This window comes from Chrysoperla carnea, chromosome X (assembly GCF_905475395.1).
Source record: "Chrysoperla carnea chromosome X, inChrCarn1.1, whole genome shotgun sequence".
NCBI classification, from domain to species: domain Eukaryota; kingdom Metazoa; phylum Arthropoda; class Insecta; order Neuroptera; family Chrysopidae; genus Chrysoperla; species Chrysoperla carnea.
Window position 1 is genome coordinate 24,544,813 of NC_058342.1, and position 144,179 is coordinate 24,688,991.

At 30.7% G+C, this 144,179-nt stretch overlaps 2 protein-coding genes and 1 non-coding gene across 4 annotated transcripts in view; 2 read left to right on the forward strand and 1 right to left on the reverse strand.

Moving 5' to 3' along the window:
* The first annotated feature begins 6,287 nt into the window (after positions 1 to 6,287).
* LOC123302465 (histone-lysine N-methyltransferase, H3 lysine-79 specific) lies at positions 6,288 to 87,998 on the forward strand. Its single transcript, XM_044885377.1, has 9 exons — positions 6,288 to 6,478; positions 22,707 to 22,747; positions 54,887 to 55,025; positions 69,905 to 70,231; positions 71,049 to 71,459; positions 71,635 to 71,894; positions 72,287 to 72,722; positions 73,906 to 76,282; positions 87,135 to 87,998. The coding sequence occupies exons 1-9, from the start codon at positions 6,383 to 6,385 to the stop codon at positions 87,917 to 87,919; spliced, it is 4,872 nt and encodes a 1,623-aa protein (XP_044741312.1). The 5' UTR covers positions 6,288 to 6,382; the 3' UTR covers positions 87,920 to 87,998.
* On the forward strand, positions 38,056 to 38,128 carry Trnar-ccu. Its single transcript has one exon. It is a non-coding gene; the product is annotated as a tRNA-Arg (tRNA).
* Positions 87,999 to 101,151: 13,153 nt separating the features above from the next.
* LOC123302501 (enolase-phosphatase E1) overlaps positions 101,152 to 144,179 on the reverse strand; it is a 51,835-nt gene continuing 8,807 nt past the window's right edge. The window contains exons 2-5 of one of the 2 annotated variants that reach the window (XM_044885452.1): positions 129,921 to 130,012; positions 108,042 to 108,499; positions 102,387 to 102,725; positions 101,152 to 102,335 (exon numbers count right to left, since the gene is read on the reverse strand). In XM_044885452.1, the coding sequence (XP_044741387.1) occupies positions 101,577 to 102,335; positions 102,387 to 102,725; positions 108,042 to 108,499; positions 129,921 to 130,012 (1,648 nt within the window). In that variant the 3' untranslated portion in view covers positions 101,152 to 101,576. Of the gene's footprint in view, positions 102,726 to 108,041; positions 108,500 to 129,920; positions 130,013 to 144,179 lie in introns of both variants that reach the window. The other variant, XM_044885451.1, reaches the window with a different exon arrangement.

Sequence of the window (144,179 nt, forward strand, 5' to 3'; positions counted from 1 at the left end):
AATTGGCAAAATATCGAAAAAAAGTTTGTGGTTCCAATTCGGATAAAATTCAGTATATAAGCTAATTTTGACCCAAAAAATACAAAAATCCAGTTACTTTAACGCTTAGGCGAGTAGTTTTCGAAATATTGCTAGAAATCCATATGAAATATCGTTTTTCTCAAAAACTATTACCCCGATCGTCGAATGAACACGATTTTTGAATTTTTTGGGTCAAATTAACCTTATAAACTGAGTTTCATCAAATTCCGAAACAAAAACATTTTTGTGATTTTTTCGATTTTTTCTAAGGGGTACCCCTTAAGAAAATTGCAAAAAATCGAAAAAAATTTTGTGGTTCCAATTTGGGTAAAACTCAGTGTATAAGCTGATTTTGACCCAAAAAATACAAAAATCGAGTTACTTTAACGCTTGGGCGAGTAGTTTTCGAAATATTGCCAGAAATCCATACGAAATATCGTTTTTCTCAAAAATTATTACCCCAATCGTCGAATGAACACGATTTTTGAATTTTTTAGGGTCAAATTAACCTTATAAACTGAGTTTCATCAAATTCCGAAACAAAAACATTTTTGTGATTTTTTCGATTTTTTCTAAGGGGTACCCCTTAAGAAAATTGCAAAAAATCGAAAAAAATTTTGTGGTTCCAATTTGGGTAAAACTCAGTGTATAAGCTGATTTTGACCCAATAAATTTAAAAATCGAGTTAATTTAACGCTAGGGCGAGTTGTTTTCGAAATATTGTCATAAATCGATCAGGAACTATTCCTCCGATCGTCGAATAAACACAATGTTTCTTATAAATTGAGTTTTCAAACCAGCAAAGCCAGATATAGCTTGGATAAAACTAAAAAGTTCGACTACAGGTTGAAAATAATAGCATGGTTTCATCAAATTCCTTAAATATATCTTTTCTACATGAATTCAAATCATAGACATAAATTTACTGGACTACTCAAATGGAAAAGAGATAGAGCTAAGCGGCAAATAATCTAACCGTACTACGCTTAAGTATCGCATGTTAGTCACTATCTCTTTTCGAATACTAATTTTATGCTGTTGTAAAAGAAAGAAGTCCATTATTTTTAGGCCTATGAATAAAATAAATGTTCATACGTGGTCAATTTTTATGGAACGTACGATAATTTGAGTTTGTAATTAGTGTTTGACTAACTCTGATTCAGAAATGACTTCATTTGTTTCAATTTCGACTTGGAATTTTGTATTTCAAAATTTTTGATCCAATTTCATCACATTTTCACACTTATGAATGGCGAATCAATTAGTGTAGACGTTACCTTTAAATATCTTCAAAGAAAAATGTAAACAGGCGTTAAATCACAAAGTCTAATCGATCAATTAATCACCGTTTTACGACGTATTATTCGATTGCCAAACCGTTCAAATATCAAATATTTCGTTATTTTCATTTACCGGAATGCTCTTACTTGCCTCACGTCAAAATACAGGTTCAAATACCAAAATGGTAGCATTTTCAAAAATAATTTCGAAACATCTTCGAATTTAGTCAGGATCTTGCCAATAATAACTGAATCGCCTTGGAAGGAATGTCGTTTTAACTAATTTTAACTGTGTTTTTCAATGTCGAAGATGAGAATAAGCCTGAACTTGTTTATAAAAGAACTCCTCCTTAAAGGGAAACGATAAGTCACATTATTTTTCTCGAAATCTGAGAACATTCTTAAGAATTACAGAAATATTTCACACATTTTTAATCGAATTCAAAAAAATCAATATTAATTTTGATGAATCAATTCCTGAATCAGAGTTTGTCAGTCCCATACTCCTAGTAAAAATATGCTTCTAAACTGAAGGGTGCTAAGGACTCACGTATGAACTGTAAATATTAGATTTAATTATTATTATTAAAGAAACTTGTGATTATTAGATTGTAAAAATAAATCCTGTGTACACCTTACAAAATAGTCTAATAGATGTCAGGTCAAAACCTAACGCCATTTTCACAAAATTAATTATTATAAATGGGAATTGTTTTATAAATCTCAGCAGAATAATTTTTGTGATGATGTTTGTTATCGTTAAATGTTTTTTTACATGGAAATGTTTTCACGCTTTTTTTTTTTACGTGAAATGATTGGAAATCAGTTGAAAAATCGCCTAAATGATCGAATTATAATATCGATTACGTGTGCTTTAATATCAGGGTGGCGATCAATCTGAAAAATATACAAATATAAGCGAATTTTGAGATTTTGGAAAAGTTGGAAACAGTCATTCTGAGTTTCTAGAATATCGTGTTTTACCCATTTTTGAAAAGTGGCTCAATTAGATTCTATAGTGCTTATAAACCACTAAAAAAAAAACCTAAACCTGACCTACTCTTAGACTAGAAACTAGCTAATAAATTTTGTATATGTAACTTGTGCGCATGATTAGAAAGTCTTTTGTTTTATTTTTTATTTTTTGTGTAACTGTTTATTAAAATTGTATTTATGTGTAATTAGAATATTAACTTATTGAATTATATTTTTTAAATGAAAATTAATTTTCTTTTCATTTTCATCCATTACAAGTAAATTCTGCATATTGTACGAATTTCGTTGACCCACAATGGTGGAAATTGATTTTTTAGGGTTTGTATAATTTTGAAATATCACGTACAGTGGACCCCCGGTAATCTGACAAATGTTTTGCAGGACAGTGTCGTACTTTCGAATTTGTCGGATTACAGAGCACTGCCTAAGACCCTTATAGTCCAGAATTTTTTACAAGAGTGCCTTGTAATCCGACAAATCACAAATCTAATGGTATGTTTCTGTATGTTATACTCTGAAGTACAAAACATACTTCACTGTAATTGCTTCTCAGAATATCAGAGCACAAGGAGTCAGAACTCAAACGGGAGAATTGATAAAATTTTTCAACGTAATGATCGCTAGTGTTACTTTTGCAGCGAAGTGCATTGCACGAAATAAATACGAATGAAATAATACATAAATGTGTCATATTTTTAAAAACAAATTCGCTCCACTATTCCAGTGCAAAAGGAACACTACTGACATCTTATTTGTGACAGCTATTTGTTTACATAGAGATCAGTCTCCATGTCTAGTCTCCATGGGCTGCAGGTTTAGAAACCCCCCCCCAGCTGTATACGTTTTAATTCTAAGATCAAGCATAAAATTTGACAGACATTTCAGAACGGTTAGAAATTTGACAGGCTGTTGTTAACGGGTATTTCTCCTCCTGGAGACCTGGAAAACTTTTAATTGCAAGGCAAACTTAGGTTAGGTTATATTGGCTGTCTACGAAGGACACACTTAGGCTATAGAGCCCCTTGTGATACCATATATGTGTTTTACCACCTTTCCGCTGATAATTTCATTTATCAGCTCCTCAATTTTAGAAGCTGAGTGCATCTCCTTCATGCATATACCATGCACTACACCAGCCCATCACAATTATTATTTAAATTAATTTTGTTGTGACGGCGGGTATCGAACCCGCTACCGCAAGCATACCGCGGGCGGAATTGGTTACGCCTTAACCAACCGAGCTAATAGGGCGACGGCAAGCTTAAAAATTAAGGAAAACTTTAATAAAGAATACTAAAATATAAAATATTCATAATATTTTGCTGCGCAATTAACAATATTCCATTAAAATGTTATAATGGATTCCAAAAAGGGCCTTTTTAACCAGTGGAAGGGAAAAAATTATACAAACCCTAATTTTTTTCAATAGCCAAATTATTTTTGCTAAGTGAATCTTTGATTTTTCTGATTATTGGCGATGATTATTGGCCATGGGTCAAAAAATCTTAAATTGTGTAAGGACCATGGGTCGCTATGTTTTTTAATGAAAGATCTCAAACTATGTGATGAAAATTTGTTTATATATATTATGAATTTATTTTATATACGAACAAAAAAATTGCAAATAAAAGTTGTAAAAATTTTTCAAAAAATAAATTGTATTATTTAACCTTTTTCCTTCGTTTTTCTAAAGAAGATTATCCAAAATGTCTACCAATTCGAAGAAAATCAGAAAATTTTCTTGATGTGTACGAAGTAGATTGATGAAAGATTCGATTTCTTGACTAAAATGATCACAATGGAATTTTCTCGGTTAAAACTGAAAGCTGAGAATCTTGCAAACTCTTATCCTGAAGATTTAGAACTCGATTTAGTCAATGAATTGATACATCTTGACAATTTTGTGAATCAGTATGGGACGGCTTATGAAATTTTCATATATTCACGTTAAGATCTATCAAGCTGTACAGATATCGTTCGCTTTATCTTTTCATTTTGCATTTATCGTGACGAAGGGCAGACAGTTAAAAATAGGCTATAAAGTGATTTTATAAGCACCTGCACCAAATTTTTTATAGCATCGATATTTTTAAGGAGGTCACCCCATTTGGTGTGTTCACAAAATCGTTTTTTTTTCGTGGCACACGGATGACTTTGTAAAAAGAGCTGGAATTAAAGTAGAGCAATCCACTTTGAAAGATTTTCAAGGGGAAAAGGAAGAAATTCTCTCTGGACTAATCGCAGATTGATGGTAACTCGAGATTTTTATAGTTTTAACCGTACTTGAAACTTTAAAGGTAGTTTTCTCAAAATTGTGTTTTTCAAACTTTCCTTCATCATAGCTCGAGAACGAATCAACTGATTCACTTGAAATTTATAAGAGACTTAGCATATGTATAGCACGGAATGATTTAGAACCATCCAAAAGTTCCAATCAATCTGCCAAAAATCCAATTTTCAATGTTTTCGTCTGATTCATTCAGAGTCATTCCATGCATTTAGACCTCTACATTAAAATGATATTCTTTTTTTTTCTTTCAGTTAAGCCAATAAGTCGAAATCGTGGAGGAAGTTAGTGTCCTTTTTTTCGAGGTGAGGGTCTTTAGAGTGATACAACTTCCGTTCTAATGAAGAATTTTATTTAAAATTTATTTTATATAATCTTGAAATATTAATAGGTAAATGATAATAACCTCAAAGTTCTATCGCTTTTCATTCGTAAAAAATACATTTCCGAAATTCTCAAAATCGGTCGACCCCCTTAAGTGCTACAAACTTTACAAAGTGTCCCAAAAATGTAAACACTGATAAAGTTTTATCGAGATGCTCCATCGCGACTCACAATTATCAGTTTTAGGAAGAAGCTGTCCAGATTCATTATCATAGACCGGTCCCACTAGAGAAAGAGAAGTCATCGAAAGGCTTCAACAATCTTTAAGAAAATCTGTTCTCCAAGTGGCTTTTTTCTGTAGGGTCATGTCAAGAACTACTTTTATAGCACAAGACCAGCTACAATCAATGAGTTGAAATCAGCCATTGACAACAAATATGCCCTGTAAATAACATTGGTAACCATTACGAAATGGGAATTTCATCGTTCAACAGTATCTACTGTTTCTGGACTGAAAATGGACAACCAACACACATGTGCACAAATGTGCACATTTATTTTGAATTTTTACGTATCATATATAGGGTTGCCACCTCAAAGTTCCGGGAAGTCGAGAGATAGTGAAATTAATCTAATTAAATGGCCGAATTATATCCAGTTTTTCCATAATTAAAAATTTAAATAAAATCTCATTATTTATTCAATTTAGAAGAATTTAGGTTGATATCGAGAAATAAGAGAAACTCCCTAAAACTCCCAGCTATAATTATAGCCCTGAAAGAAGTGTATACATTTTTTGGACCACTTTGTACATATAGTACAGAGTATAATGGCTGTATTAAAATCTAGTAAGTAAACTTTCATTTTTTTTTAAATCTCAAAAATTTCCGTTGAAAACAATTGAAACAAGCAGTTGAAATTGAAATACATCAAATTCTGTTACGAAACAAATAATAGTAAAACGAATTACAATACATTAAATAGAATTAAATCTTTAATTTAGAAAATTAAATACGTTTACAATTTCAAATTTAAATATAAAACACGCGTAATGGATGCCATCTGCAGCACATAACACGAACTAAAGAGTACTAACCATTCGTAAAAGTTCGTTATTCGTTACAGACCGAACAAACAAAACCCAACACACTAAAATGATAGGGAAGCGTATATTTAAAGTATAGTAAATGTAATAGTAGTCACCAGATCGGCCATGTTTCAGTGAGAGACGGATTGAGTAACCTTTTTTTTAAAACACTAAGTAACTCATTTTTTTAGTTTTGTTTGTGGGTACAATTTGGGAATACAAAAAAAAAATCACAATTTTTTTTTTGCGCGGAAAACACACACACACAAACGAGCAAAAATGTTGGTGATAACAGTGTCCATAAATCAGTTGTTTTAAAGTGGGTGAAAAATTCAAAATAAAAATATCTGAAAGAAGTGGTGTATGTTTTTATGTTAATGAGAGTGTATGAAGTTAAAAATTAACATGGAATTAAGGTTGCATTCACCAGCAGGGGCTGATCCAGTGGTTTATCACTGGCCATTAACATCAGGACGAGGATCTGTAAGTAATCAAAAATCCAAAAATCTTTTTTTATTTTAAAATTCAGTGTTTTGAATCAAAAATCTTAGAGAACGGATTATAACGGTGCAATTGAATTAAAAAAAAATACAACATATAGAAAACAATAAGCCAAAACGTTGCCATATTTCTAATTATTTTAATCTCTTATCACAAAAAATTGCATTTCGATAATTTCAAGTTCAGTGCAATTTTTTTAGTCGCGATTTTTGTATTGATTTTACGGGGAATTATAATACAGCTGATTTTTTTTCCCCTAAGATCTTTGACCCGATGTAAACTAAAGCTCTCTCTCACGTGGAAAGCTTCGCGACAGATTGCCTGGAAATTATATACCTTATGAAAAATAAAAAGAGAAAGTTTTTGTTTAGTTCTAAGAACCGATCCCCGCCGACTGTGTACAATTTCTTAATATTAGTTTTAGTTTGAATATATTTGTGTTTTGATGTAATCATATTTTTTTCTCGTTTGTGTACATCAAATGACCTCCGTGCATTATATAATAAAAATTGCAATAATGCTTTTGTATCGTATTATATGTAATAATCCAGTTTTAAGAAAAAACAGCTGATTAATGTAAATGTGTGTAGAATTTTTGCAATTGAAATGAATTGCATTTCACCTTGAAATGATTAAAAAGTGTTATTTAATTTATTATTTTTTTTTTTTTTCAAAATGCAATTTATATAATCAAAAGTAATTTAAACTATTTTAATGCAAGAAAAACGTTTTTTTCTTTTAAAATTTTCTTTATTCTTTTAAATAGAATTATTACTTTATTCAAGAAATTATTTTTCCCTCCTAAACGAAATTTTGCTATTTAGCGAACGATTCTCGATTTCGTTAGGTTATTATTATCAAAATTCGACGAAAACTAGAAAGCTTTACTCATGAAATTTGAAATTTTGCTATTTAGAGAACGATTCTCGATTTCGTTAGGTTATCATTATCAAAATTCGACGAAAACTAAAAAGCTTTACTGATGAAATTTGAAATTTTGCTATTTAGAGAACGATTCTCGATTTCGTTAGGTTATTATTATCAAAATTCGACGAAAACTAAAAAGCTTTACTCATGAAATTTGAAATATTGCTATTTAGAGAACGATTCTCGATTTCGTTAGGTTATTATTATCAAAATTCGACGAAAACTAAAAAGCTTTACTCATGAAATTTGATATTTTTCTTGAAAAACGTGATTTTGCTTTTTAGAAATTCAATTCTGATTTGTCCAGGCTTAATTTTTTTTAACCGCTGATTCTTGTAAATTATTTCTTCGAGATTTGGTGAAAAATGAAATATTTTTTCCAAACTAAACGTAGTTTCGTTATGGGGAAATAGAACCTCGATTTGGTTAGGTTTAAAACTTTTTTTGTACTTTGGGGTTGTAAAATTCGTCGTTACTTGACGAAAACTGGAGTTGTTTATAAAATTGACCGGGGGTTTTGCTCTTTTAATAATAGAAAGATTTGTTCAAGACTTCAAGGATTTTTTATATAAAAAAAACTAGCGATTTTAATAAAATTTAACGAAATTCGATGAAAATTTCGATTAATACATTTTTCCTCCTAAATGCGGATCTTTATATGGAAATATTTAGTATCCTGGTTTATAAACGGAAATGGACTAATTAGGTGATTTTATGAACACCTATACCAAAATTTTTTTCGTAGCATCAATATTTTTAAGCGTCACAAACTTGGGACTAAACTTAATATACTATGTATATTTCATATACATGGTATAATGACTTATTACTTAATCTTTGCGAAAATGTGACATAATAACGTAAAATTTATAATAAAAGCACGTTAGTCACCATATTCGGCCTGGCGAAGAAAAAGAATTTATTTTAGTTTTTTAAATCTGAATCGGTTGATCTTGATTAACTTTTTTTGAATTTACCTTGACCTAGGTTAAGTTTTGAAGTGTAATTTTAATTATAATTTAAGAATCCCACCATAATATAAAATAAGCGCGCCAAAATATTACAGTACCATCTCATCTACTTCAATAGACCGATACGTCCAATAATCCGGCACCCTAAAGTGACGATATTTATTATGAATTTTTCTATACTATCAATTAAACTGAAAGGAAGCTAGCACACAATTCTAGCAGACAAATTTATTCTTCTCTCAAGAATATACGAAACTCCCTGTACATCATTAAAAATTTGAAAAACTCAAATATAATTGAAAATAATAATTTGTATAAAGTTTATACTAAAATAATAATAAATTTAAAAAAGATTCAAGTCTCTAAAGTGGTGAAAATCTCATTCATAGGGACTCTAAGGAAAACTGAAGCTAGCAGACAATTTTAAAAATTCGTGTAAAGTCATTTATAATCCTTGTACCCTAACAATTTTCATTAAAATGGATTAATTATTTACTAAAAAAGAATTACTGAACGTTTAAACTTTTTTTACCGACCAGAACCCTTCTTGTAGGGACTTTAGGTATGGAATATAGGGATGCATGAAAATTCCTTAGAAGGTACCACTCAGAGGTCTTGTACCCTAACAATTTTCATTAAAATGAATTAATTATTTACTAAAAAAGATTTACTGAGCGTTTAAACTTTTTTTTAACGACCACAACCCCAACAGTAATATTTTTTTCCATTCATGATAAACTTTTTCATGAAATCACTCTATATATTGCCTTAATGTTCGATCATCGTTAAGTTCTTTCGAAATAATAAAAAGAAAATTTTGATGTGGTTAGAGTAAGCAGGATCAATGTATTTTTTACTTAAAATACCAACTCGTATATATTTATAATTTTTGAAGGCCATGTTGATAATGAAAACATTTGGTTTTTTAGTGTGAGTTTAAATTTAAAAAATGATAATTTTAAAAATATTGCACGTATTTTACGTACAGTAATGGCCAAACAGTGAGTGAAATGCAATATGTAGTACAGGCAATAGAGTTAAATATTCATCTTGAGCTGAAAAATTGCGTTAACAAGATGAAAATTGGTTGTCTCAACCTCATATCGAGATCAAATATGGTGAATGGAGTCACGAATGTGATACATCTACCATATGGGGTTGAGTGCTGTAGTTAACACAACCACATGAGTTGTTTGTATGAAAGTAATATACTGTCTAACAAGTTTCAAATATTGTTGTTTTGAAATGTAACATAGTTTTAAACAATCACTTTTTAGTTGGTTCTACCACTTATAAATATTATAACAAAATAGTAATGTGATTGACACAACCGCATGAGTAGGTTTATTAGGTTTATTTAAAAATAATAGCTTTCTACGAATCGGACTTGAACTAACAATCCATGGATTACTATTGATTTTAATGTCTTAAGTCCACCACTGTACCAACTAGGCTACCTATGGTTGTTAAATATGTGTAAAAATATGTTATATATTATAAAAAAGATCAAATTATTTCAAACTCTCTGTAAATTAGTAACAACAATATTCATGTAGTTGACACAACCAGACATTGGCTAGACATGACAGGTATGAGCTCGTAGTAACCAAATCCTATATTTAAAGCAAACGCAAAGAAATTTTCTTTTAATTCGTTCGCTTTATTTACACGATTTATATATTCCAACTAAGTACAATTTTATTTTCCATTAATAAAAGCCATGTCTTTAAACTAAAAACAATCTCTTTCATAGAAATAATGATTTTGTTTATTTAACTTCAGTGATTTTGTATCAATGAATTCATATTTTAAATTCAATCCCATTCTATTGCAAATATTAAGATGTACTTGTTCCGGTCATTGGGAAATTGTTTGAAAGTTATTTACTTTATTTCAATATGAAACGGCCAACTTCGGGATGAGGTCATTATTTTAAATTTTTTTTTCAGCTCATCTACAACCTTTTTGAGCTCAAAATCTGTAATGTCTGTGCTACAACGAATAGTGAATACTATTTATTTTTCAATGTATATTTTAATAAATGTGCATATAATTACATCAATAATTGTATAAATACTAACTACTGAGTATTGAGTACTGACTATGGTGACGAACAAGGCCATACATTTATATTAATTTACAATACGTTAATTGCATTTAGAAAATATGTATGTATTAATATATATGAAAATGAAATATGGATACCAACAGAGTCCGAAAAATTCTATTTGAAAGCTTTGCTAAGACAGAAATCGGTCTCTATTCAAGGGTTGCCTGATCATTTTCATTGAATAGTGATATAAGCCTGTCTTCTGGTAGTCTCATTTAGGCTCAATGTTGGTCCTAAGAAAGAAATAAAAAATATACTGAACGGAAGCTAGCAGACAAATTTATTCTCCTCTCAAGAATATACGAAACTCCCTGTACATCATTAAAAATTTGAAAAACTCAAAAATAATTGAAAATGATAATTTGTATAAAGTTTATACTAAAATAATAATAAATTTTAAAAAGGTTCAAGGCTCTAAAGTGGTGAAAATCTCATTCATAGGGACTCTAACTAAGGAAAACTGAAGTTAGCAGACAATTTTAAAAATGCGTGTAAAGTCATTTATAAGCATTGTACTCTAACAATTTTCATTAAAATGGATTAATGATTTACTAAAAATGAATTCCTGAACGTTTAAACTTTTTTTAACGACCACAATCCTTTTTGTAAGGACTTTAAGTATGGAATATAGGGATGCATGAAAATTCCTTAGAAGGTACCACTCAGAGGCCTTGTACCCTAACAATTTTCATTAAAATGGATTAATTATTTACTAAAAACGAATTACTGAACGTTTAAACTTTTTTTAACAACCAGAACCCTTTTTGTAGGGACTTTAAGTATGGAATATCGAGATACATTAAGATGAGGGTGGAAAAATCAACTTACAGATTTTTTTCCTCGTGATTTTGATTTTATTTGATTAATTATATACCAAAGAAGTTTTCTGAGCATATAAAGACTTCAAATGGGTGGAAAAATATTTTTCGGAACTCTTTAAGTTAAAACTGAAGCTAGCAGACAATTTTAAAAATTCGTTTAAAGGCATTTGTAGTCCTTGTACCCAAACAATTCTCATTAAAATAGATTAATTATTTACTAAAAAAGAATTACTGAAAGTTTAAACTTTTTTTAACGACCAGTTAGAAAAAGCGATAGATTTGCATTTTTACCAAAATTGTTTATCTGCATTGATTGACTTCAGTCCAGATATGGATCCAAGAAGACATAAAGAATTCTGCGTATGTGGAGATTATAAACTATAAACAAAATATATAAGGTAACTAGCTGTGAACTACCCGCTTTGCTGGGCAACATCCCCACTTGCACCCTCCCTCCAAATTTCCTTGCGTGGGATAACAGTTTTGTAATGTACACGTCATCCTCTTTTATTTGATACCCCACTTAGGTATATTTGTAAATATTCGATAATTCCTTCCCACTTTCTCGCTACACCTTTCTACCCTCCGAAGGTTAAAAGTAGATAAAAACAATATATCTTTGAAGCTGGTTGTATATCGTGTCAATATTTGAGCTTAATCGATGCACAACTTTTTTAGTTTTTGAAGCATATCCCTTTCAACCCCTATTTCAACCCCTTACTCTACTATAATATGGATGTATTATACAAAAAAACCTTCCTCTTGAATCACTCTATCTATTAAAAAAACCGCATCAAAATCCGTTGCGTAGTTTCAAAGATTTAAGCATACAAAGGGACATAGGGACAGAGAAAGCGACTTTGTTTTATACTATGTAGTGATAATTCACAAGAGGAAAAAGAGAATGAAAATTTGAGTGAAAAATGCTCGAATACGGACTTTTACAGTAGCCAAACCATTTATTAAAATATAAATAGTATGGACTCTAAAATGCATTTATCATTTTATTTTGCAGTACATAACACACATATTATATGAACAATGACCTTGGATGCTTTTATATTCAACAGAATATTGTGTGTAAAATAAAAATACAATGCACTAAATATTGTGTCGGATTTTTTTAAATGTACACTTTTTGTTTAATTTCATTTCATAGTCATGAAAATATTATGTAACTTTTAACAAAACTATCATGATTTGCACCTCTATATCTTAATTGTTTCATACAGATAGATGTTTGTATCGATTTTACTTGCCTGCCCTAGAAAGGGAATGATATCGGATTTGCATATGAATCCATAGTCGAGTTACTTAAGGATGTATGAGCATGGTAGTGGGGGCACAAATTTTAAAATAGATATTTTCAATTTTGATGATAAATTTATATTATTACTTGACGATATAAGACGAAAAGTAAGAATAAAATTTTTCGATATCTGGCTTAATTTTCAAAATATCGAAAATTGAAAATTTTGTTTAATTATTTAGCTTTCGATATTTCGAAAACCAAGACACATATCGAAAAATTTTATTCTTATTTTTCGTCTACATTCATGAAGTTATAACAAAATTCATCATCAAAGTTGAAAATAAAATAAAAATAATTTCAACCCTTAATCTACCCTGCTCTTACATCCCTTATATGGACGGTGACACTTAGTTTTTTCTTTTCTAATTCATTGCTAATATGTTTACTTTCTATTAAAAAGTTTTTTTTAAATTTGTTTTCATTCATTCCAAATGAAAATTATCAAAAACTTCCAAAATATGTCGTTTTTTGAGATTCCTCCATAAGAGCCAATGTATTTTATATCGATTTTTAATGACTTTTTTCTTAAAAATTTGCACGGTTACCTAAGCTGAAATTTTAACCACATATTCTTTGAGTAAAAGACTACCTACAAACAAATTTTGAGCCTTTAAATCAAACATTGTTGTCATGCTCATACATCCTTAAAAGAATTATTACCTGTACATTTTAGGATTATTACCTGTACATTTAGGCTGCGCGGTACTAAACGCAACTACAACCGCCTTCCCGATGGCCTAAGCTCTATCCTAAAGAGCAAGAAGAACAACATATCATAAAATCAGCAATAATAAAATTCTTTCTCGAAAACGTTGCGATACTATTATTTGTGTTATTTCGTATAGTGATGATACCCATATTACGTCATCAAATTGGATGCCCGCGTTATTGACAGTTTAAAAAAGGTTTAAAATATAATTTAAGTTTTTGGCAAGAAAGAGTGTGTATTTTTCCGAAATAAATTTTTTTGTGGCTTTTTATTAGCAAAATCAACATTTTGAAGTACTTTTTCAAAAATAGTAGAATACCCTATTATCCTTGAATATAGAAGTCACGTGAGTCCTTGATATTAAATTTAAATATAGATTAATTGCTAGCAACCACGTAGTTAAAAACAAGTTTTTTTATTTTTAAATTGCAAGTAAAGATGCACTAAATACATTCCCAATTCCCTTAGGTGGATTAATGAACTTGTATCATAAATCGGTCAAGGTCAACCGTAACTTTGCATTTTTAATTAAAAATACTTTTTATTACAAAACGTAAATAATTATTTTTATTTACAACTTGTAATTAAATATAAAATACTCTTACCACGTGTGAGTAACAGGTTCAAAGTTTTGTTCCCGCGCAAAAAAATTATTATGGGTTTCCCATTTAATAAGTAGCTTGTGATGATGATGATTTTGGAGCAAAATTTGATTGTGGTTATGTAATATCGATTAAGTATATATTATTATTATTACTATAATTGTACTAGCTGACCCGTGCGGAATTCCTGCCCTGTACCCGTGTACTTACAGCCATGTAAAGGATGTACGAGCAGACTAGACTTAGAGTTGAAATTATTTTTATCTTATTTTTAACTTTGATGATGAATTTTGTCATAACTTCCAAGCAACCCAGAATTTAAAAAAAAATTCCAACTTTGATAGCGAATAGGTATAATGAAACTGAGACTAATTCTTTTTTAGTAAATAATTAATCTATTTTAATGATAATTGTTAGGGTACAACGACTATAAATGCCTTTACACGAATTTTTAAAATTGTCTGCTAGCTTCAGTTTTAACTTAAAGAGTCCCGAAAAATATTTTTCCACCCATTTGAAGTCTTTATATGCTTAGAAAACTTCTTTAGTATATAATTAATCAATTAAAATCAAAATCACGAGAAAAAAAATCATTAAGTTGATTTTTCCACTCTCATCTTAATGTATCCCGATATTCCATATTTAAAGTCTCTACAAAAAGGGTTCTGGTCGTTAAAAAAAGTTTAAACGTTCAGTAATTCTTTTTTAGTAAATAATTAATCCATTTTAATGAAAATTGTTAGGGTACAATGCTTATAAATGACTTTACACGAATTTTTAAAATTGTCTGCTAGCTTCAGTCCCTTTGAATGAGATTTTCACCACTTAAGAGACTTGAACCTTTTTAAAATTTGTTATTATTTTAGTATAAACTTTATACAAATTATTATTTTCAATTATATTTGAGTTTTTCAAATTTTTAATGATGTACAGGGAGTTTCGTAGATTCTTGAGAGGAGAATAAATTTGTCTGCTAGTTTCCGTTCAGTTCTTTAATAAATTCCCTATTTCTCCTAGACTTCCTAGGTGGATGAACGAATTACAATTATAAATTATATATATATCGGTCAAGGTCAACAAATATGATATTTTTTTCTGCATTTTAATTAAAAACTTTAATATGAATGAGAATAATTATTATAATTATTATTATTTATTTACAAGACTCTTTAATTAATTAATCATTTATTAAATAATTAATGTAAATTGATTTGTTTCTTCTTATTGAACTGTTATTTAAGTATAAAGGTGGGGGACAGGTTATATCGTGTGCTTGAGTCGTGGGTTTTCTCCATTGCAGTTACCAACAACGTATAGGGTTTTCCTTTGTTCGATTCTGGAAAATTTTAAATACTTAGGAAAGCTACTTGTAAATTATTGTTATTTTTTAATATATCTTAAAAGTCAATAACTGCACATTATGAAAGCAGTGTTATGAGGGGCGGGGGGGGGGGGTAGATTGCAGTTAGAAGAGGGAAATTCAAAAAAGTGACGTTCAGTAAATCTTTTATAGTAAATAATTAATCCATTTTAATGAAAATTGTTAGGGTACAAGGCCTGTGAGTGGTACCTTCTAAGGAATTTTCATGCATCCCTATATTCCATACTTAAAGTCCCTATAAAAAGGGTTCTAAAATCATGAACAAAATCAATTCTCACCACTCTAGTTGCTGATGTCAAATCCATCGTGGTGGCGATTCAGCAATCATAATGCTAATTTTTGCTTTCTCGATCCTGACCACGCGGGGGTCCGACAAAACCTTCGAAGCCCGTCACTGCCGGGCGTTCATGTAGAGACTAGATTCATACCCGCCCGCTTCACTGGACTTAAAAGTAAAAACCACCGCTTTATAGTCTCCACCCTCTATAGATATACACAGTTTTCAATTTAGTTAAATGTAAAATAGTCATAATTCATTGAGTATATCAGAATAGTTGGCCATGATTTGTTTGACATTTGCTATTTTAAATTTTTACAGAATTCTTTAAATTATGGTTCAAAATGATGATCATAGATCTTCCCCATCTATAATCATCATTTTGAACCATCTGTAAAAATTTTAAAAACGGTAAATGTCAAATTAAATTTAACTTTTTATTTTTTATATATTTTTTAATATATCTTTATAAATTATAGTTCGTGTGTTATTCTGATATACCCACTATAGTCCTGTACAGTTTCATTAAAAAGCATTCGCCAGTTTTAGCGTGAAAGCGTAACAAAGAAAAAAACAAACATGCTTACTTTCACATTTATAATATATCGAGATTATCGAAGACCAAAACGTTATGACCTGTCAATTAATCTCAAGTTCGTACACAATTTGTGACTTCGATATTAAAAACAAAATTCAGTGTAATTATAGAGTGGATAGTTCTAGAACCTCACGTAACGTTTATATAAGTATTTTATAAAAAAAACATGCATTGAAATGTCTGCAATGCTTGTTATTAAAAAATACTGTGGTTAATATTAAACAGCTGTTAGGGCTTACACCATATTCACATAAATGAATACAAAAGAATTAAAAGACCCTTTTTGTATTGTCAAAAAAAAAAAAATATTACCTGTTGTAGAATAATAAATTTGTACTACAAAACAAAATATTTGCTTTTTACAATTGGCTACTACTTTTCTCTCATATTATTTATTTTACGAGCCACAAAAAATAATAATAATACGATTTTTTAAGAAATTTATATGGTATGTTGATTTCCTTGAAATGCTTTCCTTAAAAAAAATGTACGCAAAAAAATTCAACAATTTTAAGAAATTTTTTTTCTTGTTAAAAAAATGATAGAATTTAGGATTAAACAAGTGAAAATAAACAAATGACTGATTAATTGTTGAAATACCATCTCTAGACAGTCACACATATATAACTGATATTCCCATATGATACATACTATACAATTTGCGCTCTCACGGGTAAACAGTGATCTTTACGAAAAAATGTTTCAAACAAAAGTTGTTTATTTTTTGATAAGGAACATTTTTTACATTTAGACTTTTGTTCTATCTCTAACAGTTTACAAGATGGGTCCTACGGACCCAAGACCCAATCGACCTATGTTGCTCATTTACGAACTCGATCTCACTTTTTACATCCTCAGGACGCTATAGAAATTTAAATTTCTTGAATATTGGGTAATATTAAATTATTTTTTTATTATAAATTTTGTGAAAAAACCTGCTGATATGAGCTCTGGAATCAGGGCACCTTGGTCCCCAGGTACACCGAGGGTTATTTTAAACATAAAGTAAACCCTCGAGTAATTATTTTGGATGCGTTTTACAACAATTTAGAGATGACATTGGGGGTGGAAGGTTACAGCCAGGTCTTCTTGAAACTTTTTAACATTATAGTCATGATCAGCGACCCCAACAACCCTCAATTAACAAAATTTGATCAATTTTGTTAATTGTATATCAAGTAATACATTTTTGCACTTACGAAAATGCATCCTGGCGATGTCAAACAAATTTTCATGAATTGTATAGCATCAGAATAGGTCACAAATTTTGTAATAAAGCGTCTTGATCGGTTTTGCTCGAAATAAAATCGGCATCAGATACCACGGAGATCAATTCTGTCGCGATATTCGTTCTTAGTGACCCCAACCATCGAGTACGAGTTTCGAACGCCAGAATTAATCTCCGAGAATTAATCTCGTAGTTTTTGGGGTCGCTGAGCACGAATATCGCAACAGAATTGATCTCCGAGGTAACTGGTGCCTGATTCTATCGCGATATTGCGTGTTCAGCGACTCCAAAATCTCTCTGCTAACGAGTTTGGACCGATTATAAAACGAATTTCCCGAACACTATGAGACGACGAGGATATCTTTCACCCTGGAAACCAGGTACTTAGGAGATCAATTCTGAAGCGATATTCATGTTCAGCGACCCCAAAACCCCCCGAATAACAAGTTTGGAATCATTTTCATCACAATTAACCGAATTGTGAATTTAGTATATTTACGGTTTATTTAAAATGCATATTATTTATGCAAATTGCATATTTTTAATTTCTTTTTTTACAAAATTTCCTGACGCTCTTACGAATCGAATGCCGAAAACCGCATTTAAATCCGATTTACTGTTCAAATTTTTCGAACTTTGCCCGTTTTTAGTGTTTGCTTCGTTTCTGTGACTATACCATGTGTGTTTGTACCATCTAGGCATGTACATATCTGTAGTATGACAGAATACATCCGTTTAGTAATGCATCTAAGCGAGAGGTATTATATACATGTATTGAACATTAGTTGGAAGACGCTTGGAGACTGGGAGTTTTTTAGTCAATTAATAATATTTGTATGCAACAAAACTCTCACTCTGCATGCATACAACAGAAGATCTGTCGTATCGTATCTGTAATCTTACAACACATGTATACATATAATACCTCTCGCTTAGATGCATTACTAAACGGATGTATTCTGTCATACTACAGACATATGTATATGCCTAGATGGTACAAACACACATGGTATATACAAAATGATAAAATATATTTTTAGAACTGATTACCAAGAAAATCTATATAATTAGATGAATAATAGAAAAATTTCTAAATAATACATGTATAAATATCTAAGAAAAAAGAATGACGTAACATGATAAATTTACCACGAATTGCAATTACAATTCAATAGAAAATCACAGCATTTAAACACTGATGTACGCTGATGTAAATTATAATGTATTTTCTATTAAAAATTTTTGTAATTTATATGATTTGTGTTTTAAGGTAGTTTAACAGTATCGAGACGGGAAACAATTTTGCCAAATTAGTAAAATCATTTTTTAATTGTCTTTACAATTAATAATACGCAAAAGAATTTATAATTACTTAAAATAATACAATTTAATATTTTAGTCATAAAATGTAATACATATTAACAATAATTAAAAATCATCATTTTTATAAACTCAGTTGACTAAAATTTACTGAATAGAAGCTAGCAGACAAATTTATTTTCCTCTCAAGAATATACGAAACTCCCTGTACATCATTAAAAATTTGAAAAACTCAAATATAATTGAAAATAATCATTTGTATAAAGTTTATACTAAAATAATGATAAATTTTAAAAAGGTTCAAGTCTCTTAAGTGGTGAAAATCTCATTCATAGGGACTCTAACTATGGAAAACTGAAGCTAGCAGACAATTTTAAAAATTAGTGTAAAGTCATTTATAAGCCTTGTATCCTAACAATTTTCATTAAAATGGATTAATTATTTACTAAAAAAGAATTCCTGAACGTTTAAACTTTTTTTAACGACCAGAACCCTTTTTGTAGGGAGTTTAAATATGGAATATCCGGATTCATTAAGATGAGGGTGGAAAAATCAACTTAATGATTTTTTTCCTCGTGATTTTGATTTTATTTGATTAATTATATGCTAAAGAAGTTTTCTGACCATATAAAGGGGTGGAATTCAAATATTTTCCGGGACTCTTTTAAGTTAAAACTGAAGCTAGCAGACAATTTGAAAAATTCGTTTAAAGGCATTTATAGTCCTTGTACCCTAACAATTCTCATTAAAATAGATTAATTATTTACTAAAAAAGAATTACTGAAAGTTTAAACTTTTTTTAACGACCCGAACCAGTACTAAAATTTATTTGTCAAATTCAAAAGCTGTGGTTTAAATTTATAAACTTTGCCCTTTTAAACTTAAAATTGCCCTTTTTTATGCCATGTATATATGGGAATATAGTATATTAAGTTTAGTCCCAAGTTTTTAACGGTTAAAAAAATTGATGCTACGAAAAAAATTTTGGTATAGGTGTTCATAGAATCATCTAATTAGTCCATTTTCGGTTGTCCGTCCATTAGACTAGCAAATTACTCATAACAGCCTCCTTTATTGCCAAAATTTTTCACTGGAAGCGCTGGCATCGATTTTATTGTTCCTACCATGACTACGCACCCAACGAATACGCACATAATAAAAATTTTAGCCTTTAAATAAAACATAACATGTTGTCATGCTATTACATCCTTAGCTAAGGAAACTATGATCTTTTGAATATATTTTTAACAAGTAGGGAGTGAACTGCGACCCTTGATAACTACTATACTACCTTAATAATTTTAAATAGTGATGTGTTTATTTTGTTAAAAGATATTGGCTGAGTCATGATGATGCTTAACTGATTCTGAACTATGTGCTTGCTGTATAAATACCTGTATTACATATTACATATGTTTAAGAATGAATTTATTCGATTCAAGGTCGTATTCGTGCAATGTAAATCTAATAATATGTGTGTTTAATTTTACTTTGTATGCATTCAAAGTACCTACTAATCTTGTTAGCATTATTTATTGGCTGCTCAATTATTATTATTACAAGAAAATCTGGATAATTTACGAAATATTTATGATATTTGGGAGATAGTTACTGATTCACAGGGTTCGAAAATATCCGATATTTATTATAAATATCAAAATATCGGATATTTTTGATATATATCCGATATATATCAAAATTTTGATATTTAAAAAAAACTAAAAATGTTTTAAAGGTTTTATTTACTTAGGCACTTCAAATCAGACAAATGAAACCAAAACATAAAATATTCTTCTAGATCAGGCAAAATCAATTAAAAATCATAAAATTTTTATAAATAAAAATCAACTTTAAAAGAAAAAACAATTTTATAAATTCTTATCAGTCAATGGTCATAGCTACACTTAGGTAAAAAAACAAAAAACATTACAAATAATAGCTCTAGAGTATAATCAGTCTTTTAATTATCAAATCAGTCATCAGTCATTCGTAATAAACTGTTAATTATCAAATAAATAAAAAAAAATGTCGTTTCTTAATTGTGCGTGGTTCGACTGCAAGGAAGATAAAGCTAGATCATCTTCCGATTATGAATCTTACTTAAACTTACTCTTTAGTAACGAACTTTTTCTGACACGACACGATTTGAGCTTAGTATTAGTAGGTTTTAACTCTACTCCAATGCCATCAAAATTTGGGAAGTAGAAATATGGTAACAAACGCCAAAAATTACTAAATAATATTAAATTTTTTTAAATCATTTTTGTATTGATATATATCATAAAAATTCACGTGATATATATCGGATATATATCATGATATATATCCATTGATATATATCCTCGAACCCTGACTGTAATTAGTAAAATTTTGTTTCTATATATGAAAAATTATCTCTTAGCGTTGAATGACCCATACAATCTACCCACGTCCAAGTATTAGGTACAGTATGTATTATAGTATGATTAGACATCATACTTTTGAAATACCGGGTAATATATTTGAATAGATTGATATTAGACATACGTTTATGTTACCCATAATGTTCAGAACTAAGTTGCATACCGTTTGCATTTATTATGAAATATTCATTTGATATATTATTGAGGTCGTGCCACTTTAAATAATCATTGTACTAACTGCATTGAGCATAGTTACATTCTTGTTAGTCACTACTTGAAGGAGGAAGAGAGAACGTAAGATAATACTTCACTCTATCTATTATTTACTAGCTGAAAATTATCCGCGGCTTCATATACGAGACTATTATATTAAATAACACAGATGTGCAAAAAGTAAATTTTTTTTTCAACTGCATGGAATATTTTTTTTTAAACTCAATTTTTATTAAGCTACACTGACAAAAAAAATTAAAATAATGACAATCTCATCCCGAAGTTATTAAAAATCCCTTCAAACAATTTCTTAACGATTGGAACAAGTACAACTATTATATTTACAATAGAATGGGATTGAATTTAAAATATGAATTCATTGATACAAAATCACTGAAGTTAAATAAACAAAATCATTACTTTTATAAAAGAGATTGATTTTAGGTTAAAGTCATGCATTTTATTGATGGAAAATAAAATTGTACTTAGTTGAAATATATAATCGTGTTAATAAAACGAACGAATTAAAAGAAAATTTCTTTGCGTTTGCTTTAAATATAGGATTTGGTTACTACGAGCTCATACCTGTCATGTCTAGCCAATGTCTGGTTGTGTCAACTACATGAATATTGTTGTTACTAATATACAGAGAGTTTGAAATAATTTGATCATTTTTATAATATATAACATATTTTTACACATATATAACAACCATAGGTAGCCTAGTTGGTACAGTAGTGGACTTAAGACACTAAAATCAATAGTAATCCATGGGTTGTTAGTTCAAGTCCGATTCGTAGAAATCTAATTTTTTTAAAAATAAACCTAATAAACCTACTCATGCGGTTGTGTCAATCACATTACTATTTTGTTATAATATTTATAAGTGGTAGAACCAACTAAAGAGAGATTGTTTAAAACTATGTTGCATTTCAAAACAACAATATTTGAAATATTTCTTTGCGTTTGCTTTAAATATAGGATTTGGTTTATTAAGAACCATGTCTAGTCTATATGTGATTGTGTCAACTTCATCAAGATTGTTTTTACTAACTTACAGTAAGTTATTGATCATTTTTAACTTACAGAGAGTTATTGATCAAATAAACTTATTGATCATTTTTATAATATATAGCATATTTGTTTAAATATACACAACCATCAGTAGCGCAGTCGGTACGGCAGTGGACTTAAGATACTAAAGTCAATTTATATTTATATTTCAAAATATATTTTAAATTTAACCCTTAAACGAGAGAAAAAACTTTTCCAAAAATTTTATTTTATAATATTAGTAATATTTTCCAAAATTTTAATATTTAATTTATTTTTGTTTCAGGATAAACATGATGGAGCATTGGAAATTGTCGAAACTATACGGTAATTATTTTCGGAAAGTTATTTAATTTCGGAAAAAATGTTCAAAATATAGCGAACAGCAAATTTATGCAAAAACTTAATCAATTCTTCAAACGAAATACGTATACCATATTCAAATCTTTCCGTCTTTGAAATCAAAAATTTCAGATATTTAGGCAACAAAAGCCTTTTGTGGAAAATTTAATTACTTTTTAGTAAAAATTGAATTTAGAGATCTGCGGAGTCGAACCTGGGTCTCTTGGATTCATACCAAACGTCTTACCAAAGTTTTATAATTGATATATTGATGTTAGAAATGATAATTAATGTTCCGAAATTTGGATTTATTTTGAAATGAGAGAAAAAGCTTAACTTGTACGCTTTATGACACAAACTACCTTAAGTTATTTCCCTAGTCTAAACACTAAACACATCTTTGTTTAGACTAGTACTGTTTTTTTTATAACAGTTTCACTTCCGATCTGATTAATCGCTAAAAGCAATATAAGTTGTATATAAATGTATATCTAATACTAATACTAGGAAATTATTTTAGAATCATTTGAATAGATTCATGGAATTTTCTAATTATTTTTAATTTTTAACGTTGAGTCATACAATAATTGTTAAATTTCATTTTAATTAATTTTATGAATTAAAACAAATGTTTATTCTTATCCAAACAAAATTTGAAGAATTGTTAGACTAAACTAATACATCCAATATTTATTGAAACTATGTTCTTGATTCAATATTTGATCGGATGTTCACACATAAATCAATAATATTGATTTTACTACATGTGAAAAAGGAATTATTCAAATATATAACTTTCTTGCGAAAATTGAAAATAATTTGCTAAAATTATTTATTTTAATGCCAAATATCGATAATTAAAATTGAATTCTTTATTGAACAAATCATTAGAATTTTTTTTTTTTTTTTTTTTTGATAAAAATGGAAAAATTTCTATATATTATAAATGCGAAAGTAAGCATGTTTGTTTGTTTGTTTGTTACGCTTCCACGCTAAAACTAGCGAATGGTTTTTAATGAAACTGTACAGCAATATAGCTTATACTCCAGAATAACACATGAGATATAATTTATTAAGATATATTAATAAAAAAAATTTTTTTTTTTAATTAATTTAATTTGACATTACCATAAATTACAGATTTCTGTAGAAGTAGTTATTTGACATTACCAAAAATTACAGATTTCAGTAAAAATAGTCAATAAAAAATATTTCACGGCCATCTTTTCTGATATACTCAATGAATAATTACGACTATTATACATTTAAAAAAAGTACAAAACCATACATATATTTTACCTGTGTAAAACAATCCTTACCATTATCTCGAGTGTTATAGAAAGGGGATAAGCAAGAGCAATCTTTATCAATCTTTACTCTTAAATCCAGCGAAGCTTGGAGGCGAAATTAACCCTTTCATGGGCAATTTGGAAAATAACTTTTTTTGAGTTTTGGTCCATATCTTGCGTTCTATTTATTAAATTTATCTTCAAACATAGGAAAAGTTATTCGTGTTCAAAGTCGAAAATTTTTTCGTGAGTTTCTTTTTGTAACATCTCCGAAAAAGTTGATATTATTTTGCTTACACTTTTACTCAGTGATGAGAGAAAGTCTCACTGTCAAGTCTTCTGAATGACTTGTGAGAAAATGTTTTCATCATGAAGAAAATTTATCATAGATTCTGTTTATGCAAAAAAAAAAACATTACCTTACGACGCTTTCCAAAAAGAAAACTGTAGTTTTTGACGTTTAAACGTCAAAAACAAGTCAAATTGACTAAAAAATTTTATCTTTTATGATTTTTTTAAAGCATTAAATACATTTACGTGATACAAATATTATTTTTATTCATAATTTAAATTTAATGAATATAAATTAGTTGCTAACTTGACTAGTCATGATAACGCGAGTGTAGACAGGTTAAAATCTTAAATGTTGAGAAATATAACATTGAATCAAACAATAGTATGTTTACGTTCAGACTTGATCGAATCAGTCAGCCGTCAGGAGAATATTATTATTGATTTTTATAAACACACAAAAAAACGGAGTTAGTTATATACATGGCGAGTAGGTACACCATACGATACTTGAACGGTGATGCATGGTAACAACACCGCGCGCCACCCAAACATACACAATGGAGATACATCTCTCACATGGAGTCACATCCATACATATAACAACATCGCTTCACTTATTTCACTCCGGTAACTGGTCACAATATACTTATAAATATTATCAAAGAATTTTAAGATCCTAGATCAATTGGGTTGTTGAATAAAAAATAAAAATTTTTAGCGTAGGAGCTGCGTTAGCTAAACGAATATTGCATTTTTAATTTTTGAAGAAATTTTTTTTCTCGAAAACTAAGCGTCTAGAAAAAAATTACAAATCAAAAATCATTTTTTTGCTTAAAACTTATCAAATAACATAAAAATATTTTTATTTTCAAAAAATTCAAAATTTTGTACATTGTGCACCGACCCCTCACCCCTTATTTTTATCTGTCTTGACCTTTCAAATACCAAACAACGATTTTCTGTTTTTTACATGCTAGAAAGATGGGCTTTTCACCAATCGTTTTGAAATAAAATCAAATTAACAGAAAAGTACGAACAATTTCATTTTCCACAACGCAATCTTCCGCGGGACAATCGCAAAAACGGGTTTTCCAATGTTCCCGGGGATTACTTTGTGGAAAATGGAATTCGAACTTTGTATTAATTTGACTTTATTTCGCTTTATTTAGAGTCGATTGGTGAAAATTCCATTTTTTTGGTATGTATTGTACAGAAAATTGTTACTGTCGGATGGTTTTTCGTTCGCTCTCTTAGCAATTAACAATCAAGCATTTAAAATGCACTTAGACCTAAAATTTTTACGTTATGTGATTCTTTCATAGACTTTTTGAGGGATGAAAATCGTAAAAATCGCGTTTTTTCAAATTTTACGAATTTTTTACTCGAAAACTGGAGTGTTTAAAATTTTCGGAAGCGATTCGATGAATATTACTTATTAATTTTTCAAAAATTTTGTTTAAACAATATCCTACCGGGTTACCCAGTGGTAACCTTCACTTATAGGTAAAGGATCATGTTTTAAACGGGATCATGCAAAAATTTTCCATCCGAAAATTAAGCATGCTCAATGATGAATTTTGTCGGGACTATTCGCACCGTGTGTAATTTTATTGGAGGCGTTTCCATAGTAACGATACACTACTTTAATTATAGAATTGTATGGATGCATATATAATTGTATGGATTGCATTTATAACTTACATTGAAAATTTAATATTATTGTCTCACAAAATAAATAATTATGATAATTTACATTTGAAAAATAATATTTGTGCAATTTGATTTCTTATTTTCACAATTTTTAACGCATTAAGTTTAATTAATTAGTGTTTTTCAATAATTTTAATTTGACATTTTCTATTAACATGCAAAGAATTGCAAATTAGTCATCAAACAGCCTCCTTTATCGTCAAAATTTTTCACTGGAAGCGCTGGCATCGATTTTATTGTCCCTACCATGACTACGCACACAACGAATACTGTCACCAGATACTGGATTGTTTTTTCACTGTGAACTTGTTTCTAAACACAACAGCATCGTATCTACACACGAGTACCTAGAGAGCCTAGCTCTAGCTATCGTCGTCTCTTATGCTGTTTTGTTCACACAAAGCTTTGTTTTCTAACCTACTTTTTTTTATCAAGAGAAATATTTTACGAGACATAACATATACACAATAACAAAAAAATGCCTTGCTTGTGTGTTTGTTTTTTTGTTTGAAGAGTAACAATAGAGGTGTATTTCTATTTAGTCATGAAGATGATGCACTAGGTGATTTTTATACCATGTATATATGTAATATATATCAATGTATACTAAGTTTAGTCTTAAGTTTGTAACGCTTAAAAATATTGATACTATGAACAAAATTTTGGTATAGGTGTTCATTTTTGGTTGTGTGTCTGTCTGTCGTCTGTCCGTCTGTCATCACGATTACTCAAAAACGAAAAGAGATATCAAGCTCAAATTTTTATAGCGTGCTTAGGACGTACAATATGCAACAAAGGTCAATTGGGTCTTGTAAACCGTTAGAGACACAACAAAAGAAATGTAAAAAATTTCCTCATAAAAAAAATAAACAACTTTTGTTTGAAACATTTTTTCGTAAACATCACTGTTTACCCGTGAGAGCGCAAATTATGCCTAAATTGTATAGTATTGTATTATATGGAAATATCAGTTATATATGTGTAAATTGTATGTATGTGTTATGTGACAGAGTAATCAACACTGTCTATACATGATATTTCAACAATTAATTCAGTCAATTGTTTGTTTTCACTTGTTTTTTTTTTAGATTTTAATACTTTGTATACTATGAAAAATATTCTACATGGTATAAAGAGTCAAATATTCATTTGGAGTTTAACAAGTGAAAACAATTGACTGAGTTAATTGTTGAAATACCATGCATAGTCAGTGTTGATATCTTTATCACATTACACATACAAACATGTGACACATACATAACTGATAATCAAGTATAGTACATATTATAAAATTTCCGCCTAATTGGCGCCCTCACGGGTAAACAGTGAAAAAATGTTTCAAACAAAAGTTATTTAATTTTTGATAAGGAACTTTTTTTACATTTAAACTTTTGTTCTATCTCTAACGGTTTACAAGATGGGTCCTACGGACCCAAGACCCAATTGACCTATGATGCTCATTTACGAACTTGACCTCACTTTTTACCCCCTGAGTACGCTATAATAATTTCAGCTCGATATCTTTTTTCGTTTTTGAGTTATCGTGTCCACAGACGGACGGACGGACGGATAACCGGAAATGGACTAATTAGGTGATTTTATGAACACCTATGACAAAATTTTTTTCCTAGTATCATTATTTTTAAGCGTTACAAACTTTTGACTAAACTTAATATACTATGTATATTTCATATATACATGGTATAAAAATATTTCTTAAAATTATTTGATTTATTTCCCTTGCGAATAATTCTTGTATTCTGTTATAAAAAATTTTGAATGTCTGCCGAATTTTCGAATACATACCCCGAATATCGAATAAAATATTTTCTATAGTCAGTACTATACTCCTGTTCGTTGATTTGGTCACTATAGCAACAAGCGCATGTCTTGTACATAGCAAGCTCCCAGAAAATCATATTTATATGTGTTACGCCCTTTAATTGTTGATATTTCCCTTTCTGTCTAATTCTATGTTTACTTTGTCGAATCATAATGAAAGTGAAAAAAATTTAAATAATTGATTTTATGCTACAATAAATAACGATTCCCTAACTCGTCTGGTTTTATCTCTGTTCGTGGAAAAATTATTTTCACGAGTAATTTTCTATAAATTAAAATAATTTTTCTACGTAAAAAACTTTTACGTGTTTCCCAAAATATTTGAAATTTTTAGAAAAAAATCTTATAATAACAAAGTGGAAATTTTTCTTCAATGTGGAAAATCCGTATCCGTAAATTGATTTAATTAATTTCATTTAAGGATGTATGAGCATGGTAACAATAATTGATTTAAAGGTTCGAAATTTTACTCAAAGAATATGTGGTTAAAATTTCAGCTTAGGTATCCATGCAAATTTTTAAGATAAATAGCATTGAAAATGGTCACCCTATTAGCTCAATTGGTTGAGGCGTAACCAATTTCGTCCGGGGTATGCTTAGGGTAGCGGGTGCGATTCCCGCCGTCGCAACAAAATTAATTAAATTAATAGTTCTGTCACATTTCTTGCAAAAACTTCTGTCACATTTCTTGCAAAACTTATTTTATAAATCATAAATTCGATTTGGAATTCTGGGGGATAAATGGTAGACTCAAAAATTAAAATTTTCAGTTGATTATAAAGAGAAGTATCAAGCGAAAAGTGAAAACGTGCTCGGAGCAGCCTCAAGAAGAAAAAAAAAAGCTTTGAAAGACAAAAAACGTTAACTGACAATTTTCCAGATCTCAAGGATTTATTGTGAGTCTGTATCATCCCTACTAACCCTTTCCAATTAATCGATTTTCCCATTTTTTCTTTTTTTAGACGAGTTTTGTAAGAAAAGCTACCGTGGAAAAAGTAAATGTACATTTTTTCACAGATTAAGAAGAAGCTTTACTATTAAATATCAAAGTTTTAGAAATTTTGACCGCTTAGAACGCCGCTTAGAATTTTGAGCTTTGGCATTTATTATCTCGCGTTCTAATAGGTCAAAATTTCTAAAATTTTCAGATCTAATAGAAAGGTCTATTCTTAATCTTGGAAAATAAATTGGTAAAATTCGGTCGAAAAGTAGGTACGGCAGTCACCACGCAGCTAAAAAATAAAATTTTTTATTATGAATTAGTTATTCTTATGCGAAAAACCTTTTAGCATTGTACTAAAAATATATAACATGTACTAGAATGTTAAATTTTCACGGTCACAGTTATTGATTTTTCTATTTTCTTATATCAATGTCAAAATAAACCACTAGGAGCACTGTTTCAAGTACATGGTTACTTGTATAGCGTTACGAACAAATATTATTTACTAGTTCCGAAGTACGAATTGTTTTGCAAAATTAATGCTGTTCAGCGCAGTCGGATTTTGTTCCTCTCAAAAATTATCAAATATTTGCAGTATTATTACTAATGTTTTAATTTATTTTTCTGTAAGTTTTAGTTTTAAAAATTTAAACTTTTAAGGATGTATGAGCATGACAACAATGTTTGATTTAAAGGCTCAAAATATGTTTGTAGGTAGTCTTTTACTCAAAGAATATGTGGTTAAAATTTCAGCTTAGGTAACCGGGCAAATTTTTAAGAAAAAAGTCATTAAAAATCGATATAAAATACATTGGCTCTTATGGAGGAATCTCAAAAAACGACATATTTTGGAAGTTTTTGATTATTTTCATTTGGAATGAATGAAAACAAATTTAAAAAAAACTTTTTAATAGAAAGTAAACATATTAGCAATGAATTAGAAAAGAAAAAAACTAAGTGTCACCGTCCATATAAGGGATGTAAGAGCAGGGTAGATTAAGGGTTGAAATTATTTTTATCTTATTTTCAACTTTGATGATGAATTTTGTTATAACTTCATGAATGTAGACGAAAAATAAGAATAAAATTTTTCGATATGTGTCTTGGTTTTCGAAATATCGAAAGCTAAATGATTAAACAAAATTTTCAATTTTCGATATTTTGAAAATTAAGCCAGATATCGAAAAATTTTATTCTTACTTTTCGTCTTATATCGTCAAGTAATAATATAAATTTATCATCAAAATTGAAAATATCTATTTTTAAATTTGTGTCCCCACTACCATGCTCATACATCCTTAAAGCATAGAAATAAATAAAGTTTAACTTCGATAGAAAATATTAAAATCGGAGCAATTAAAATCGGAGTGCAAGAGCGTCATCAGAGTTTTTGCGCCATATATGTTATGGCTACCAAGAAATGAGGAATCAACGCGAAATTAAAGCTGTTCTGAGATTTTAGAGATCACTTTGAAGATACCTTTCCGTTCTCAAATGTCGAACGAGTACGAATAATTAAGGGAGTGTTCCATCTGAGAAAATTTCGAAATCCGTTTCGTCAAAAGTAGTCTACAAAAAATGGTAGGGGTCCTCAAACGTGCGCCTTAGCAAAACGTTGCGTTAAATAGAGCATGTACGTTGAAAAAAACTTGCGTTAAATGCTTGAAAATCTAAAAGTGTATTTAAGTTTCCACCAGAGGAAACGATAAAAATTTTTCTGGAGATTTAACTTCGATCTATTCGATTCGAAACTATATCCCAGAATTTTTTATATTCAGCATCGATTTAAAAATAATTTTAGTTTTTCGATCTCGAAGTTCGATTGACCTTAAATTTTTTTCAATTTTTATGTTTTTTTGGGAACAATATGAGACTTAAAAATAATCGGAAATTTTTGTTATAATTATGAAATAGTTTGGGGAAAGTTTGTAAACTTCATGACACCAATTCGCTCGAAACTCTTTTATTTCGACTTACAAGCAGTTGTTCCATCTGAAAAAACACTTCATTCTCTGGACACATCGTATAACCTTAAAAATTCGTAATAACTAAGTCAAAGTTTATGATAGTGTTTGCATAACCTTAAAGAACTTATAAGTTATCCCGCCAATATTAGCAATTAATAAATAAAATTATAGTATAATTTTAAAAGAAATTGGAGGGAAAATTAAATTAACCCCCCGCGAGCCTATCTCATACAATTTTAGATGATATAAAAAAATCACAGACTTTAGATATTTGTCTAAATAAAAAATTTGTCTGCAGTAGAGCTCTATTATTGAGGTCATATTTCTCCTTCATAAAAAATGATTTTACAAAACCGTAAATAGAATCGATATGAATTTTTCACGAAAGACGTATAAAAGGGTGGTAAATTGATATCTAAAATTTAAATTTTTCTTATCATTTTCATTTTTACTCCTTATCAAAGAAAAAAATGCACGTGTTTTACAATTCTAAGTGATTTCATTTTATGTGAATCGCATATATAATGTTATAGAAATAAAGTACACTGAAAAAAATTTTTAATATCAAACGATATGAGGTTGTCTCAATCTCATCGTGAGAGCAAATATGGCGAATGATGGCACAAATGTGATACAACTACCTTGCGGGGTTGAGTGGTGATGTTGACACAAACGCATGAGTTGTTTGTATGAAAGTAATATACTGTCTAACAAATTTCAAATATTGTTGTTTTGAAATGCAACATAGTTTTTAAACAATCTCTTTTTAGTTGGTTCTACCACTTATAAATATTATAATAAAATAGTAATGTGATTGACACAACCGCATGAGAAGGTTTATTTAAAAAAAAAATTAGATTTCTACGAATCGGACTTGAACTAACAACCCATGGATTACTATTGGTTTTACTGTCTTAAGTCCACCGCTATACCAACCGGGCTATGCATGGTTGTTGTAAACTGTCTTATACAATCTTCATGTAGTTGACACAACCGCACATTTGCTAGATATGACAGGTGTGTGTTCGTAGTAACCAAATCCTATATTTAAAGCAAACGCAAAGAAATTTTCTTTTAATTCGTCGATTCGCTTTCTTATATATTCCATCTAAGTACAATTTTATTTTCCACAATATTCATAGAATTAATAATTTAGTTTAGTTTATTTAGGTTCTACCACTTATAAATATTGTAACAAAATAGTAATGTGGTTGACACAACCGCATGAGTAAGTTTATTAGGTTTATTTAAAAAAAAATTAGATTTCTACGAATCGGACTTGAACTAACAATCCATGGATTACTATTGATTTTAGTGTCTTAAGTCCACCACTGTACCAACTAGGCTACCTATGGTTGTTATATATGTGTAAAAATATGTTATATATTATAAAAATGATCAAATTATTTCAAACTCTCTGTAAATTAGTAACAACAATATTCATGTAGTTGACACAAACCAGACATTGGCTAGACATGACAGGTATGAGCTCGTAGTAAGCAAATCCTATATTTAAAGCAAACGCAAAGAAATTTTCTTTTAATTCGTTCGCTTTTTTTACACGTTTATATTCCAACTAAGCACAATTTTATTTTCCATTAATAAATACCATGTCTTTAAACTAAAATCAATCTCTTTCATAGAAGTAAAACAGTAAAGATTTTGTTTATTTAACTTCAGTGATTTTGTATCAATCAATTCATTTATTAAATTTAATCCCGTTCTTTTGTAAATAGAAATATTAAGCTTCACTTGTTCCAATCATTAGGAAATTGTTTGAGAGTATTTTTAATTTATTTCAATATGAAACGGTCAACTTCGGGTTTTCATTATTTAAAGGTTTTGTTTCTGTGTAGCATCATTATTTTTAGGCGTTACAAATTTGAGACTAAAATTTGTTTACCTTGATATATATTTCATTTATATGACAACTCCGCTGATAGTGTATAAGTCTATATTTTTGTGGAAATTTCGTAGAAAAAAAAATTGGATTTATTTATTATAATGTGTAGATAATTACACCGTAATTTCTGATGTATATATTTTGTTTAATATTAAAAACCTAATGATTTTTGGATGACTTAGAGAGAGGCATAGGGGTTCATGGCTGGTCATTGATCGGTCATTAGAATGTTTCACATACATATATATGTATACTTGGTGAAGTTATTACATAGCAAAATAATGATATTAACCGGACCAGAGTTGGAGTGGTAGATGTACGCGACGCGATGCTTGTGCATATTTCAAATCATATATTGGTTTGTTAGTGGAGTAGGTAAGAAATGGTATACTATAAAATTATAGTCGAAATACACATGTATTCAAAATTATATACCCTACCGTAAGGGAATGTCCGTGTAAACCAGCCATGGGAAAATTGGATTTACAGAAGTTCTTCGAACTCCTTCCATTTCCGTATGTCTGTCTGTCTGTCATCACGATTACTCAAAAACGACAACAGATATCAAGCTGAAATTTTTATAGTGTGCTTAAGACGTAAAAAGTGAGGCGAGTTCGTAAATGAGCAACATAGGTCAATTGGGTCTTGGGTCCGTAGGACCCATCTTGTAAACTGTTAGAGATAGAACAAATGTTTAAATGTAAAAAATGTTCCTTATAAAAAAAATAAACAACTTTTGTTTGAAACATTTTCTTGTAAACATCACTGTTTACCCACGAGCGAGGGCGCTAATTAGGTGAAAATTTTGTAGTATGTATTAATATGGGAATATCAGTTATGTGTGTGTGACTATTTTAGAGTGGAAATCTTTCTTTATTTACGTGACGTCAAAAAACAAACGATTGCGTCATCAAAACTGCCTATAAATGGTATTTCGACAATTAACTCAGTCAATTGTTTGTTTTCACTTGTTTTTGTTTTACCTTTCTCATTACTATTAGAAAAACTGAGATAGGTAGAAGAGTCGCATACTTGTCTCGCTTCCTCCTCTATGAGCAATGCAGACTCGGATAAAGAGACAGGCACAAAAGTTTATGAAACACAATAAAGTTATAACAATGGTGACTTCGACTTAAAATAACTCACCCATACTTGGTGTAAACCCACTTGTTTTCAAAATGAAATAAGAATGATTATTATGATTATTACCATCATAGCTTAAGGTAGTACTATCGGTAATAGACTTTGCATTCAGAATTTAATGAAACTTGCCATAGTTGTCTATTATTATATAATACTTAACCAGTTAAATTTTTACGGGCCTTCAGACAATTCAAAAAAAGATATTTTAACATTGATCTTTATGGGAAATCACAGATTTTATTTTATTTCACAAAATTGGACGTTCAGATTTTCAGTTCTCTGAAGGCCCATAAAAATATAACTGGTTAATTATGATATAATAATGGACAACTATGCCAAGTTTCATTAAATTCTGAATGCAAAGTCTATTACCGATAGTACTACCTTAACGTGGCTTTCAAATTGTTAGAGAATAACAGTTTTCCCAATTTTTCAAAATCTCCGCGTGAAAACTCAGCAACTGTAAGATCTGTTATTTTACATTCTTCCAAGTATGTAATCTAACGTACCTATATCCCAATTTTCAGTGAATTACTTTTGAGCTTAAAATTTGTATTTCTTGTTTTGTATAAATTTTTGTAAAACAATTTTTGTGTATCATATTTTTGTAAATTTGTGTAAAATTTAAAATGACATGATACAAAAATACATAGTGGTCCTTATTTCAAGGTCACACTCAAATTATACTTTCAATGGGTATGGTTCTTTAAAAAGCATATACAATACATATTTATAAAACTATATTATATATTAAATTGACTGGGCAGTATAGTGGCCACTGGCCTCACAACACAACAGTTCACTGTTGTGGGACACTGGCTAGTAAAGCTATAATAACAACAAGCGGTTTTAGTCGCAGAAACAAAACACTAAAAACGATCAATGTTCGAAAAATTTGAACAGTAAGTCGGATTTGAATGCGGTTTTCGGCATTCGATTCGTTAGAGCGTCAGGAAATTTTGTAACCTAAATTGATTAATAAAAAATTAAAAATATGCAATTTGCATAAATAATATGCTGAAATGGCCGAGCGGTCTAAGGCGCTTGTCTTAGAACGTTAGGCTATTTAGACTTAGGTTGCGGGTTCAAATCCAGGCAGCGGCAATGTGAACAATTTATAATTAATGGGAGTGCAGAATTTATCACATTGTCGTCGCGTGGATAAGAACGAAGTAACCGACTTCATCCACATCAAAAATGTATTTGTAAATATGTTTGTAATTTAATAAATAAAGATTAACAAATAAAGATGTGGGTGGCCTCTGTAATAAGGCATATGTAAAAAAACGGAGGTTAAACCCCATTATTATTATTATTATAATGATGAAAATGATTCCAAATTTGTCGCTGAACACGCATATTGCATCAAAATTGGTCTCCGACTTAAACGATATAAACGATATCCCTGGGATAAACGGTATTCTCGTCTCCTGGAGTTTTCAGAAAATTCGTTATATAATCGGCCCAATCTCGTTACTCGGGTATTTTTGGGGCAACCAAATCTGGGCACACGATTCCTCGGAGATGAATTCTGTCGCGATATTCGTGCTCAGCGAGCTCAAAAACCCCGAGCACAAGTTTAAACCGATTATTTAACGAATTTCTTCCAAGAGACAACAGGGATACCGTTTATCCTAGGCACCAGGTACCTCGGATACCAATTCTATCCCGATATTCGTGTTCAGCGACTCCAAAACCCTCGAGTAACAAGTTAGAAGAATCATTTTCATCACTATTACCCAAATTGTGAATTTAGTATAAAAGTTAATTGCAAATTGCATATTTTTAATGTATTATAAATCAATTTAGGTCACAAAATTTCCTGACGCTCTGACCAATCTAATGCTGAAAACCGCATTCAAATCCGATTTCGTGTTCAAATTTTTCGAACTTCATCGCTTCGTTTTTGCGACTATTTTTGTAAATCCTCGAACTCTGAGACTGAAACATAATTCAAAAGTCTATGTACAATGCATAACATGTTAAAAAGATGCTTCTGTCTTCTTATATAGGGGTTATTTAACTTCCATGTTCAGGATATAAAATTGATTTCTTTGTGAAATTGGTCTATATGAGTTTGTCTATTGGTCTATTTATATAAGTCTGTATGCGAGATATTGACTTTGACTTTGAGATATATACTTTCGGCCATTTAGTTGCGGGTTCGAATCCAGGCAGCGGCAGTGTGAACAATTTATAATTAATGGGAGTGCAGAATTGATCACATTGTCGTCGCTTGGATAAGAACGAAGTAACCGACTCCACCCACATCAAAATGTAATTGTAAATATGTTTGTAATTAAAATAAATAAAGATTAACAAATAATGATGTGGGTGGCCTCTGTTATAGGCGTATATGTCAGAGAAACGGAGGTTAAACCTCATTATTATTATGTATACATTTGGCCAGTTTTTTTTATTAATATCAAATTCTCTCGCCGATAATTTTTCCAACTTCACAAACAGAACTTCGAATGATAGCATAAAAAATAGTTGTCCAATCGACAAATCATCCCGATTTTTGTATTTCTTTTTGGGGTTTAAATTATTCGTTATACTGAGTTTTATCCGAAATTCGAAAGAAAAATTAGTTTGCAATTTTTTAAATTTTTACAAAAAATCGAGAAAGGGAATTTTGTTTCAGAATTCGATAAAACTTAGTTTATAAGGTAAATTTGACCCGAAAAACACGAAAATCATATTCATTTAACAATTGAGCGGGTTATTTTCGAGATATCAACATAAATTGATCCGATATACAGTCAAACTTGGATAAACGAAAGTTCAAGGGAGCACAATCTCATTCTCGCTCATAGAGGTTTCTCACTAACCACTAAGAGTTACGAAGCAATAACAATGACGTTTTTTCATTTGTTACTGTAGGTAATAATGGGGTTTAACCTCCGTTTCTCTGACATATACTATCTATAACAGAGGCCACCCACATCTTTATTTGTTTATCTTCATTTATTTAATTACAAACATATTTACAATTACATTTTGACGTGGGTGGAGTCGGTTACTTCTTTCTTATCCAAGCGACGACAATGTGATCAATTCTGCACTCCCATTAATTATAAATTGTTCACACTGCCGCTGCTTGGATTCGAATCCGCAAACTAAGTCTAAATGGACAAACAGTCAAGGCAAACGCCTTAGACTCGCTCGGCCATTTAGGCTCTGTTACTGTAGGTATGTGTGTATCTTTTATGTATGCATGTATTTTGATTGTAGCTATAGTTCCTCCTAAATAATATAAATAAATAAAGCTCGACTGTCACTTATTGAGGTATAGATAAGTAGCAGTCTCTCTTACGGAGGTCCATGAGGGAAAAACGACTCTCTCTTACAGAGGTTTTTGTTTCTCGCTAATACGGGTTTTGGGAGCTGAAATGACGGGTCCTGGCTATTACTCTCACTTATAGAGTTTTCTCACTTATCCAGTTCTCACTTACTCAGGTTTGACTGTATTCTTTTTTTCCAAAACTGCTACTCTTATCGTTAAATGAAGTCGATTATTGACATGCAGTTATCTTTACCAGACCCTTTTCCAATTCCTGGTACGATCCTGCTAATATTCCTAGAAATTGAAAAATTATCGAGAAATTTATATTTTTCTCATTGAAAAATTAATAATTCTAGAAATATTTAAAAGTATTTGTTGGAATTAAATGAAAATTGTTAATTTATATTAAATGAAATGTAGCATAAAGAAAATGTCTAGAAAGTGCATAAATAAAATGTGTGAACTTGAAAATACGGTAAATTAATTCTAACAAAGATAATGACGTCACTATTATTGTCAAGAAAATTTACAGATAAAATAAAAAGGACTGGAAATTTTTCTAAACAGCCTACATAAAATATGTCAATAAAATTAAATACAAGCATTTTGTGTGAAACTGAAAACTGAAAAATAAATTTTCCATGTAATAATTTAAATTCACAGAAGCATAAATAACATTTAAAAAGAAAGGGCAACATTTTCTTAAAACGTTTCTTTAGAGTAACAGAAGATTCGATCAATTACATTTAAGCGGTAATTTTCCATCTTTATTTGCTACAATCTTTTTAAATTTTTCTATTTTGAATTCCGATTATAATTTCTTCTAATTTTCATTATCAATTATAATTATTTTTCGTTCAAAATTATATTACACAGAAATCTATTCTGATTTATATATGAGATCGAACAGATAACAGCCCCTGTGGCCTAATGGATAAGGCATCGGCCTCCTAAGCCGAGGATTGTGGGTTCGAGTCCCACCAGGGGTAAATTTAATTTTTTTAATTCAAAATAAATTTTTGAATTTGTTTTTTTTAAAAGTTCTTTTTAACCCTTAGAAATGTTCTTCTTGACATGGATTTTAGCACTTTTTAACGTTTTGCACACTTCTCCAAATTGAGTTAGAAAATTGAATATTTGTATGTGATTTTAGCTAGTGTTATGGAAGTTGAGGTTTGAACTGTCTGACACCCCCCCCCAACCCAGGGTTTGCCTGGCGCTGAGTTTCCTAATTTCTTCTGGTTCGACTATGGCCGGACCAAACCATTTTCTTCGCTGCTGTATGAGCGCCGGGCAGTAACAGAGAAAGTGGATCGATGTTTCTTTTGAATTTTCTCCGCATCTGTCACACGTGAGAGATTGTCTTTTTCCAATCTGATGTTGGAACTTGTTCAGGTTATCATGCCCTGTGAGTAACTCTATGATGACTCTAATATCAGCTCTGTTTAGTTTCAAGATCTCCTCGGCGCTGTAATCGAGCGAGTTTCCTTCACCCAACAGGCTTTTGGCGATTCGCCCTCCCTCGTAGCTGGTCCATGCCTTTAATTGTTGGTTTTTCAGATTATCTCCTAATCTGTTAAGACCTTCTTGGTATGGCATCCTCGCAAGCTTTTCTTGAGTGGGAGCCATGGTGGTTCCCAGTTTGCCCAGCTTGTCTGCTCTCTCTACCGTTCCAACCAGAGTGTCCGGGGATCCAGGTAATTTTGACTTTATTGTGCCTCGCCAGGTTATTTAGTTTCTAGTTTCTTTGACGAGTCGCGATGACACTGTACAGTTTGATAGTGCTTTGAGTGCTGCTTGACTGTCTGTGCAGATACTAATCACATAATCCTTCAAATTGGCCAATTGGAGGTGGTCAGCACATCTCATGATGGCTACCACCTCTGCCTGGAATACAGTATTGTAACTGTCCAACTTGATATCTGTTGATATAAAGTAATTTTTTTTTTCATTGTAAAAAAGAGATTAACACCCTTGAACTTCCGATTATCCTACAGGTTCGACTGTACAAAGGGTACAGTTTTTGCGAGCCATTCTGCATATATTTTTCCAACCTACGCCAATAAAAATAATATAAAATAAAACGATATCACATATTAATAAGAAAAAGAAATCGGGGCTTTTGGAAAGATAACACCCCTATATAATGCGCACAGTATATTATTTCATAAAAAAAAAAACGATCTTCAGATGTTTTCAATAAAAATGACTTCCGTTTTATAAATATAATATGACATTAATACAAACTGTTTGTGTTGCCTTCAATAGGTTAATAAAATATTTTCACCTGTTATTAACAACGGGTGTCCCACAACCAATTACGTAAATATTACAAATTGGAACATCTGCCTCTCTACGTTTTAGAACTTAAGTTTGATGAAATCAATTCTAAAATTGTTTTAGACCAAGAGCCAGTGACCAATTTAAGATTGTCATTTCAGAAGTCACGAAACTCTTCATAAAAATACCTCAATACCTACGGATACTGAAAAGCCACTTCTGGCAGCCATGTGTGGCCGGGACTACCCTAAATTTTTAAAAAGGGTAAGAAATAAGGCTCATTTTTGTTATTAAGTATAAGTCATAAAATTTTAGGAAATTACTTTCGACAATATTTTTACTTCATACAATTTTTGCCAGAACATTTACATCCCTCCTAATTGTTGCCAGAACGCCATAAATATGTATTTAAAACAAATCCAATGTTGTCATTTCATCAGTCTTGAAAATTTAACAGAATAAAGAAAATATATTAAAAATTCATAATATTTAATGCCAGAACGAAATTCCATCACCAACAATCTTCCAAAGCGACAAACGTGTCCGTCTGCTAATCTATTAAAATGTACACAGCATTTATAGTTGATACACTTTTAGGTCCAGGCGTGCCTGCCACCTAGCCAGTGTTTTGTAGAAGCCGCAACGATTTTGCTTATAGAGGTCCTTGGAAGTGATATAGACTGTACGCTTAATTTTACTGAATTTATTTTCTAAAAGTAATAATAATCTTAATTTTTATAAAAAATAATTTTGTTTTATTATCTACATATCATGATTATTCATTAGAAACTTTTATCCATCCGAGTTATTCTTAGTTGACAAAATCTTATACCTGGCAAATTCGATAAAGAGGGGACACCCTATAAAGAAAATATATTAAGCGGTGTTTTGTTGATGGTCTGAAGGAAATAAGAAGTAGTGGTTTGTGTTTTGATATCTGTATGACTGTAACACTGCGTACATGGATACATGTTGCCTCCTTCATCAGCTGCTTAGTGATGGTTCACCTGTTCACTTTCATGTTTTTAATGACAGAAATCGAAGACAGACCTCTTGATTTGAATATTATTAGCCACATGTTCTATAACGTTTAAAATTGATTATTAATCGGTTATGCTTATTTTATTACACAATTATTAATTTCCAAGGCGCTAACAATCAAATTAGAACCTTACAGGGTGTTTCAAAATGGCTTATGAAGATCGATTTCTTATCAAATAGTCAATTACTCTAGATAATCGAAGAAAATTGTGGCAAAATATTAAATAATTTTACAAAGTTAAAGAATAATAAACGCGGGAAAAATTTGTGTAGAACGCGAGAGCAAATATGTCATTACGTTAAATTAAAAACACTCCTTCTGTGATGTTATTTGTTTTTTTACTAAGAATTTAATGTTTTCTTGCAAAAATAATTAAAAAAAAGTGAGAATCGACCAAACCAAAGAATTAATATAATAGTTTTTTTTAAATGTTTTTTTTCAAAATAATATAATCCAATTGATATCAGTTCATATCCCTTCTTTAGTTGAATATTATTAAATGACATTAACTAATATCTACTGATTATCATTGGCTACTGGTTATCGAATGATAGTCAGTGAATTTACCAATTTATCAATTTTTGTCATACTTGTAGCGCCTAAATTAGGGCTCAGATCCAAAATTGGTAAATAACTTTTTCCATCGTCTTTACGAGCTTATTCTGTAGGCCCACGATCTGCAGTTAATAACAGAACGCCCTGTATATATATATCATATACACAGGGTATAAATATAAGATGAGGGTACCATTTTAATGTAACAATTTTTTTTTTTTTTTTATTAGCAATTTTTTTAAAACATGATAGGTATTATTCAAAGAATTTTAAATATAAATAGGCAAGCAATTTTAAATTTCATTTGAAATGAAAATTAATACTTACTGGATAATTAATTTTATAATAATATTGTGTATTAATTAATATTAAAGTTAATTACGTTTCAAATAATCATTAATTAGTAATAATATATATGATTACATTTTATTATACCATGTATATATGAAATATACATAGTATATTGAGTTTAGTCCAAAGTTTGTAACGCTTAAAAATATTGATGCTACGCACAAAATTTTGGTATAGGTGTTCATAGAATCACCTAATTAGTCCATTTCCGGTTGTCCGTCCGTCTGTGGACACGATAACTCAAAGACGAAAAAAGATATCGAGCTGAAATTTTTACAGCGTACTCAGGAAGTAAAGAGTGAGGTCGAGTTCGTAAATGAGCATCATAGGTCAATTGGGTCTTGGGTCCGTAGCACCCATCTTGTAAACCGTTAGAGATAGAACAAAAGTTTAAAAATAAAAAATGTTCCTTATAAAAAAATAAACAACTTTTGTTTGAAACATTTTTTCGTTAACATCACTGTTTACCCGTGAGGGTGCCAATGAGGCGGAAATTTTATCGTAGGTACTATACTTGAATATCAGTTATGTATGTGTCACATGTATGTATGTGTTATGTGATAAAGAAATCAACACTGACTATGCATGGTGCATTTACGTGGTACAAATTTGACTACTCGACTAGTCACGTGACGGCCGGGCTATTTTAAAGATATTCATACATTGTTTAACAATTATGGTAGAGTATTTCTCATAAAATAATTTTTCCAAATGGTTTTGGCAATACATACTGAACTAATACATATTGATCATACCATATTTTGTAATTATATTAATCAATAATGTAATAAAATAATTTATTTAAAAAAAATTAAAAATATTTATCAGTTGTGTGATTTATCAAATTACTGTAAATTAATTTATTAATAAAATGGTATTATCATCAAAATAGCATTATCAAATTTCATTTATCATTTTGTAAGAATTAAAATTGAAATAGTTATGAAATAATAAATAATTTTTATAAACACGTGAATGAATGTCTTTAAGTTTTTATTTTCTTAACTTCATTGTCAGTATCATACAGTGTGGCTCTCATAAATGAATGGCACAGGAAAGAGTATGCTCACACTATTGTGTTATTTTAACCCGTCAGCACTTGCGTTAACCGTTCGGTAATTTTTAGTCGCGTAATGAGAGTTTTGCTCATGCGTTCTGCACATTCCTCAAATATTTCGCGCGTTAAATATTCTTTAACTTTGTAAATCATAACCTCTACATAATTTTATATAAATTTATTTTTTTAATGCACTAGCTAGCACTAGCATTTGAGAGTGAGAATATTAGAGCAGAGAAATAATCTGAATAATTAAATTCAACTCCGAACTAAAAAAAGGTTATAAGTTTGACCGCTATGTGTGTGTCTGTCTGTGACGAATGAACCGATTTTGAATTTTTTGGGTTCGTTTGAAAGATTATTTAATGGAGAGTGTTCTTAATTACGTTTCACATACGAGTTTAAGGTTCTGTACCCGAAAAAACTAAAAAATTGACAACGATCTTCAAAATTGGTTCAGTTTAGAAAAAGTTTTAAGAAAAACGGTAATTTAATCAGGAGTCTTCTTAGATATGTTTCAAGTGCAAGATTAGGATTCCGTACCCGAAAAATTTGTCGGTTTTTTTTTTAAATTTTGTAAAATTCACTTGTAACTAATTGAACTAATTTCACCATATTTCTATCACTAGTTTATAATCGGAAAGAATTTTCAGAAAACTTTTAAACGTAGTTAAATATAACCTTGTTAAAATTGAGTTTTTAACAAAAACATTAAAAAACCATTGAATTGTCCTCGGCCTTAGTTCAAAAAAATTTTCGAATATAATTCGTTCTTGAAATCTATATACAAATTTAATGTACACTTACGTAGGTGTTTCATGAAATTTACAGCAAATTGTTAAGTCATATTTCCCCCGAAAATATAGACTGATGCACTGACAAATGTCTAATATATCGGGTGTCACAAATCTTCCGTAATTTAGTGGGCGCGTCTTTTTTTATTTGTAGCGTCCACTTTAATAACTTAATTAATTTATATTCATTGAATTTAAATCAAATTCATTGAAAAAATAATATTTGTATCACGTAAATGTTTTATAATGCTTTAAAAATATCGTAAAAGATAAAATTTATACTTCAGTTCGACTATTTTTTGACGTTTAATTATTAGATTATAATTAATCACCGATTAATTTTTGTACAGTTAACATTATTGTGAATTCTTTCATAAGGTATCGGTTAAAAATCACAATTTTAAAATGAAATAATTCACAATTTTGCCACGAAAGAGGCCCTACCGTGTTTATTGTGACCAAGGGACTTTGAACTACCATTTACCGCAAAAAAAATTAGCATTCACCGTACTTGCTTAAACAGCCGGACAACTTTAAGGTAGTTTTTCAAAAAGTGAATGTATGATCATACTCGAGACTTCTGTTTCGAATTTTATTCAAAAATTCTTTTAGAATTTGGGAAAATTAGACAAAAATTAAGCCCCTCCACCCCCTTTTTTATTTACAACAAAACCATATTTTTGAGCAGTTTAGTTTGGCAATATTTCATGTTTTTGTCAAAAGAAAAAAAGTGAAAACCAACAATTGACTGACTTAACTGTTGAAATACAATGTATAGATAGTGTTGATGGTTTTTATTACATTACACATACATTCATGTCACGCATACATAACTGATATTCCCATATAATATAAACTATACAATTTGCGCCTATTTTGCACCTTCACGGGTAAACAGTGATGTTTAAGAAAAAATGTCAAACAAGTTGTTTATTTTTTGACATTTTTTACATTTAAACTTTTGTTGTATCTCTAACTGTTTACAAAATGGGTCCTACAAAGTCAAGACCCAATTTGACCTATCTTGCTCATTTACGAACTCGACCTCACTTTTTACGTCCTGAGTACGCTGTAAAAATTTCAGCTTGATATCTTTTTTCGTTTTTGAGTTATCGTGTTGACAGACGGACGGACAACCGAAAATGAACAATTAGGTGATTTTATGAACACCTATACCAAAATTTTGTTGGTAGCATCAATATTTTTAAGCGTTACAAACTTGAGATCAAACTTTTTATACCTTGTACATATATACATGGTATAAAAATATCTAACAAGTAAGAAACATTAAATGAAGTCGAAATATGACTGAAGTGATGGAGTTTTCCAACTCAAGAATTTTTTTTTTAATAGATCGCTTCAAAGTTTATTTACATTTGTTTATACGTAAACACTTCAAAATTACACCACTCAGACAATTGAAAAAAAACCTTATCTTTGTTTATCTCTAAAAATTTACGTTTTGGGCAAACAATTGAAAAGTTTTTATTTTTTTGTTAAACAAATAATTTTAGCAAAAAAAAAAAATAGAAATTTTTATTAACAATATAAGTAATAACTCTATTTAGTTTAGATTTTTAGAATGTAATTTACAAAATTTATTGGGGGGTCGTAAATTATACAATTTTTTTTCGGTGATTGTTTTGTTGTGAAGACTTGTTGAAATATTTAGAGTTTTAAACTTTTAAAGTCGGTTGTAAAGTTGTTAAATATAGGTCTTTTTATTTATGTTCAAGACTTCAAGGTAACATTAACTTTGTGTAAAAAAATGATTGTCTGTCATTTGATTCACGGGGATAATATTGAACCATCTGTTTAGTTAATAGTTTTTTTATTTGTTTAATTTTTTTTAAGGTAGAATGTCCGTTATAGTCTAGTTCCTAAAAATATGCCCATATATACAGGTTGTTCTATAATTGGATGCAGAACGTTCGCTTCCTGAATAAGCGGAGAAAAAAAGAAGAAAATTTTCTATACCAAATTTGGATCTGAGGCCTAATTTACGAGATAATTAACCTATTCTTATATTAATCAATTAATAAAAATACGTTCATCAAAATATAATTGATCTAATAAAACAGTTCTTAAACAGAAGATGTGTTTTATGGTTTTATCATAGTTTGAAGAAGTCGTAACGTGCTTAGGATGTAAAAAGTGAGGTCGAGTTCGTAAATGAGCAATATAATTCAATTGGGTCTTGGGTCCATGAGATCCTACTTGTAAACCATTGTTGAAGGTAGAACAAAAGTTTAAGTGTAAAAAATGTTCCTTAAAAAAAAATAAACAGCTTTTGTTTGAAACATTTTTTCTTAAACCTCACTGTTTATCCACGAGGGTGAAAATTAGGTGTTAATTTTATATTATAGTATGTATTATATGGAAATATGAGTAAGGAGTGTGTGAATATCTAAGAGTGGGTATCTTTCTTTACTTACGTGATGTCAAAAACAAACGATTGCGTCATCAACACCATCTTTAAATGGTATTTCAACAATTAATTCAGTGAATCGTTTATTTTAACTTGTTTTACCTATATTTAGTGTAGTACACTAAGCTAAAAAGAACAGACTGATTAATTTGATGACGAAATATTATGTATTACACGATACTCGATACAGCGAGGAGGGAGGGTCACATAACACAGACGTAAGCGGAGTGTAGAGTGTTATATTATAAAAAAAAATTTATTTGTGTTATGTTTACGTCATTTTATAGGCTGGGTGGAATATTTATAGTGTAGAGTTAGAGTGTAAGTGTAGAACTTATGTAGACTGTAAGAGTGTAGACGACACAAAACACTTACACAGTCACAGATGCAATGTTCTAAAAATATAAATTTTTTTTTTTATTATTATTATTTCTGTGAATAGTGTGAATGCATGTGCACACACAAGTGAATACGGTAAATATTTTTAAAGTTGAAAAAAAAAACAACGATTGAAAAAAGGCGCGCGAAAGTTCAAAATACTTTTTATTTCGTCCATAAGAATGTCACTATTTATCTGATATATTACTAGCTAAAAGTATAACTTCGTAATGGCTCGCGAATGGTATCATATAAAATAGATATTTCTAAAATAAAATTATACTTCAATTATTGACAAATATTTTTTATTTAATTGTTCCTCAATATCAGGTTGTAAACCAGGATCCATGTTATTATCCGCTGTGAAAATATTCAATTCATTTTTGATTTTAAATTTATCACAAATACAACAAAACCTATCTTTATTAATTTGTAAATCAAACCAACGACGATGACATGCATTACATACTTCAAAATTCAAATTCTTTTGAGCAATCTCAAAATTTTCTGCATACATTTTAAAATTAATATCATCTTGATAAAGATATAATTCTTCTTGATCTTGTTTTCGTCGTTTCCGATGATCACTCATTAATGATCGATTACGATCACGCTCTTTACTACCCGTTAACGTACGACGTTCGTGGCATTTTATTGCTAAAATTACAATTAATTAATAAATAACTTTAAAATTATAATAACTATAATTAAAATTTTTTCTTTACTTCTATTAATATCACTTAAATTTTTAAGTTATTCTACTGTAGAACTGCAAAAATTAATTGTTTATGTTTTGTTATCACGTTTTTTGTATTTTTCATTATGAAGTTTTTTAATACTTGCAAGAATCTACAGATGGCCACTCAATTAAAATTAATATTAAATATAGCCAATTATATATTAGTATTAGATGTAGCTCAAAGATGGTGCCACTGTCTCTGCATATATATAGATATATACATACATGTAATAAATAAAAAATACTGTTGTTTTTTTTTATTTATTATTTATACAATTCTCGGAAATCAATTCATGTTCAGGTAACTCAAAAACCTCCTCAAGTAACAAGTTTGTAATCATTTTCATCCCTATTAACCGAATTGTGAATTAAGTATATTTACGGTTGTAAATGCAATTATAAAATGCGTATTAATTCTTATAAATCAATTTAAGTCACAAAATTTCTTGAAGCTCTAACCCAAACTAAAACAGTATTCAAATATTTCGAACTTGGACCGTTTTTCGTGTTTCATTTCTGTGACGATTACTACAAAATACAAACACGCAGACAAGCATCATCAATAAAACTTATTTATATGAGTACACTCCGACTCCGTACAGTGTACAGTGATGTGAGTGTATTAGTAAACTTGATTCGGTCAATAACATCACATCATAATATTTAACTTCACAGTACACACCACCACTCCATTCTCCATCCATTTCTGGTGGTGACTGGTAGTGGTGTGGCTACCAACCACGACTGTGGCTGTGGCTAAACTCATTTCTATGAATTATATTTTAAAAGTTACGTGTACTCCATTCACAAAACAATCCAAATACTTAAACCTCTATATATATACACATTACGTATATACAGTCAAAATTGCTTATAATGACATTGAAATAATTCAGTAGTACAGTAAAAGATGTTACATAAATAGGCTAATAAAGAAAAATGAAAGAAACCGCTCGCATTTTGCTAAAACCTCATGGAATGTGTCTCTTAGGTGTCAAATATCATTAGTAATGCATGAGTTAGTGGTGCAAATGTTTCTATTTGTTAATAAACAATAAAGTTTTAATTCAATGAAACGATCAATGTTAAAGTTCACTTAAAAATTAGTAAATATTCAGCTTGTATGATGTTAATGTTGAGTGTTTGTCAAATAATCGAAAACTATTATAAAATGTTTAACGTATACGTTATTCAAGTTGCCTATTTATTAATTTTGTAAGTCTTTATTACTTTAACATTGATCGTTTCATTGAATTAATCTGGTTTTAGCAAAATGCAAACGATTTCTTTCATTTTACTTTACTTGTAACATCTTTTACTATACAACAACGATTATTAAGAGATACTATTTAAAAAATAGAATTAATAAACATATAACAGACTTACATTTCGCTAAATATCGATATTTCGATTGCAACGCAATCATTGTCAGTAGCTAAATCAATACATAGTATAAAACAAAGTCGCTTTTTCTGTCCCTATGTCCCTTTGTATGCTTAAATCTTTGAAACTACGCAACGGATTTTGATGCGGTTTTTTTTAATAGATAGAGTGATTCAAGAGGAAGGTTTTTATGTATAATACATCCATATTATAGTAGAGTAAGGGGTTGAAATAGGGGTTGAAAGGGATATGCTTCAAAAACTAAAAAAGTTGTGCATCGATTAAGCTCAAATATTGACACGATATACAACCAGCTTCAAAGATCTATTGTTTTTATCTACTTTTAACCTTCGGAGGGTAGAAAGGTGTAGCGAGAAAGTGAGAAGGAATTATCGAATATTTACAAATATACCTAAGTGGGGTATCAAATAAAAGAGCATGACGTGTACATTACAAAACTGTTATCCCACGCAAGGAAATGTGGAGGGAGGGGTGCAAGTGGGGATGTTGCCCAGCAAAGCGGGTAGTTCACAGCTAGTTTATTTATATAACACATTACAAACATTTTTCACTAAGTTCAAAATAAATATGTAAAACATTACCAACAATTACAGTAACGATTTACAAATTAAAAATACAAAAATTATCATTTTAAAGAAATAAATTTCTCAAAACCAACAAACTTTTAGTAAATATTTCATAACAAATTCTTAAGTGAGTTCGAAAAATTCTTGTATCGACCGCAATTTATGTCTAAAATTTGGTATCGCTTGTGAAATGGGTGTGTCCATTGTTCAAGTTCGCTATAACTGACGAGAATTGTTTTATGGGTTGACTTTTAACAGTTGTCCATTTTATCAATTCAGAGTCAAATATAGGACCTTTATCCCAGTTGAGACTTATTGCCTGCCTTGGGGATTAAAATGCTTTCGTAAGCGTCTAAACTGTTGTGATGTAATTAACTTGGCAGGTAGAATTTTGTGTTCTATATTTAGAACAAGGTCCGCAATACAAGATTTTTCGATTCAATGATTCTTGACATCGATAATATGTTCTTTTTCGCGAATTGACATTTGTCGGTTAGTGTGACCCTAATAAATTTCAGAACAATTCGAGCAAGAAATTTGGTAGATATTCGATTTCTGTGAGTCCGGAATTGGATCGTTGGTTTGACCCAAAGCGTGTTGTAATTTCTGAGATGTAAAACCAACTTTAATCCCAAAATTCTAAATCTAAGATTCAAAGTTCTATCTAATTATTACAATGATGGTTAAATATAACCTTATTCTTTTCGGAAACTTTCTCAAAGGAGGTTGTATCCCTAATTCCTTACGCCATACTCAGTTTTCATACGGAAAGTGTGAAAAGCTCTTTAATTTTTTTTTTAATACATGCGAAAATTAAACTTTTGAATATTTTAGTATATACAGAGGTTTAAAGGAGTAATGTGAAGTTTCACGTCACATTGTTTTTACAAATATGTACTGAATTTATGTTAGGGTGATTCTATGATACAGGTGGTAGGAGAAAAGAGGGTGGTGAATTGGTTTATAGAATATATTACTAATCTATAATTATATTTGATTAATGAATTTTATTTTATATCTCATTTGATTGAATTCGGATTGAATTTCATATGAAAAATTTTAGAGGCTTATTAAATTAAAATTGATTTTTGTATTTTCGTCCAAATTAAATTAATTTATGGATTTAAAGTTAATTGGTTCATAATTCAGTTGATCTGATAAGTCGATGTCGAATATTGAATTATTCGACGTTTAATGCAATGTCAAGTTCATAAAAACATACTCATATGCACATACACTATTTGTGGCAATAGTCATGTTACTGTACACAATACTTAGATGTATTGTGTGTACATATACACAATATACAAATAATTGTATATAAATAAGTTTTATTTTTAGTCTTTCTAACAAATCCATAAAAAAATTAATTAAAAAAGCAAAAAACCCAACTGCGATAAGGTAGAACGAGCCCCAACGCAAGTTTAGCCCTGTGGTTGAAATTATTTATACCTATTTTCAACTTTAATGATGAATTTTGTTTACTTCAACTTCAATAATGTTGACGAAAAATAAGTATGAAATTTTTCGATATCTGCCTTGCTTTTCGAAATATCGAAAGCTAAATAATTAAACAAAATCTAGAAATGTTGCCTAATCCTCGTTAATCCATTTAGAACGATTTTTAAATGTTTTTATTTCTAAAATAAATAATATTTGCGTTTGGAACTAAAAAGTCGCAGCTTTACCTCAAAAGAGCCGCAAGTTGCCGATCACTGACCTAGTTTAAAACTATATAATTTAATTTCATCAGATTCTTAAGAAAAGTGAGTTTACAGTCAAACTACCTTAAAAATCTTAAACATTTCACATTATATTGTATACATATTGTTTTCAATTTCAAGGTTTTTAAAAAGGGAATAGTTTTTTGTTTAGAAATAATAACAGGAATAAATATTATGTAGGGAATAATAGACAGACGTAAGCAGGGAAAAGACGAAATGAATTATTCACATCAAAATATTATAAAACTAGAGTGATACCCACTCGCTTCGCTGGGCTTAAAAGTAAATATTGATAAAGATTGCTCTCGTTTATCCTCTTTCTATAACACTCGAAATAATGGTAAGGATTGTTTAACACAGGTAAAATATATGTATAGTTTTCTATTTTTTTAAATGTATAATAGTCGTAATTATTCATTAAGTATATCAGAAAAAATGGCCGTGAAATATTTTATATTGAATATTTTTACCGAAATCTGTCATTTATGGTAATGTCAAATGACTACTTTTACAGAAATCTGTAATGGTTATGTCAAATTAAATTTATTTTTTTATAAATATATCTTAATAAATTATATCTCATGTGTTATTCTGATATATGAGCTATATTGCTGTACAGTTTCATTGAAAACCATTCGCTAGTTTTAGTGTGAAAGCGTAACAAACAAACAAACAAACATGCTTACTTTCGCATTTATAATATATAGAGATATTGAAAATAGCGAATGAAATTAAATAAAGTTTCAATGTCATTAAAACTACTTTATTTAAAATAAAAAAAAATTAGGGTGAATTTATTTCTCTCAAATAAAATGGACACGTGTAGGCTCCATTTAAGTTGCATTGTACCAAAATGAAAATATGTACAAGTGTAAGCTATTTATTGAAAAATGTTCCGTGTTTTTTTTTTTTTTTTTTAAATTGGAACAATGAGAACGTTTTATTGAAATAAAAATAAATCATTATTGCGGTTGTAGTTGAATTCTACTCATGAGATTTGTTACAAGGGCAAATCTGATGATAAAAAATGATTTTAGTAAAATTGGATAATTTTTTATTTACCTATAAAACAAACGGCACAAAAAAAAATCACGGCAGTTTTTGAGGTAAAAATATACTTGACTTCATCACGTTGCTTTTTTACAAAACCATTCGCCCATTCTCATATGGCGCTCGTGTTCTAAAATTTAACAATCATTTTATTTCGCATTCACAGATAGCGCTCGTGTACTAAATTTTAACCACTAGTTCTTTTAGTACAATAAACGAACCTAGAATTTTTTGATTCTTACGAAAAATAATTTGGCTGGATGTATTACCTTGAGGTTTTTTGCATTAGCTTCAGAAAATTATCCTAAAATAGTCTATATGGTTTAAAGTGGACCTTTTTAATTTTAACCCCCGCGCCATTGAGGTATATTGAGTTTATATAAGGGATGAAAGGGTTTATAGTAGGGATAGTGGTTTGGCCGGATACCGGATATTTGGCAAGATACGAGGCCAGAGCGCCGGATATCCGGCTATCAGATATTCGACCCGATGGTTCTACTTTTTTTTACTTGTCGTCGTGACAATATTACCAATTTGGCACTATTTTCATTTAAACAAAGAACTCCGGACTCGTATGAGAGCTTTTTTGAAAGCTGAATTGGAAAATCGTTTTTAATCCGTAGAACAAAATCCAATCTACCTAATTGCTACCTTTTTAGACCCAGGGTTCAAGTCAGACTATTAAAGAGTTCTTGAAAATGAAAAAGCCCGACAAAAAAGCATGATAGAGTATTAAAGCCCGATAAAAAAAAAAACTCTTGAAACTGGATCCAACTTGGCACATGAAGTTTTGGGACTATTTCAATGAAGTGGCAAAGGATAATAGTAGTGATTGTCGAGATCAAGAAAAACAAAATCCAATTGCAAACGAGATTGACTTTTTCTTAAAAACATCTCGAATCGATCGCAATCACGACCCATACATTTGGTGGTCAGTTAATTTGAATCAGTACACGCAGTTGTCAAGATTTGCTAGAATTTGTCTTTCTGCATCTGGCAGAAGCGTTTAAAGCGAAAGGCTTTTTTCAGAAGCTGAACTGGTATACGATGCCAATACAATTGTTAATTTTGAGTGCTAAAATAATTAATAAAAGAAACATTTTGACGTGCGGTTATTAAAATAATCTTGAGTAAAATAATGAGAATTTGTTGAATTTTATTATCCGGAATTCACCCGGATATTAGATTATTATCCGGTATCCGGCCGGATAGGCTGTATACCAGATAATTACCGGATATCCATTTCATCTCTTGTTTAAATCGTAAAGTAAATAAGATAACTTTTAAAAAGGTGAAAATGCTAAAGGTACCCGAAATTTAAGATATTTTTATTAATAAGTTCCTTTATGCACCTCCTTCTCTATTTTGGGGCTCTGGAAGACTCTCAAAATGAAATAGACCATTTTTTTTGGCAAGTTCAGAATTTTAATGACGTATAAAAAGGTTTTTCGGATCACTGATCTCGAATTTTCATTTAAAATGTCTACCCACATTTTCAAGGGGGCGGTTATTCTTACCATGCATCTATACAAAATTTTATTTCATTCTGTAAAAAAGTGAATACTGAATTCTCGGGAAATTAAATATTTTTTGTAGACCTTTTGACATGTAAAGGAATTCGATCCAAAAATGACTACATATGGTCATACGCATATACAGGTAAATAAATAATTGAATAATAAATGAATAACGCCAAAACATTTCCTGTTATATTTTTGGGATAAAATAAATGTACCTAATATAAATTCATCTTTGTTACAACATATCTACCCTAGTTATATAATATTGATTTAACAAACAAATAACCATCCCTATAAGGGATGAATGTTATGATGTTAAAAATTTATTATGTGAACAATGACGTCACTACAGTACGTACATAAGGAATCGTATGGTGTTATGGGAGGGTGGTTTTTTATACTTGTGTGTGTGTGTGTGTGTGTGTGTGTGCAAGTTGATAATGCATCTGTTTCAACCTTTTCAACCACTATTTGCACAAACGGAGAGGGTAGTGATGTGAAGTTTTTACCTTCTCCTACCCCCTCTTATATTCTTCGTTTTATTATGTACGTTCATGTACGTGGTGTGAAGAGTACGTTTGATTTGTCACGTAGGCCACAGTACCATCGCTTTTTGCTTTAGGTCCATTGTGTATTGACGATCCGTTATGTCAGTAGAGTGTATAATGTATATTATTATATAATACACCGGCTTTCAAAAGTATATTACATCATAATACACCGACTTTAAAAAGTTACATCATTTATTATATCACACTGTTTAAAAAATTCACTGAATTGATAGTGCAATAAATAAGCCGGAAAATATTATCAAATGTGGAAAAGTGGTGGAACAGCTCCGATTTTAAAATTTTTTTGTGTACGTGTTCCTTAGACCTTTAGGAACATTCAGCCGCACTAACCTTGGCATAACAGAAAAAACTGAGGAAATTAGGGTAGCTTTCTCATCCCCAGAGAACTCCAAATAGTAACAGAGAAAACAAATCAATATTTCAATTCGAAAATCTTCTCTTGAGGGTTTTTGAGGTTACTGATAATGAATTCAAAGTTAAAAAGCAACTGGATACAGTTGCAACCCCATTAAAACTTTACTATATTCAAAATTTTGCTTCAGAAATCATCTCTTGTGGAGCTTTTAGGTTCGCTGTTCATTAATTTAAGGTCAAAAAGCTATTGAGGATGATTTCAGCCCCATTTAAACTACCCCTAGAAGTGTCAATGATAAAAAAATTGAAAATTCTGAATTTCACTTCAGAAATTGTCTCTCTGCCGTTTTGAAGTCGTTGATAATGAATTTGAGGGTAAAAAGCAACTGAATATAGTTCCAAGCCACCCCTAAAATCCACCCTTAGAAGTAACTGAGAAAAAATTTTTATTTTTATAACAAAATAGTGATGTGATTGACACAACCACATGGGCAGGTTTATTAGGTATATTTAAAAAAAAAAATTGATTACTTCGAGTCGAACTTGCCCCAGCGACCTATATGAATTATTATTGATTATAGTGTCTTAAGTCCTCCACCTACTGGGCTATCGATGATGGTTGTAGATTATCATATTAAACCTTTTTTAGGAAGAGAAAAGATAATTTTTTCCTAAATAAAAAATTTCTCATTTTAGCCACTTATACCTATGGAAGAAATAATAGCCATAAATAACTTTGTCATCAATTTCCTTGAAATTCACAAGTTCTTAAGAAAATATGTACCAAAAGTAAATTTTCACCTATTTAGTAAAAAACTTGTACGTAGGAAACCTGCTGCAAGTAACTTAAATAAGTCACGATTATCTTTTCTGATTATTCTTGTATATATTCTGGATTAAATAACTAATTTTTTCGTTTATTTTTGATTACAGATGGGTTTGCGAAGATTTACCGGAATTAAAACTGCCTTTAGAAAATAATATATTATGTAATTATGATACTCGTAGCTATGAAAGTATGAAATCGTTATGTGATCGATTTAATCGTGCAATTGATAGCGTTGTTGCTTTGGTAAGTAAAAAAAAAAATTAATTCTAATATATTTTTATCAATATCGAAAATTTATTTCCTCATAATTGACTGTTTTTACACAATCGATTAATTCCAAAACAGTTTTAGGAAGCCGCGATTGAAAAAAAATTAAATTTTAATACTTTCTCTAAATGTCGCTGAAACTGTTAGTGGAATGCTTCAAAGTAGCAGCAAATTTTAGCGAAAATAATTAATTTTTGAATTTGATGGATTCTTTAGTTTTAAATTGTATATATATGCATGCTATTATTATGATCGATTGCGTAAAAACAGTTAAGTGGAACGCAAGAAGATCAAAAATATTCAGTTGCAGTGATTTAACTCAGCCACCACTGTACTTTGAATTTGGACACATTTATTAAGCCCAAATTCATAATTACTAAGAGGAAATTATTCTAACAAGCGAAATTTACAAAATTAAAAAGAAATTTTTCGGATGCGGAACCCTAAACGTGCACTTGAAACATAGCTAAGAACACTAGCCATTAAATTAGCTAGCAAACGAAACAAAAAATCGAAATCGGTTCATCAGTTTAGGCTCTACGATGCCACAGACAGGCACACATAACGGTGAAATTTATAACACCTCTTTTTTGATTCGGTAGTTAAAAAAGAACAGTATATTGAGACTCAAAGAGAGAGTCAAAATTAGTATCTCGGAAACAAAGCGACGTGGTGGTATTTTTTTCTTTTTCTAAAAACATTACTTTTAATTCTCCTACTTTTTTTTCAATTCTGTCGAGAGAATTTTTTAATGTCGTAAAAAATAGTTGAAAGAACAGCGAGTTTTATATGCTCTGATCATCGAAATGGCGAACTTTTCAGCTGATTATCTCGCGATGTCTAGGACTAAAAATTCTACAACTTTGAGATCTCACAGTTAACATTTTTCTGTACTTGTGAAAAAAAATTTTGCAAATCTGTCGACAAGTGCTTTCATGCTGGAAATACTTTAACATGTCACAATATTGGCCAATTTTTTAAAATTTTAAGTAAAATTTTGTTGAGCCTATGTGAAAAGTTTATGTTTTATCCCGTCTTTTGATCAAAAGCTGGGTACGCCAATCACTATCGCTTCCAAAACGAAAGTTTCGATCATCAATCATCACTATTCCCAAGAGTACTGGATTCTTGCAAAAAAAAAAATTAACTCAAACTATTTCGTATTTTCCTTTTTTTCGACAGTCCTCAAAAAATTACGAATAGTTACCCAATATTCCTACGCTCCCGGCTGGTTTCTTGTATCAGCGACAATCCATAAATATCTCCATTAAATCAGGATGTTCAAGATATTTCAAAACGATGAAACACTTTAAAATGTGTGTTTAGAACGATCAAACGAGACTCGTGGCCCAAATTATAAAGTTTGAACGTAGTTTTTTTGGGCGGATTTCAGACTTTAATTAATTGCACTAATAAACTAAATAGACGCATATATTTTGACAAATGTTTTTGTTGATATTTATAAAATCAGGAAATAACCTAAATTTTACATTTTTAACGCGAACATTAATTTTTACTGCGATTATTAAAAAATATACATTTTTCTTTATGACTATGTAGAATAGAAACAAGAACCCTTTCAAAATATATTCATTTTTTACCAGAAATATGTGTTAAGGATGTATGAGCATGACAACAATGTTTGATTTAAAGGCTCAAAATTTGTTTGTAGGTAGTCTTTTATTCAAAGAATATGTGGTTAAAATTTCAGCTTAGGTATCCGTGCAAATTTTTAAGAAAAAAGTCATTAAAAATCGATTTAAAATACATTGGCTCTTATGGAGGAATCTCAAAAAACGACATATTTTGGAAGTTTTTGATAATTTTCATTTGGAATGAATGAAAACAAATTAAAAAAAAAAAAAACTTTTTAATAGAAAGTAAACATATTAGCAATGAATTAAAAAAGAAAAAAACTAAGTGTCACCGTCCATATAAGGGATGTAAGAGCAGAGTAGATAAAGGGTTGAAATTATTATTATCTTATTTTCAACTTTGATGATGAATTTTGTTATAACTTCATGAATGTAGACGAAAAATAAGAATAAAATTTTTCGATATGTGTCTTGGTTTTCGAAATATCGAAAGCTAAATGATTAAACAAAATTTTCAATTTTCGATATTTTGAAAATTAACCCAGATATCGAAAAATTTTATTCTTACTTTTCGTCTTATATCGTCAAGTAATAATATAAATTTATCATCAAAATTGAAAATATCTATTTTTAAATTTGTGCCCCCACTACCATGCTCATACATCCTTAAAGGAATATTAACGTATTAGATTCCAGAATGGTGTGATAAATAAATATTTGAACACTTGACCATTCGAAATATTTGTATTTTGAAAAATGTGCATTTATTTTAAAAAAAACACGTTTCTATGAACGCCCACATATCATTTAATATAGTTCACCGTTTGAAGTGCGCGCGTTGGCTGGCGACGGTCATACAATTAATAGTGTGAACTATTTTTTTTCTAACTATTCACAATTTATTTATAAACTATATATTATGGAATTTTTCAAATAGTATGAACAATTTAAAAAAAAATTTTAAGATAAAATGCTCCCATAAACTCGTAAACACCTCCCAAAAATCTGATATTGATATTTTGATCAGACTAAAACCACACTTTTTGATATGATTTCCAATCCACGAGTTGTACTAGAACCCTCCCCCAACGACCTAAACAAGCTACGGTAATTCTGAGACCACTGCATCTTTTTGTATTAACCCAGAGCTACAGTGTGGTATTAAAATGGTCTTTTTGGTGTTTTTCCAAACATTAAACTGTTAATATCTCGAAAACGAAGAAGTTTACGAAAAAATCACAAAGAGCCTTTTTGACGTTAAAGACCCATCGAACCTAGATTTACTTTTACTTGATTCAAAAAAATAATAATAATTATGGGGCTTAACCTCCGTTTCTCTGACATATACGCCTATAACAGAGGTCACCCACTTCATTATTTGTTAATCTTTATTTAATTACAAACATATTTACAATTACATTTTGGTGTGGGTGGAATCGGTTAAATCGTTCTTATCCAAGCGACGACAATGTGATCAATTCTACCGCCCTCATTTATGATAATTGTTCACAATGCGGCCGCCTGGATTCGAACCCGCAACCTAAGTCTAAACAGACAAACAGTCAACGACAAACGCCTTAGACCGCTCGGCCATTTAGGCTCTGATTAAAAAAAATGTCATTTAACTGTTACTGTGGAGGAGGGAGGGGGTATACAAAATTTGGACCAATAGGGTTTCTGACAAGATTCACAATATTAATCTATAAGCTTTTCTGATCAGGAATCAATTGGCAAAATGCGGTACTCATATTTTGCACACTCAACCCCATTCAGAGCCTGTTCTATAGTTTAAATTTGTATTTGTAGTTCAAACTGTATGAAATAGACTCTACAATAAATATTCGTATCTACGTATAATTTCAGTTATTGAGGTCAAAATAATAAGAAATTATTATTTACCCTTTAAAAGGCAGATGTTTCATTCAACACAACGACTTGAAAATATAAACACATTTGTTAATAGGTCAATAGTTAAATAAAAAATTGTTTAATGTTTTTTAAATTTATATCACTTTTTATACTGAAAGTTGAAAATTATTTTTTGAATTTGTTTATAATTTAAGGTATGTCTGTAAATCCATCCATCCTTTTTTATACCATGCATATATGTAATACTAGAGTGATACCCACCCGCTTCGCTGGGTTTAAAAGTAAAGATTGATAAAGATTGCCCCCGCTTATCCCTTTACTATAACACACGAAATAATGGTAAGGATTGTTTTACGCAGGTAAAATATAAATAAAGAAATATTTTAAAGAAATTTGCAATAATTCATAGAAAGTGAATAGTGATAAAATGAGAATCGGAAAAGTTAATCGGAATTGAAGTTTCTTCAACCTTGTGGAAAATTATTTCACAGAAATGTCATAACGATTTTATTTAAAATCACACTTTTATATTTTCCATTTATTGGTCTCTACAAAGTGGTTCTTAATAATGATACACAATGAACTTCGCAAATAAAATACACTTTTATCTGGTTAGGTTTGGTTAGAGTGGCTGTCCTGGGGTGGGACACACTTAGACCATAGGGTCCGTTGTGATACCGTGAAAGGATTGGCCCATCCCCGACCACTACTCCATGAACCATTTGGAGCTGTTTAAGAACAGCAGGAGGGCTTTGACGTCGACTGACTTTAAATCGGAGAGGTCGTCAAAAAGAGACTGGCTCAAGTAAGACCATCTCCTCATGACAAGAGCTGGGCAGTGACAGAGAAGATGAGACATTGTCTCCTCCTCGTCATCACTGTGACAGCTCCTGCAGTATTCGTGATACACTGCCAGGCCTAAGCGTTCAGTATGCTTGCCGCGCAGCCAGTGTCCTGTGATAGCCGCAACAACTTTGCGAACAGAGGCCCTTGGAGGTGATATAAGAACTTCGGAACGCCTGCGATTGTACTCAGACCATATCTGTCTTGTAGTACCACAAGTACGTTCTTCCCTCCATCTAAGATTGGCCTTTTTCAAGATACCTTCTTTCAGGAGCAACTTGCAGTTCGCAAATGGAACTCCCGGGTATTTATTAATGATTGTGGCCGGCAGCATTGTGCCATTTCTGATAAGCTCGTCGGCTTCACAATTTCCTGGAATGTCCCGGTACCCATACCAGGTTTACATTCACTTGTTCCGCCAGTTCATTTAAGGACGCACTTCAGTCCTGTGCTACCTACTTTATCTGGTTAATAATAGACAATATTTTCAGGCTCGTAACATTATTATCCTTGATGTTTTTGAACTCCATCAAGGCTCATTTTCAGGGTAAAACAGATGCCCTATCCATTGTCTAGTTAGACTCGAAGTGTTGTCATGAGGTCGCAATTAGTTATATCAATTCTCAGTTACAGAGGTTAATGCATATGAACTTCACTCGCTGTCTCAGTTATAGAGGTAACTATGATGATAAAATCGAAAGAACGAATTCAGATGTGGAGGTTTTCTTCGTCCCACTAACAGGGGTAATTCAGTGTCGAAGAGTTGAGACCTTAGCATGAGTTCCACTAATCCAGGTGCCACCAAGTTTCACGGTACTATATTCACTGAAGAAGTGAGAAGAAAGATACTCTTATTACTTTGTGTGTAAGAGTGGCTATCTTTCAAAAACTAACAATTTCGTAATCAACACTGTGTATACATGGTATTTCAACAATTAATTCAGTCAATTAGTTTGTTTTCACTTGTTTTATATACCGCGTTGTATTTTTAATGAAAAATATCATCAATAAATATGAAGCGACTATTTTAATTAAGCCTGTCATAAACATTGATAAACAATTGTATACAATCAATATCTTCTATAATCTATAATATCAAAACTGTCGTCTTAAATTATTAATGTAACTATAAAATTTGCATTTTATTCATTCATTAACTAACATTTTTCTTATCACTTTCTCAAATTATTATTAATTAAGATTAATTATAATTAACACACGCGTTAATTTATTAAAATAATAATAATTCTGAAATAACAAGTGAAAACAAATAATCGACTGACTTAAGGATGTATGAGCATGGTAGTGGGGGCACAAATTTAAAAATAGATATTTTCAAGTTTGATGTTAAATTTACATTATTACTTGACGATATAAGACGAAAAGTAAGAATAAAATTTTTCGATATCTGGCTTAATTTTAAAAATATCGAAAATTGAAAATTTTGTTTAATTATTTAGCTTTCGATATTTCGAAAACCAAGACACATATCGAAAAATTTTATGCTTATTTTTCGTCTACATTCATGAAGTTATAACAAAATTCATCATCAAAGTTGAAAATAAGATAAAAATAATTTCAACCCTTAATCTACCCTGCTCTTACATCCCTTATATGGACGGTGACACTTAGTTTTTTTCTTTTCTAATTCATTGCTAATATGTTTACTTTCTATTAAAAAGTTTTTTTTTAATTTGTTTTCATTCATTCCAAATGAAAATTATCAAAAGCTTCCAAAATATGTCGTTTTTTGAGATTCCTACATAAGAGCCAATGTATTTTATATCGATTTTTAATGACTTTTTTCTTAAAAATTTGCCCGGTTACCTAAGCTGAAATTTTAACCACATATTCTTTGAGTAAAAGACTACCTACAAACAAATTTTGAGCCTTTAAATCAAACATTGTTGTCATGCTCATACATCCTTAAACAAATTTTGTTTAAATAAATATTGACTAATACATCACGAATATTACGAAACATTCTCTAAATCGTAATTTTGTTATTTATAGAATTTCATATGTTTGTTATTTCTTAAAAACATTAAAAAACGAACATATATTTTTATTAATAGATATAGAAAATTTTTATTGTTGAAATTTCCTGATTATGAATCATTTTTAATGATTATTTTAAGGCACCTGCTTCTCATAACATATTATGTATGATTCCGTATACAAGTATTTATTTAAGGTGCTTGTTTTTTAAATGTTAGACGAGGCTTTCGAAATTGAGATATATTTTGAATGATGAATTCTGTGGATTATTCGATCAAATTATATGAAAAGAAAGAGTAAAATTTGTCAAGACACTTTTTAGTATGTAATTAACTCTTGGCGTTCGTACTTCCTTAACCATATCTTAAGGTAGTATGCAAGGTCAAGTTCATAAAAACATGCTCATATGCACATACACTATTTATGACAATAGTCATGTTACTGTAAATAATACTAAGATGTAGTGTGTGTACATATACACAATACACAAATAATTAAAAAAATAGTACGTGCGTTTAGATAGTCCTAGCTCCCCCCCCCCCCATCTCTAAAGCTTGCAAAATTGGTTTAGATTTCAAATCTCTACGAAATTCAAATCTCTACTCTTATTTGAATCAAAAAACAAAATATTTTCGTTTTGAAATAATGAATGGAATAATTACAAAATAATGGAGACATGACCTCGCGTTATCAATCACATAAAATCTTACATACATTAAAATACATAAGTTCTCTAAAATCGTAAAAATATTTTTTTGGTTTATTAGATAAGAATTCAGCTAAGGTTATTCGATTCGGACAAAAATCGAAACATGAATTTTAAGGAATATTTTCTGTTTCCACATAAGAAAGTCGTTCAAGAATGTAGTACCGGAAATATTCCTTGGAACTTCCTAAGTACCTTTACCAAATATTAGCCCTCAATATAGGGGCGCGCACGTAGAGCAGACGATCACCATCTGTGAGCTACATCTAATACTAATATATAATTGGCTACATTTAATATTAATTTTAATTGAGTGGCCATCGGTAGATTCTTTCAAGTATTAAAAAACTTCATAATGAAAAATACAAAAAACGTGATAACAAAACATAAACAATTAATTTTTGTACCGGAATGTTTTTCTTAGAATTTCATTCTCAATTTGCTCTTTGAATAAGATTACAACCACTTTCTCAGTGGTCGAGCGGTCTAAGGCGTTTTTGACCGTTTGGCTACTGCCTGGGAAGTTGCGGGCTCGAATCCAGGCAGTGTCAGTGTAAACAATTATAATCAATGGAGGCGGTAGAATTGATCACATTGAACGAAGTAGCCGATTCCACCCACATCATAAAAAAATGTAATTGTATAGTAAAATAAATAAAAATTAACAAATAATTATTTGGGTGGCCTCTGTTATAGGCCTAAGTCAGAGAAACCAAGATTAAACCCCATTATTATTATTACAAGCACTTTGGTTCGTTTTAAATAAAACACCCTGTATTTTAATATTAAATAATCGAATAACCTTAACATTGGCGCAAAAAGAAATGTACACATTTTTAATATTCCTTTGCGGTTTGAATAATTTTTTTTTTTCATTGAAAGAAAAAAAAAATAACAAAAAACAAAAATTCAAATCATCTAACGGTTTTTATATGTAGCTGAACTGTCTTAAGCTAGGTTCTTTTAAGTTAATTACATTGTATTGTCTGTCCGTCCGTTCGTCTGTTCTCATCATTTTAAGTAATCTAAGTGTATTACATACACCGGATGTTAGGTTATTTGATAATTGTTTTGTGGTCAAAAATAGTTTTTTTTTTTTGTAGTAATTTTTTTCTTGTCTATAAATGGTACGTTTTTTTCACCTACGGACTTAATTCTTTTTTTTTTTACACAAAACAAATGTCCTAATTTTTAAATAAAACACGAACTTTTGGCATCTGATCTTTTTCAACTATTTTTAATTCTTTTGTGAGATATATTTTGAACGGATTTTATTTATTGAAAAGTTTTATTTTTTGGATAAACGTATATTTTGACGTCGAACATTTTATTTATGGTAAGGGAGTATTCACCTCAAAAAAAAAAAATGAAAATTGCGACACATTTTCATTTGAAAATAATACATGATATTAAAAAAAAAACTTTTAACAAAAAGAAAACCGACTTCAAAAAAAATCTTTTCCAAAACAAATTAATATGCACTAAAAAGTAAAAAAATAACGATAATATAATGCAGTTAAAATTATTGTTATTTTTGGAGTCGGTATCTGCCAAGGAAACAGCTCTGACAGAACAGTTTGTTACATTAGCTTGGCTGACACCGACCCCAAAAATAACAAGAATTTAAAATGCATTATATTATCGTTATTTTTTTACTTTTTAGTGCATATTAATTTGTTTTGGAAAAGATTTTCTTTTGAATACGGTTTTGTTTTTGTTAAAAGTTTTTTTTTATTTCGTGATTTTTAGTGAATCTGAAGTACACTAACTAATCTTTCACTAAAAAAGAATCATCGAAATTGGTTGACGTGATATTGAGTTATTCGTCCTCTTGTCGTGCATAATGAATGCAAATTTAAGATTTTTATGGTTTTCTCATGGATGGCGTTGTCAGAACTAGACTTAAATGAAATGCAACCACACGGGAAGCACCAGCTTTCAAATAGATAGAGAATCATCAAAATCGGTTCACCCAGTCAAAAGTTCTGAGGTAACAAACATAAAAAAAATACAGTCGAATTGAGAACCTCCTTTTTTTGGTTTGAAGTCGGTTAATTAATTACACAGGTCTACAAGTAAAAAGCTGCTCAAGATTTTTTAAGTGCTCTCTGTAAATTTATATCCACTGAAACTGGGTAACATATTAAGAAACTTGGGCATCACGATTTCTTCCAAAACTCATTCACAATCTTGGAAATTGTCGGTTGATCATAACTCAGAAATTAACGATGAAAAAGTGTTGAATGAGAAAAAAATATTGATGCTACGAACAAAATTTTGGTATAGGTGTTCATAAAATCACCTAATTAGTCCATTTTCGATTGTCAGTCCGTCGACACCATAACTCAAAAACGAAAAAAGATACCAAGATAAAATTTTTATAGCGTACTCAGTCTAATGGACCCATCTTGTAAACCGTTAGAGATAGAACAAAAGTTTGAATGTAAAATGTTTAAATGTTGCTTATAAACAAATAAATAACTTTTGTTTGAAACATTTTTTCGTAAACATCACTGTAATTCAACGACATAAATTATATAGTATGTATTATATGGTAATATCAGTTCCGTGTGGCTATCTTTATTTATGGCGTAAAAAAAACAAACGAATACTTAATCAACAGTGTCTATACATGGTATTTCAACAATTAACTCAGTCAGTTGTTTGTTTTTGCTTATTTATTTTAAATTATTTGAAGGATATTTATTTAAATTTTTAATTATCGAAGAACTGGTTGTACAAAGTGTCAAAAATATCGAATAAACTTCCCAAAACTTTGAAGTAGGGAAACCCTATCTTTACAGGTACATACATATGCCAACAATGACCATTTTTGACATATACTGGGTATGATGACCGATACGGCATTTGAAGAATTTTTTCAAAATTCCAACTCCAATTACTGACATTTTTTCATTAAGGTAGTACAAGCGCCAAGGCAAGTTTAGATTAGACATTTGGTTGAAATTATTTATACCTTATTTCAAGATGATGAATTTTGTTATAACTTCATGAATGTAGACGAAAAATATGACAAAAATTTTTCGATATCTGTCTTGGTTTTCGAAATATCGAAAGCTAAATAATTAAACAAAATTTTCTATTTTCGATGTTTTGAAAATAGCTCCATCGAAAATTTTATTCTTACTTTTCACCATCAAAATAGAAAATATAAATTTTTTTGAATTAGTGTCCCCACTACCGTGCTCATACATCCTTAATTAGTCGGGCCCAACAGATTTTTTTCAATAATTTATTATTGTTTTAACTTTAGTTTAAATACTTTTTTTTAATTTCCACCCACTAATTTTGGAAAAATCTATATGAAAACATATCATCCATTCCCCCCCTCCCCTTAAAATATTCAGACTTATCCCAATTTTATAATTAAACTTAGTCCAAGTTTATATTTAAAAATAAAACCAAATCTTTTATCCAAAATTGATCTGGCGCTCGTATATCCTTAGAAAAAAAATGCGTCTAAAAAATTGACAGTTATCCATCAATATTTTTTTTTGATCAGTAAAATTTGATGAGTTTATGATTGACGTGAGTGAATCGACCGGCACAGTTCATCACAGTCATGATCGACTTCGACACACAAAACATAAAACATTGATGCGATTCGTAATAAGTAATAAATTTGATATTTATTAAATTCACATTGTCTGACATAAAATCAATACTTACCTTGAAGTAATACGGGTTGTCGACCTCAACATATAACACACCACTGTAGAGTATACTCAAATTTGCCATCTTTGTCATCATCATTATTTATTCATATATATCTATCTTTATTTTTTTTTATTTGACAGAGATACATAATATGTTTGGTATTCGTTTTAAAAGAATACACGGTGTCTACCAAAAAATGTATCATATTTAAATATAAACATATCATTTTTTTTTTAAGTGAATAATAACAACCAAGTTAAAGTAGTTCGGCTGCTTAAGCAAAAATAAATGATAGCTCAAAGTACCTTGATCACAATAAAGATAGTTTAGGGACTTCTTGCGAGGCCATTGTGAATTATTTCATTTTTAATACAGAAAAAAAAAATTGTCATTTTTAACACAGTGCAGCTATGGAGTGAACTCACAAGAATGTTAATTGTCAAAAATTAATCAGTGATTGAGCTTCAAAAAAAGTTTTCATCATGAAGAAAATTTATCACAGATTCTGTTTATGCAAAAAAAAAAACCTTACCTTACGACGCTTTCCAATAAGAAAACTTGGGTTTTTGACTTTTAAACATCAAAAACTAGTTAAATTAATGTATACATTTTATCTTCTACGATATTTTTAAAGTATTAAAAAACATTTACGTGATACAAATATTATTTTTCATAACTTAGATTTAAATTCAATGAATATAAATTAGTTGCTTACTGGATCAGTCATGTGACGGACGAACTACTTTAATTGTTTAAATAAGGTACTTGCGACATTTAAGGATGTATAAGCATGACATCAATGTTTGATTTAAAGGCTCAAAAATTGTTTATAGGTAGACTTTTACTCAAAGAATATCTGGTTAAAATTTCAGCTTAGGTATCCATGCGAATTAAGAACAAAAATCATTGAAAATCGATATAAAATACATTGCTCTTTTGAAGATATCTCAAAAAACGATAAATTTTGAAAGATTTTGATAATTTTCACTTGAAACGAATGAAAACAAATTAAAACTTTTTAAATAGAAAGTAAACAACATAAGCAATGGCATAGAAAACAAAAACCAAATCGAGCTTTTTATAGTGTGCTTAGAACGTAAAAAGTGAGGTCGAGTTCGTAAATGAGCAACATAGGTTAATTGGGTTTTGGGTCCGTAGGACACATCTTCTAAACTGTTAGAGATAGAACAAAAGTTTAAATGTAAAAAATGTTTATTTTAAAAAAATAAACAACTTTTGTTTGAAACATTTTTTTATAAATATCACTGTTTACCTGTAAGGGGGCAAATTAAGCGAAAATCATATACAACGTGTTATATCACCCTGTATATAAATGAAGCGAACGCTTTATTTACTTTGTTGGTGGATTTTATGTATAGTTTTTAATGTTTCTAATTCTAAGCTAATAATTGAAGCTCTTTAATCCAGTATAAATCGACAATATTTAATCAAATCGCAAGCATTCACTATATTAGCTTGGCTTTCTAAATGAATTATCTACCCGGAAACCTTTTCGGACTTGTTTCACCAAGTAGTCGGGCTATACAAACTAAAATATTAAGCAGAATGTTTTAAAAGTTATCCCGATACGAAAAATCACTTTCATTTTGGCCGCTTCTGTACATTGTCTTCTAACTCTGAACAGCCAGAAGCCAGAATTGATTTCCGTGCATTTTCTTTTGACTGTCATAGCTAAAGATTCTTGACTGACTAATTTGCATCTTTCACCTATTTTATAGCCTAATTAAGCTTCTTGGTACGTGTCGGCTCTCATGGACGTTGCCAATTGAAATTGAGGAGACGCAGGGAATAAAGGCGAAAAGAAACTTGCGTCCCTTCGACTTTGATTGAGTTTTTACCTACGCTAAAAATTTCATTTGGATACGACAAAAATTATGAGTTATTTCAAGCATAAGATATCCTTGAAAAACCTAAATTGGCTCAAAATATCTATCTCAGCTTTATTAGTGTTTTTCTCAAAATACACTTTACAAACTTAAGTGGGTGTCTTCAAAGTGGTACAACTTCTCATGAAGATTTTTCTTTGAAATTTGTTTTGCATAATCTTCAAAATGACAAATCTCAAATTTCTATATTTTCATTGCTGTCACACGGGGGAACCCTCTTAAGTGAAGACAGTTTTCGATAAAATTGTGTTGTTTTATGCTAGATTAATAAACAAAGCTAAACAACAATTATCAACCTTTTACCGTTAGTTTAATGTTTATTATTAATGCCACCAACGTTTCAACTAATCAATTAATTTATTTATTCATCGCTTGTCTTTTATTCATGTCCGAGTCTCTCTAAGATGTCTCGACAACAAAGCTCACAAAACTCTTCGACATTATATTCGATAATTTTCCAAATAATATAATTTTATTTATTTACGACACTTTTCTAAATTTCTTTCTAAATGGTATACAAAATCTAATAATTTTAAAAGAAAGGAGAATGGATTTTACTAGTTTGACTACGCTCATGATTTCCACTCATTTTCAAATGAGTAAGTCAAATTATAACTAATAGAACCATAACTGCACGTTCTATTAACGATATTTAAGTAAATACACTACTTATTCTAAGGGAAATGACTCGGGCGGAAATCCGATAGCTTTGAATTCTTATCCTAAAACAATTATGAAATCTTTACTGTAGTTTCGAATCAAATTACTGATAAAAGAATTATAAATTACAGGTTGATAATCGATTTGGGAAATCTTGAAAATTTAGGAAATTTATGTCTTGGTTAGGGAAAATCACAAAAATCTATTATAAGACGAGATATTTCGAAAATCAAGGCAGATATCGAAAAATTTTTATTCTTATTTTTCGTCTACATTTATGAAGTTATAGTAAAATTCATCATCAAAGTTGAAAATAAGATAAAAATAATTTCAACCCTAAATGTAACCTGCTCGTACATCCTTTATATGAATGGAGACACTTGGTTTTTTTCTTTTTTATCTCATTGCTGATATGTTTACTTTCTATTAAAAAGTTTTCTTTTAAATTTTTTTCATTGGTTCCAAGTGAAAATTATCAAAAACTTTCAAAATATGCCGTTTTATGAGATTTCTTCATAAGAGCCGTGTATTTTATATCGATTTTCAATGATTTTTTCCTTGAAAATTTGCATGGATACCTAAGCTGAACATATTCTTTGAGTAAAAGTCTACCTATACAAAAATTTTGAGCCTTTAAATCAAACATTGTTGTCATGCTTATACATCCTTAATCAGAGTTGTAGAAAATAAAAAAGTTACTACAATTACTATCCAAAACATTTTTGATACAAAATATATTTGATCCATAAATTTTTTACGATAGCCTTCTGATCTATAAGAACTGAAGAACTGTATAGACAAGGATAACAATACAGTTAATTGTTCCAAAAATAGTTCGTTTAAAAAAGTATTTTGTATATTCATTACAATATTTAAAATCTTGGCTATTTTTGATAAAAATAACCCAGAAAATACCACACACGTTTTAATAATGCATTTTTCTAAAAATAATTGTTTTACAAAATATATTTGTCTAAAACTTAAGGAGATTATAGAGTTACGTTAAGGAGAATTTTGAATTACACTTTTTTTAAAACGCATTTATATTTTAACCTAATGTAACCTTTTGGGGCGTCAAATTAAAATTTTAAACTTTCAAAATATCACGGAAAAGCTCGATATAGGATTTTAGTCGGTATCATAGAAAATATTCGACCAATTATGAAATGAACAACCCCATTTTTGTATTTCTAGGTCAAAATTAACCTAATTTTATCAAATTCCGATAAAAATTTATTCTACGATTTTTCTCGTCTTCAATTTCGATAAAACTAATAATTTTCAGGATAAGGTAATTTTGACCCACGAAATACAAAAATTAAATTCATTATTTGATGCATAGTTTCCGAGATATCGGCCAAAATTTTAGAAAGCTTTCTCGAATCGGCCCAGGCAATTTCATAGAATAATATTCCTCGTGACTTTTAGATCATAAATACTCCAAAAACCGATACAAAAATTTTTGCCCACCTTCGGAGGACAATTTGTCTTCAAGATGGTGTTACAAAATCCCACCTCTCGTTTTGAAAACAATTTTTATAAAATTAATCTGAGATTGTCATTAATTTTTAAATTAATTTTTCTTCTCTTTTGTTCCAGGAAAAAGGTACATCATTACCCGCGCAACGTTTAAATAAATACCCATCACGTGGCCTTCTACGGCATATACTTCAGCAAACATACAATCAGGCCGTCATAGATCCAGAGAAATTGAATCAATATGAACCATTCTCACCGGAAGTGTATGGTGAAACATCGTATGAATTAGTTTGTCAGATGATCGATCAAATTGCAATTACCAAAGATGATATATTTATTGATTTGGGTTCGGGTGTTGGACAAGTTGTTTTGCAAATGGCTGCCGCAACGCCATGCAAAATATGTTTTGGTATTGAACGAGCTGAAGTACCAAGTCGTTATGCCGAGGTATGTTACACAGTTTTTCTTTATCGATTTTCATATAAGGCATCCGATATGAAAAAATATGAAGAGTAAAATCTAGCGATCGAATATCGTTTCGAACCTTAATGCGTTCGTATAACTTCTAAACTTGTATGTTGTCGACAAAGCATCTATTGTTTGAAACTGACAATAAGCCGACGGACACAGCACACAGTATAGTTGTTACCCACCGATACAGAATGACTATATAGCAACTTAGTCAAAGCACATCGAGCGTCTTCGGGTTTTTTAGCCAACCATATATAAATTATTCTACATATTACGTATAACAAACAAAGCGTCTATTGTTTAAAACTGACAATATCCTGACGAACACAGCACACTATACAACACTTAAAAAGTAAACTCGGAACTGACACACACAAACACTTTCGCGCAGGGTGCCGATTGATTTGGAAAAGTCAGGTAGCATTGTGTTTAAACAATAGTCAGGAATTTTATTATCGTTCAGGGGAAATGATAAAAAATATTCTTATAGAATTGGATTCTGAAGATCTGATTCTTCCTAGATATTTCGAGTACATTTGTTAATGGCGTCATCGAATAAATGACAATAGGTAAAAGTGACAAGAAATTTTGAAATTCTAAAAATAACTCTTCTAAAAAGATATTTCACTAGAACAATTCGATCGCTTCCTTGGTTAAGTAGTAAACATTGTGAACGCAACCCATTTAAAAAGTTATCAAAACTTATTCAATAGTTTGTGAGGAAACCATTAACTTTCCAATAACATTTCTATTCGAAAAGCATATTTTAATTTTTGTTTTTCTAATTTTACAGAGCATGAATAAAAATTTTCGGTCATGGATGCAATGGTATGGTAAAAAATTTGGCGAATATAAATTAATCAAAGGTGATTTTCTAACGGATGAATTTCGTGAAAAAATTAATCAAGCGTCAATTGTATTTGTGAATAATTTCGCATTTGGACCAACTGTGGATCATCAGCTAAAAGAACGTTTTGCAGATTTACGTGATGGTGCCCGTATTGTTTCATCGAAAAGTTTTTGTCCATTAAATTTTCGTATTACGGATCGTAATCTAAGTGATATAGGTACTATTATGCATGTATCCGAAATGACACCAATGAAAGGTTCGGTTTCCTGGACTGGTAAACCCGTATCGTATTATTTACATATTATCGATCGTACAAAATTGGAACGGTATTTTCAACGTTTGAAAAATCCGAAGGTAAGTGTTCACAAATCCATAGTTCAATTAACATTCCTTTAAGAATCTTACCCAGGCATAACAGAGCTAGTACTGCCACATCTGGAACACCTGGATAACCTGGTAATCTTACGGAACGTTAATAGAATATTTATCCAAGAATTATACAGATTAACGATTTTGATATTTTAAATAGGGTATCGAGGATGATCCTCCTCCGAAACCGGTACGGGAACGGGCGACACGTCGTGATTTAACAAAACAATTGAGTCCAGAATCATTTGGATCAGACAGTGAACAAAGTGGATCTGAAACAAATGGTGGATCAACTACCGGTCCGACAACACGTCGAGCATGGTCTGATTGGTGTAGTAATAAAGGAAAATCCAGTCAAAGCGAAGAAGAAAATAATAATACTGGTAAACCGAAGAAACCACAGCCAAAGAAATTTCGCAGGTTTGTCTACTTTAACATATTTTTATTATCAAGATATACTAAGTTTAGTCCCAAGTTTGTAACGCTTAAAAAGATTGATTCTACAAACAAAATTTTTCTATAAATGTTCATAAAATAATTTAATTAGTCCATTTCCGGTTGTCCGTCTGCCGTCTGTCTATCTGTGATCACGATAACTCCAAAACGAAAAAAGATATCATGCTGAAATTTATATAGCGTGCTCAAGACGTAAAAAGTGAGGAACATATGTGAACTGGATCTTAGGCCCGTAACACCCATCTTGTAAACCGTAGAGATAGAACAAAACCGTTAGAGATAGAATTTAGATTTAGGCAGCCCAAAACCAAACGATTGAAGCCGTTGTTAATAGTTTTTCCTTTTTGCTTTTCCAGGAAATTGCGTGGTGGTAATAATAAATTAAGTCAAAATCAAAATAGTAACAGCTGCAGTAGTTCTGCTCCACCGCCGTTAAAACCAGCACCAAAACGTAGTCGAGGACGTGTGAAGAAGGCTAAATTAAAGAAGGCAATCAAAATTAATGGTCTAGATTTGTTGCACAGTCAAACATTATTGAGCACATCGCCACAAGCTGTTGGTAAGAAACCACCACCAGCTCCTGGATGTGTAGACCAACAACTAACATCGTTGAGCACAGCCGAACATCAACTTGTCCACACCGAGCTGGAAATTCCACAAGCGCCAGGAGAAACACCGTACGCGTTGCAAATTTTATTGGACATGTATCGTACACAGTTTATGCAGATGATTGATACAATGAAGAATCCTGGCTACAAAGATAGCATCAAACAACTTTTGGAAGCGGAAAAGGTATGCTCATTTTTATTAGTAGGGAACGGGCAAATGTTTTTTTATACAGAAATCCATTTCAAAGTTCAATTTTGGTGGGGGGAAAAGTGCATGTTAAGCTAAAATTTAAAGCGTAGAATATTTCACCTTGTGCTGAAGGGTGCATTTAGGATACTTTATAGTATGTTACTATTATTCGACTATTCGTCTAAGTCTATAAAAACTTTGGAAGAGAAGTTTTGGACGTAGATTTCGAAAGATTAAGAAATGCCTTCAATACAGCTTAAGAAGTTTTCGTATTTGCTCTCAGTGAATTTTTGCTCACTTTAATTTTTATTTTATTACTGTTCCTTCGGGTATCAAGAGTTTTTAGGGTTCAAGTCCCGCACACGGAATCGACACATCGCGGGCATTGAGAATTTAGGAGGCATCTTTGATTTAGAAGGCTGGAAGGCTGATATTTCGGTTACCTGTGCCCTAATTAAGGGGTTATATCCAAAAGAATCTATTTTTGCATCGATTAAAGAAATTTTCTGGATTTTTTCTTTTTAAATAACCCAAACCAGAAATACGGTGCTCACCGCCGGACACCTTTTTTAGAGTACCTCCAGGAGAATGCCTAAAGGATCAGTACCACATCAAATTTTTGAAATCGGACAACGAGATCTTAAAATTAAAAAAATGTCCAAAATAAATGGTCTTCCCAAAAAAAAAACGTGTTTGTTTGCGCCCGCAACTAGATAAAACTCCTTAATAGTATTAAAATTGTGGTATTATGCCATGACGTAATCTCACTGGCTGAAAAGTTTATTGAATTTCGCCTTCTAATAATTGCTGAGCAGTCCTAGCCTAGAGAATTTCACCCAGTTCGATTTCTTTTGAAGTTGGAAAGGAACAGTTAATGAGGACTGAGGAAGTAATTTATCCTTTTTCTACCCCGTTACCCAGTGAAATATTTCTTGAGCCTACAGTGCCCTGGAAAAAAGATTTAAAAAGTCGTAATCAATTTTAACTCAGCCAGGAATATTTTTCCAGTTTTTTGGACTATTTACCAAACCACAAAACGCTCTGATTTTACAAGAGGCGTTGATGTTTATTTCTTGCCAATCTCTGAAGCCTTTCTGAAGTATTCTACGTTACAGACAAATCAAATTTTTTTCAAAATGGATTCTAACGTATCATTTTCCTAACAACTTTTTTTTAGGATCGAAATCAAAAATTAAAAAATCGGGCAGCACAATTAGACAAGCAGATCAAAGTCTTAATCGATGATAGTGTAGCATTATTGAAGGCACGTATGAGTGAGCTCGACATTGATGCAACATCTCCAGGTGATTTACTAGCCAAAGCGAAAGAAATCGTCTGTCGTCACAAAGAATTACAAGCCAAGGCCAGTAAATTACAAACACAAGTCACGTCAATTGAGCAGGAACAAGCTAAATATGTTGCAGCGCGACAACAAGAAATTGTCGAGAAATATCAACCTGGTGCAAATGTTCAAGTTACACCACAACTCACGCAAGATTATATCCTTCGAGAAATCTCTGCTACACTTTCGCATCGTAAAAAGTTACAGAATCAAGTAAATAAATTAGAAAATGAAATTACCTCGCTGGAAAAGTCGAGTGAAGAACGTAAACAAATGCAACAGCAAGTACCGCTTACCACACAAACTGTGGTTGCGGCAAAACCACCTCCAACCAAAGTTCGAAAAACTCGTGAACATCGTTCACGTTCGCAAGAATGGCCCGATGTACCTGATATTGGTAAAATTGAGGAACAAAATCCAGAAATATTGGCACAGAAAATCTTAGAAACCGGACGACAAATTGAAGCTGGTAAATTATCAAATAAATATATTACAAATGGACAACCAAAACAGAATTTACAACAAAATGGGGGTAGTAATAATATGGATTACATGCGCATGCGTGCACAACAGAATTATCAAAATAATTCAACACAAAACATGTCGACGACAAATAATTCACAAGTGAAGACAGTTAAGAATCGATCATCATCTTCGATACCGCCTGTGGTTACATCTGTTCCGACAACGGCGAGTAGTAAAACTACAAGTAGTCGTCCTACGACAAACTATACATCGAATCGTGCCGAGCAACAGCCACCACGCGTTGCAAACTTCGAAGATCGTTTGAAGAGCATTATTACGTCAGTCTTGAACGAGGATCAACAAAATCGTAACACAAAGAGTCAACATTACGGTTTGACGTCGACATCTTCTCCGTCCACATACTTTACGGTCCCACAGCATCATGATACCAAATCATCGTCGTCAAAACATCATCGTATGCATAATTCACATAGTAACATGCATCATGGCGAAGTACCCCAACATTACAACAATCGAACACCGTCATCAGCGGTGATTAATGTTGATGAAGGTCTTCAATCACGGGCACTCAATCGTCAAGCTTCAACACCGGTTACCATTACAACAAATTCTGTATCAATGTCAGTTGCTACATCATCTTCGCTATCTCAACCAGATTACACGCAAGTATCCCCTGCGAAGTTAGCGTTACGGCGACACTTATCCCAAGAGAAATTAGCCGCAATGCATCCTTCTCCCGTCCCAGCGGTTGCAACACGCACAATTGGTGACTTAGTAAGTGGAGAAATCGAACGTACCCTTGAAATTTCCAACAATTCAGCAGTGGATATGAGTAATAATCTTATTAACAGTCAACTACCTCCACGTCCAGAACGGGTAAATGTTCGAGGTCCAGAACCACCGCATTCAATTGAACCATCCAGACAATTATATAGTCCAATATCACGACCTGGATCTGCTGAAGGTGGACCACTTGATGTAGATCGTCAAGTTCCAATCCCCTCAGCGCACTCACAGTATAGTTCAGGTGTTTCTCAATGTTCTCCAAGAGCGACAACTGTGTTATACGCGTCCCAACAACGCCATATGCATCATGAATTATATACTCCGTTACCACGAGCGGATATTAAACCGTATCACGAGTCATATTTCAACGATACTAAGCCACCTGGGGCACCGTTACCAGTAGAAGGTTTAGCTGCGTCGCTACATGCACGATTATTAGCACCACCAATTGAATCGCAAACTACATCAGTGGTACCACAACCGTTAATCGTGAAAGAAGAATTAGATGCGCGTCGAGAATGCTTAATCTACGATACACGAACGATCATTCCAAATCCAAATATAATGGAAACGCAACCACAAAATATGATTAAAACTGAAATGTGCGATGATATTAAATCACCATCAAATTCAAATTCAGTCTTCCATTTTTCCAATAATGGTCCTGTGATCGCATCCAATCAGGCAACTAAACGTTCATCACCAATGAATTCACAAGTGCAACGTCGTCCATTCAAGAAACAACATTTAGATCATACCGTGTCTGTGCCGTCTTCGTCGGCACCACCTGGTGCTTTAAAACAAGATCTACCACAAAATTCACATCTTCCACCAAATCAACAACATCCGTCTGGTTATACCATTGTGCATGATGATGCTATGCCATCTGGTGGAGAACGGAGACCTGCATCTTTAACACATCAACATCGTCATGAAGAAGGTATGATTTTTATACGTTATCCAAATAGTTACCTATCACATCCTCAGTCCTCACGAAAAAAAAAGAGACATCATTGATTAATCTCTCCAGTTTAATTTATCTTTATTTTTCTAATGAGGATTGGGCCCATAACCTGTTAGTCAATAATTTGGTTTAAATACATTTTTTTAAGATAAATATAACGTACGTATTCGAATAAAAAAAAGGTCAAAAGATCATAGTGAAATGATTAGTTAAATGACATCATAATTGCTAAAAATCGCAAAATTTTTTATTGTTTATTTGGGTAGAATGCTCTTTTAGAATCCTAGGAAATCGGAAAAGTTTAGAATTATCAGATAATTTGATTCGCCTAGGAAATTTTTAAAGTTTTAGGGAAATTGAATTTTGTGGATTATTTTTAAAATTCTAGTAAACTCTTACTTTCAAAAAATATTCTTTAACAAAGTCCAAAAAAAAAATATGTATAACAGAAAATCGGGAATTATCAACAGGGGTGTTTTTTTACTGAAATGAAAAATATGATTAATTATAAGAGAAAATCGGGAATTATTAGAATTAACCGTAATTTAAAATTGGCCAACACTCATTTAAAATCCTAGAATCGGAAAAATTTGGAATAATCGGATAATTTTATTCATCTGGAAAATTTAAAAAGTTTCAGGGAAAATGATAGTTTTGTCGATCATATTTAAAATTCTAGCAAATAATTTCGTTACGTGGAAAGTTTTCCACATTTAAATAATTTTTACTTTCAAAAAATATTATTTACAAAGTCCAAATAGATTCATGGAAAATATGATTAATTTTAACGGAAAATCGGGAGTTATCAGGGAATTTTGAAATATAGGGAATATATTTAAAAAAAAAAAATCGACTAAAATATGATTAATTATTATGGAAAATCGGAAATTATTAGGGAATTTTGCCACTCTATAGTGACTAAGAATCTGTAACTACGGCTTTCAATAAAACGGCATATATGAACACTCATTTCAAATCGAGAAAATTTGAAATTATCAGATAATTTTATTCACCTGAAAACCTGAAAAACCTCTTGGGAGTAAGAGTATATTTTAGGTTAACTCATAAGGTTAGATATGAAAAGAATTAGGTAAGGTGTCACGTCAAAATTCTTCAAAACTTGAATGTTAAATCCGCAAATTTTATAAATTTAATGTTTGGCTAGAAAAAAATGTTTATTTTCTCTCTCCTCTTCATAAAAGTGTATTTTTTGTTTAACTTCGGATAATTTTTACTTTCGTATTGAAAACGGAAACGCATCTTAAAAACTGGAGACTACGGATCAAATCCGGAGAGGTGACAGCCTTAAGATTAAGAATGAAAACACGGAAAATTATTTCGCCGAATTGTTTTATTTTATTAAAATTTATGTTATCCAAAAAAAGAAAATCGTAATTTTTTTTAGCAATTATGACGTTAAAAAATTAATTATAGGGACATTAATCGCGCCCAAAATTTTAATGTCAATGTTTTAAATTTTTTTTAATGATTAAAAAATCCATTTAAGGTTTTTAGGTAGTCTAAATTTTAAGTAAAAAAATTTAAAAAAAACATACAGCGGCACACAATTTTGTCAAAATAGAATTGTCCAAAAAATTGTCTCAATTTCGTCGTATCTCCTCGAAAAATAATCCGATCTTGATCATAAACAGCTTAATTGAAAGTTTTTTACTTTCCACTTTTTGAAAATGTACCTCATAAGTCAGTATCATTAAGGATTGAAACGGTTTGGGAAAATTTTCCCCATCTTAAACAATGAACGCCGTAGTGCCTTTGGGGTAACAAAACATAGGGATTTACCGAATTATGTAACTGACAGTTCTAACAACAATATAACCAATTTGTCATTCTGACGACAAGAACAGAAGTACGATAGTTCTCAAGAATTTCCAACCAGATTGATCTCATGTTTGCCAACCTTATGATCGTTTTTTTTTTCAAAATTTAAAATTTTTTTGCATATTATTGTTTTCAATGAAAGCTGAGGGTCCTTTGTATCGACGGAGCTCTTGGTTGCAGACCCGCCCCTGTAAATTAATAACTGTCAAAATGAAATTGACTTTAAAACAGTTTAATTAAATTTTTAATGAAATTTTTCACCGGAACCACAAAATTTAACTAAACGGCTAATTTAACTATTTGGCTGCGACATATCTACGGAGATACCCAAAGTATACAAAGCCATCCGAATTATTGTTTTCTGAAGGGTTAATAACTCGTTCAAAAAAGTTCGTACAACATTGTTGAAAAGCACTTTTTTCTAGAGAAAAACACAAGATTGTCAATGGTTCGGTTTCTACGCTTAATAATTATTTGCACTCGATGGTCACTTTTTATTAATAATTGGGCATATTTTTTCGACTCTTTCAACCTTGGGCGCAAAGCGTTAGGGGATGATACTAACTTTTGGTCTAAATTTTGAAACAGAATGGCCTGTATATGGTCCAAATCGGATTATTTTCCGTGGAGATACATATTTTTGAATTTACGCCAATTTTTTTGACAACTCTATTTTGATCGAAATTCTGTACCGATGTTTTTATAATCCAAGAACTTCGAAAACATTTCTTGGACTGTTAACTTGACCTTATCTCAAAAAATATGTACGTTATGCCAACCAATTAGCATGACAAATATTTATATTTCGATGTGTTTTTTCTACCTTATTATAATTTTTGTTGTTAAAATCAAATAAATTTTTTATTTTTTTTTTTTTGAAAATCTCGGCATGTCCCAACTTTTTTTTATTATTTAATAGTTAAGTTTTTTTTGGATTTTTTTGTTGATGTTTTTTTTATATAATTTTTTCGTATCCACTAAAAAATGTATTTTATAAAACCAAATAAACAAATTTTTCGTAACACAAAAATTTTCTTTCGTTAATTTTTTTTATACAGAATTTTCTTTCTGACAAAAAAAATGGATTCGTCCACAAAATTAGGTGTAGTATTTGACGGATATTTTAGGAACGGTTGGAAAATTGAGGGGTGGTTTTAAAAATCCAACAGTTTTTTCCTTTACGAAAATTTTCATAACCAAAGGGATTTTCTTTCAGGAAGCCTAGAAAATATTCCAGATCATCTGAAAGGGAAGTTCCTCCCTTTGAAATTTTTCATAGAAGAGATAGTTGTTTGAGAATAACCTCTTAAATTTCCAACCATTTTGAATTGACTATCAGATACTGCGTCTGGCCTTAGACTATGATTTTCTTTTTTAAATGATTTGTGGACAGGTCTATTTTTTTCTTTTTAAATAAATTACAACTTGTAATTTTTAGTGGAGAAGGTCTTATTCTTTTTTTTTTAGTTTATTTTATATTTTAATTATTTGTTAGAGAATAGAATTTAAAAAATTGGCGCGTTAAATAATTGAGCAATTTTCTTTAAATTCTGTTCCTTGCAATTTTCTTTTTAAGTTGAGTATTAATTTTTAACAAACACACAGCATTTGATATGCCTGCCATGAAGAATAGAGCCCGAAAATTTCTAATTAGCCTGCGATTGCTATAATTCCAAATCAGTTTCAAAGCCATGAGTCCACTATTTTGAATTTTAGGTGTTAGTTTTGGAAACATTCTCGGTTTCTATTTTTGGAAAACACCCTAACTGGGACTTAGAAAATTACTTCCAATATTATCTATTCTTCAGGATGCTAATCTGTGCTAAGCTTTATTAGATGTAATATAGTAGGTGTGAAACTTCCAGAAATCATGGCAGTAATTTTACTTCAGAAAATCTTTTCTTCAAAAAGTTTTTGATAGAATTAAATGTTTTTTGGCAACTCTGTACTCACGGTTTGCTACGAAGAGGAGTCGTTCTTGAGCAAGGATAATTACATAACACAGTAGTGCCAGCTATGTTCTTTGTCTTTGGAACTCTCGTTTACCTAATCCCAAATGGTTGGGGGAACTATTGGGATACATTTTAGTATAATTAAATATTTCTCGGCATCTCTGAACTGACTGTTTGATACGAAGAAGAGTCGTTTTTGAGCAAGAATAATCACATAAGACAGTAGTGGCAGCTTTGTGCTCTGTTATTGGATCACTCGTTTACCAAATCTCAAATGGTCGGGGGGAACTATTGGGATATATTTTAGGATAATTGTATATTTTTCGGCATCTCTACATTGTCGGTGTCGATACGAAGAGGAGTCGTTCTTGAGCAAAAATAATCACATAAGACAGTAGTGATTTCGAGCTCTTGTGTCTCTTTCGGCAGCTTTGTGTTCTGTCATTGGATCTCTCGTTATCAAACCTCAAATATTCGGGGGGAATAATTGGGATACATTTTAGGATAAAGAATGGTACTTTAATTGAATTTCCAAGAAGCAGATCCGACGAATTCATCCGCCAGAGAATAAGTCTGCTATATCATATTTCATTCAATCGTTATCTCAAGAGCTGGATGGGTAATTTTATGAATAGAAAATGGAGAGGAACAATAGGTTACTTCCGTTGTTATAGCTCAGTATGAGACCTTGCTTAGATCTGGTTCCACCTCTTAACTTGCGTGGTTTGTTGATGTTAGTATCAACTTCACAGAGCTCTCAAAATGAAATGAAAATCAATGTAGTGAGAAAGATTTTCGACTTCGAAAACGTGACTTGTTAGTTCTGACAAGGCAGTATTAGGCCAAAATATTCGAAAGCAGTTCAATTTACCCAAACCACGAGTAATCCTTGAAGTTAACAAATATCGTTCTTCCCGATCATTCTGAAGAATTTTGAATTTTACCATGATTTGAAAAGGAAATCACACCTACTAGAAAATAATCCGAAAATACATTTTTCAAAACCCTTTTATTATTTTATAATTTTAGTCAATTTTTTATAATTTTTCTTGCATTTTTTAATAAGTAGTTGAATTTTAGTTTTTTTTTTATTATATTTTTTATTTATTCATTAATCAAATAATTTTCGTTAAGATAATTAGTTTATAGAATCGAGCTTCTAATTTATACTGTTAAGTAGTTTAAAATTCTCTTAGATAACTAGTCTCGATATCGAAAATTCGATCACAATTTATCAAATCTATGCTAACTTAGGTGTTTGTCATCAGCTTTTTTATATTACAATAAAAACCGGTTATAATGACATTGAAAATACGGTACAGTTAAGACTCTTTCACTACAATCATCTTTTTCCGAGGAAAAATGGAATCCTAATCGTCAAAAGAAAAGTTGGAATATCAATGGATTATTTCTAGCAATTATTATATAACTAGGAGGCTAATTTGATGAACTGTTTCAATAAAATCACCGGTAGATGGATGATATGTTTTCAAATATTTCTCAAAAACTAGTCGGTGGAATTCAAAATATCGAAAATTGAAAATTTTGTTTAATTATTTAGCTTTCGATATTTCGAAAACCAAGGCAGATATCGACAAATTTTATTCTTATTTTTCGCCTTTTTTTTATGAAGTTAAAACAAAAAAATTAAATCATCAATGTTGAAAATAAGGTAAAAATAATTTCAACCCTAAGTCTAAAACTACCTTGGCTCTCGTACTACCTTAAATGTTTGATGGTTTTGGGGTGTCCCAATTTGACTGATGTTCCTGCTTGTCTTTTGACGATCGAGCTTTCATTTTTCTTCGGAGAAGAGTGACTTTTGTTCTCTCTTTCAAGACCCTCTTTTGAATTTCTCTCTTTCTAGACCCTACGGATTCGGCGTTGTGAGCGATGTTGTTATAACCGATTTTGACTATATTTCTTTTTTATTTTTGAAATTAATTTATTTTGTTTATTTTTTATTTTGCACATTTTTTTAAGTTCTGTATAATTGCATGGCGCAATTTACAAATTTTTTTTTTAGAATTTTATTTTTATTTTTTTTCTATTTATAATTCGAGATTAAATTTATTCGAAAATCGAAAACAAAAATTGAACATGAAAAATTGGCTATAATCGATTTAATTATCAAACAGAAATAAGTACTCTACAATTATTTTTAATGCGCCTCTGATGGTTAAATAATGCAACTAAACGGGGGGTCATATATGTTTTATCTATGGTTATTTGCGCGCGCATATAATAACTACTGAAGATTTTAATCTTTTTAGCGAATATTTTTACAAGTAAAGGAAAATTATTCAAATTCATAAAACGTGTCTGCCACTTGCCAAACATTATAAGCAATAGGTATTACATCCATGTACATGAGTATATGTATTACATCCATATACATGGATGTATCGAAGGGTAATCAATTGCCCTTCTTTGTACCCGTATTATACATACCTTTAGCTTGTTTAAAATTTGTTTATGCCCAAATACTCTTGCATTTACTACATTTTTTAGCCAAAAATTCCTTATTTGCCTTTCTTATTGGGCGAAAAATCGGATTCGCTCATCTCCATATAAATTTTGTCAATTCGGAATTCTAGTAGTACTCAAATATTCAGACTTATACGTCAGGATACGAATGTCTCCTAAATAAATGAAGCTTAAGGAGTTTACAGAGGTGACGCGAAACATGTCTACCGAAACTCTACCGCAGAACACTAGTTTGTCTTGAAGGGGTTATATGCAGTTGCGAGTACAAAAAACAATTTTCAGATATTTTATTCGCTCGATTAATACTTATGGAAAATATGAAAATATCTAAGAAGATAGTGTAAAAATTCGAAACCATCTTGAAACCTTGCACACCGTCTTTGAAAACGCTGTTTCGAGAAAGACGCGTTTCAAAAGACGTTTAAACTCAGTTAATTTTTTTTGTATGCGTTTATTTTTATGAATTTTTCTCGGATCAGCTTGAAATTTTCAGAGAATATAATTAAATAAATGTTCGGAAATCGATTCTTTGCAAATTCTAACTGGATATAACCACTTAAATTAATTAAAACTGATCACAAAAAAGGTACAAGAACTTCCTAGCAATTGGCCTTTCTAGAAACGTATTTTTCGTCTGCGCTTTCCTTGATCAGTCCTTTAAGGGATGCCTTCCTCTCACGACCAAACGAATAGTTTTAGGGCTCTGTACCTTTAAATCGGTTAGTTATTGGTGCGTTTTTTAGCAAAATCAATTCTCTGAAAGATAGAGAAAATGCTTCTTGAAATCAAATTCCATCCAGATAGACACTAATGAACTACCATGATTAGCAATGACTTCCAAATTTCGTCCTGAAAATCGTCATCCTCTAAAAAATACGAAAATATTTTCTAGTGACATCTTTTAACCACGAACAAAACTAGAAGATTAGTCGAATTCTATCCAAATTGACGTTGGCTATGATTTTCCAATAACGAATAATTTCAATATTCAGTTATTAGAGTTCTTAATTTCCAGACCGTTCATAGTTTTTCTGTCAAAATTTTCTTCCCATAAAAAAAGATGACCATAGATATCAAAACTTAATTGACCTTTCTGAATAGTTTGATTAACGCCCACATTGTCGCGTCTTTAATAAAGTCGAAAATATTTTTAGGCTACAAAATTTTTGCGCGTTGTTGTTATTTATAATTTCCGATCGGAAAATCCACGCGTCTTAAAAATAAATGTAGAATACGTTTGCAAAGAGACAAAAACTTGCCCCAAAAAAGTACTCGACATACAAAATTTTGTTTATATTATTTCTGTGGAAAAATTTTTTTTTGCATTTGTTTTCAAAAATATAGGCATATCCCGTTCTGCTCCTTACCATTCACTGCTTGTGCACCATACAGGTTAAAATAGTGACAGGTGACTCATTAATTGGCTCTAATAAGGCAGGAAAACACAAAATAAATAATTAAAATAGGGGTAAGTTCTACCAATTCCAAAAAAAAAAAAACATCCAAACAAAACAAAATATTTCGCTTTTATTCAAAATTTTTGCTACCATAGTGCGATTCCTTAGCTAGAAATACGAAAAACTATTCGAAAAGACTGATTAAACTTGGTTTAAATATACGTTTAATATTATGGAAACTCGAACCGGGAAATTCATGAATTGTGAATTGGCTTCAAATTATGTTCATTTTATAATTTTTTTCGATTTTAGCGCGATACCCGATTTTTGGGAGAGTAATTCTGGAGATACTACTGAAAATCTCTCCTAAATTGAAAATTTTAGTAACAAAAGACCCCGCAGACAATACATTGATTTTTGGTTTCGATTGAAACTGGATTAAAGTAGTTTTATCATGCTGATCAACAGTTCTTATGCCTTCAAAAACCCTTCCCTTCCGAGCTACGGCCCTTCAAGGGTTATGCCTACATGGGGTCGTAGCTCGAAGGGAAGAGTTTTTGAGGGTTATAAGAACTTTTGATCAGCATGATCAAAACTGCCTTAAACGATAGTTTTCCAAAAATTTTAACCTAAACCAAAAATCAATATTTCATGTAGGCATAACCTTTGAAGGGCGTAGCTCGGAAATAAAGGGTTTTTGAGGTTGATTCCATAAGAACTTTTGATCAGCATGATCAAAACTATTTTAAAAAAAATCAATGTAGTGTGTGCGGGGTCCTTTTGGAGGATACCATGAATCAAAAAAACTAATTTAAAAAAAAAATTAATTTTTTTTTCCGAAAAAATGTTTCAAACAAAAGTTGTTAATTTTTTACAAAGATCAAAATTTTGTTTGCATATTTTTTCGAAAGTTGCATAGTTTCGATTCAAATCCAGGGTGGTTTACCTAGAAAACCTGAAAATGTGGGAATTTTTAGATTCTAGAACAGTCTCTTGAACTGAATTCCGAAAATCCCTCCGTCATCAATATTTTGGAATTTAATAGTTGAATTCATAAACAATCTAGAGAATTTTTGCTATAATCATAGAGAATAGTCTGGGAAATTCATGCGAACACTTCTATCGCCATCTTGAAATCGTATTGACATTGTGTGCCAAGTTTAATAGTCTTTCGAATAGGACGGACCATAAACCGCATCGGTCTTTTTTCGGAACCAAGGAACCGTACTAAAAAACCGTACAATCGAAGTTTGTTTTCATGATATATTTTATATAATGATTTGAATTTATTTTTTTTGTTTCAATTTTGTTTTTGTTTACATTTATTTTAACCGATCATGCGCAATTCATTTTTTGGAGTAATACGTTTTTTTTTTTATAATTTTTTGAGACAAACCTCAAAACATTTTTATCATAGATCTTAACATGTTCAATTTAAAATGAAAGTTTTTTTTCTTAGTTTTTAATTTCTTTTTATTTTTTATTTTTGAATGGCTTTATTAATTTTATGGCAATCTGCATGGTTTTTTTATTTAAAAAAAAAAAAACAATACTGATTTTTTAATTTTTGTTTAATTTTAATTTTCACTTTTCCTTCCATTTCTGGTACCATAGTTTTTCGATTAATTAAATGGTGTTGGTTTAATAACTCATTCCATGGATGAAAAAGATCTGTTCAAAAGAAAAAAAACGATCCAACCTCAAAGAAAATCTTATAAGACTGGGTTTTCAAGTACCTAGAATCAAATTTAGGTTTCCAAACAGACGAATTACAAATTTCTGGAAAAATTTAAGATATTCTTTTGGAAAAAATTTCATGAGATTACTAGCTATCGTGAATTTAGTTATTTTTTCTAATTTCTGCCCTTTGACTTTCTATTCTACTTTTAATCCTTAGCTGTTTCGATATTTAATCATTCTGGCGTAAAATGTGCTATTTCTGGCGTTTAAAATTCGTAACTATTTTCCTATTTTCGAATCGTATAATATACCAAATAATTATTTGAAGGAATAATGCTTTCAGAATCTTAAAAAGTATTCCTCTAAAAAGCTCACCGCTTAAAAGGCTAAAATTTATTTGCTGAAGAAGCTGAAACCCTCATGGTTACTTAGCCTTATTCATTGTCAATTTTTCTCTGCTAAAATTTCTAAACTTTGAATTGATAATGCTCAAAAATTATATTTCTCATCGTTCTGCGTCTAGTGGGCCTGAACTTCGATATTTTTGTTTCCTTGATTTAAGCGTTGATGTCTGAAGGCTAAGTGACATCCTTTTGCATTTTAGTGATTCCTACTTTTCGATTGAATGGATTTTACTCCACACGAAACTTTACAGTGATAACTGCTCTTAAATTAAAAAAATAGGATGCATTGGTACCAAATTTTGTTTCGATACTGCAAAGAACAAAGTGAGGTTTATATTTATGGCCTTGATGAGGGCATCATTCGCGATGGGGAATTTGGAAAGATCCCGTCTATTTCAATGAATCTACCATACCATTCCTCTAGACGTCAGTCTTAGATCCAATGATATATTTTACTGTAATATTTGATGCTAGTAGGCTAAATTTTGCAAAGTATTAATAGACAATCCTAAATCCTGCGTAAATCCCATATTTAGGAGGATAACTAAGGAAAATGGGGCGTGTATTTTGCAGAGGAAACTAGAAAAGTATATATTTGCGGTATAGAAAATTTATTTAAATAAATTTCATTAAACTTATCAATTTCAGTGATAAGAATTGTAAATTTCATCTGAAATATATGAAGGGATAATAATTTCATTAAATTTTTCAGTTTTATTCCTTCTATGAAGTTAGTTAGCTATTTCTTGAAAATTTTTCCAAAGGAAATTTCATTTTAGGGAAAGCGTGATGCTCCACTTCGGTTTCATAAGATTAATTAAACCAGAAAATTTGGTTCTATTGTATTTGTTCAAAATTTTGCAACAGGTCTTTTTGTTTGCGTTCAAATTTGATTGCACCAAACTTATTCATTAAACCTTCCATAGTATAAATAATTTTCAAAATGCCCGACTGTAAAAAGAGAGGCGAAAATTTGAATTTTATTTATGCTATAAAAAATTAGCTTTAAATAAAAACACGCTTGCAAAAAAAAAGACAAAAAAAAAACATCGAAATATGTTCAAAATAGATGCAGAAGTTGAAGACGAACCAGAGGAATCCAAATGGCAGGATCGTATTAGTTCTGGTTTTGATCGTTTGGTGGCATTCGCATCAACTGAGCTAGATAAACGTCGTCGATCTACCGAGGGGAATGATTGTTGCAACACATCGCCAGATTCTGGTATTGGACATGGTGATCCCCCACCGACTATGAATACACCCGCTGCTGCGCTAACAGTTGTGCCAAATATCTCATCACCAAAATTACAATCACAACCCGCTACATTTAAAACGCCGGTTGTGAAGTCCACTACCGGTGTCACATATCAAACAATTGAGAGTCCACCAATAATTGATCACGTCGATCATGAACCAAATGGACCTCCGCGTACCCCTTCCCCATCTGCTTCGCCGCCAAATATGACTTCGTCTACAACAACGAATTGTTCAATTGAGCAATCGAATTCTTGTTACCCAAATATACCCCAACAAACACATATACCGTTGCGATACCAACGTTTCGAACCGGATCACCATTTTAAGAAGAAATTCTTCCATCATCGCGAACAATGGTCATCGTCGACATCCTCACCTGCGCAATCCGCGCAATCACAGCTACCACCGTCAACTCATTGGAACAATAATGCACCACATCATAAACAGGGTAAATTTCGACCAAAAGGTAAAGATTGGGATTGGTCCGGTTCTTCGCAACAACATACCCCCTCCCCGCATGATCATCATGCTCCACATCAAATGCAATGGCAGACAACATCTGATAGTAGATATGCTTGGGATCATAGAGATCACTGACTAGTGTTTGATCCTCGATTCTTTCAGCCGTATCACATGTATTTCCCAACATATTACTGATACATGCACGATTCGGCCACGTTCTGGTGAACAAATTTTCTTTTTGTAAACTAAATAATTGTAATTGTAAATAATTTATATAAAAAAATTTATATTTATACATATATACTAATGGTAGTCGTGATTTTTGATTTAACAAGAAGAGAATTGCGATCTCGAATGAATTTTTAGAGAATGAATGCACGACAATGTTAAAATGCATATTTAGAAAAAAAAATTCAGTTTCATTTTTTGTTTGTTTTTGTTTTTAATTTAAAGAGGTCTCTGTTTTTTAATTCAATTCACTGCCGGGTAATATTTAAACAAAAAAAAACTTGTATGACGGTTCTATAAGCAAAAAAAATAAATGAAAAAAAGACTGAAAATTTAAATCATTTTTTTTCATCAATAGACCAGTCATTTGATACAAAAAAATCATAATTTCCACGTCTTGAAACGACGTTAAAATTGAAAATTGAAATATTATTACATTTTCTAGCTTTTGTTTCCCAAAATCGTGTTTCCCCATCTCTTTAAAACTCCTTTATCTTCGGGTTTTTTTCGTGTTTCAAATGCTAAAAGCATATCAAATACTGAACTTGATGAGACTAAAATTGTAGCTGAAATAAGTCAAATGATAACACAATAACTCAAAAACGAAAAGAGATATCGAGCTGAAATATGTTTATATCGTGCTCAGGACATGAAAAGTGAGTTAAAGTTCAAAGGTCCAATTGGGGCTTGGATACGTAGGACCCATCTTGTAAACCATAACAGATAAAACAAAAGTGTCAGTGTAAAAAATGTTTCGTATAAAAAATTAAACTTCTGTTTGAAACATTTTCGTAAATAACTTTGTTTTTCCCTGAGGGTCCAAATAAGGGCAAAAATTTAGTTTCCTTTTTCTCAAATACTAAAAAAGATGGTGAGTTAAAAATTTTTGGGTAGCTTCATTGATTCTAATTTCATACTGAACCTATTCGATAAAAATAAGAAGGTTAAAGGGGAGGGTTAAAAATTCGTGAGTGCTTAGGACCATTTTTGTGAATCTCTAGAGGGGGCAGCTGCCCCTATCTGCCCCCATTCGGCGATGCCTATGTTAAATGTAAAAGCATACTGAACTACTGTTCAAGAGACCACATTCATTAGTTAGTCATACAACTGCCACTGAGCAAGGCTACAAATACATACAAGCAAACATATAATAGTTTCTTTCTTATACACATTTTTTAATGTATATGTACTCTATTCTACTCATGTATAAAAAAGTTTTAAGTTGATTTGTGTACGCTTCAAAAGCTTAAAAAGTTCTGCATCGATTGAGCTCAAATTTTGACACGATATACAATCTACGTCGAAATTTTTTAAATCCTTCGACGTAAGGGGATATGAAATGGAAAGAGGAACGAAAAATCAAGTATTTTCAAATATATCCAAGTGGGGTATCATTTAAAAGGATACAGCTAGTTTTATATAAAAATTCATTCAGAAAATTTTTAATTTTCGTTCCAGGTCGAATGGAAAATTCTTTAATGACTGGTCTACAAATTTTAAAAATAATAATAATATATAGATATTTCAAAAAATAAAGTACCCTTTCTCTCCTAAAATAGTACCACCAATTAGTAGAAAATTAAGCACATATTATTTTAAGAATTTTTTTTTTTTTCAAATCGATTTTGATTTTTTTTATTTGGAAATTTTATTTTGAAATGAAACTTCTTGAATTTGCTGAGATAAATTTAGTTTTAATCGGACTAAAATTGTGGTTGAATTTCAAGTTTCTTCACTGACTTGGGTAGACTTAATTGATGATTGAGTTTCTCGAGGCCAGAAGCCGCGCAGAAAGCCTGTAGCTTCTCCCCCGACATTGTCCTCAGGACTGTTGTGTTCAAGGTTTCGGACCTAAACATTCAGGTTTCTGTAGGTACTAATAACATGAACGGAGGTTTCATCGTCTTCTATACAAGCCCTACAAAAGGGATAATCTAAAATGCCCCAAGTTAGAAAGTAAGTTGTTTAAAGTCGACCATCGAAATCAATAAGTTTCATTTCTCGTGTGATGAAAAAATCCTGAGAAACACGCAAATTTTCTTTAAATACGTATGATTTTCCAAGAAATTTTTTTTTTTTACTCTAAAATAAAAAGAAACCAAAATTTTGAATTTATTTATATATATTATCATAATTTATTTTCAATTGTTTTCTTTTTTTTAATTATTTATTGATTTAATAGATTAATTTTATCGATTTTGTCTTAGGTTTAAAATTGTGTTCAAATAATGTAATTCGAAAAGGTTCATTTTCGATGTGTAAATTTTTAGAGAAATTTTAATTTTGTAAGACAAATAGTTGCGATTTAATGATTCGAAGACGAAGACTGGCGAAAATAAATGTTTAACTTAAATATACTTCTTGTAAATTTTTTTCGAAATGGTTCTCTGACATAATCTAGATGCTCATAATGTTTTCCAAACAAGACACATTTGCTGTTATTTATAATTCCCTTAAAAATTAATTATGATACCTTAACCCTTAGATTGGTCGTTTTTCGTACCGAAATTATTACTCTTGTGATGATAGAAAATCTCACGCTATTGCGAAAACCTCGATAAAAAAATTTCAAACATTAATTCATTTGAGAGAATAGTATATTAAATTTACTTATTAAATATTCTGTATAGAATGTCCATTATAAAATATATTTATCTGTCATCTGTCATTGAAAACAGAGTATATCCACGGAGAAGCCATCCGAATAACGGTTTTTTGTAAACCGAATTTATTGAAGTGATAAGTTAAGCATTTTTTTCAAAAAATTTGGTTGAAGATTGAAGAACGAAGAAAAGGCTGGTTACCTTTCAAAAGAAACGATCCTAGCATCGAATTGAACACTGAAAACTTTTCGAATTCATATAAATATAAAAATAATTGGTTCATATGAAAAATTTTACTGCCAAAATACAACAAAAAGAAAATGGTTTTTATTTGTAAAAGAAAAATACAAATTTAAAGACGTTTGTGATATATAATTTGAAATTTTTTAATTTATTTTTGTCAAATGCGTAAATGCATGCTGCGCAGGTTTTGTTTCGTTTAATTTTTTTTTTTTAATAGTCTTGGAGCTGATATACATTTTTATTTAAAAATTCCAATCGTCTGATGGTTGGTGATAAATTAAGACTTCTGTTTCATCTAAACTTGCATGGGAAATCGGGTGTTTCCGAGATATTAGGTCTTGCTGCTGGAAGCCACATGTCAAAATACAACTTATTCTTGTTTAAAACACAAAAATGACAAAAATTTTACCGAATGATTATAGGTTCATTTGCAGCAGCCTAAGGATTTATATCTCGAAAATTTCGGGTTTCTCAACCTTGTCCAAAACAAACAAAAATCTTGTCTTACCGCCAACCATCAAGACGATTACTATTTTTACATAAAAATGAATGCCAGCTCCTTAACTAATTGACTTTGTGTGTTAATTTTTTCTAATTCGAATTCTATACGTAGTTTTTTTTTTCAATTTTTAACCCGTATTTTTAATATCACCGATAATAAATTAAAATCATTTGTACAGTGTGATCCATTGCTAAATAACTAACGGTCAAATCAATATATATTATATATATTTTTGAAGGTTCCAACTTTTTGGGTTGGCGTCAATTTTCGAGTGAGACTATAGGATTATTGTTGGAATATTTTAGTGCATAGAATGAATAGAGGGATTAATGATTCTGTATAATATGAACCCGTCCAATAACAGCGTCTTATTGTGCAACAGGTAATTTAAGGCGATCCAGGTGTACAAAAAGTAGTGTCTTACTTTAGGCAAAAATATTTTTTCGAGTGAAAATCTGGGAAACTACGAATATCGAAGAAAACATCGTGTCTTTTGACCGACTTTGACGAGACTTTTTCGAATTTCTTTGAATTTTTTTTGTAGCAAGCCCTACTTTTATAATAAAAACAGTTATTCCATAATTCTTTTCTCACATTTCTTAGGGAGCCCCCCTTAAACGGTAAAAGGTAGAAATTTGAAACAATGGATAAGGAATACCACAAGGATTGAATCTGGGTCCTTTTTATCTTATATCTCATTATATTTGAATCTGCCAAAACTTTTCAATTTTCGTGCATATTATTGTATAGAAGTTTAACAACGATAACTTTTCTCCTCTGGGAAATGTTTTGAAACTACTTGAATAACCGACACTCTTCAATTTCAGAGCTATTGCATTGATTTTCCTTGGATTAATCACTTCCCTCTCTTTAGAAGATCTTCCCAAGAAAATCTTTACTTCAATCTTGGATTGTTTTCTTCGTCCCAAGAACCGATGTGAATTTTTTTTCAAATTTACAAAAAGCAAAATAAGGATCTATGTCCCTTCCAAGATTGAGTTTCAATATATATAATGTTTCCGAATGATTCGAGTTGCCGATTCCCAATTTCAAAGTGCAGATGTGCCTCGAAAGATTAAATTATGGACGCAACTTTTTGTGAACCTGGATTGATTTTAGGATCTTATTCGGATCTATTATATTTGAATTTTAAATGAAAATAACATCAATTTCTTTTAGGCAACTAGTGAAAATGATAGAGAGATCTAGTAAAACAAATTTTTCGTGGTCGTATCTACCGACCGTTTTTTCTTAGTTGAAATTTTTTTAGACAAATTCATTTGACCCTTGGATATTTTGTAATTTCCCCCCAGTAAATTTCCAATAAATTTTTAGTGCAAATGTTTTTTAATTTTGTGTTCATTTTTCTCACAACAAAGGGAAAAAGACAAACGTGAAAAAATCAGAACTTCGTAGGAAATATTTTATTATTAAACCAAATTTAGTGCAAGCCCATCTACCCCCTTCCCCCACTTCACAGAAAACAAATAATTGTGTACATAAAAATATAAATTGCGCGCTTTTTCGTTTTTTTTAGTGAAATTTTGTAAATAAATAAAAAACACATTTTTGAAATTTTTGTAAAATGCTCAAAAAATATATAACGTAAATATTTCATACGTTTATGTTTTTGCCCCCTCCCCCTAAACATATTTTGTAAATAACGACCCCCTCCCCTTACCCTCTTTCAAATGTGTAAAAATTGTTGAAATTTTTTATGAAAAGTGGAAAAGAAAAATTAAATTTTTTACAACGATATTTTTTAGTCGCCAGCAATAAATTAAAAATACGATATTATCGATTTATTTTTGGAGCAAAAAAGACTCGAATCCCTGTCAATTAAGGCGAATGTGTTCTGCTCCAATTATAATTCTGATACGTTTCGGAAAAAATAATCAATCAATCCACCTCATGAATCAATTTCAAAAATTAGCGCGAGCATTTAAAATTTTTTTTTTTTTTTAATTTTTAAGCTAAAAATAAAAATTGTATAAAAATAAATATACTTTGTTCACTGCCCTTTTAATCAATTTAAATATATTTTAGTCGTATTTATTATTGTAATTTTTCAATTTTCTTTTTAAATGTTCAAAATAAAAACACGGGTCGTATCCATAAATTTGGAAAAAACAATCGAAATTGAGGCCTCCCACGTTGGGGGCAGCATTTTCCAAATTTATGTAATACGATCCTGATTTTATTATAAGTAAATAAAATGGTTTTTTAATTGTAGTGAAATGTTCAAGAAATGTAACGATTTAATGTATTTCTTACTTTTAGAATCCAAATTTCTTGCAAAGTCGAGTTGTTTTTGTTATAGTCTGGCACATACATTTTTTTTTCAGTAATTTACAAAACACTGCCAATAAATTTGCAGCTCTTCATAAATAATTATTGTGTCAGATTAAACAGATTCTACTGTAATTTTAATAATGGATGTGTTTTAAGCAAGCATAGAAATTTTTATTCATGGAGAAGGAATGCCTCAAGGATCGAACTTGGGTCCTTAAAATTGTATTTGAATGTGTCAAAGTTTATCAATTTTCGTAACAACAATAACTTTTCTCCTCGGGAAATATTTTGAAAATCCTTTGAATATTCGAGACTCTTTAATGAGAACTAGTTCAATGAGGAAAGAGAAACTGTAGAATATCTGTTCGGCACTAGAAAACTTGCGGTCTAAAATCTTGGAACAATATCTGAGGCTGCAGAAATAAACTTGAAAAAATAATAATACTTTTCTCTTCAGGATAATATTTCGAAGTTCCTCGAAAATCCGACTCTTTTCAATGAAAACTACATTTTGGTTTAGCCCTTGGACTCTTCTTAATAATGAGGGAGTCTGGTAAAGATGGCATTGAAGGATTTGTTGTAAAAATGCTAAAATCTTTTTTTCCTAATTTTCCCTAATACTATTTTGGTCCGCTTTTATGTCAGGTCTCGTTGGGTAGAGTTTTTTAAAAATGGGAAGAAAGTCTACCAGTGATTTTCACCCCAGGTGAATATTCTGCCAAATAAGTCTCAGAAAAAATTGCGATGAGAAAGAAGAAACGATAGAAAATCAGCGATCTAAAATCTAGGCACAAAATTTGAGCAGCGTAAAAGGATATCGAAAAAATTGAGTTGAAAATGTGGCGTAGGCCTTTGAGTGAGTACTGGCTTTTCCGATTGACCCTTTGAACCTAACCAAAACTCTTGAAGGCGTTTTTAATAAATTTGTTTTCAAATTTTGAATTAATTGCTGGATAAAAGTTATACAGGATCCACAAAAAAGGCTCTCCGCTATTAAATACCGGGTGTTTTTTTTGTGCGGCATTTCTCCTCCATGTATAAAATTTCCATGGTTACAACAAGCCAAAGTAAAAAATGAGTAAAAATTTAAAAACAATGTCGCTTTATTTGTGTGAAAAATTGTGCTGTAAAACAATTCTAATAGTAAGAAATTATTTCTAAGCGTAAAAAGGCGTAAAATGAGATCAGTGTTTACCAACATAACAAAATAAAAAATGAAAAAAAAAAGTTATTTATTTCTTGTACAAATTAAAAATAAAAATACAGAATTGAACGCGAAACACTGATCCATTTTTGAGCTCTTGTAAGTTTATTAAAAATATTGAATGTGATTTTTGGAAACAAAGTGTACCTAAAACAAATTATGAAAAAAAAAATTGTACAGCATTGTATCATGTAAAAAAAAAACATACATAGGTTTAAAATGATTATATAATAAAAGTATAATATTATGTAAGTTGGAAACGTTTTTGTGACGAAAGCATTTACACACTTAAAACAAGGAAAAATAAAAACGGAAAAAAATTTAACACAATTTAGTTCATAATTTTTGGGAAGAAAATAAAATTTTTTCTATTTTTTTAATGTATAAAAATTTTATTTTTCATTTTTTTTAAAATTAATTCTCCTCCCGACGCCACAGATTTAAATCGTAGTCTGTTGTTTTTTAATTCATTCAGTAAGGTTGCCTGCTAACGGAGGTATCTAATAATACTTGATATGAAGAAAATGAACCTGTCTTAATTTCTGGCGTTCCACAAGACTCAACTTTGGGTTCACTTGTAACAAAATGAAGCCTTATGACTCCAAATTTGTAGGATATCGTAGCTGATCGTAATATTTGTCGCGTTTTTTGCTTCAAATTCGTGTATAATGCAATCCAAATGCTTTCTCCACAATTCTGGCCGAGTTTTTGACGAGTTTTCTCACGTAAACTATTCAATACGCCCAAATGGTAATTTTTTTTATTGATTTTTCGTCTTTCTGGAACGGATTCATGAGGATTTAAACAAAAAATTTCGAGGAAAACAATGAAATTCACTTTTCAGCGATTTTCATATGATTTTTAGTCCTCTATAAACGATTTCACCACATGAAATCATTTTCTAGCAAATGGGGACACAAAATTTTGTTCGCAAGACAAAATACTCAGAAAATCGGTCATTTTAGCCAGAGATAGCCAGAATTATTTTCAAGTATTCATATCAAGTATAATTTTCATTACCGCTCTGTTAAATACTTTAGACGGGAATGAGGAAGGTATGTTATTCGTAATGACGTAAGAGTTTTGTTTTCAAATAAAACGACTTCCTTTTAGCCACCTTCCTTTAGTTTATTTATTGGCCACTTTTGTGCTATAATCAAGAGACGTTTCGCAATGGGATAGTTAATTCCTTCCAAACCCACTTTTGGATTTAAGCCCCTATCTAGGACGCCTTACTGCTCTTTTTTTTCAATTTAATTCGCGTACAAAATTTATTTAAATATTATTAATTCAATCAATTGCCCTATTAGATTGAAGTCAGGGTTGGATTGAAGGTTGCGGATCCAAAAACTGAATTTTGGAGGGGACCACGGACTTGGTTTTTACCCACAACCTTCTTTTCATTTCAATTTTCAATTTGAGACCCCCCAAAACTTCCGCGCTTGGGAGTGAAAAAAGCAATTTATAATAAATTTTCATTTTTCATTTCATTTTCTTCAGTTATGTTATCTCTTATGAATTCCAACCCTGAATCTAAGTATTTTACAGGATAAATTCTTTACTTGGTGGAGCAAATTTTTTACATAACTCCCTAAGTTATTCCCATATAACAAAAAATGAACGAATTATGATAAATGTAAAAAATAGATGGAAATTTTATTTAGAATCACTTTTCCTCAAGTGTTTTCTTTGTATGAAAAATAATGTAAAAAAAAATTGTCACAAGAAAAATATTTACCTAAAATTGATTGGTTTTGTGTGAAGAAAAGAAAATTTTTTTTTTGAAAAAACAAACTGGATTTTGTTTCCAAATTTATTTTTAAATACTGCCACAAACATAGCAGTGGCGAATTTAAGGAAAAGAAAAGGTCCAAGGCGCAATTCCCATATGAGATCGTATTGGTATTTTCTGTTCTGGAATAATTATCTTCCAGAGAGAAGTGTTGCTAGGAACTATTCTCTTGATTTTTTCAATAAAAATTGCCTTTTTCTCCGTTGGGTTGGGTTCGGGACATCCTAAACCGATCAACATCGAAATAGAAATAAAAAAAATTTTACGTTTTGAGGTATCGAGGCTCCCAAACTCGATTCAAGGAGTAGTAGTCCGCCTGTTTGGTGAGCCTAAGGGGGGTAGTTGCTCCCTTGCCGACCACTTAAATCCGCTACTGACTCACACACACACATATTCGTTTTCCTCTTTAAGTTTTTCTCCTTACTTTTTTTTTTGTGTAAAATATGTTTTTAAAAAAAGAAAAAAGAGAAAATTATGTTGTTATTAGTTTTTCAAATTGTTTTTAGATTTTATCTTGTTTAATTTTTTATTTTATTTTTTTGGGATTTTTTCCTCTACAGAATGTTGTTTCAAAATATTTTATTTTCTCGTATTGCGCCCAAAAATGTTTTCAAAAAAAAAAATAAAAGTGAAGAAAATGAAGTAGTTTGAAATGAAATATTTGGACGTCCAATTTTATATTTTAATTTTTCTTTCAATAAATTATAATATTTTTTCCTCAAATTTGTGTCCATATTTGAATAGAACCTCAAACTCTCAGTTTCAAACATTCTAGTTATTTTTGTATACAGATGTCGTTTAAAAAATTAGGGTAGGTAAAGTATTTGGATCTAACTAAGAACGTCCATAGAATCGTCTTTGATGTAGAGGTAAGTTGTATTTATGGAGGGTAGAGATAAGGAAGACCATCTTAGTGTATCAAAAAGTATCTATCGAAAAGCACCAAATAAAGATGGAGCTGTTGTTTTTTTCAATATATTAAAAAAAACACCCGGTATATTTTCTCAACGCTACTTTGGCCCAAATTTCGTTTAAATGAGTTGAAATTCGTTATGTAGGTTTTTTTTTATCTATACAGAACAATATTATAAAAGTGGCGATTAATTTAAGCAATTTGGAGAGAATTCCTTGCCAAGGTTGACTCTATGGAAGTGAAGGGTGAGTACATTGCAGATTTTGTTTCCTTGCGCATTCCCTCTTCAGTGAAGAGTAGAAGAGGAAAGGGTGGCATTCAACCTTGAAGTGTTCTTTCAGATATTCAAATTTTTTGGTAATGCAGACACGCAGTTAATTTTTTACTCGATATTTTACACATGAGCTGGAAACGGAAGCGAGAATCACGACCTTTTTCTTCCTTTTCAGTTCTTTAAATTTCACAATTTTTAAGTTTAGATTTAGATTCACCAACCTTGAAAACCCCCATGACAATATTGGGTCTAAAACTAAAAATTGAACTGTCCGGTCGCTATTTTGAATTTTCACATTTTTAAGGCCCGATTCGGTTTCTAAAGATGGTGATTGCAACCAGAAACCATAATTACAACAATGTTACATCATAGTTCGGGTGTAACAGAAGAAATAACGTGAAATTCTGCATATTTTGGCATTTTTTAGCGAATTTTGGAAATGACCTTTTTTCGAAGCGAACATATCTCGGTAACGAATGGAGATACATGTTTGAATAGTCAAAATTGTAGGAAATTTAACTCTCGACATAAAAGTTAAGGAATGCTTTTGACGTAGGACATTAAAAAAAAGTTATTGAGGAAAGACCGGAGGAAGGTTAAAAATTTTGCAGTTCTCTCCCACCCCTTCTCTTTTAGTACAGGGTCCTCGAGATAAAAAAAAAAAGGAGAAAATGTTAACCTCCGAACAATATCCCAAAGTTTCATTTACTATCGATTTATTTCCACCCACAACTACCTGTAGGGCCTAGATTCGATATATTCGATCTCTCGCGGCTAAGCCTAAATTCGCCACTGACTGAACGTTAGTCTACATTTTCGGAGAAAATATATTAAGAGAGCATGATTCATATATTGTACTTACCTAGGCTAGGATGATTTGAATTTTAATGGCCTGAAAGAAAACAAGAAACAAGGAACAAGGAAAAAAAACAAATTTCAAAACATTTTTTTTATTTTGACTAGATTTACAATAAAATTTTTCAAAAAAAAGGAAATATATAGTTTAACAATAAGCAAAGACATCGCCCAAAACGGTCCAGGGAAATGCAGCTGCAAATGAAAGTCATTTATAATTCCTGCATGAAAGATTCGCCTACGCGAATCCCTGAAATTTTATTTTTAAAATTTTGATCTTGTTTTTACAAATATAAATTGATCTTTTTACCGTTCTGCTACTATCCCGCCCTGGACCACTGGCTATCGACGCCCTTGATAATAAGTATTTTTTGTTGTTTAAATATATTAATTATTTATGAAAATTTAATCTCATTTAAAATATTGGGTACTTAAGAAAATCTCTGTTCATCGGAATTTACAATTATTGAGCGTTTTCATAGTTCTATACAATTAAATGGTAACCATAAACCTCTGAAACTTTCACATGGAGGTCAGTTATGAAGAATTAAGAACATAAATAAAGATTATAAAGAGTTTGTGGTTAGTTTTTATCTACAAAATGAAAATTTAAAAAATTTGGTCCAGTACTTTTTCTTAAATTATTTACTATTAGGTTTAGGGCTAGTAATATGATAGTTATTTCAAAACAATTGAAAATTTGAGCGGTTGCTTTGTCTATACGAAAACTTTCTTGGACAGCCCTAATTGTGTGCTAAGTTTAAAATTGATGAAAATTTATTGAGAGCGATATCTTTTCGATAATATAATTTTAAGGTCATGTTAATGATTAGAGGGGTATCGCAAATGGGTCCCTAGCACCTAGATGAAGGCGTCCTATGAGCCTTCCTGAAGAACAAACTCTCACCCCCGAAGGCATGACGACTCCAGGTAAGAGATGCTATTTTTAATCTCCGAACCAAAAAAGGGGTGTTATAAGTTTCACTGCTATGTTATAAGTTTTACCGCCTGCCTGTGGCATCGTAGCGCCTAAACGGATGAACAAGTTTTGATTTTTTTTGTTTCATTTGGAAGCTAATTTAATGGGGGGTGTTAGCTTAGCTATGTTTCAAGTGAAAGTTTAGGTTCCGTACTCGGAACAAGTAAAAAATGGGCGATGATTCTCAAAATCGGTTCAGTTCGGAGAAAGCTCTAATGAAAAAACTTGTTTTATGGAGAGTGTTCTTAGATACGTTTCAAGTGCGAGTTTAGGGTTCTGTACCCGAAAAATTTATCGAGGGTTTTTTAAATTTTGTAAATTTCATTTAAGTAGATGGAGCTTTAGAATTCTGTTAAGGATGCCACTCAGAAAGCTCGGATTTTCTCCACCGGAATTGCTCCCAGGATTTATTTACCCAAACATTCAAAACCAGACCCCCTGAAGATTTCATACATGCAAATAACATGTAAAAAGTTCCATCTTCCTCCATACAGGCACTACAAGTTTTATCATCGGAGATCCCCATGTTTCAACAGTTCCATCAAGCTTCTTTCGGATAATTCAACTAAGCAGGGCTCTCGCTCGGCCACTTGAATTGCCTCTCAAACCAGTCGTTCTAAAATGATTCTCAAATAATATGGCCCTAAACCTAATTGTCTGAATGCGGCCATTAATATCATATTACCAATAATTAACACTAAATTATATTAAAGTTATGAAATACACTCGGCAAAATAAAAATGCACAATATTCACAGGGTTGTAACTTTGCTGTACTTGATCCTTTTGGGCTCTATTAGAGCTCATTTAAAGGACAAAGAAATGAACTTGGGAGAAGCGCTACTCCAATTTAATGCAAGATTCGAAGCGTTGTCATGAAAATCGTAAATTCAAGAAAAGAGAAATAGTATATAAGTGTGTAATTTACTTTCTTTGTATGTATAGGCAATTTTATTACAGATATGATATACAAATTACATAATGATAAAAATTAAATCTTAATATTGTTTCTGTAGCCTATTTTTCGCCATTTGCCAGCACGATAAGCTTGAAAATGAGAGGTAAATCATGGAATTTTATAAAAGAGAAAGGAAGACCTTGCGTTGACAGTAAAAGCAAGCTAGAGAAATCATATATAAGAATAGTTGTAAGTTGAAACCGTACTAATTAGCTCCTGTTGCCTTCCCTTAAATCCAACCCTGTGTGTATAAAATAAGGCGCAATTCAACCTCCAAAGTTAATTTATATATTTATTCGTTTAAGAAAACATTGAGCCTTGATCTCTTGTGTTAAAAAAATAATCTATTTTAAAGTGGTCCGGCCGTCACGTGACTAGTCAACTAGGCAAGTTGTATAAAATGCTCTAAAAATATTGTAAACTAGGCAATTTGTGTGACGTAAATGTAATAAAATGCTCTAAAAATAACGTAAAAGCGTCAAAACCAAAATTTTTGTATGTTTTCTTTTTGGAAAGTGTCGTATGGTAAAGTTTTTTTGCATAAACAGAATCTGTGATAAATTTTCTTCCTGATGAAAACTTTTTTCACCCAAAGAGGCCCCCAAAAAGGCTCTTTATTGTGATCAAGGGACTTTGATCTTTTACCTGCCGCAAAAAATTGAACAATCATCGTACTTGTTCAAACAGCCGAACTACCTTAAAGTAAAATTAATATTTGTTTTCAAATTTCCACACCATTATCCCAACAAGGTATCAAAGATAACAAAGATACGTGGCTGCAAACATAGTTTATTTTTAACGCTAAAAAAATTGTTGCGTTTTTATTTTTGCGGAGTGTATATATAATTATTATTTTACAGTGTGTTCAGTTCAGGAATTAGATATTTGTTTCTTTCTGTTACACCCTGTAAAAAATCAATTAAATAAACTCACAACCCGATTTTTTTAATTTAATTTTTAAGACTCCAACTAGTGAGTTTTGAAAATAATTTACTACGTTTCGGTTTCGGAATAGGATTTGGTGTTGTTAAATCAATTTTATGATTATCACCGTTCACAGGTGTTGTAGTACCACTTTTTTTCACACGTGGCACTGGCGTTGGGATATCATTTTCAAAATTATTATTTGTTTCCGTATCTTCAATAAAAACTTCCTCTTTGGCTAAATGTTTTTCATCGATAAATAATTTTTCTTCTTGTTTTAAACTCTCTTTTCGACTACGTTCGTCCAAATTTCGAACAATATCTTTAACACTTAATTTTGGTGATGCTTGATCGTCATGCGTACTAATTATAATTTTTACCGGACATTGTGGCGTTGATATCACCGTACTATCGTCAATGTATTTATCAACTTTTGATTCGATTATCTCTAAGCCATTTTCTTTAACAATGTTTTCCTCATTTACAACCTCTTCTAATTCAAGTTTTTTATCTTGTTCGTCATTATTTCCATTAACTTCCGATGATTTTTCGTTGGAATTTTCATCAGCTTTAATTTGATTTTCAACCGTTTTTAATTCTTCATTTCCATTAATTTCCACTGGTTTTTCATTAACTACAATTTCAGTTTCCTCGATTTCATTTCCATTAATTTCTATTGGTGTTTTCTTCTCAATAACTTCGGTTTCTTCGATTTGATTTCCATTTATTTCCACAGATTTTTCCTCCACAACAACTTCAATCTCTTCGACTTCATTTCCATTGATTTCGATTGATTTTTCAGTCACTGTTAAATTTACTTCAACTTTTCCATTTATTTCCTCTGTTTTTTCGCCATCTGATGTTTCTGTATTGATTTTAGGTTGATTTTCAATTGATTCTTCATGAATTTTCACATGATTTTCTACAATTGTTTCTGTGTTTCCATTAATATCTTCTTGGGCTACTTCTTTTAAAGTATCTTGACATAGTTTTTCAATTTGACTTGAAATTAATTCGATTTGTTGAGAATTATTTTCAGGCACGGTACTTTTTTCTTCGGAGTCGGCTTTTTGTGCGGATGTTAAATCATTTTCTGTGATTTCTAAGGAAGTATTAAATACAGGATCTGTCACATCTAAAACCTGGATTCCACTATCATTCAGGGATTGGTTTGCCTGAAATAAGAAAATTTAACTTTAAAACTAGTATTTATAGCTAAAATAAAATCTTTAATATTATTTCTATTAGAATTCGAACCATGGATCTTTAGCTATCCAAGTCAAAGGTTGTCCATTATATTATTAGAAAGTTAGCCTATGGCTTCGTCAATTCGAATATCTTCGTGTCAGAAAGTTTTCTGCATTTCGAGACTCACATCAGATTGAAGTTCCTAGTCTCGTGCTTATTGTAAGAATATAACTGTCCTCAGACCAATTCGACTTTTTAATAATAATAATAAAACTAAATGAATAATTATTAGGATGAACTGCTAATGACGTATCTCAATTCCATACGGAATTGACAATATTGACCTACCAACGTGGGCTTCGCCGTATTCAACTCCGCCACGCAGTTGAGACAACAGAAAATTATTTGACTCAAAATATTTTTTCTCAGTGTATATTCTTGCACGAGCAACGCCGAATATTACAGTTAGTAATAATATAAAGTGCAATTTTAAATTAGGAGGACATACTTATTCTCAATGACTCAATTGCACATTAGGATACTAATACCATAACAAATTAATTTTGCAAGTATAGTGACCACGGAAGTATTTAAATAAAAAACTGCTAGTGGTACGCAGGAAATATTTAAGAATAATTATCATAATACGAGCAGATATTTTAATGATTATGATAAATGGTGATCATCTTCAATTTCATTTTAAAAATTTAAATATTAAATGACTTACATAGGCGTCTGCAGATTTTTTTCCCCAGAATGAGACCAATTAGAGCTGTTCAGAAACAGGAAGTAATAATAACAAGAATGGTATCGTTTAACACATGCGGGTCCCTAACACGAAGACCGAAAGGTGCTGTGTAGTTTTCATCAGAGCAATTCCTCATCTGCATGCGAAACCGTCTCCAGGTGAACATTGGCGTCTACAGGTTTTTTTTAAACAGAATGGGGCCAATTAGAGCTGTTCAGAAACAGGAAATAATAATATCAAGAACGGTATCGTTTAACACATACGGGTCCCTAACACGAAGATCGAAGGGTCTTATGTAGTATTCTTCAGAGCAATATCTCAAATGTTTGCGAGACCGTCTCCAGGTGAAAGGCGAGAGTAGAGATACGTACAAAGTTTCAAACACAAACTTTTTTTATCTGGCTCATTGTTACTTTCTACAAACGTGGAGATTTCATTGTCCTCCAAACAAGACCTACAAAGTGGGATCCTCTTTCCTTCCCAAATTACAAATAGGATGCTGTCAAAAGATATACTCTCATTCTTAAGCGTATTCTAGTTAGTTTTAACCGAGTACAATTCAATGGTCTAGTTGCGGCTATGCACAACTTAGCCTGTCGTATGCCCTACAAAAAATCCCAGTTATCAAGTTAGGTTTATCGTAGACAGTACCTCTATAAATTAAAAAGCATCATGCTATGGAAATGAGTAGCTCAGAGGAATTCCTGACTCATTCCCCCTTTAAGTCATGGTGGCCTGATACTCAAATCCGCCTGGTTGTGTTATTTAGTGTCAGGTGGTTCAGCAAGTGTTAATTTTCGCACTATTTAACCTTTTGTGTTGTAGATATGGGCACATTTCAGCATAACAAAGATTTCTGATTGAAAAACTATCGAGTTATTTCAGAAGAATCGCTTATTTTATTCTAGTTTCGTAAACCTCCGCTCCCAATATATCTCCAGCTATTATTATAAAAGCACCCCAACTCAAATTACTTTTTGACGATGGGGATTTCCTTTTTTGTGGAGAAGGCTGATTTTTAGCGAAAGAGTATCCAAATATATCTCTAGGAGACATAATTACTGCTCTATAATAATATCTTTGAATAGAAAAAAATTAAAAAGCCAGGAGAGAAAATGTCTCTGTGCTGCCCCCTTCTCTGGACGCTTATGATGATTTCGATTATAGTGCTCTTTTTATGTATATCAATTTTAATTAAATTTGAAGGTCATTTTAATATTTTCATAATCACCTAAAACTTACCATTTGTTTATTATTTAAATTATTTCGTATATTTACTACAATTAACTAGTACAAACTAATGTTTACATTCTTAAGGATACTTTTACATTCATGTTCATAAAAAAATGATCCAAGTGTAATGAGCCTATGTCCGTGTATCGATTAATTCGTCTTTAAGGGTCAAGACAGATATACTAATAAAGTATTTCTGCTATTTATTGAGAAAGTTAAAACAAATGAACATATATGTCAAAAATTATTTTTAAAATTATCAAACAATCCTTTTAATCAAGGGCGCCGCCAACCGATGGCTAATAGGAAGGGGGGGCAGTTGCTTTATAAAGGATGGGTAAAGTTTGAATTGTAGATACAAGTAAAAATATAGGAGATAAACTGCCAAAATTTATTTTTATTTTAAAATTAGACCTATTTTATCATTAATTTATCTGAAAATAGGCGTGGATCTAGAGTTAAATTTTGGGGGGTCACAGACACTGGAATCCGGATTTATACCGGTGAGAACCGTGGACTTTATTGTGTTTTCGTGTGGGGTCTTACCTAAAAATTTCTCTTTCTTCTATTCTTTTTTTCATCTTTTTAGGAAAAGGGCGCTTTTACCAGCTTTCATTTTTGTTGTCAAATATGATTTTATTTAGTTTTTGTACCCTATATATGAAATATATCAGAGTATATTTGGAAATATTGATGCTACAAATAAAATTTTGATATAGGTATTCATAAAATTAACCTAATTAGTCCATTTCAATTTTTCTGTTCGTTAACTCGATAACTCAAGAACCAAAAGGAATATCGAGCTAAATTTTTTTTATATCGTGCTCCGGATCCAAAAAGTGTGTTTGAGTTCGTAAATTGATAACATGAGTCCACTGGGTCTTGTAAATCGCAAAAGAACAAAAGTTTAAATGTAAAATTGTAATATATAAAAAAGTAAACAACTTTTGTTTGAAACATTTTTTCTCAAATAACTTTTCCCGTGAGTATACTAGGGCCAAAAATGTCCTTAGTTGAAAATTTGTAGGTAGCTGGATTGATTCTAATTTCATACTAAACTCATCCGATAACTGAAATTTTGAATTCAATAGAATTTTCCTTTTTAAAACAAGTAGGTGCTTTGAACCATTTTTGTGAAACTCTAGAGGGGGGTAGTTTCCCCTACCTGCCCCCCCCCCCATGGCGACGAGCTTGCTTTTAATTAGAAAAAATTAATGAAGTGTTTTTAACTAGTTAAATTAGATTAGGGGTCCAAAATTATGTCCTAATTGTTCACAATCAAGTCTTCCAATTTTTAATTAAAAACCATTGGCCTAAAGATTTTTTTAATAAATAAACTATTATTATATATTAACAGATTTTGTGTCGGGGGTTTCTTTATATTTTTAATTTGAAATTTTTAACCCTAAAATAGTGGCAATAAATAAGAAAGGGCTCAAAATTCTTATATAAATTGAGTCAATGTTAAAAAAAGTGCCTTATGGAGTATCATAACTCCTCTGCCAGACTTCCCGCCCTTTTATGTAGATTTTTCATGTTTTCAAAAGTCCCATTTTCTTAAAAAGTATCTAATAATAATAAGAATAATATATTCTGAGGGGAAAATATGACCTTATTGATGAAACCCGCTGTTCATGAATCTTTTAAGTAGTTCATTGAATGTATGTTAGATGTCACTTAACGTATCATGCAAGTATGTATGCCTTGAATGCCCTAATTAAAAATGGTCATATGATACACTTTATTTTTTATTTGTGTAATTAATAAATATAAATATGTGAAATTAAAAAGTAAACCTAATATTACTAATTAGTTTGTTTTACATTTATTTTTATTGAGATGATGAGTTTATTTAAAATTAACTTTAACATCATGAAACTATAATCATTTTAATAGAATAGATACTTTTTAATCGAATTAATTATTATTAAAAATTTATTTATAGATATTAAATATATCAAAATTGATAAGAATTGGATCCTCAAAAAGTTTTGTCAAAATAATTTTTTTGATAAACTGTGATTTGTTGCTGCGACATGATTCACAAAAATGATTCCTAGCATCCACGAATTTTTAAACAAGAAATTTTCTCCCAAAAGTTGGTCCCTTTAACCTTAATAGTATCGAGTGGGTTTAGTATGAAATTAGAATCAATGAAGCTACCTACAAATTTTCAACTCACCATTTTTTATAGTTTTTGAGAAAAAGGAAACTCAATGTTGGCCCTAATTTGGACCCTCAGGGAAAAACAAAATTATTTACGAAAAAATGTTTCAAACAAAAGTTTAATTTTTTTTATAAGAGAAATTTTTAACACTGACACTTTTGTTCTATCTCTTATGGTTTTCAAGATGGGTTCTACGAATCCAAGACCAAATGGACTTTTGAATTTAAACTCACTTTTTATGTCCTGAGCACGATATAAACAAATTTCAGCTCGATATCTCTTTTCGTTTTTGAGTTATTGTGTTGATGGGCAGACAAACTGAAATGGCCTAATTAGGTTAATTTTACGAATACCTATATCCAAATTTTGTTTCGAACATCAATATATCTAAGCGTTACAAACTTGTGACTAAACTTAATATACTTTGATATATATCATATGTAGGGTATAAAAACTAAGTAAAATCATTTTCAAAATCAAATTTTTAGGAAAAGGGCCTCCATAAGATGATAGGGGAAAAAGTAACAGCATTAAAATAAATTTTTAGATAAACGCATTTCCACCACTATAAATCCGGATGCCAGGGCCAAACCTTAACTCTAGATGCACGCTTGTTTTCAGATAAATTTATGGTTAAATAAATTTTAAAATAAAAAATTAATTTAGCGTTTGTCTTCCTATATTTTTACTTGAACAAACCTAGAATTCATACTTTTCCTCTTGTTCATAAATCAACTTTGTCCTCCTTTTTGCCAGCGTCTGACGACGTCCTCCCACGAAGACATTCGAATTGATGAAGGCATAGGCTACCATTCTAATAATATTAGATTATGGACTATAATGAATGAATAATAATAGTTCCAAAAAACAGTGTCAGATTTAGAAATTTGCTGACCTTTTGCTGAATATGTCTACCATCCGCTTAAGGAAATTAAAATTGTATGTAGAAATAAAATATTTTTTCAATGGAATCGATTTTGATGGACAAAAATCAAGAGTCGCTTATTCAGAAATATTGGATTAAAATTTGTCAGCAAATTAGAAAAAAGTAATTTTTTTCGAGAATTGGAAATTTTTCATCCAAACTAGTATAACTCGTTTCAGTTAATTTAGAGAAAATCTAGGAAGGAAAATTATTAAATAATATATACTTACAGAAGGTGGCAAAGGTGCTCGCCGTTTCTTTCGCCTAAGTGTACTATTTCTAGATGTACGTTTCAACGCTGGTGACAATTTACTTCCATCCAAATCATTATCGTCATCTTCTTCAAATGGATTTAAACTACTAATAGATGTTTTTCTAGGTGTACTAGGAGCCGTACCCGTTGCTAAACCAGGTAAGGCATACGGTTGTTGACTACTACGATGATCACATACAGATGTCGCTTTGCGCGGTGTACTCGATGCCTCTGGTTGAAATCGATACCGTGATGATCGGATTGGTAGCGAAAAATAATCATCACCACCTCCCGTGGAATTAAATTTTGTTTTTGGCGTTGGTGTTATGGAAGTTTTGTACATATACTTGTGTTGTTCGGTGTAAGGAACCACAAAACCGTATTCGTCTCTAATTCGTTCTGTTCTGTATCCATATTCAGGTGTCGAAGTATTATCTAGAAATAAACAAAAATAATTCTTTATATTTGCATACAATTAGTCGAATTCTGTTACACCTTGGCGTAACTTCGAAAAACTGTCATACTTCCAGAAATATAATAATAATAATAATAATAATGGGGTTTAACCTCCGTTTCTCTGACATATACGCCTATAACAGAATCCATCCACATCATTATTTGGTAATCTTAATTTATTTAATTACAAACATATTTATTAGGTTTATCTTATGGTTTCGCGTCTTCAACATGCTATGAAAATAGCTACAGATATAACACCGTAACCTAGGAAAGCAAAACTTTTTCAATCGAAAAACCGACACCTTTGTAATAATAATTAAAGCTGTACAATTAACTATAAACTAAGTGATTCGGATATTTTTTCGTAACTTCTGATTACTGTTCATATATCATTTTTAAATTATTTATAATAATTTTTTTCATTAGTATATACTTAATAATTAAAGATATTCCAAAGTTGTAAGTCTTCCCGTCGATAAGCCACCCGCCTCTGGTGTAGCTCAGCGCTTTTCAACTACCTCCTCTCTCTCTCAATTGGGCCACGTGGTTTATGGATGCTCCCGTATATGAATTATCCCATTTGTCAATAATAAACAGGATAAGTTAAATTTTTTTGCAATTTTTCCCAAACAATCTGTAATTTTTTTTGCAAGGCTTTTCTAAAACACTCTGTTATGCATAAATATAATCAATAATTTGTGCAAAATGCACTAACTATATGTTGAATACACGGTGTTCCAAAAAAAAAGTGCTCAGATTGTAGGCCATTGTGAACTAAATACAGCCAAGGGCGTCGCCAGATGGCAAAGAGTAGGGCAAGTTGCTTTATGGAGAATGGCAAAGTATGTATTGTAGATACAAGTAAAAATATAGGAGATAAAACGCGAAAATTTATTTTCATTTTAAAATTAGACCTATTTTACCATTAATTTACCTGAAAATAGGCGTGGATCTAGAGTTAAATTTTGGGGGGGGGGGGAGATTGTTAGTTGAAAATTTGTAGGAAGCTTGAATTTCCTACTAAACTCATCTGATAACTGAAACTTTGACTTCTGTAGAATTTGACTTTTTTAAAGCAAGAAGGTGCTTTGAACCATTTTTTGAATCTCTAAAAGATGGCACCTGCCCTTACCTATCCCCCTCCCCTGGCGACGCCCTTGAACACAGCTTATAACGAGGACCGATGAAATTCAAAACTTTTCTAATCCAAAACAATTTGTATTTGGGATCATTTTGTTTTCAATGTCATCCACAGAAAGAAAATCGCATACCGAACAGATGTTTCATGGTTAGGTTAGGTTAGGTTATATTGGCTGTCCATGAAGGACACACTTAGGCTACATAGCCCATTGTGATACCATATATGTGTTTTACCACCTTTTCGGTGATAATTTCATTTATCAGCTCCTCAATTTCAGAGGCTGAGTGCACCTCCTTCATGCATATACCATGCACTACACCAGCCCATGCCAACATGATTAAATTAATTTTGTTGCAACGGCGGGAATCGAACCCACTACCTTAAGGATACCGCGGACGGAATTGGTTACGCCTTATACAACTGAGCTAATAGGGCGACTGTTTCATGGTTATTTCTGAAAAATTTTATGATTTCTCTTTTTCTTGTGAATCATGCTAGTACATTTCGTTAAAACTTCATCAGTGTATACATTTTTTCGAACACTTGGTCCAAATTTACTCCCACCTAGAAAATATGATTAGATTCGATGCAGAATTATTCGAATAATGAAATGTAACAAGTAACAACCTAACAACCATTAACCGGGGAATAACCTCGAAACGAGATTTGTATATAAATAGAGATTTCTAAGCAGAAATATATTTATTTAGTTTGCAAACATTGAAACGGAATGGTCGAATAGTTCGAATAGTTATAAATAATAAATTTTTCCAGGTAAGCTTTTATTTTATATAATCAGTGATATTTCGACAAGTTAGAAAAAATTAATTATCTTTTTATTTTATATCTGGGATCCAAAATTTTTTAGCATGAAATATTTATCAAGAAATTTTTTGTTTGCTTGTTTAAAATATGTAGAAAAAATGTTTTTTTATTATAATTTTTATAATTTTCGTGTTTGGATTAATTGCTATCCTAGAAAAATATGTCCCGGGGTTACCATAACAACCAACTCCGTCTGTTTAATAATCTGTTGCACATCATAACAAAATTCTACCTATGTGGTTTCTGTTCGGTTCAAACTTTATCGTTTTAATTTTTTTTTAAGTTTTTAATACATAAAAATTAAAAATTATTCCGAATATAGTGATATTTCGAAAAATTAGAAAAAGTTAACTATCGTATTATTTATATCTGGGATTCGAAATTATTATTATTTTTTTGCTTGTTTAAATATGTAGAAAATGTTTTAATATTCGTGTTTGGAATAATAGGCATCCTAGAAAAATAGGTCGACCCGGGGTTACTATGACAACCAACCTTCGTACGTCTGTATAATAATCTGTTGCACATCCATCATAAATAGAACTTTTACCAATGTGGTTCCTGTTCGGTTTTAACTTAGAAAAGTGATGTATAAAAATTAAAGATTATTCCGAAATTTCGAAAAAAATATTTTATGGATTCGAAATTATTTAGCATGAAAAAAAAAAAACTTAATTTTCTTTTCTTATAAAATGTGTAAAAGTTTTTGAATATTAAAATTTTTATAATATTCGTCTTTGGCTAGATTAATAGTGTTTCTAGAAAAATATTTCGGCCCGGAGTTCCTATGACGCCACACCTTTAACCTTGTATAAAAACCAGTGCATTTTACAATACAGTTCTAGTAAGTGACCTCTGTTCGGTTCAAACTTTATCGCATTAATTTTAGAAAATTTTTCATGATAAAAAATCTAAAACTATTCTGAAAATCGAAAAAAATTTTATCTGGTGTCCAAACTTATTTGGAATGAAAAATTTTTTACGACCGTTTTATTCTTTTGTTAAAATGTGGTAAAAAATTTGTATATGTTGAAATAATAGTTTTCCTAGAAAAATATCTCGACCCGGGGTCTCCATGACGACCAACCTAAATCTATTTAAAAATCTGCGCATATCATAATAAAATTCTGGTAATGTGATTCATGGACGCGCCAAAGGGGGGCAGATAGGGGCATCTCTCACAGGTGGTCGACCACTGGACTATACCAATATATAGTTTGAAAAATATGTCGGCCTGGAGCTGCCATGACAACCAATCTAAACCTGAACAAAAATCTGCGCATAGTTTATTATAGTGATCCTTATTCAATTCAAATTTTATTGTATTAATTGTATTTATATTAGGTTTTTGGTAGTACATACTATATTATAATAAATAGTTAAAATAATAAAAAATAATTTTATTATTAGTGTATGACTACAAGTTTTTTTAATTTATCTCAAAATTTTTCGAACTTGCGTTTATTCTCAAGAGATTCAATTTATTGTATTCTTTTTCAAAAAATTTTAAATGAAAAAAAGTCGGTAATAGATGAGCCACTTCGAAATTTCGAAGTGGCTCAAAATTATTAAACATGAAAAATTGATTAGGGAAATATTAATTGGCTTGTAAAAATGTGTGGAGAAAATTTTTTAAATCAAAGTGTGTTTAATATGTGTAAAGCAAGAATTATAGTTTTCCTAGAATAAAATGTCGGCCCGGAGTTGCCATGAGAACCTGAATACAAACCTACGCATAAGCTTATCTATTTATAGATGTGGGTATGCAACCCTTGTTCAGTTCAAATTAAAATACAAGTTAGGAATACAACCCCCTGCTCCCCACATGAAAGCTATAGCTGTGCCCTCGACAACCTTCCCCTCTCCTATCACAACACTCTCATATTATTCAATTGATAATTTTCTCCAAATTTCTGAAAGATTCTAATAGGTACGAATCTAGAATTACATTTGAAGAAGGTGAAGACTTATTATTCTCCATGCTCCTTCCCCCCATTTCATGCCTGCTATGCCCCTCCCCCACTCCATGTCTATTATACCTCCTTCCCTCACAGTTATTCATTGGAGAGCTCTTTGACTTTCAGTTCCACCTTAGGGAAATCTAATCTGATATAGTAATTTACTGATGAGAGACATAATCAGTAAATTACTATATCCGATTAGATTTCCCTAAGGTGGAATTGGAAGTCAAAGGGCACTCCGATGAATACCTGTGAGGGAAGGGGGATTCTCCCATGCCCCCACTTCATGTCTGCTATGCCCGTCCCCAACTCCATGTCTACTATACCCCCTTCCGTCACAGGTATTCACCGGAGTACCCTTTGACTTTCAGTTCCACCTTAGGGCAATCTAATCGGATATAGAAATTTATTGATGAGAGACATAATTTTAATTACAACGGGATTTGTGTTTTATTAATGAAAAAATTTTCTTTTTTCAGACCATCGCAAGAAAAATGAATGCCGTGAAAAATACATGTCCATCGAATCGAACCCATCCATATTATAACAACATCGCAAATTTTCACAATAATTTAGCAGCTAACATCGTAATATGGATAAGTATAATATATTTGTGTGTAGAAATTCGTAAAGGATTATGGAAATGTGGTACATTCATATGGAAAAAAATCAACAAGAAACTTTTCCCGAAAGGTATTGATTGCGTGATGGTCCAATTATTTCAATTACATAACGAATGTGATACAACTGAGGTGAAATTGTTTCGTTTGATCGAAGAACACATACAAAATCGATATGGGATGAGGGCATCATATCGAGTAGCGGCAAGACGTCGATGTTATCGATTGTTGCTCTTAATATTACTGGTAATCATTTGGAACGATCGCGTTTTAAGTGTTTGCTCTTATTTACGTTTTATGATTCATCGTTATTTATTTTAAATAATTGATTTTCTTCTTACCGAAGTGGAGTTTTTCTTGTCTTGTTGATTTGAAAAATGTGATTCCGGGAAAAATTGGTTAATTTTAATATGTGATTTCGAATAAAAGTTTCCAAGAATAAACAACACTTTCAAGCAGTTTTGGTGCACATGTCCGGTTGTCCCGCAACTATCGCATTCAGTGAGCACAGTGATATATAGGATACAATTCTAAGAAGAAGTTTACAGTTTTTGAATCGGATGTACCATTAATGAGATACGGTTTCTATAATCTGCGTTTTTAATTCTGAGAATTTCTCGATTAATACAGGCTGGGCCATCGTAAAACCCTTTTAATCGGGAAGTACTCGACAATTAAAAAACGATTTGTACGGTTTCTATAATCGAGTGTGATTGTTTAGTTCGGGAGTGTTACAGTTTGAATTTCGTCGGAGATTCAATATCAATCGAAATGGGTTCATAGTTTTCGAACGTAAGGCTTAGAAATGAACGAGGGAGCTTTATTTTTCATTACTGAGTCTTTAATTTGTTATTGTGTCACGGGTGGAAACAGAATCATTCCGATTGATATTCAATTTCCGCCGGAACATCATACTCTACCGAAATCACTGAGTCACGAATTAAACAATCACATTAATGAAACCCAATCTCATTAACTGGATTCAATATCTGTAAATTAACATCCTAGAATTTTATCCTGTGTATCATTATGCTCTCCGAATGCGGTAGTTATGGGACCTCATTTAGATATAATTTTTTTTTTGTTGTTACTCTGGCTTGCAACGGCTAGAAGTACTTAAGGGGGGGAAAGCTTTTTTACTATAAAAACATGATTCACATCTTAAACACAAGTCCTTAAAAATAATTCTCAAATAATTTTTTGAGTATTTTTAAATACAATTTTCGGAATTTAAGTTTTCTGAAACGATTGTTAGAAAAATTGGATGACTTGTGAATCAGTGTTCTTTTTAAGTAATTTAAAGTAACTAATTGCCAAAATTTTGTGCAGTTTTACATAGAAAAGGACCCCGCACGAAGAAACACACATACCACACATGGTAGTCATAGATAATATAATGATAGCTTTTACTCGTGAAAAAATTTTGTGGCCGTGAGATCGGTTTGAAAAAGTTTCACAGGGAGTCATTTTCCTATCTTATCGTGCGGTCTCCTTTTAAAAGATAAAATTATGATTAAAAAACATTTTCATTACATCTAGGGTTGCCATATCTTCGGTTTTGGGCCGGAGTCTCCGGTTTTTGAGGTGTGTCTCAGGTCTCTCCGGTAAAGTTATTAATTATCCAGGTTTAAGCGAAAAATTAATTTGGTCTTTAAAAAAAAGTACTAATGTTTGAAAAACGCAAAAGCAGTCGTTTTCAATGCTGAAAATTATGTAATAAATGGAATTTTTGCGCCTAGTAAAATTCTTAAATAATCATTAAACTTTCTTAGTAAAATCTTGAAGTTATTGCGGATTTTTCTAAGCCTTAATTTTTGACAAAAGTCCTAAATTTTCGTATTCTGGTTTGCTTCAAGAAAGCAATTTTTGAAATTTGTTAAAAGCAAATTAGATTAATAAAATTGAGACTTTTGATAAAAGTTTTAGCTTAGGAATAAAATAATCTGTAATAGCTCTTAGATTTTGGTAAGGGTTAGTTGGACGTATTTAAGAATTGTGGTGCGCTGAAAAACTTAATTTTAGCCCTGTTTTCATCCATGAAAACGACTATTTTTGGGTTTTTTCAATCATTAAAATATATACAACGTGTTCTGTTATTGACTGCAGAAACTTAGCTTCCCAAAATAAGCTTATCAAGAGCAACAAAAAAACTCTTTTCCAAATTTGTATCTGAGGCCTAATTTGGGCGATACGGGTATGACAAAAATTTATACATTTGTTCATTAACTGACTATTATTCGATAACCAGTAGCCAATGTTAATCAGTAGATATTAGTAAATTAATGATTATCATTCATTGGCTACTGGTTATCGAAGGATAGTCAGTGAATGAACAAATGTATCAATTTTTGCCATACCCGTATCTGCCAAATTAGGACTCAGATCCAAATTTGTAAAAGAGTTTTTTTGATGCTTTTGATGAGCTTATTTTCGGAAGCTAGTTTTCTGCAGTCAATAACAGAATACGTTGTATTTCGAAATTTTTTGAAAGAAGGATAGCAGATCTTTCCCAGTGAAAATATTATTGTAATAAATCATAAATAAAAAATTCTCAACTCTCCGGACTAAAAATATTTTTAAACTAGAGACTCCGGCTTTAAAGAATTTTGGAGTTGGCAATCCATATCACCAGAAAATGATTGTGCTATTCTAAAAAGTTCCGTAAGTTCTGTTCACAAACGCTGTTACAGCGTTTTTTAATTTTTAAAAGAAATTTTTAGAATTGCACATAAAAAATAGTTTAGAACTGCACAAATAGGAATTGGAATTTTACGAGAAAAAAAACTTTGATGAAGTGTATATTTCTGTGTTTAAAACAAAATCTAACAAGTTTCTTGGAAACATTTTTTCGAATAAACAAATAGATTCGAGAAAATACGAATCCATTATCAACCTGCATCGTTTTTCTGAATAGTTCTCAAAAAAACATCTTAGTAGAACTTTTAAAACAAGGAATGCAAAAGGTTAAAAATGACCGCCATTTTCACTTTTGAACGGAATTCATATATGTTTACGCTGTCCCTAAAATAATTTAAGATAAAATTCCAAAATATTATCTTCCTGTTTACTCCATTTCGGTCAAATAAAAATTGTCCGTTGGCAAGAAATTTAACTCAAGTCTGCCAATAATAGAGAATAATAAATATTCAAAAATCAGAGTATATTTAGATGGTTCTTGATAAGCGTCACTACGGGGAAGACGAGGGGGTAAATGCCCCCTCAATAATCATTAACTTGTTTTTGATAAAAAAATTCAAAAAATGGAGAAAATTGTCCCCGAAGTCATTGGCAAATGAGTGTATTCATTTATTATTCTGAAATGGTTTTCGAAATAAACGAAAACTTAAATTATCGATTGGGAATTTACTCTCACCCTTTTTTGGAGGAGTGTAATAAACCTTTACGTGAATACATCTAACAATTTCAAATACGAAATTGAGCCGTTTTTGTAAGATCAGACTCCCGGAAACAAAATTAAGAAACTTGAAAGTAAATTAAATTGATGTTTGTTAAAACACCTTTTATACGATTTTGTGCCCATAAATTAGAAAGGGAGTCCGAAAAAGAACCCCGCACAATCTTTTAGAAAATCGCTTTCAATCGGATTTCTGAAATTCATAAGCCAATCGTCTTGATGAGTAAATCAAAAGTCTTAGCAGATTAACGGTCTCGAAGTCAGGTATTTTCAATCTTTGAATTTTGGCTTCCAGATTATTATGTCTATTGTCTAGCGAAGATTTTTAATTCCATCAGAATTAATTATTTCAGTAAATTTGACGGAATGCCATTTTTCATAAGGATCATGCAGGGTTCTTCCTTTTTATATTATTTTTATGAACTGAGTCAGACAGCCCCGGCTAAATTGTTTAAAACACACAATGTACCGTACATGGTACTCCGAGGGTAGTGGGTTTGATCCCATCGCCACAACAAAAATTAGTTTATATAATTGTGACGGGCTCAATCACCAAAAAGAATGTTAGCAAACGTAACGAAACATAATGCGCCCCAAGCCGTTACGTGAGTGTTTACGCTACCGAACGAGCCCGTTAACCTAACCTCCGAAGACGAGTCTTGAAGTTGATTTTCGTTGTTTTTTAAGGTTCAATTGAATTAAATTTTCACGATTCTTAGATTTAATGCTATCTTTGAACATGTATATATTGAAGATGGATTGCCGAAACAGCTCTGTTTTACGAAACAGTTCCAGTATTCATAACCATTGAATGATATTGAGCTCAAAGTTTAGACGGTACTGCAGAATCTGCAGTCACAATAAGCGTTTGGTGCGACCACGATAAAATTAAAAAACAATAAATAATTACTAATTAAAATAATAAAAAAAATTTTATTATTAGTGTATGACTACAAGTTTTCAAGATTCCCAAGAGATTGAATCTCTTGAGAATGAACGCAAGTTCGAGAAATTTTGAGATAAAATAAAAAAAACTTGTAGTCATACACTAATAATAAAATTATTTGTTATTATTTTAATTATTTATTATAATATAGTATGTACTACCAAAAACCAAATATAAATTCAATAAATAATTACTGTTAAGAACAAATATGTTGAGCTCTAAATAAATCAACAGCTTATTACAATAAAAAAACAGTATTTTTTAGGTTACAAAACCTAAATATAAATAAAAAAAATATTTATAAAATAAATGAAAATAAAATACAAATCATTTTGAATATTTTACACAATCTCTATTAGCACCGTTTAACGTCTTTTAGCTCTTTTGAATAACGAAACTATTTTGTTGGTAATAGTAAAACAAAATTAAATTAAATATCATTGTAATAAAGAAAAAATGCATGCATCTTTGAAAAGGGCGCTCTTAACCCCCTATTCTGGGGAGTTTTAATCAGTTTTTTACAAATTACAACAAAAAAATATGCATCAAATGAAAAAAAAGTTCGACTAAAAGTTGACCGAGATACTCCAATTTTAAAATAAAATTTTTTGCTCTTTCAATGAAAAAGTATCAATATGGTAAAACCGTTAGAGATAGAACAAAAGTTTGAATATAAAAGTTATTCCTTATACAAAAATAAACAACTTTTATTTGAATCATTCTTTCGTAAACGTCACTGTTTACCCGTGAGGTCGCTAATTATATAGTATGTATCATATATGGGAATATATCAGTTATGTGTGTGTGACATGTATGTATTGTGGTTATCTAAGAGTGGCTCTCTTTCTTTACTTATATGGTAACAAAACAAACGATTCCGTAATCAACACTGTCTATATATCGTATTTCAACAACTAACGTATTTCGACTTTTTCAAAGTAACTTTAAAAAACGTAAAAAATTCAATTTCTATAAAACTAAATTAATTGGATTTTCGTGATTTTGAGTTTTCTAGAATTAAATTACGAAAAACTTGCCAAAACTTACGAATAACATGGTCAAGTTAGGTTGTACCTACGAGAATTACGAAAAACTTGCCAAAACTTACGAATAACATGGTCAAGTTAGGTTGTACCTACGAGAATCCGTAAACACATATATTCTACAGAGAAATGCATAAGCTTTTGAATGCATTCATTAGATTTCGGGCAAAATAATTTTTTTGCTCCAAGTACGCTAAGTTCTTGGAAAATTATAGATAACATTTCCAAACGTCGATATAATTTTCTCGGAAATACAGTTGTATCTCCGCTAGCTGTTTGAAATTTCGCAAATATTTTTAAAAGGGGTGATATATAAATATGCCCAAGTGTAGTTTCAAATTCATAGACAAAAGTTGTAATGGTTTTGTGAAACATTCAAAAGAAAAACAAAACAAAATTCTAGAAAATACTTGCGAAAATTTCGAAAATTTTTGAAAGTTGCTCCCACACGGGCAACAGTTGAACTTTTTTTTTTATTTGATACACAGTTTTTTCTCCACTATCCTTCCAAAAAAGTGTGTTAGAGGCGCCCCTAAGAGGTTGACTTTTTGGTACGAAGTTATTCCAACCTATAAACAATTGTGGAAAATTTCAAAGATGCATCAATTTTTTTCGTTTTAGATATTTAGTTTAATTGTACTATAAAACAACTGATTCTCTAACCATAAACATGTTTCGATGCATGGTTCGACGTTAAATTTTATTCTTGAGTCATTTCTAATCTAAAAAAGGATATTTCCATTTGAAATTCTCAAGTTAGCTACAAAATAACATTGAAAATCGACTTCATGACCATTACCTAATACAATTCTAAGAAAATTGAGATTCTTGTATATTTTATACACCCTTATATAACAACCTATGACCTCTTCCATAAGTAAAGATACTGTGATACACAGATTTTACGTAAATTGCTTTTTAGAAATCCTTAATTTACCTGTTCAACACTCAAAATGTCCACAAAATCGAGGGGACACTTTTTGAATGTTGACATAACCCCACAATATGTGATATAGTCCCTTTGCTCATCTCCACAATCCTCAAAATAATATAAATATTACACGTAAGCTTTTTGACGTCATTTATTAACTTTTTACGCACAAAATGTAATTGGAACAAAACTATTCGTAATATATATTAATTTAATTACATGTCTAAGAAATTGTCAGCTAATGGGGTAGAGGGGTGATCCGCTACAAGCCACGTTGACACCTTTATTAAATAAATGCCTCAATTCCAAAATATATTCTTAATCAAATATAATTAATGTTGAATAAAAACGAATTTTATCAGCCAAATAATTTTGGTTAGAAATTATACCAGAAACAGGTGACACACTTGATTCTAAATATTTTTGATGTCTTTTACTATTAAGAAAATGATAACATATGTCAAAATAAGTATGGAAATAATTATAAAAGTAGTGTTGGATTGAGTAGCTTCGATTCAGAAATATACTCATTTTTGTTCAAATAATAGCGCTTACATCGCAGTCGAGTAAAACAGCATCTTATATATTTAAACGAGCACCGTTTCCGAGATTAAAGTTCCCGAGAGAAAACGACGGTTTCTTAAAATGAAACCTAGCTAGATCGAATTCTCGTTCCAAATCTTTAATATTTCAGTGTCGGTAAAGCAGTTAGTTGCTTCCAATTTATGGCAGTAAGAGTCACATTTTTCGCTTTATTCTGAAAACACGAATAAAACGATATTTTCTAAAAATGAAACCAAGCTAGATCATATTTTCGCCCCCAAAAACCCCTGTATACTAATTTTCCTGAAAATGGTGGAGTCATTTCCGAAATTCAAGAAAAGTAGTATGCGTGGGATTTCGAGGGCAAAAAAATCAATCTATCTAGGTTTCATTTTAAAAAAATAACGCGAATAGCTCGGTCATCCAGGTACTATTAATGATGAGCAAAACTTAATCTCACAAAACTTGTGAAGTAATCAGAATCGTAAAGAACTCTACCCAAATATTTATTGTTATTAGTATGTAAAAATAAAAATTCCCTGTAATAAAATTCCCATAAACCTATAGAAGTTCTATAAAGACGAGAGATTTTTCTAAGAAGATCTAGGACGTATTGCTCGAGACCGGAGTTGAATTTCCATTATCTCAAACAGTTTTTTTTCAATCGAATTTATAGTGACTGGACGAATTATTCGTTAGAGGTCATCCTATGGCGAAGGGAGGTGATCAACGAAAATCTAAAATATTAAAACGCGAAAGCTATGCGTAAAGAATAAATTTAAAAATATAGGACTCGCTGATCTACCGTTCCGCGTCCATTGTCTGTGAGACCTTTGGAATGGAAATTAAAAAAAAATTGAAACTGTTGTTTTAATTTAATTATTCCTAAAATAAAATTGAAAAATATATGACGTCACACCAAGGGGGGGGGGTCATAAAAGTGATTACCTGTGACAAAGACAGGGGGAGGATAAAGAAAGTTATAAAATTTGTGTGACGTAATATATGGATGGCCTCTTACGGTGTGAATTACACTTACAAATGGAAATTTGATCCCCATTCTCAAGTCTTACGCCCAAAATGTAACAACTATCCTTAAAGCGTATAAACAATTCTAAAAATTGAAAGATTTTTGAAGGGGGACGTTTGCCTACCTTGATTACTGGAATTTTGTGCAGGACATGTGACAGGCTTTGCATAGCCAATGGAAAACCTACATGCATCATATTAACACCTGCAAAAGCCTGCAAGACCTCTCTGGACCTATCGATCCTGGGAGAAATCCTAGCAGAGCTTGTGGATTTTCTGCGCTGCCTCTGACCTCAGCAGAATTCTGTAGCTTCCATCTGGAGACACTTCGCCTCCAGCTGGACGAATTGTTTTCAAGGAGAGGGCAGGCAACCCTCTTGATATTGGTGCTCGGCACTCATGGAGTGGTGCCGCTTTTATAACTTTTGTTATTATTAATATTAGTACGGGAAGAGTTCTAAATGTATTTCATGCTAAAATAGCGCCCTGGTTTCTCGAGTTCTGGATTAAAAGGAAGGTGCGTGTTAGTCAGTTATCATTTACGACTGCAGTCTGGCATGTAGGATCAAGACCGAGACCAAGACTATGGAATACTAACACCAAAGTTTTCTGATTTGTCCCACTTTGGGTCGTACGTGAGATCAAACCAAGACCCTTTTGTCTTGATCCTTTTCCTCGTTTTGCTCACCATATTTTACCAGAGAATAATTAAAATTGTCTCCTACCGAGGATGATTAAACTACCCGAAACGTAATTAAGATACAAAAAAATAGATGTTTTTGAGACAAACTTGAATTTTATTGTTGTATTAACATTTTAGTTTATACAGATTTAATGAATCGGTCGGTAGTGACAATACATCCTTATAAAACCTATATTTTTCGCTGAAAAGAAGATGAAAATTTGAATAAAAATTTCCAACAAATATTGAATTTTTTGCATTAAAAGCATTTTTTATGACCACTCTGTAATGTTTCTTAAAAGACGTACACAATTATATAATATACGTTCTTTTTACACAATATCTACACTAATTGTAGGTGTAAGTAGGAAATAGTCTTATAGATTGCACTATAATTGCACTATTTTTTCTACCTATACTCACAACAAAACTGCAATACTATAGCAGTACACTCGAATGCGATAAACCTGAACTAATAAATGATTCAAGGGTCACAACCTTTGTTAAATGATTTTTAATTTAATCAACTATTATTTCTGTATCAAAGGTATTCAGTCTAGCACTAGTACATAATTGTTATAAATGTTGCCTATACTTGGAAGGGTAATCAAACTAAATGAAATATTTTGAAAATAAATTATACACGGGTGTTCGAAACTACCGCATTAGATGAACGCATTGCAAAAGAATGATATAAAGCCAGGGGATTTAATTTCTATAACGAAAGTTTCTTCGAAATTTTTGAACACAATATTACATAAACGAGATAAAAGTTCGTTAATTATCGTTTATAATTTTGAAAATTATATTTGATAATATTAGCCCTAATTTTATCAACATAACGGAGCCTATTGTATCTATATCAACATTTTTTCGGTCGATTAATTTTTTTAAATTAACCAATCAATAACTTAAAATAAAAATTTGGTTAAAAATATTCCTGTAATATTCGCCCAAAACGAGCCAATTTTCAGAAATGTATTGAATTTCCCCATCTTGAAGTGTTCATTGAGATACCTAGAATCGAATGTGACTAGCTTCCACACACGAAGGCAATTTCGTGCCTTTCTGTGTTTTTGACGAATATTATGGGACTAAAAAACAAAAACCATCTTTTTTAGGCATAATCAAAGATATTATATCCATTAATCAAGAAAGAAATTATCAAAATTATAAACTACACTCAATGGCAAAATTAAGCGCCCACCCTGTGTTTGCAAATAGTGAATTTTTTATTCTTTATTAGTAATGATTGTTTCAAGAAGAAAAAAAGAAGCGTTTATTTGCTTTCAAAATTCTGTTTTGAAATCTAGAAAAGAAACATTTTTTTTTGAAGCATCAAATCACTCTAAAACAAAAAATTTGGAAAACGGTTGACCCTGCAGGTCATCCCTGTAACTTCCCGCTAAGTATTGACTCATAACGTGTAAAAAATTTTATCTATTCTGATGTTATATCCACTCGCATTTTTTGTTTGAGCTTCTAGCTCAAAAATTTCATAGACGTTTGATAAAATACTATTTTTTAAATTTTCAAATCGCGATAACTTTAGAATGAATAAACCGATTTTCACGCGGTTGGTGACATTCGACGCAGTTTTTGAAGCTTTATGAAGAATCTTTAAGTTTCAATTGATAAAACAAAAAATTTTGAGGTTATCCCGAAAAAACGCTTTTTTGGGTTTTCTTTCGTCAAAGATAACTCACGAACGAATCAACCGATTTTGACCGGACTGGTGGTGATCGACGTGGTTTTTTGATGTTGAGAGCTGATTAGTTTTTGGAATTGATCGATACAGCCGTTTAAAAGTTATTAAAAAAAACCACTTAAAAAAAATTTTTTTTTGCAGTTTTTTTGAGATTTCTCGAAATCTATCGGTTCAAATAGGCCTCAAAATCTAAGTTTGGTCAAACCCTTTCGAATGGCACCAACCGCAATCAAATCGGACAAGCCGTTCAAAAGTTATGAGAAGTTTACACACACACACACACACACACACACACACACACACACACACACACACACACACACACACACACACACACACACACACACACACACACACACACACACACACACACACACACACACACGCTCATACATACATACAGCCATACAGACACCCTCGCGGAAGTAGTCAGGGAAGCTTCTGATGAAAACTCGATTTTGGCAAAACGGGGTGAAAACAATAACTTCCCTATTTTCTTAGCGGGAAGTTAAAAAACAAATGCGAAAAAAAAAGATTTACTATGTTTTTGTATTTTTCAAGAGTTTTCATGGCGTAAAAATTTCCTGGACTAACCAATACTAGGATCTTACTTATTTAATTGGATGACTGACATTACATTTGACGCAAAATGCGTAATACTTTGTTAACGGTTTTGTAGAAAAAAATTTGCTCATAATGCATTAAGATATATGATTTATTTAACAAAATGCAAATGAGACACTACATGAAAAGGAAGTCGTGTCCGAGATTGTTTTTAAACTTTGAATATCTTTCTCTATGCAGGATTTACGATTTTAAATTGAATTTGGGGCTAAATTATATAAAACAATTTATTGGAAAATAGTAAAATAAAGAACCTTAGTATTTTAGAATCAAATTAATTAGAAATTTAAATCATGACTGACACCACAGAACAAAAGGTGACTAACACTATCGTCATAAGTATTTTTTTACCATCAAAAACAGAATTTGTTTTCCATTCATGGTAAACTTTTTCATGGAATCACCCAGTATGATTCTTTAGCTTCAGTTTGATACGTTTTTTCCTCCTGTTCCATCACTTTTATCCCTTAGATATCAGCTATTGAATGAAAAGTTATCTTTTTTTTAATCATCGATGTTGAACGAACTAATGATTGTAAAGCGAACGGAGGGTGAGTTTTGGCAACTTTAATAAATTCCCTTTAAGGGGCTTTAGATATTTCAGAGAACAAAAATTTTTTTATATGCTCAAAGTTGATTTGGAGAGTGCAAAGAATGGCTTTCGGAAAATCTACTTAATCTGGATGATTATTTTGAAAATGTTTCAAAAATCATTTTCCAAAACGTAGAATTTCAAAAAGTCTTTTTTTGCACTTTCTACAAATCAATTTTGAGCGTACAAGAAAAATTATTTTTCTCTAAAATATCGAGAGACACTTAAAGAGGATTGATTGAAGTTATCAAGTTTTACCCTCCGTTTGTTGTACGATCATTTGTCCGAACGATTATCGAATGATTAAACGAAAAGATCTCTTTTTATTCAATAGCTGATATCTGAGAGATAAGTGATCGAACAGAAGAATAATACCACAGTCAGAGTAAGTTATCCTAGTATTGGTTAAGGCAGAAAATATTTACCTCATGGACAATAAGCTTTTTTTCACTAAAAATAAATCGTCTCTAACGATTAATCATGATATATATCATGATTAATAAAACACAAAATTATTTTTATAAAAAATAAGGATTATTATTATTATTTAAAAAAAAAAAAATTAGTCATTCAGTCACATGACAGTAAACACCAATCAGAAAGTGTTACATCACGCCATACCAAACGCTATTAATATTGCTTACATTTTAATAGAACGAAGCAGATTACTTGATTTATGGTCATACACAAAAAAAATTGTTTACTTACAACTGTCATACACAAAAATGACTGTTTGGCAAGTCGTGATATCATTCAAGACACCATGATAAAATAATACTTTCTTGGTGAAAATCAGATATTAATGTAACGTATAAACCATCTATTTAGGAACATTCAAAAATTTAAGAAATTTGTTCATAGCGTAATTTTCTTTTTAATTTAAAAAAAATTCCTTTTAAGATTTCAAAGCTAGATATTTTAAGCTAAAAAAGTGGACGATAGGTTAGGTTATATTGTCTGTCCACGAAGGACACACTTAGGCTATAGAGCCTATTGTGATACCATATATGTGTTTTACCACCTTTCCGCTCATAATTTCATTTATCAGCTCCTCAATTTCAGAGGCTGAGTGCATATACCATGCACTACACCAGCCCATCACAACTATCAATTAAATTAATTTGGTTACGATGGCGGGAATCGAACCCGCTACCTTTAGCATACCTCGGACGGAATTGGTTACGATTTAAACCTAACCTAACCTAAAGTGGACGGTTGTAATTTTGTCGAAGTGTATAATTAACTAAGCCATATTTCGTGAATGGTATATTCGATTCAAAAACTGGAAAGAAACTTTCTGCTTTAAATTTTATCCTGTATATCAATCTGCCCTTCGAATGTGGTAGTTTTTTGTTGGGACAACCCATATTTTTTGAGCACTTACATTAAAAAAAAAAAAAAAATTATATATATTTTTTGAGTAAAACAATTATATTAAGTAATATATTTAGAATAAAAAATAAATGTTAAAAAATTATATATGTATTAAAAAAGTCAAATTCGAATACTTATTTTCGAAATTGTGATATATATTGTCTATTTTTGAAAAAAAAAAAAATTATAACACAATTAAAATATAAAATTATTTATTATTTGTACTCTGATATTTAAAATAAAATATGTATTTTTGCTGTAATTCTGTTTTTTTGTTTTTAATCACAACTCACATATGTCCGGATTGTTTAAGGGTGACGCCAGCTACGGAAGCCTGAATGTATCAATAGCTTTTTTTTTAAAAGTGTCTACCTACAAGTATAAAACCAACTAGTTCACTTTCAACAAGTGCACTTGTGATTTGTGGGACATTATGGAAACAAACCTTTTTGAAAATGTCGGTCGGTAATGACTATTCTTTAATTAGCCACTACCGAAACTATCTGGAATTATTAATAATTTTATGTCCGGATTTAATGATAACAAGTGAAAAGAAACAATTGACTGAGTTAATTGTTGAAATACCATGCATAGTCAGTGTTGATTTCTTTATCACATTACACATACATACATGTGACACATACATAACTGATAATCAAGTATAGTACATATTATAAAATTTCCGCCTAATTGGCGCCCTCACGGGTAAACAATGATGTTTACGAAAAAATGTTTCAAACAAAAGTTGTTTACTTTTTGATAAGGAACATTTTTTACACTGAAACTTTTGTTCTATCTCTAACGGTTTACAAAATGGGTCCTACGGACCCAAGACCCAATTGACCTATGATGCTCATTTACGAACTTGACCTCACTTTTTACGTCCTGAGTACGCTGTAAAAATTTCAGCTCGATATCTTTTTGCGTTTTTGAGTTATCGTGTCCACAGGCGGACGGACGGACAACCGGAAATGGACTAATTAGGTGATATTATGAACACCTATACCAAAATTTTTTTCCTAGCGTCATTATTTTTAAGCGTTACAAACTTGGGACTAAACTTAATATACTATGTATATTTCATATATGCATGGTATAATAATTAAATTTAATGAAAATGTTTATAATTTGTCTTACGTAGTTAAAAAATTTTTATTAATATTATTTAAAACATTAAAAAAAGTTCCGATAGAACAACTCACTCTCTGTGAATCTCTAGAAGGGGGTAGCTGTCCCTATCTACCCCTCTTTGGCTACGCCCCTGATTGGTTAAACAGATAACACATGGTATCTCAAAAGTATGAAAACTCCTGGAGATCTCGCAGAGCCAGCGAAATGAAAGAAAAAAAATTTAAAATACCATATCCGACCTTTAGCCTTGAACATAACCTCAAAACTACATCGAACCAAAAATCAATTTTTCAAAAAAGAACCCCTATTCCTTATTGCGGATTCTTTAGAAGAACGAGTCGATAGAATGAGCTATGCCTAATCAACCATTACACGACATGTAGTGAAAAGATAATAATAATTATTCTTACATTTAGAAATATAAATTACCTAATTTTACTTTTACATAATTAAAATTAAATTCAAAAAATTAAAAAATCATTAAATCAAAATTAATTTTGTCATGATATGAATTTTTTGGTTAATTATGAAATATAATCTTTTTTAATTTGAAATAGCGAAAAACATGGTGATTTATTTATTTCTAATTAAAAAATTCATGCCATAGCTACGATTTTATTTTCTTGTCCTATGAATTTTGTATAGACAGTGTGATTACTCTATCACATTACACATACATATATAACTGATATATAACTGATACTAGCTGTGAACTACCCGCTTTGCTGGGCAACATCCCCACTTGCACCCCTCCCTCCACATTTCCTTGCGTGGGATAACAGTTTTATAATGTACACGTCATGCTCTTTTATTTGATACCCCACTTAGGTATATTTGTAAATATTCGATAATTCCTTCCCACTTTCTCGCTACACCTTTCTACCCTCCGAAGGTTAAGAGTAGATAAAAACAATAGATTTTTGAAGCTGGTTGTATATCGTGTCAATATTTGAGCTTAATCGATGCACAACTTTTTTAGTTTTTGAAGCATATCCCTTTCAACCCCTATTTCAACCCTTTACTCTACTATAATATGGATGTATTACACATAAAAACCTTCCTCTTGAATCACTCTATCTATTAAAAAAACCGCATCAAAATCCGTTGCGTAGTTTCAAAGATTTAAGCATACAAAGGGACATAGGGACATAGGGACAGAGAAAGCGACTTTGTTTTATACTATGTATTGATTCCCATATAATACATACTATACAATTTGCGCTCTCTCGGGTAAACAGTGATGTTTACGAAACAAATGTTTCAAACAAAAGTTGTTTATTTTTATAAGAAACAATTTTTGCATTAAAATTTTGTTCTATCTCTAACGGTTTACAAGATGAATCCTACGGACCCAAGACCCCATTGACCTATCTTGCTCATTTACGAACTCGACCTCACTTTTTACGTCCCAAGCACGCTATAAAAATTTCAGCATATCTCTTTTCGTTTTTGTGTAATCGTAATGGCAGACGACAGACAGACAACCGGAAACGGACTAATTAGGTGATTTTATGAACACCTATACGAAAATTTTGTTGGTAGTATCAATATTTTTAAGCGTTACAATGTTGGGACTAATTTTAGTATACCTTGATATATTGCATATACATGGTATAATAGGCATCGGTCATATCAACGTGCTCCAAACTCAAATTGAAAAAATTTTGAAAGGTTATGTCTCTCGCTGTGATACGAATACAGAATCCTTAAAATCGATCAATACAATTTTGGTACGATATCTAAATCCATATAAAATTTGCAAGTGAATATTTTTTAATAAATAAGTAAATAAAAATTTAAAATTATTTAAATGAAATTCAAAAAATTTGCAAACAATTTAGTGTGAACGCCACACAACTTCCATATACAGACAACTTGTAGCACTTGGATGATCGAGCTTTACTCGGTATTTTTTGAGTTAAAAAGAAATTTTATCACTAATATAAGAACCATTTAAAATGCCTCCACAAAAATACGATTATGAATGTCCCGGTAATCTACTTTATTTCGTCGCCAATAGATGTCAGGAAGAGTCATATTTTGCTGTCTATATTTCAGTTTTTCCTGAAAACACAAATAAAAAGGCGTTTTCTAAAAAGGAAACCTAGCTAGATTGATTTTTCGCCCCAAAAACCCCCTACATACTAATTTTCATGAAAATTGTTGGAGCCGTTTCCGAGCTTGCTGATGTGATACGCAACTAAATACCATATACAAAATAAACTTGTATATTACCTATACTAGAGTGATGCCCACCCGCTTCGCTGGGCTTAAAAGTAAGTTTTTTCTCGCTTATCCCCTTTCTATAACACTCGAAATAATTGTAAGAATTGTTTTATACAGGTAAAATATATGTATGGTTTTCTATTTTTTTAAATGTATAATAGTCGTAATTATTCATTGAGTATATCAGAAAATACGATCGTGAAATATTTTATATTGACTATTTTTACTGAAATCTGTGATTTATGGTAATGTCAAATGACTACTTTAACAGAAATCTGTAATTTATGGTAATGTCAAATTAAATTATTTTTTTTATTTTTTTATTAATATATCTGTATAAATTATATCTCATGTGTTATTCTGATATATCAGCTATATTGCTGTACAGTTTCATTAAAAACCATTCGCTAGTTTTAGCGTGAAAGCGTAACAAACAAACAAACACGCATACTTTCGCATTTATAATACATAGAGATAGAGATGATATTTCAAAATGATCTTTTGTCGAAAAAAAAGAAAAAAATTTTTTTTCAAGATCGAAATTATGCATAGAGGTAATAATTTATATTTTAAAAAAAGGTGGCTACATGCAAGTAATATATTTACCTTGTGGTGATAGTTGCCGACGTAACATTACTGGACTTGACTCTTTAGATGTAGTTGTACTATTTCGCCTTGACCTTGATACACTGCGACGGCTAAAATTCAAAAGAAATATAGTGTAAAAATTTATTATTTTACATATCACATTTATTATTATTTATTTGAAAATATGTTTAACAAGAAAAATATTTTCTTATCGAATTACAACTGTTTCTGTGAATTTGAAACTATACTTGGGCATAAAAAAATCACCCCTTTTAAAAATATTTGCGAAATTTCAAACAGCTAGCGAAGATACAGCTGTATCTCCGAGAAAATTATATCGCAGATTGGAAATATTACCAATAATTTTCCAAGAACTTAGCGTACACGGGGTTTGAGAACTTAGCGTACAAAGTTTGTGCAATTCTCTGTAGAATGTGTGTTTACGGATTTCCGTAGGTACCAGCTATCTTGATCAAGTTTTTCGTAATTTAAGTTAATCTAGAAAATTCAAAATCACGAAAATCCAGTTCATTTTTGTTATCGAAATTGAATTTTTTACGATTTTTTTAAAGTTACTTTAAAAAAGTCGAAATACAATAAAAATAAAACAAATAAAAATAAAAAAAATTAACTAAGTTAATTGTTGAAATACCATGTACAGACAGTATTGATTACGGAATTGTTTGTTTTGTTATCATATAATCAAAGAAAGATAGCCACTCTTACATAGCCACACATACATAACTGATATTCCCATTATAATACATGCTATATAATTTGCGCCCTCACGGGTTAACAGTGAAAAAATGTTTCAAATTAAAGTTGTTTATTTTTTTATGAGAAACATTTTTTACATTTAAATTTTTGTTCTCTCTAACGGTTTACAAGATGGGTCCTACGGACGCAAGATCCACTCGACGAACTCAACTTCACTTTTTACGTCCTGAGCGAAAAGTTTCAGCTTGATATCTTTTTTCATTTTTGGGCTATCGTTTCCACAGACAGACAGACGGGCAGATAGACAATTAGAATTGAACTAATTAGGTGATATTATGAACACCTGTGCCAAAATTTTGTTCGTAGCATCAATATTTTTAAGGTATTACTATCGGTAATAGACTTTGTATTCAGAATTTAATGAAACTTGGCATAGTTGTCCATTATTATATCATAAATAACCAGTTAAAGTTTTATTGGCCTTTAGACAACTGAAAAAAAGATATTTTAAAGATATTTTAACATTGATCTTTATGAGAAATCACAGATTTTATTTTATTTCACAAAACTGGACGTTCAGATTTTCAGTTCTCTGAAGGCTCCTAAAAATTTAACTGGTTAATTATGATATAATAATGGACAACTATGCCAAGTTTCATTAAATTCTAAAAGCAAAGTCTATTACCGATAGTACTACCTTAAGCGTTTAAAAGTTTAAAAGAGACTAAACTTGATATACCTTGATATATTTCATAGCGAGCCTAAATGGCCGAGCGGTCTAAGGCGCGAGTTTTAGAACGTTGGACTATTTAGACTTTGCGGGTTCGAATCCAGGCAGCGGCAGTGTGAACAACTTATAATTGATGTAACCGACTCCATCCACATCAAAAATGTAATTGTAAATATGTTTGTAATGGAATAAATAAAGATTAACAAATAATGATGTGGGTGGCCTATGTGATTAGGCATGCTTAACAAAAACGGAGGTTAAACCCCCCATTATTATTTATATTTCATATATACATTGTATAATCGCTTACTATTAATATCGTTATCAAACTAATTAAATTTTTCTGTTGTTTTTTTTTTTGCGTCTTGTCTATTTTGCTAATTCAATCTTCCGGATCATTCTAAAACCCTCAAGTAATGAATTAAAGAAAACCTTTTATGGAGACAAACGAAATGAAATTTTATTTTTTAATTTTTGAAAATTATCATAAAATAGAATTGCCATGAAAATAATTATATCCCACATGTTCAAGTGACAATCAATAATAAACAGTTATAGGTATGAATAAAAAAAAAACTTAATCAAGTATTCAAAGGTGTTTTTAAAATATAGGCGTTAAGTAAAGGTTAAAAAAATGTATCATTCACTTTTCATTTCTAATGCAATAGTACGGCATCTAACCGTGAAAATTTTACTTGTATCACGTAAATGTTTTTCAATGCTTTACAAATATCGTAAAAGACAAGTGAAAACAAACAATTGACTGAGTTAAATGTTGAAATATCATGTATATTAGTGAGTTATCAGTGTTGATAACTCAATCACATTACACATACATACATGTCACACATACCTACATAACTGATATTCCCATATAATACATACTATACAATTTCCGCATAATTTGCGCCCTCACGGGTAAACACTGATGCTTACGAAAAAATATTTCAGACAAAAGTTGTTTATTTTTTTTAAAAGGTACATTTTTTACCCTTAAACTTTTTTTCTATCTCTAACGGTTTGCAATTGAGCTATGTTGCTCATTTACGAACTCGACCTCACTTTTTATGTCTTGAGCACGCTATAAAAATTTCAGATTGATATCTCTTTTCGTTTTTGAGTTATCGTGATGACAAGCGGGCATACGTCAGACAGACAGACAGACAACCGGAAATGGACTATTAGGTGATTTTATGAACACCTATACCCAAATTTTGTTCATAGTATCAATATTTTTAAACGTTACAAACTAGGGCTAAACTAAGTATACCTTGGTATATTTCATTTACATGGTATAATAAATTTTCACGTTTAAACGTCAAAAACCAAAATTTTTTTAATGGTTTCTTTTTGGAAAACTCCATAAAGTGTTTTTTTACATAAACAGAATCGTGTGATAAATTTTCTATAATCATAATTTTAAAATGAAATAATTCAAAATTGTGTCCCGCAAAAGGTAAAAAAAAATGAACATTCACCATACTTGCTCAAACAGCCGAACTATACTTTAAATGAAAAACCTTATTCGCACCGTGTATGAGTTTTATTGGAGGCGTTTCCATCGTAACGATACACTACTTTAATTATAGAATTTTATGGATGCATATATAATTGTATGGATTGTATTTATTACTTACATTGAAAATTTAATATTATTGTCTCACAAATTTAAATAAATAATTATGATAATTTACATTGGAAAAATAATATTTGTGCAATTTGATTTCTTATTTTCACAATTTTTAATGCATTAAGTTTAATTAATAAGTGTTTTTCAATAATTTGACATTTTCTGTAACATTAACATGTAAAGAATTGCAAATTAGTCATAACAGCCTCCTTTATCTCCAAAATTTTTCACTGGAAGCGCTGGCATCGATTTTATTGTCCCTACCATGATTACGCACACAACAAATAGTTCTAAATTATATAAAAATGTAAATTTCTAGTTTTTTCTATTTTAAAAATACGTCGATTCGTATAAATTAAAATGAATTTAGTTCAAACTAGAATTTGTATTAGGAAAAATAAATAAATAATTGATTGAATAAGAGATCTAAGACTTAAGATGAATGCATTAAAGTGTTTGGCATAATCTGAAAATAGCATTTAAGGTTATAAAAGTCAACATCAACTTTTTATAATTATATCATACTTAAAATTACATTACACACATGTTTTTTTTTTACCTATTCAGGTGATATTTTTTTAAACTGCATATACAGTTTACACTATATACACAATATATATAGTTTCGCTAAAAATACACAATATTTCGAGGCATGTAATTTTGTTATCCTTGCTTCTTTGGAGCTCTACGGTAGTCTAACAGAGATTATTTTAAGAGCACAGAAGTGAACTTAGAGGCAGAACCGCAGAATATCCATAATGCAAAGTAGGGACGTCTCTACAGGCGCGAGGTTACAAAGGGGTGCGTTCGTGGAAGTTTTTACACAAGTATAAACTTAATTTTGTAAGTATGCAGAAAATTACAGCCCATTGATAACGACATTTGTACAGTTATTCAAATGTATGACTCATATAAGTGTCATCAAGTCTAATTCATATAATTTCTACAGAAGGAGAAAATTTTAATAAAACTGAATAGCAAGCCTTGGTACTCTCAATAGTCAAAGAATATGAAAAGGGCACAAAGAGGACAAGGAAGAGAAAGCTTACAACAGATGAATCTGCAGAAAATATTATTTCTTCATTATCTGGCCGGGAAACATTCCGACTGATAGTACATCTAGTAATTATAGACAGACAGTAATTATAGTTTTTATACCATGTATATATGAAATATATTATACCATGTATATATGAAATATACATAGTATATTAAGTTTAGTCCCAAGTTTGTAACGCTTAAAAATATTGATACTACGAAAAAAATTTTGTCATAGGTGTTCATAAAATCACCTGATTAGTTAATTTCCGGTTGTCTGTCTGTCTGTCTGTCGTCTTTCCGTCTGTCATCACGATTACTCAAAAACGAAATAAGATATCAAGCTGAAACAGCTTTTAACAGCGTGCTCAGGACGTAAAAAGTCAGGTCGAGTTCGTAAAGGAGCAACATAGGTCAATTGGGTCTTGGGTCTGTAGGACCCATCTTGTAAACCGTTAGAGATAGAACAAAAGTTTAAATGTAAAAAATGTTTCTTATAAAAAAATAAACAACTTTTGTTTGAAACATTTTCTTGTATATATTAATATGGGAATATCAGTTATATGGCTATTTATGAGTGGATACCTTTCTTTATTTACGTGGCGTCAAATAACAAACGATTGCGTTATCAACACTGTCTATACATGGTATTTCAACAATTAACTCAGCCGATTGTTTGTTTTCACTTGCTTTACAGTAAATTTTCTTTTTTAACCAATTTGTATTCTGGTGATTTAGAAGAGTGCTTTTTTTATGAATTTATCCATCGACGTTCTTATTTAACAGCGATAGCTCGAGCCGGAGAACTGCCTTGAACAAACAGTTCGATTTTCTAAGAAATAAAGAACTTGAAACCAGGGCCGGATTTAAATTTCTGCCGCCCTGGGGCACTTTAGAAAATGCCGCCCTATGACTGAAATTTTATTTTAATAGTTTTGATATCTTATTTTAAAAAAAATAGAATAACTAATTAATTGCAGAAAATTTATTATGTATTACATATTATTTATTACTGTTCTTTTAAATTAAAATTAATTAGTATTATTTGATAATTCTCCAATTTTAGGAAAATTCATTGATCAATTAAAGTTTCTGTTATCAAAAAGACATACATAATTTGAAAATATTTTTAATTCTTCAAAAAAAGTATATTAATTTATCAATTCCAGAAAATAAAAATATCAAATTTTATTTTTGCAAACCTTTATGGAAATAAATTAATTAAACTATTTTAATAGTTTTCACTTAAATTTCCTATATTATAATATACAAAATTTTGATTTGATACATAATGCATAAATTATATTTCTTGAAAAATAAAATGTTTATTTAAAAGAATTAGTTAATTATATATTGTATAGAAAATATTTTCTCACATTCCAAATTTTGCCGCCCTAGAAAATTTGCCGCCCTGGGCACTAGCCCCGACTGCCCCTAGTGTAAATCCACCACTACTTGAAACTAAAGAACTAAAAAAAGGTTTAATTGATACACTTTTACGGGCGCAAAATTTACCTATGTTGCTCATCATTGAACTCGACCTCACTTTTTACGTCCTGAGTACGCTGTAAAAATTTCAGCTTGATATCTTTTTTCGTCTTTGAGTTATCGTGACCACAGACGGACGGACGGACGGACGGACAACCGGAAATTATCTAATTAGGTGATTTTATGAACACCTATACCAAAATTTTGTTGGTAGCATCAATATTTTTAAGCGTAACAAACTTGGGACTAAACTTAGTATACCTTGCATATTACATATATGCATGGTATAAAAATCTGAACCATTAATCGAGCCTGCTCGTATTTTCTTAATTATGCATCAAATAGCCGTTAAAACAATAAATTGATAAATAAATATAATTTTCAATTACGGCTTTTTATTAATTATTATTAATAAGCTTTCGTCATGGTCTGAAATAATTAGAATAATTGTATTAAATTTGTTGTTGCATATATTAATAATTATTTTTAAATAAATTTGATGGCCAATAAAAAATTATGTTCAATAAATATGATTTATTGTTTTCAATATCTTTTCAATTCGATTTTTTTTAATATTATTTTTATTTATTTGTAAAAATTAAACCTTGAATTTCGATACACAATAACAATCTCTACGCTGTTTTAAGGTAGAATCAAGCTCATAAAAATATGCTCATATAAACTACATTTGTGACTGACTGACTCGTTACTGTACATAATACTTATACATCGTATGTATACATAATTGGCGCATTTAACTACCGCAAAAAATTCCAATTTTGATATGGAAAATATCTTTTTTAATTGGCGAGCAATATTTTTAAATTTAGAAATTCTTCTGAGAGGGGGGGGGGGTTACCCTTATACTCAAAGTTTTATGGCAGTGATCTTTTATCTCGTCAGTAGAATATGTGGCGGCGGTCCTAGAATGGTACGATTGGTGCCCCGGCGAAGAGTAACCGACGCCCACAAGTGTAATACAAAACTAACTCAGTTTTGGTTTTCAATCTTGCTCTATGGTAAACAATCTCCCCACAGGGTTGAACCAATATTAGCCTGATTTTGATCACAATCAATTTGATTTTTCAAGTAAGTTCAGATCATAGATTAAGTTAGGTTATATTGGCTATCCACGAAGGACACTCTTAGGCTATAGAGCCCATTGTGATACCGTACATGTGTTTACCATCTTTCCCCTGATAATTTTATTTACCAGCTCCTCAATTTCAAAGGCTGAGTGCACCTACTTCATGCATATACCATGCACTACACCAACCCATCACAACTATTAAATTAATTTTGTAGAGGCGGTGGGAATCGAATCCGTTACCCTAAGCATACCGCAGACGGAATTGGTTTACGCCTTAACCAACTGAGCTAATAGGGCGACTAAGTTCAGGTCATACACCATCAAATTTTTTGCACAAATACGATATTATGCAAATTATTTGACCCTGTATGGAAGTTTTTATACGCTAGTTATTTATTCATAAATCCTGTATTTCCCGGATGGATTAGTTTTTATAGATGTTATGAAAAACAAACAATCCTTGAATTATTCATTTTAAATTTCTCCCCACAATATTTCAAAACATAAAATACAGTCAAACCTAGATTATGGGACCTGAAGCAAGAAAACTATAAGCGAGAGTAATTGTCATGTGACGTCATTTTAACCCTCTAAAATCTCTATTGACAATTGATATAGAGGCGTGGCTTAATAAATATGGCTGACTTTAGATTGCAAATTAGTTTCAAACAAAATTTACGATTTACAAATAAATCCTTTTTCATTTGATTGATTGAGCAAAAAATGCACTATTTTAAAATTGGAATACCTCGGTCAATTTTGAAGCTAGAAAGAAAAAAAATGTCCACAATTAAATCAGCTAGAATTTTTATTTAATGCATAGTTTTTTTGTAATTTGACTGACTAAACCCCCAATTAGCCCCCAAAAAAAGGTGAAGCTCGCCCTGAGATTTTTTGGTACAAAGTTTTTACTTCCTAATAAACAACTGTGGAAAATTTTCGAGGTACAACACATTTTTCCTTTTCGATATTAAGTTTTATTGTATTAAATATTAAACTTTAAGAGCTCCTGTACCTTTATAAGCAAGAAACTGATGAGAAACTTCATTAAGGGAAAAAAAGATTACGATTCTGAACTTTTGCTTAACCAGGTTCAACTGTATATAAAATATTTAACATAGATACATGCACAAACTAAAACGCATGCGTGGTCAGCTTTAATTTTAAATAATGTATATAATTGTTTACAAATAACATGCAATATCTATAATCAATCGATCGAACTTATTTTTCCAATTTTCCATTAAAAAAAAAATTCCCATGACGGACTTTAAACCTTAAAAGCAAGGAGTTTGTTTTCTTTATTAAAATAAATAGATTTTGATTCGCTGGAGATGTGTGTTATGATTGTCTCAAATGATTTGACCCACGTATTGATTATGATAAAATTAATTTTTAGAAAATATATAATAAGCTTAGAGCCAAGTGGAGTATTTGATAGTCGCGTCGTGTCAAATAACTTTTTATACCCTGTATATATGTAATATATATCAAGGTATACTAAATTTAGTCCCAAGTTTGTAACGCCTAAAAATATTGATGCTACGAACAAGATTTTGTTATAGTTGTTAAAGATAAAATCACCTAATTAGTCCACTTCTGGTTGTCCGTCTGTCCGTCAAAAACGAAAAGAGATATCAAGTTGAAATTTATATCGTGCTTAGAACATAAAAAGTGAGGCCGATTTCGTAAATGAGCAACATAGATCAAGTATGATTTAGAACCCATCTTGTAAACCGTTAAAGACAGAACAAAATTTCAAATGTAAAAAATGTTCCTTATAAACAAATAAACAACTTTTGTTTGAAACATTTTTTCGTAAGCATTACTGTTTACTCGCGAGGGCGCAAATTAGGACTTTATAGCGTGCTCCCCAAAAAATTAAGCTTTAAGTTTAGACCACTAGTATTTCATTCTCGAAAAACGAAAAAATTTGAAAACCAAATAAATGGCGACCGAAACACCGTCATAATTATGTTAGTTTTTTTAAACTCTTCTAATTTATAAAAAAATAATGCAAGCACTGACATTCAACACTTTCTATACAGAGTATTTCAACAATTAACTCATTCAATTGTTTGTTCTAGGAGAAACTTTATTAGTTATGGTAAAAATAGTATTATGCAAATATTACGCAAGTATTAAGGATGTACAAGGACCAAGGCAATTTTAAATAGTAAGCTTTTTTTTTATATGATGTTGGACTAAGTCTAAATCAATTCTGAACATTTAAGAGGGTGTGGGGGTGTGTGTTGCCCAATTATTTAAATAAATAAATGACTTCAAAAGTAGGCATATTTAACATTGGTCTTATAAGAAAACGGTAGATGGATGATATGTTTTCATAGATTTATTATATACTCCAATCTTTTTCTAGCGGATGTAGTCATTGGTCAAATTACGATTTTATTTGACCAATATTATTGACTCTTATGATAGTAGACGAATTTTACCATACATTGAGAATTTTACCATAATATTGGCCGTGTAAGGCTAATCAAACACATAAAATATTAGACCACCCAGTATAAAAAATGAATAATTTAGGGAATTCCTAAAACCCTAGAAAAAAACTATTGTCATTTATTTCTTTAATGTCACATTATAAATACATTAGAAATATTTATATAAATTTATTAAAATATTATTAAAATTCATTATTGACATTTTTGGTTAATGACGTCACATATACATATATAGCCTTGTATATTGGTGATGTAATATACATTTTTATTTTGATAAATTATAATAATTTTATACATTAGCTAGCTGTTAACATTAAGATTAGCCATTGAAGTGATTTATTTGCCAATTTTTGAAAATACAAAAATTAGATAAAAATTTGTCTTTAAAGTATTTAGCATTAGAAAGTTACGAAAATTCATTTATTGATTATACTTTTTAATTGAACTAAAAAAAATTTTAGTAAATTTTTATATCTTTAAAATAATTTTGGACTCAAGTTCCTATCTTGAGTCCTGTAATATTCATTTCCAAGGTTTCTTTTAAAATACAACTCAAAATACAACTATTTTTCAATCCAAAGTGACAGTAGTGTCAGTCACGTCTTGTTCTGATTGATTTTTCTCATAAATTTGATTCTTAGATACTAAGGTTCCAATTATTTTATCATTTTCCAATAATTTGTTTTATATAATTAGGCCCCAAATACAATTTAAAATCATAAATCATGCATAGAGGAAGATACAATATCAGTCACATTTGCATTTTGTTAAATAAATCATATATCATAAAGTTTTATGGGCATATTTTTTACTACAGAGGGCGAAAATATAGAATCAACCATAAAACTATACTAAAACAAGTGAAAGCAAACAATTGACTGAGTTAATTGTTGAAATACCATGTATAGACAGTGTGAATTACCTTTTATAGTCGCGTCATGTATTTAAAGAAAGATAGCCACTCTTAGACAGCCAGACATGCATACATGTCACACACATATGACTGATATTCCCATACAATACATACTATATAATTTGCGTCCTTAGAGGTAAACAGTGATGTTTACGAAAAAATATTTCAAACAAAAGTTGTTTATTTCTTTATAAGAAACATTTTTTACATTTAAACTTTTGTTCTATCTCTAACGGTTTACAAGATGACCCAATTTTCGACTTCAATTTTTACGTCCTGAGCACTCAAATTTCAGCTTGAGATCTTTTTTCGTTTTTGAGTTATCGTGTTGTCAGACAGATGGACGGACGGACGAACGAACAGCTAACCGAAAGTGGAATAATTAGGTGATTTTATGAATACCTGTATCAAAATTTTGTAGCATTAATATTTTTAAGCGTTACAAACTTGAGACTAAACTTAGTATACCTTGATATTTCATAATTACGTGGTATAATCGAACCGTTAACATGAAATCACTCTACCTTTTAATCTAATCCTGAAATGAACCGGATTTTTGTGGGGATGAAAAAATTTGAATTGTACTGTCTCTTCAATGCCATTTTATAGCCGATATTAATTTTATATTTGTTCCAAAATGATTTAGGTCACAACAGAAATGGAATTCTCACTTAATTATATTTTTATCGAATACATTTTTTAAATTCTTTAGAACAAGAACTGACTTAATAGATTATAAGGAATATAAAAAACTTTATGTGCGGTTTAAAAAAATTAGATTACAAAAAAAAACAATGGATTTCTTTTAAAAAGTGATTTTTTTTTTAAACAGATACACATGAACTCTCATAAATGTTGTAATATTCATATCTTACGGACATAAAAAATGACACATTTCATGAATCATAGATATGAAACCATCCTTAAACCCGACCTATAAAATACAATAACAATAACAAATACACAATGATCTAATATAAATATGAATCGATCAAGTCTGAAACAAGCTTTTTTATTAGTATTCTAAATGTACCATCACTGTTAAGTTAAAAAGTAGCTATTTATTATACTGCTGAACTTTTTGATTTTTTTTAAATATTATTTTTTATTTTACTCTTTTTAGTTTGATAGGATTTTGTCGCCCTATTTGCTTAGTTGGTTAGGGCGTTACCAATTCCGTAGCGGGTAGCGGGTTCGATTAATAGTTGTGATGGGCTGATGTAGTACATGGTATATGAATGAAGGAAACACATATATGGTACCACAATGGCCTCTATAGCCTAAGTGTGTCCTTCGTGGACAGCCAATATAACCTAACCTAACCTAGTTAGGATTTTCAGATACCTATTCAACGATACCCCACTTACCATAGTTTGTCAACTTTCATTTTCAGCATGAACCGATTTTAATGATTTTTACGTTAATCGATTTGTGTATTTAATAGCAGTTCAATGATATTTCACTTGACATAGTTTTATGATTTTCAATTTTTTCTTTTTCTCAATATGATGTCTGGTGGTCGCCATATTGAATTTTCATTATTGTCATATCTTCAATAGCACTCGCAAGGTTAAGACAAATCGATTGACGTAAGAATAATTAAAATTGGCCCACACGTTTAGTCTCTAGTATGCCACATAGGAATACGCCTGCATTATTTTTCACAATATGGACGTCTGGTGGTCGCCATATTGATTTTTCATTACTGCCACATCTTCAGTGGCACTCGCAAGGTTAAGAGAAATAGTTGAGGTAAGAATCATCAAAATTGGCTGACGCGCAATGATGGGAGCTCAGCAGAAGTGAAAACTTCAAACTTTGGGATAACTGTGTTTTTTTTTTTTTAATTTTTAAATTAATTAAAATATGAATAACTAAAATTTGCATAATTTACAAATTGAAATATTAACGGAGGTATTAAAAGGAGATAAAGGAGGCTGTTATGGCTAATTTGCAATTCTTTACATGTTAATGTTATAGAAAATGTCAAATTAAAATTATTTAAAAACACTAATTAATTAAACTTAATGCATTTAAAATTGTCAAAATAAGAAATCAAATTGCACAAATATTATTTTTCAAATGTAAATTATCATAATTATTTACTTAAATTTGTGAGACAATAATATTAAATATTCAATTCATAAATGCAATCTATACAATTATATATGTATCCATACAATTAAATAATTAAAGTAGTGTATCGTTACCATGGGAACGCCTCCAATAAAACTCACGCACAGTGCCAATAGATTGACTGGGCATCGATAAAAAGATTTTGTGGAATTTTTCACTTCAGTTCAAAGTGTATATGTTTTTTACCGTAGTAGAACTAGCTGAAGAAACTTAGGGCGGTATTTTTTACCATTGAATAAGGGCAGCGTTTAGTGTAAATCTGGCCTTGCATAAGCAACTATGACATATCAAAAATTCAGAATTTTATCAATACATTGCTATAATGTCCGAACAACCTTAAACAACAAAACAAACATAATTGAAAGATGAACTTCGTTGTTGCATATTTTCAAAAAAAAAAAAACCTTATAACATTCAACACTGATTGTGAGCACCAACGGGGGTTTTTTGTTTATAAAAAGTTTATTTATAAACGCACACAATGTTTGTTAATTTAGTATAACATGGCACAGCTGACTTTTTTTGCGGCTGTAGAAATGTGCAATACTTTAGAAACCATCATTTCGTATTTAAGAAATAGGCTCAATTTCACCCCCCCCATCGCATTCTATGCTCTACTCTCTAGTTTTTATCGAAAGTAATAGTTTAATTTGAAGAAATTAATGCGTAGAAAATATTTTAAATGCTCCTTTCTCCACTTGTTAAGAAAACGTCAAAAAGACTGACTTTTTCCATGATAGTCTCTTAGGAATTGCTGAAATCTAGCTACAAATTGCATATGACCATGTGCCACTAGAATTGCTGGCTCCTGGTCACTTGACCAAAGTATGTTGTAGATACACGAAAATATCAATGTGCAGTCCGCCACCAAATTAGCAACAAGTAACATACACAATAAGGGTAATTACCATTAGCTAATTCATACTGATGATGACTACTTGGTAGTCGAAATATGTATTTATATATGATCTAGGAAATTGGGGTCAAAAATCGAAATTTATTTAGAACAATCCCAGAGTTCTCATTTATTATCTTTGATAATATTTATATAGCACAACTTCAGTCAGATTGTAAATTTTTTTTACTAATATTTGGTTGTTGGTCCACTTTTAAGGATGTATGAGCATGACAACAATGTTTGATTTAAAGGCTCAAAATTTGTTTGTAGGTAGTCTTTTACTCAAAGAATATCTGGTTAAAATTTCAGCTTAGGTATCCGTGCAAATTTTTAAGAAAAGAAAAGTCATTAAAAATCGATATAAAATACATTGGCTCTTATGGAGGAATCTCAAAAAACGACATATTTTGGAAGTTTTTGATAATTTTCATTTGGAATGAATGAAAAAAAATTAAAAAAAAACTTTTTAATAGAAAGTAAACATATTAGCAATGAATTAGAAAAGAAAAAAACTAAGTGTCACCGTCCATATAAGGGATGTAATAGCAGGGTAGATTAAGGGTTGAAATTATTTTTATCTTATTTTCAACTTTGATGATGAATTTTGTTATAACTTCATGAATGTAGACGAAAAATAAGAATAAAATTTTTCGATATGTGTCTTGGTTTTCGAAATATCGAAAGCTAAATAATTAAACAAAATTTTCAATTTTCGATATTTTGAAAATTAAGCCAGATATCGAAAAATTTTATTCTTACTTTTCGTCTTATATCGTCAAGTAGTAATATAAATTTATCATCAAAATTGAAAATATCTATTTTTAAATTTGTGCCCCCACTACCATGCTCATACATCCTTAAGAATGTTTTAACCAATTCCTTTGAAACAATCGAGATAATTTTCTTTAACTTTTCCATACATCGATGCAACGTCATACTAACCTATATTAAATTACTTCTGTTTTGTTTCTTAATTAGAAAAAAAAAATTGAAAGAAAAAAAAAACAAGACAAGAAAATGGTAAAATCTTTATAAATAGATTTTTAAACGTAAATAAATTTGCTGAGTAAGTTGGTAATGAATAATGATAAATATTATTTAATTCTAATGCAAATATTAAATCAATAATATTAAAATGTGAGTTGTATTTTGTATATCATTTACATATTTAA

What these genes read in the sequence shown, in the direction of transcription:
- LOC123302465 (XM_044885377.1), top strand. Translation starts at nt 6,383, where the DNA reads ATGAAGTTAAAAATTAACATGGAATTAAGGTTGCATTCACCAGCAGGG. An exon ending in AACGTTTGAAAAATCCGAAG is followed by an intron (nt 71,460 to 71,634) that starts GTAAGTGTTCAC and finishes TATTTTAAATAG; the next exon opens with GGTATCGAGGATGATCCTCC. An exon ending in CAGCCAAAGAAATTTCGCAG is followed by an intron (nt 71,895 to 72,286) that starts GTTTGTCTACTT and finishes TTGCTTTTCCAG; the next exon opens with GAAATTGCGTGGTGGTAATA.